Source organism: Cavia porcellus, unplaced genomic scaffold, assembly GCF_034190915.1.
Source record: "Cavia porcellus strain 051 isolate PalLab524CR breed Dunkin Hartley unplaced genomic scaffold, mCavPor4.1 scaffold_9, whole genome shotgun sequence".
Lineage (NCBI taxonomy): Eukaryota > Metazoa > Chordata > Mammalia > Rodentia > Caviidae > Cavia > Cavia porcellus.
The window spans coordinates 18,769,021-18,891,356 of record NW_026947492.1 but is presented as its reverse complement, the minus strand read 5'-3'; the positions used below and the strand labels follow the sequence as shown (position 1 = coordinate 18,891,356).

Sequence of the window (122,336 nt, the reverse complement as noted above, 5' to 3'; positions counted from 1 at the left end):
TCAGTGGCAAAACACCTGCCTGGCAAGCACGAGGTCGTGAATTTGATCCCTGGTACCAAAAAGAAGACAAAGGAAAGTGAGGTTTATTTTTTGATGAGTCAGTGAGGAAGGGGGAGAATATTAATAAGACATTAACTTTTTTTTTTTTTTTTGTCTTTTTCCTTTTTATCGGTACCAGGGATCGAACTCACGACTGCCTGCTTGCAAGGCAGGCGCTTATGCCGCTGAGCTAAATCCCCAGCCCCCATTAACTTTTTTTGAGACAAGGTTCACCGTGCAGTTCAGGATGGCCTTGAACTCACTTTGCAGCTCTGGCTCCCCTCCTTTGCTGTGCTCTTCCTGCCTCAGCCTCCTGAATGCTGGGAGTACAAGCATGTGCGGCCACACCCAGTTGATATTGACTTTTTAACTTCATTTTTATGAATGTTAAACAAGCTGGGGCCAAAAATGAACCATCAACTTTTGGTGATAGTGGGCTCAAAATGTAGTAACAACCAGAAAAAGGCAACATTTGGGATAATATTTATATCACTAATGTGAAATCCTATTTGTTTTATAGTGTTTAACCAGTACAGTGGGTGGAGTTTAAGAATGTATAAACTCCTCTCTGTTTTGTCAATAAGAAATTCCATTTTATCCTGTTAACTGTAACAATGCCCAAAGAATACACTAAATAAATATACTTATGTTTCTATGTGACCATTGGGTCATTACAATTCTTACCTCAGGACTCAGAATCTGGGATCTGGCCTCTAGTTTTTTAGACCTAAAGACCTTTTGTAGTGACTTGCTCCAGAAAATATAAACATATAAAGCTGGAAATACACACCAGCATGTTAGCTTATACCACAAAAGTAACAAAGATTAGTAAAGATAATATGTCGGCATTTTTATCCTATAGTCAGACCTCTACAAAAAGCCCAATATTTATCAGAGGGGGTTTTATCAAAAGTATATTAAAATAGCATAATGACAGTACACTATCGTGGAAAAATTCCCAAGTCAAACCAAAAGGAAGATTCTTCACACTGAGGAGTTAAGAAGGCAGTGTTTACCCTTTACCCCAGTGGACTGTTGTGAGATCATTTCCAAAGGCAACAGCACCAAATTTATAAAGAGCTTAGCTGACATAGGGTTTAGAGGTGGGAAATACAAAGCAAGTGACAAAACATTACATAGTTGGTTCCATGCATGGAGTCACATATTGACAGGCGGGCTGGTCTTGAACAGATTTGTTGAAACAAAGGAATTGTTTATCATAATATAAAAAATTCTAGGAACCAGGTGTGAGGACATTTGTAACCCCCACAATTTGCTTTCTTTTCTCTGCCTTTTTCCCCCCAAACCCTACTCTTGAAAACTTCACCTATTCTATGGCCTATAGATTATAGTTTAGATGTCTAGCTAGCAGTTAGACCTCAAACAGTGAGGGAACTTTGGACAAATCCCCCAAAAGCCTCCTCCTTTCCCTTAACTGACCATAAAAATGATGGAAAGGGAAAGAAATGGGTTTATCTCAGGGCACCAAACTTCCTGGTGCCCACATTCTGCATGTCAATTAACCAGATGTATAAGAAGGTCTTGTGATATTCCAAAGCAGTATTAGTGCTGCAAAAAGGTGGCATCATGGAAACCTCCGACCTTGTGAACTCATGGAAGGGTATATAACAGAAGGAAACAAAGGAATTGGTGCCAGCCAACCAGGAGCCAGGAGTTTCAATGGCAAAAGCTGACCAACCACTGCAATTTGAAATAAACCTTACTTGTTTCTGAAAGATCAGCTCCCATGGGTAAATTTCTGGAGCTCACCATAGAGAAGGGGGCCCTTACAGGGTGAGCATGGTTAAAGGTGTCCTTGACTAGCCCAGAGTGCCTTAGTGCCTAGAAAATTACTCTGACTCAGTGTGTATCAGAAGTATGCAGCTGGGTTTTAGACACTGTCAACTGAATTCAGCAGCAGACACTTGGTCAGAGACCTCTAACTGCTCTCTAATTTGTATTATGAAATACAAGTTGGCTACATTATAAATGTGTTTTTGCATAATAATTGTGCCCCACAACTAAGACAGGCTGAAGGACAATTTTTGGGAAGAACTTGTGGAACTAGGAATCATGAATTCTCGTGGCTATAGTGTAAGATGTGATAGATACAAGTAGTCAGTGATCTGAGCGCTGTTGTATGCTCAGAGCTCCTGTTTATATCTAATTTAGCTTTCTCTGTTTTCATATCACTACTCATTATTCCAGCTTTTTGGATATACTTTCCTGATCAGTGTTTAAAACCGAGTCAACGTAAGACCTCTGTTAATCAAAATTAACATATATGTATATATATGTATAATATATATATATATGTTAACTGACTGCCTACTATATTTCTACTTTGGAACTTTGAAATATGAAGTGTGATCATATTATAGATAGCTAAGAAGGGTAGAAATATAGTATATAGTATATAATGTATATAGAAATATATACATGTATGTATATACACATATATATACTATATTTATATGTGTATATGTATATATATCTCAGTGAAGTTGACTCAGGGTTTACCTTGGGTCATAGGAGCTCCTTAGAAGAGCTCTTCACCCCTCTAGTTTTTCCCTCAGAGTTATGTCATTTGCCACAATCAGTCATTGTCTTTCTTAACTGCACAGCTTTACTTGAAAGCATGGTGACCTTCCCCTCTTTAAAGACCTTTCTTTTCATAAAATGCATATTGGTTGACTTTTGTCCGCTGTAGTTCAACAATCCCTGTGCTTGGGAGATTGAGTGACTCATCAGAGTCACAGTGTCCTTTGCGAGGGTCCTATCCATGCCTGGGGTCCAGGCTGACCTTGGTGAAAAAGGGCCCAAACCAAAAATCTCTGACTGTCCCCTTTAGCTCTTTTTTTTTATTTTAATTTTAATTTTTATGTTTTTTGTCTCTCTGAGACAGGGTCTCATTATGCAGTTCAGGATGGCCTTGAGCTCATTTTGTAGCCCAGGCTGGTCTCGAACTTGCAAGGATCCTCCTGCCTCAGCCTCCTGAGTTACAGGTGTGAGCCACCACGCCCAGCCCCCTTAACTCTTTTATCTTCTTAGATGTGGCCTCCACTTTGGTTGTTGAAAATCCGAAAAATCAGTTACATTGGCTTTGAAGTGATAGCAGTAGATCTTTATCCTCTTTTGAATATTGGAACTTTGAAATATAAAGTGTGATCATATTATAGATAGCTAAGGTGGATAGAAATATAGTAGGCAGTCAGAACGGGCTGGGCCTGCAGCAGGGTCAGTGCAAAAGATGAGAATCCTTCAGGACCGTGGCTGGAGGCCCATCTGAAGAGTGAAGTCACAATGGTCAGCTTTACATGCCCCCTGAGGGATGAACGGAAGTTGGAGATTATTGGCATCACTCTTTTGAGATTTCTTATTGTCTCATTAGGGTGAGCCACCCTCTCCCACCTACTAAGACTATAACACTAAAGTTGCTAAGATTAGATACAAGGCCAAATGAGGGATATAGCTCAGTGGCACAGCTCCTGCTTGGCAAGTGCAAGGTCATGAGTTCAATTCCAGTACTAGAGAGAAAAAAATAAAAATAAAGACTAGACCAAAACTATAGATTACTGACTAAAGTTAATGATGTTACTCATGTACCCTTGATACTACTGAATCAATATTACCTAAGTGACTATACTTACAATCTTATTGGTTGACCCACATTGTACTCACCTCATAAATTTGTTCTGTAAAACTTCTTTTGAGAGGTGAGCTCCTTGGCAACCGACTTGGGATCCCTCAAGGGTTATTCCTATTCCCCAATCCCATTCTCCAATAAATTTTCCTACTTTTTTTTTGTGTGTGTATCAGGGATCAAACTCATGACCTAGCGCTTGCCAGGCAGGCTCTTACACCACTGACCTAAACCCCGGGCTAAATTTTCCTACTCTTAATCTCCATTGGTCCTTAGAATTCATTCTTCAACTTTGAGGCATACAAATTCAGTGTATTTGACATCTAGCATTTCTCCTATATCAATCAGAGAACAGAGACTTTTATTAGTCATAGTCACCATTAATATTAGAGGTCAGTGTCATAATCTGTCCTACAGATGATGACCTACCACCTTAATACCCTGCTTATGTTACCTTTCAGAGGTCATAGTCTATATCATGTTGACAGAAGAAGTCATAAGGTTTTATAGGGAAAATGCAAAAGAGCATTTTAAGATAAACGACGATATTATTGTACCCAAGCCATTAAGTTCTATTGTTTCTCCAGAAGACACTCAGAAAATAAAATGTTGGAGTGGTAATCAGCAGCAAAATGTAGCCTCTCTGAGATCCAGAATCAGAAACACTGTGAAGAAAAGAAGAAAAGCAGATTGCTAGGAATTGAGAAGGGACTGACAGGAAAAATTAGAAGCACAGAGAAGCGGAAGAGACAGTTCAAAATATGGAGAAAAGAAGGAAACAATTTGAAATGTTTCCAGGCCTGCTAGGAGCAATGTAAGCACTGAGGGCTGAGCGATCCAAAGAGCTCTGGTAGTGAGTGGAGCCCACAGCCATGGTGAGCTGCAGAAACTGTGGGGTTTTATTCCGAGGGAACCCCTTAATATGGCAGGGAACAGCCAGACAGAGACCCGGGGTGGCTGTCTGGCTATCACCAGAGTGCTTGGTCAGGCACCATTTTGGGGAGGGATGATTTAAATCTGAGACTCAGGATAGATCCACAGATTTTAAATTCTCTGAGGTGAGAAGCCAGGCCCAGTTTAAACTGTGCTCAGAATCGGCCAGTTTTGAAATTGCCTGCTGGCTTTAAGTATTTGAACCCCTGTTTTGTTGCCTACATCTGAGCAGTGACACATGTAGTGTGGACACTGCTACACCCTGGGGTGAACAGCTGGGCCTCTGAAATAGGAGGTGCACCTCACAAGTCTCCAGGGGGTAAGGCTAGGTGGAGAAAACTGAAGCTGCTCAACCCCAGAGTGTAGGTCCTAAGTGGAAACCATTCCAAACACGCAGGGAGGGGGATATATATACTTTTTGCACTCATTTTCTTTCTTTTTTGAATATCTGAATTTTTTTTTTGGTACCAGGAATCGAACTCAGGATTTTGTGATTGCCAAGCAGGCACTTTTACCACTGATCTAAATCCCCAGCCTTCTTTTTTTTTATTATTATTTTTTTTTCTGTGTAATTTTTCCTGTTTTTCATCCTCCATATTACTTCATTTTTTCCCCCTTTTGTCTTTTATCTTCTATTTCTTACTGGTTTTCTGTTATCTTTATCTAATTCTGTGATTCCTATTTCATAACAGGATCCTTTGTTTCACTTTTCTCTCGTCCTTCTCACCTCCCATTACCTAATTTTTCAAGTTTTCCTTTGTATTCTCCCACTCTCAACCCCCTATATCTTCAACAGTATGACCACTAAGTTTTTTTTGTCCTGGGCATTGAACTCACAACCTCGTACTTGCCAGGCAGGTGCTTGTGCTGCTGAGCTATATCCCTGGCTCTAGCTTTATTAATCTTTAGATACCCAGATAATTCTATGTTACCTGCTGTTGAATTCCTTTCTATCATTAGTGGAGGTACAAGTATCACATTTAATTTGCAGTATGTGAATATTTGGTATGTCTCCAGATTTATACTAAAATTCTTTATTTCTTTTCTAAGGTTAACAGTCATACTTTTTCTTGGATGGTATTACTGTTGCTTATTTACTTGATCTTTCTGAGGTCTCACAGTTGTTACTATTAGTAGGTTTTCTCTGTATGACAATACCCAAATGACCTTTGTGACATTGTTGCAGAAATCTGATATCAAATGAACTGGAAGCCCTTTGCTCCGAGGAGTTGGAAGGCAACTGTTCATTATGCTAGTGGGCTGGTGGGACAAGTCCAAATCACCAGCCTTGAGCCAGTTTTGGATTTAGTTTTTATAGAGTTGTAAGCAGGAAGTACAAAAGCCAATAGTGAATCAGTTTATGTCAGGTTGTATGTTGTCAAGCAGATTTGTTCCAGGCAGGTTTACTTACAAGGCAGGTTTATCAAAAGACAGGAGAAACTAGGGAGGAAGCTGAGGCTAAGGGAGTGGTTGAAGCTAAGCATGTGCTCAACTGGTTTATCTTGGCTGGACAGTCTTTGAAGACAGAATATGTTTACGTGTCAGACAGTGCAGGCAGTCCAGATGGACATGGTCAATCTGAGTCAGGTCGGACTATCTCTAAGTAGCAGCTGATGTGGTGAGTTGAGGCTGAGTCTAATGGTTTAACTATGTGGTGGGCTGGGCGAGCACATAATGTCTTAATAGGGAATCAGACTGTTGATTTTTAACTTTTCTGTCCAACATTAGCAATATAAGTTGAGGGGTATGGCTTAGTGGCTCAGTGCCTAGTTGGCAAGAGTGAGGTCTTGAGTTCAACAGCCAGTATCCCAAAACAAAACAAAACAAAACAAAACAAAACAAAACATAGGGCATTAGCAATAGTTCTATCCATTCCCAGATAACTGGATGCTGAGCCAATTACATTGAAACCTCCATCCCCAATATTAACAGAAGTCACTGGATCTTGAGAGAGAGGCAAAGAACTACAGTTAGGCATGCCATGAGTGCATCACTGAAAAACATACTAGCAACAGTCTTTTCACCATAAGTGACTACATACCTGAGCATAAAACAAACAACAATAAAAACAAGAGAAGGCAAGGCAGCACAACGCTTCCCAAATTTCCCAATTCTCCCAAAACTGACCCATGGGGGGGGGGGTCAAGGGAAAGGAAAGCAAAAATCATATAGCAAAATTATTAAAAAGATAACATAGGAGATGCAGAAGACATCAATAAGGTGCAGGCACACAGAAAACATAATTAAACATATAATGGAGGCAGTAAAATAATCAGAAAGCTTATAGAAGACGTTAATAAGTTAGCTGATCTAAACAAAATTACACAAAACATTGGTGACCAGTTTGTCAAAGAACTAGAGTCCACATAAAGATACCAAACAGAAAATCAGGAGATTAAAAATAGTATTCAGGGATCGAGAAAAGATAGCAGATAGATAACAGCAGCCACAGAGGCTCTCTGAGATAACCAGCTTAGATTCCAGGAATGGTGCGGTGTGGGGAGTCCTAAGCAGAGGGAGATACACCCTGCTGACCCAGGAACAAACTAAGCTGAAAGAAATCAATTGGAAATGCAGCCCTGGTGCTACGATTGGAACAGCTAAAGTCTCCATGTCGCCACTTGAACTCACGAATTGAACTTGCTGCCGCTGCCACTGCCGCGCCTGAATTGGCACAGTGGGATAGCCCACTAGTTTCAACTCAGACACATACGCTCTGAGGATGGGAATTGGTGAACTGAATTGAGAGCAGAGATGGCGGGGAACCCTGCATCAACCTGCAGTGAGTGAGAGGAATAAAGACCCTTCCATAGACAAAGAGGCTCCAACAGAGGACATTCTGGGGCCAGGCAGACTGGCCAGAACAGGGCCCTGCAGTAACTTCAGTCACATATTCCCCTTTCAAGTGGGATTGGTGGGGAGTGCTTGACCTGGGTGATGCCATGGACTGAGGCCCAATAGGCTAGCCCAAACCAAGTCCCTGTGCCTGGCAGTGCACCCTAACACAGTGAAGCCTTCAGTAGGTTGACCTAGAGAGGCGGGCCCAACATAGGCTGCCTGAGTCTGTACCTCCTAGTACACTGCAGTGGGCAGGACCATCTAGTCAGTATGCTTCAGACAAACTGAAACTGACAAAGAAAGAAACTGGGCCTCCTATATACACCTGTATGGAAGGAACAAAAACTATGAGAAGAGGAGGCAACAAGAAAGGGTCGTTGGTCCCCAATCCTGAGAATACTGATCCAGGAAAGGTAAATGAAAAGGAGAATGAGGACAGAAAACATGCAATATCAGGCATGGCACCAATAGACACAAAGTGATATCTTGTCTATGACCTCATAGACAAGTTCAAAAGTGAAGTATTTAACCAAGTAAAGCAAGATATAAGTAGAATAGTTAAAGAAATGCTAAGCACCTCCCAAGTAAAAACAGATGGTGGAATGGAAGAACAGAAAAAAGGGGGAGGATTGTTTGATGGAGAAAATAGAGAAAACAGAATACAGGTTCAAAGAGATTACCAGGAAACTAAAAACTCTATTGAAAGCTGGCATAACAGCTTGAAAGAAACTAAGGATAGATTATCTGAACTGGAGGACAGATTTGTAATGTGGGAGCATGAAAGGAAAAACTTCTTAAAAATAACAAGGAAACAAGCAGTAAAATTCAAAGGCTAGAAGATGACAAGAGGATCTATAACTTAAGAATAAAGAACGTGAATGAGGGGCTGGGGATTTAGCTCAGTGTCATAAGCGCCTGCCTTGCAAGCAGGCAGTCGTGAGTTCGATCCCTGGTACCGATAAAAACGAAAAAGACAAAAAAAAAAAAAGAATGTGAATGAAGAAGCAGGGGTAAAAACAAAGAAACTGCAAAGGCTATTCACAGAGATAATTAAGGAAAACTTCCCAAACATAGGGAAAGGAAAAGATGCTCAGATGTATGAGGCATACAGAACTCCAGCCACCTACAATCAAACCAGAGCTACACCAGGCATATAATAATCAAGATTCCAGAAATCCAATATAAGAACAGAATATTAAAAGCTGTCAGAGACAAGAAACAGATCACTTACAAGGGAAAAGCCATCAGAATTACAACAGATTTCTCAGCATAAACCATCAAATCTTGAAGAGTGTGGGGTGAAATAATCTAAGTCTTGAAAGACAATAACCTCCAGCTAAGATTGACATATCCTGCACAATTGTCCCTAGAAATTAATGGAGAAACAAGGTGCTTCCAAGATAAAGAGGAACTGGGGGAATTTGCAAACACCAATCCAACTCTACAGAGAATACTACAGGACATTCTAGAGAGAAAAGCACAAGGATTTCACGAACAGTGGCAGAGAAGTCCCAATGAATGGAACAAAATCAAAATGAAGAAGACAGACAACTAATGATGGAAAAAGAGCACAACAGAAATGAGGCAAAGAAGGTTGGATATAATTTCTAATATAGATGGCCTAGATACACTAACTTAAAGGAAAAAAGAGAGAATCGCAGGGAGAGTGGATCAAGAGGTAGGGTCCACCGAGAGGCTCTTTATAGGGAATATAATGAGCCTGAAGGTTTCTCAAATATGAGAAAATAGAACTCGATGTGATAGGGAACCAGAGAGTAATAGGGGTAACTGGACTAGTATTTATGGATAGCTAGAACAGATAGGCTTTAATAAATGAAGAAATATAACTAGAAATCCAGCCTAGGAGTGAGAAAGTTTAGAAACAGGTAAATAGCAGGTTGCCGCCCCCAACATAAAACCGTGAGTGTTGGGGAGACCAAAAAATACACAGTTCATTCTGGGGGTGTAAAGGGGAGGAATAGCCTTCAAAAAAACAGAAGAAGATATAGCTAATAGTGTATCAGGAATTAAAACCCCTATTAATTGCACCACTCTGCTTGGTTGGAACTTGTTCTGTCCTAGTTTGTATATAAGCAGTGGATCTGAGGGCACAGACAACTGTCCTGAAGATATCAGGACCTAGCACAGTGGTCATCTTTAATTTCCTATTAACTCAATCAGGATCCCTGTGTGACTTATAATGTTGTATCATGACTGGTCTTAGTTAAATCTGACTTGTTTGATTATTGTTTATTATTGACAGATTTTATTCAAAACTGTTAGGTTGCTGGTATCAAGTTGAGGAGTGTAGACAACTATACTGAAAATGACAATGATTCATCACAATATCCATTCTAATTTGGTTACTGCCTGTTTTTGTATCACTACATTATCTACAAAGTTGTATTTCTGTTGTTATGTACTGATATGTTCAATTATACTTTTTCTGATAATATAGCCAATTCTGTTGGTGGTAACAAGAAACAGCACAGTAACCATGGTAGAACTCCTTATACAGCAGTTTTATGTGTCTTTTTAGTTTTATGCGTCTATAGGAATATGTTTAGCTCTGTCCTGCTTTGTTCTGTTTCTCCCTCTAATATAGAAAGGATAGAAATACATGTTAAGACTCATGCTTGTATAAAACCTATAAATAGTTTATGAGAACTGATCTTATGACACATGATGAAATGAACAAATACTCTGAAGAAAAGAAAGGGGCATTGTGGTACCCAGTGCTGATTTCAGAGTGTTATGATGTGAAATCCAGCAATATTATTAATCTTTATTCAGAAGGATTTTAATCTAATAAGTTTTATTAGGTCTCAACATAAATGAAGATATGGATAAATGTGTACGTGTCTAAGTGTATGGGATTGATAGCCATATTACTTAGTTTTTGTTGGATAGTTGAACAGAACTGTTTCAAGTCTCCCTGGTTGAATTCCCACTTATATATTCTACTTTTGTATCTTGAACAACTATTTGTGGGGGGACAATATGTATACATCAACTAGTGATCTAGTACTGTTTATTTTTTTTCTTTGAAAGTATGTACTATTTCTGCCCATTTTCTATTTTGTTTTGTCTTTCTTTAAGTAATAATAAAAGCTGGGCTTGTAATCCCAGCACTCGGGAGGCTGAGACAGAAGGATCACTGTAAATTCGAGGCCAACCTGGACTTCATAAGTGAGCTTGAGGCCACCTTGAACTACATAGAGAGACCCCATTTCAAAAAAAGCAAAACAAAACAAACAAAAAAACCCCAAATTATTGAGAGATATTTTGAGAATAATAAGAGAACATGAAAAAATGAATTCAGCAGCAGCTACTAGATGATGACAAGGAGACTAATCTAAGATTACTTGGAACAAATGAAAATTAAGAAGACAGCTCAAGAGATATAACAAAAACCTGTTTATAGAAATAATAGAAAACTGGGCTGGGGGTTTAGCTCAGTGGCACAAGTGCCTGCCTGGCAAGCATGAGGTCACAAGTTCGATCCCTGGTACCAAAACAAAACAAAAATAATACTATTTTTAAATAGAAATAATAGAAAACTTTCCAAATATTGGGAAAGAATTAAACATACATATTAGTGAGACATACAGAAAACAAATAGCCATGATCAAAGAGAATCTCTCCATATCGCATCATAGTAGAAATTCCCAAAGTGCAACATAGTGAAAGAATATTAAAAGCTATTAGAGAAAAGCAATGAATCACTACAAGGTAAACCCATTAGAACTGCAACAGCTTTCTCAACATAAAACTTAAGGGCCAGGAGAGACTGTAGTGTTAAATGCCCTAGAAGATAATGTCCAAACAAACCCTATGTACCCTGCAAGACTTTCTAAATTGATGCAGGAATAACATATTTCCTTCACAGAGTACCACAAGGCATTCGTGACTTCATTACAGCTATGAAGACAGTGGTCAGCAGCTGCAGCTGGAGGCTGGACCCAGCCACGGTAAGGTTTCCCAGGCAGCTGCAGACTTGAAACAGTTCTGCCTGCAAAATGGATAGCATGATCCTTTGCTGACTGTAGTATCCACAAGTACAAATCCCTCCAGACTCCAGAAAGTCTGTTTCTTTTTGTAATTACATTTTTAGGAGTTTCCCAGTTCACTTTTAACCAACCAGTGACTACTCAGAAAAAAGGAAACTGTACAAAAGCTTTTCCTTTCTTAACATTTGCCATAGCACATAAACTTCTATTTTTGTCAGTGCTTAACATCTCTCCCTGAAATTTCATGATTTTCTATTTCACAAGGGTATTTTAAATATACTGTGGCAGTATACAATAAAATACTTACTATAAAAATACTCAAGGGGCTGGGGATATATCTCAGTGGCCCAGCCCCTGCCTGGCAAGTACAAGGTCCTGAGTTTGATTCCTGGTACCAAAACAAAACAAAACAAAAAAGCTCAAGGATATCCTACAAAGTGAAAATGAAGCGAACAATGACAAAAATCTAACAGAATTAATACAAAAGGCAGGGTAAGCACTTAAGCAGAAAAGGGAGAAAAAAGAAATCAGCAATAGGAAAGTAATGAAATGACAGGAAAAATTAAATGCCTTTTAGTAATAACTCTATCAAGGCCCTAATTAGCACAATGGATCAAGAAATAAATCCATTCACATGCAGTGTATAAGAAAAATATTTAAATCAAAAAGAAATACACAGATTAAAAGTCAGAGGATGTCAGGAGTCAATATTCCATGCAATTGAAACGTGGAAAAAGGAGTGCCTATCCTAATATCAGACAAAGTGGATTTCAAGCCAAAACTGATTAGAAGAAACAAAGATCAATCACTACATATTGGTTAAGGAGAAAATTCAACAAGAAAAAATAACAATTATAAATATATGTGCATCAAACATCAGCAGCTAACTTCATAAAACAAATATTAATAGACATGAAAAATCAGATAAACACCAACACAATTATAATGTGGGACCTCAATATTCACCTGTCACAAACAGGTAGATCAACTATGCGAAACATTAGCAAAGAAGTATTAGAGTTGAATCAAATCTTTGAACAATGATTGATACATTGTGTCAACTTGAGTTCACAAGTTTAACTAAGCAATTTATCAGGGAGCCAGGGTCCTCCTTTGTAAACACCTTCATCCTGTGCCAGAGGAGGGCAGGGAGATGCTGTGGTACTTCTCTCCTCCCCTAATGGAATTAGCCCCTTATAATGTACAGGAGAGAAGACACTTGTGCCCCCTACTTTTAATGTTCCTGTTTTTGCTGTCTTCTGCTGCTTTAAACTGTTGCCCCTGTGCCATATCACCCTGCCTTGGAGCCAGCTGAGTATAGACTGAAACCTCCACAAACTCTGAGCTAAATAAACCATTTTTCCGTAATTTTGGGTGTTGGGCATTTTGTTTCAGCAACAAGAGAAAAGTAGCCAAGACAGAATTTGGTACCAGAGAAGTGGGGTTGTCGCTGTGACTGCACCTAACCAAGTGGTACAAGAGCCTTTGGGAATGGCTTGTGGGAAGAGCTTGGAAAGGTTTGGTGATATCACCTGAAAGAGTAGAGTTGGAACACCTTAGGCTGTATTGTATGGGAGATTCTGGTCAGAGGTAAGAAGACCAGAGAACTGGTAAAGTCCAGGACTGGGAGTTTTCTGCTGAGAAAAAAGGCCTCCATGGTTGTTGGACTCCAGATGATGTGTGTTAAGGCTTGGCAGAAAGATTGCTTGCATTTCCCTCCTGTCCAGAGCCTTTGCTTGAGGTGGAGATTAAGGGCAGTGAATTAATTAATGTGACAGAAGCAATTTCAAGGCAGTTGAACCTTGAGGCTGTGGCATAGTTTATTGTTGGTGGCTTGTAGCCAGATCTATGTTGCGAATCAAGAGCAAAGAGCCTGACAGGATGATTTAAAATGTGAATCTGGCCAGAAAAGAAGCCCCAGTAAATCTGTGGACTACAAAGATAGAGCTGAGGAGATCTCGATTGCTGAGAAGGAACAGGAGAATAGAAAAGATGGCCTGAGGGCATCACAAGCAGCAGCAAGTCTTGACCCTTTGCATCCTGAAAAGACTGAAAGTCTTTGCTTTGAGAAGAATGCCACAGAGTATCATGTTCTAGAATAGTGGCAGCCACCCCAGGTTCCAGAATGGCAATGGCATAAAAAATTTGTTCTTCAGAATTGCATTCAGAGTGCCCAATGATCCCTACAGCCAAGAGACAGGGAAGCCTGGCTACTCCTCCAAGCTAGTAGCAAATCTTGGCATCATCTATATGGTGCTGATTTTAGGTATATGCAGAATGCAAGAGTTTTGGGGTTAAAAGTCTTCCACCTCAATTACAGGAGGCCTAGGAGGCCAGGCAGTGTGCCCCTGAGGGTGTGAAGTGGTGAGTGTGAAGACAAAGGTACAGTGGAGACCCCAGAAGTAAGGAAAGCTGCAAGGAGAGAGCAAAGCAGCCTAAGTGAGAAGCTGTGGGAACTTTAACCAGCAGAAGTGCCGTAGGGGTAGAGTCACTTAAGCCCTTTGGAGCTCACATTTGTCACAGATTGCTTCAGATGCTGGACATGGAATTATAGGACTTGATGCTTGCCCTGATAGATTCTGGACTTGGTTTGGTTCCAATCCTTTGTATTCCTGTTTGTAACTTTTAGAATGAAAACATTTATCTTGTGCCATTGAATGTTGGAAATGTTTAATTTTGTTCTCATTTGTGCAGGGGTTTGCAGCTAAGAGTTTGCCTTACCTTTTGGAGGAGACTTGGGGTTTAAGACTTTTCAGCAATGATGAAACTATTAGGACTTGGCAAGTCTTGTAGTTGAACTAAATGCCTTTTGCATAAAGGGATGTGAATGAGTCTTTGAGATGTGGGGAAAATATTATGGTTCTAATGTAATATAGTATCAATAGACAATACTGGTTCTTAGAGACTGTTAAATTTGTGTTATAATGTTCAAGTTGTGAAATGTCAAAAGTAATCATGTCTTTGTGTCTGGAATTCTGTTTAAATAAATGTTTCTGGTTGCCCAGTTGACAAGGGGTGGATTGTAATGTTGATACACTGGGTCAAATTGAGAAGTTTAACTAAACAACTCAGCAGGGAAAGAGGGTCCTCACTTTGTAAACATTCTTTTCCTGTGCAAGAGGAAGGCAGGGAAGTGGTGTGAGTGCCACACCCCCCCCTCTCTGGTGGAGGTAGCCTGCTTACAATACACAGGATGAAAAAGAAGGCCTATCTTGCTCTTGCTGTTTTTGCTGTCTTCTGAACCTTGAACTATTGCCCCTTTGCCATGCCAACCCTGTTTTGTAGCCAGCTGATTATGGACTTAAACTTGTACAAACTGTGAGCTAAATAAACCATTTCTCTGTCAACTCTGGGTGTTGAAGAATATTTTGTCTGAAAGGAAATAAAAAGCCCAAATCAATGCAATTAGAAATGCCAAAACCTAGGAGATTATGATTATTTTAAAAACCTGTACTCTTAAAAAATGGAGAATTCAGAAGAAATGGATAGATGCCTAGACAGTATACCAAAACTGAGCCAAGAAGGCATAAAAACCCTGAATAATATAATATCAGGCAACGAATCTGAGAAAGTAATGTTTAAACACCTACCAATTAAGAAAAGTCTAGGTCCCTATGGATTCACTCCCAAACTTTATAAGAATTTCAGGGAAGATCTAATGCCAATATTCCTCAAATTATGTAATGAAATTGAAGGGAAGGAGTACTCCCAAAATCATTCCCAGAAGCTAGCACTGTCTAGATTCCAAAACCAGACAATGACTCAACCAAAAAAGAACTACAGGCCAATCGCTTCAATGAACATTGATGCAAAAGCCCTCAACAAGATATAGTAATAGAAGGTGTAACAAATCATCAAAAAGATCATACATCATGACTAAGAAGAATTCAACCCAGGGATGCAAAGATGGTTCAACTTGTGTGAATCAGTAAATGTAACGTATCACATCAATGGAAGCAAAGACTAATATCACATAATCACTTCAGTTGACACAGAAAAAGCCTTTAACAAAATCCAACGTTCATTCATGATTAAAAGAAAAAAAAAACCTAGACTAAAACCTTACCTCAAAAACCTGATAAAAGTCATTTAAGCCAAACCAATGATGGGGAGACATCAAAACCTTTCCCTCTAAAATTATGAACAAGACAAAGGTGTTTTTTTTTTTATTTTGTTTTTTTGGTACCAGCAATTGTTTGTTATCACCATGCCTATTCAATATAGTTCTCTCAAAACATTAGCCAGAGCAGACAGGCAACAGAAACAAATAAAAGGGGTATGTACAGGAAAGGAAGAGGTCACATTATTATTATCTGCAGATGACATGATCCTCTACATAGAAGACCCAAAAAATTTGACCAAAATACTCCTAGAATTAATAATCAAATTCGGTAGCATAGCAAGATACAAAGTTAACACCCAAAATCAATAATGTTCCTGTACATCAATAATAAACTCATTGAAGGCTGGGCATGGTGTTGCATGCCTGTAATTACAGCACTTGGGAGGCTGAGATAAGAGGATCACTGTGAGTTTGAGGCTAGTCTGGGCTACAAAGTGAGTTCAAGGCCAGCCTGAACTGCATAGTGAAACCCTGTCTCAAAGAGACAAAACAAACAAACAAATAAATAATAAACTCACTGAGGAAACAATTAGGGAAACAATAACTTTTTAAAATAGCATAAAGAGCAGGGCATGGTGCTGTAATCCTGTAATCTCAGCATTTAGGAGGCTGAGGCAGGAGGATCACTGTGAATTAGAGGCAGCCTGAGCTACATCATCAGTTCAAGGCCAGTTTGTCACACAGTGAGACTCAGTCTTGAAAAAAAATAATGTTGGGAAAACTGGCTATCCACATGGAGAAGATTGGATCTAGACCATATCATCATGTATTAAACCCAAATTTAAGTGTATTGAAGATCAAAATGTCAACAGAGAAAAAATCTGCAAGAGAAGACAGCTAGAAATCTTGAAGATAGAGTCAAGGACTTTTGAAACATAACTCCAGTTACACAAGAAAGTACCAAGAATCAACAAATGGGATCATATCGAATTAAAAACCTTTTACATAGCAAAAAAAAAAAAAAAAAAAAAAAAAACCAGCAGGCAGAGTAAAGTGATAGCTACAGAATAGGCAAAAGCTTTTGCCAGCTATTCCTCAAACACAAAATATCTGAAGAACTCAAAATATTAGACTCCCCTGAAATAGGAGTCCAAACTTAAAAAAATGAGCAACTGAAATGAACACCTATCCCAGGAGTAGCAGTACAAATGGCCAATACATGAAAAAATGTTAAATAATTGTAGCCATTAGAGAAATCTAAGTTAAAACAACACTGAAATTTCACCTTACTCCAGAAAGAATGGCTACCATGAAGAAGTCAAATAACAAATCAGCATTGGTTAGGGAGGAGGGGGGAGGTAGCAGAGGGGGTTTTACACTGTTGTTAGGAAAGACATCAATGGGCAGAGTCTTTGTTATGGTTGATACATTGTATCAACTTGAGAGGTTTATTAGAAGCTTTAAGACTGTCAGTAGCAAGCCAGGGTCCTTTCTTTGTAAATATTCTCATCCAGTACAAGAAGAGGGCACAGAGATTTTGTGAGTGCTACATCTGCCCTGTAGGGGCCGGTGTGTGTGACCTTTTTATAATAAAGGGAGAAGAAGAGGCTTGCTTCCCCTAACCTGCTCTTTTGGTTCTGGTTGCTTTTGCTGGCTGCTCCCTTGAAGTGCCATCCGTGCCATGCCACCCTGCCTTCGACTTATGGACTGAACCCTTATGGACTGAAACTTCCATAAACAATGAGCTAAATAAACCTTTCCTTCCTTCATTTTGGTGTCCAGTATTTTGTCCCAGAAATGAGAGAAAAGTAACCAAGACTGTCTCAAAAAACAACTAGCAATTTAATTCGACCCAGCTGGTCCTCTTCTAGGTATTTTCCGAATCAGGATACCACATTACAGTAACACATGCATGCTACAAATGATTTGTGTGATCTTTATGGCACAGCAGTAATTGATTGTGTACAAATGGCGAATTTTCTTTAACCATTCATCTGTTGATAGACATATAGGCCACTTTCAAAGGTTTCTGTTATGATCTGTGGTTTTATAAACGTGGGTATGCCTATTTACAAAGTAAGGACCTTGGCTTGCTGCTGAGTCTCTTTCTCTCTTTTGATACTGGGAATCAAACTCATGACCTGGCACTTGGCGGGCAAGTGCTCACACCACTGAGCTAAGTCCTCAGCCCCTGCTGCTGTGTCTCTTAAACTTTTAAACTTCTCAAGTTGACACAGTGCATCAACCATAACAACTGCTTATGATGAATGTATTTACTATGCATGGAAAACTAATTTTTTCTAAAAAAAAGAATAGAAATACTAGTCCTTTCAGTAAATAGAGTTCAGATAATTGGGTATTCACATGGAAAGAAAGGAAGTATTTCTTGACAGAAATACTTGAACATATGCCCTGGGAGACATGTAGAAAAATGTTCGAAGGAGAAAATGATTTAGAAGGAGCAACATTATTCGTAACATAATCAATTTATAATATTCCAAATGTGAGACAACTCATGATCCAACAGGAGAATGGATAAATAAAATGTGATATATTCATGCTATGTTTACAGGAAAATTCATGAGATCCTGTCTCCAAAATAAAAAAAAGGGTGGGATGTAGATTAGTGGCCAAGCACTTGTCTGAAATGCACAACACCCTGCGTTCAAGACTCAGTATTAAAAAAAAAGTGATGACATTTTCATAATTATTTTCTTTTGTGGAACTGAGGGTTCAAATTGGGGCCTCTGTATCACTGAGTAGTCCCACTTATTTATTTATTTATTATTTATTTTTTATCAGTACCGGGGATCGAACTCATGACCGCCTGGTTGTAAGGCAGGTACTTATGCCGCTGAGCTAAATCCCCAGCCCCATTTATTTATTTTTTTGAGATAAGGTCTTGCTAAATTCTTCAGGCTAGCCTCAAATTTGTAATCCTGCCTCAGCCTCTGGAGTAGCTGGGATTACACATATGTTCCTTTCACAACTGGCTTCATAATTCATAGCAACGAAAGGGACAAACTACTGTCTCATACAGTAAACATGAAATTAATGTATTAATTTATAAAATTTATAAAATTATAAATTTTATAGTTTAATTTATAAAATTCATTTTGAAACCAGGGAAATGTATGTTATTTACTTATGCATCATAATAAAACTATAAATAAAGGCAAGTTATGATTGTGGTTATCTTTATGAGGGAGTGTTATGGCTTGTACCTAGACATTTCCCCAAAGTCTCATGTGGTCATAGGTGTGGTTTTTGGGAGGTGGCTGGATCATGGATATGTGATGGATTAGGGTGTGATCCTGGGATTAAGGGTGTGCAATAACTAAATTGGTTTAATATAGTTCTGGGTGTGGGTGGCACCATTCAAAAGGTTTGTGTCTGGATGGGGTGAAAGGGAGAGGAAGGCTTGCTGCTGCTGCTGCCTCCAGCCTGCTCTGCCATGGACCATTTCTCTTCCGCCATGCCAGCCTGCCTTGGGATCAGCTGACTATGGACTGAAACCTCTACAACTGTGAGCTGAAACCTTTCCTCCTTGAACTTGTGTGTGTCAGGTACTTTGTCTCAGCAGCGAGAAAAATGACTAAGACAGGGAGATCATGGAGAAGTAAGATCTGTGATTTGATGGTTCAAAAGAATGTGATATAGAATGCAAAGCAAATAGAAGAAAATATAAACCAGATACATGGGAGGTATGGAAAAGCTCAAACAATTCCCCAAATGACCTATTCTGTCACCTCAAAAATATTTTAGTACATATGCTAATTTATTTCATTTATACCATTACAGTAGTTTCTCTTACTTCACTGAAAATTTTATGCTTTTATCCATTTATTCTTTGTCTTTTTTGTCTATGATTTGTAGTCTGAGTCAAATTTTGGCCATTAAGATGATGATCACTAGTATATCAACCATTCTTACTCCCTAATTATTTTGTTATGAAATTTTATATTTTATATTTTCTTCATTAAATCTTGTATTACATTTAAAAAGAAAATAAACACTGATAAAGTATGCAACAGAATCAACCATGCTTTTGAACCAGAAAACATAGCTGGCTCTCCGTATGTGAGTTTCTACATCTGCAGATTCTACCAATCTCAGAAAATATTTCAAAATTTGTGTCTATACTCAATACTTATAGATTTGCTTTATTCTCTTTTTTTAGTTTAATTCTTGGGATGATGGTTGCAAGTTGCCTATAGGGGGTTGCTTTATCAGTAGTATTTAGGACCCTTGGGTGATGATTATATCTCTGCGGTATCTTCCAGGTGTAGCTGGTTTGAATCTGTTGGAAGATCTTAACCCTTCTGTGTGTTGGCGATCACAAGTTGTTGCTTGTTTGGCCTAGTCCCCGGTTCTCTGGCACTGTGCCACAGCATTTTCTGTGACCCTTAGTTAATCTTAGTTATGCAGTGAGTTTGGCTCAGGGAGAAGGTGCCGCCAGCTGCCGCCTTCTTCTTTGTTGAAGTTTTTCTTTTTACTCTTTTTGTGGGCTTCAACTTGCACTTAAGATTCTTCCTGGCTCCAGGGGACCCTCTTCCTTCCTTCTTGTCTTCCTCACAGTGCTATATCCCAGCATCTGGATGGTGATGCTCAGAGAGGCTGTTTTCTCTGCTGCTTACAGCTCCACCATCTTCCCAAAAGTCTCCTGTCTTTATTCCCTAAATGACATAGTACAACTATTTACACAGTATTATTGTATGCTATATGTAACCTAGAGATGATTTCAAGGACACAAGAGGATATTTGTAAGTTATGTGCAAATATTACAACAACTTACAAATGGACATAAATGTTTTGTGGGTCCTGGAGTCAATTCCTCAAAGATACTGAGGGATGACTGTAAGGAGAAGAGGCAGGCTGAGTAAGTGGGTATTAGATTCCAACTACTTGAAGGTTTTACAGAAAAGACCAAAAAAAATTTTTTTTTGATGCAAATTATGGAGGAAATGGAGGGGATAAAAGGACAGTTAAGGGAAATAATTAAAGGATAGTTGACAAGTAGACTAGTATGATTTTATAATGAAATTATTTTGAGACATTTTGTATGTTACCTTTCAAATAGATATGACTATCACACTTATGATCCTCATTTGTATCCACAATATAAAAGGGTAGTATATTATTTGAAATACAGTCACTCCACAAATTTTAACTGAACCATTAAGTCTTGAATAAGCAAGCACCTTTCACATCCTCTAAGATGCAGGATCAGCAATGGTAAACCAGCAAAACAAACACATAATCCTGGTTACCTACAGTATCCTACATATCAATGGTTTTCAATTATTGGTTATTTAACGTTCTTTATTTTTTTGCTACCTAGGATTGAACTCAGGTCCTTGAACTTGCCAGGTAGGTACTGTATGGCTGAGTCATATCCCCCATCCAGGCTTAGTTAACTTTAAGGTGTTACTGGAATTTTTTTCCTTTGGTACTGAGGATTGAACTCACAACCTTGTGACCTTTGCTTGCCAGGCAGGTGCTTGTGTCACTGAACTAAATTCCTGGCCCTTGGAAATTTTATTTTTGATACAACTTTTTTCATTAGGTAGACTAATAGGTATGAGAACAGAGAAAGGGAGTAGTAATACATAAATAAATGATTCAAAACAAGTTTGCAGGGCAGGAGAATTCTCCATTAACCTGCTTTTCTAGGAAGGCTTCCTGCATGAGTCAGAGTTGGTCTGAGAATCATGCAGAATTAGGTAATAAAGGAGGATTTTTATTCTCAGGCTGGAGGTATAGTAAGAGAAAAAAAGTGATGACTGTAACATTCTTTGGAATCTTTGGTTTGGTGTATGACTTACGCATGAATTTTATTTCACACATGGTAAGTACCTTAGGACATTAAAATTATTTTGGAGTGAATTTTGCTTTGATATGTTTAAGATTCCACCACTGTAAACCAAGCACTCAGGACTTTACGTGTATTTTCTCATTTAATTCTTTCAACAATGCTATGAGGTTGTCCTCATTTTACTGAAGAAAGTGAGGTAGTCAGAGGTCATTTAAGAACTAGAATTTGAAGCCAGGCATTTTGATTCTAGAATTCTTGATTGATTGATTAATTGAGACAGGCCTTACTATACTGCTCTGGCTGTCCTCAAACTTTGTTTGTAACAGGGTCTCACTCTGTAGCTCAGGCTGGCCTCGAACTTGTGGCTATCTTTTGTCTTAGACTCCCAAGTGCCAGGATTTCAGGGATGCACCACTGTACTCCATTTGGTATGCTTATAATGCGATATATAAAGACAATTACCTCCTCTAGTATTTCACTGTACTGTTTAGTCCTTTAGCTTTCCAAGGACAACCAACAGACTTTCTTTTCTGGTTAAAAACATGGCTGATCTCAGCTTTCTTTTTTTTAAAGCCTAACACATATCTGCTATTTAAAATCCAGTTGCATAGTTTTTCATATTCATTTGGTCAGCCTCCTCAGTTACAAGTCTGCTTTGAAAAAGAAATCCACTACGGTTTTAAAGTTAACGATCTAAGGTAATCAAGATGTGAGGTTTTGAAGAACATGAATGACATATCTTACAGGTATGCACTAGATTCAGTGTGCTACTGTTCATTAAATTACAACACTTTAAGGAACGTTCAGAAGCGACTAATGCATTAATTAGTAGAGGTCACAAGAGCTATCATAACTGAGTCTTTCTTACTCTCCTTAAGCTGGATAGTATGAAAACTGGAAAAACTATGTACTCGCAAATTACCAAGAATGCTGAATGCAATGGAAAGTAACTTCTGCCGGGCTCAGATTTTCCATGTTCACATTATGAGACACTGTATAAATGCAATCCGGACATCTGATTATTCCTAACAGGTCACACCTCCTCGGACTAACTGCAAGACCACAGATCTTAACCGAATCACGGTACCGTTCTACACGTACTGGGCTTGAGTTTCCTGAAAATCGCCAGCACATAGAACGTCTCGGTGCCCATCTGCCTTTCACAGCCGCCCCCAGACCCACTTTGCCCTCATCCTCTGCGCCTTCCCCGACCGAGCCCTGCTGGGGCTCCCCCGGGCCCACGCTGCACATCGGCCTCTCCACCTGGAGGCCAGTTTAGAGGGAAGCCGGGCAGAGCGGGGGACACGGAGCGAGCCGGCCGCCGCCTCCTCAGCCCGCGACCCCGTCGCGGGGCTCAGCCCTCCTCCCCGCCGCGGAGAGGAAGTGGGGCGGCTCCGACCCGCGCCTCGTCCAGTGCCCGCATGCCCCCACCCTTCTCCTCGGCTCGGGGCTGCGGCGCGCCCCGTCCCCGCCCCTCGCCCCGGGAGAGCAGCGGGCGGCGCGGGAGGGCTCACGGAGCAAGGCCGGGGTCAGCCGAAGGCCTCCGCCCCACAGCCACGTCCAGCGCAGCGAGGGCCCCCAGCCGCGCGCCCGCCGGCCAGCGAGCCTCGGAGACGGCGGGGGCCGGATGCGCGCTCGCGTCACTTCCGGGCGGTGCAGCGGCGGCCGCTTGGAAGATGGCTGCGCCCTGTGGCTCGGAGCTGCCCGCCAACTCGCCGCTAAAAATCCCGAAGATGGAGGTGCTCTCCCCGGCTTCTCCTGGAGGCCTGAGCGACGGAAACCCATCGCTGTCCGACCCTTCCACGCCTCGGGGTGCCTCCCCGCTCGGGCCGGGCAGTGCGGCGGGCTCGGGGGCAGCGGCGTCCGGGGGTCTCGGGCTGGGGCTGGGGGGCCGCAGCGCCGCCTCGTCCTCGGTCTCCTTCTCCCCTGGTGGCGGCGGTGGCGGGGCTGCGGCAGCCGCCGCCGCCGCCTGCCGGGGCATGTCGTGGACGCCGGCCGAGACGAACGCACTCATCGCAGTGTGGGGCAACGAGCGGCTGGTGGAGGCGCGGTACCAGCAGCTGGAGGGAGCCGGCACGGTGTTCGGCAGCAAGGCCCCCGGGCCGGCCATGTACGAGCGCGTGTCCCGCGCCCTGGCCGAGCTGGGCTACGAGCGGACCCCGTCCCAGTGCCGGGAGCGCATCAAGGTAACCGGCCGCCCGGCCTGGGGCAGCGAACCAAAGGCAGAGAGAAGGCGGGGAAGCGGGCCTCGGGGGCGGGGACCGGTCTGAGCGCAGGGCTCCCCTCCGGGGCCTGGTGGGCGACTCGCATCTCCTCCGCCTTTCTCTTCTCTCCCTGGGAAGAGGGCTTTTTTCCTTATGGCCGCCAGCCCGTAGGTTTCCTGAGTTTGAAGTTGGGCGTGCCTGCCGCCGCCCCTTTTTCTTGCCAATTGAGGCTGTTCTGCGCTCTGAAGTTGGTAGTTGCTCATTGTGCGCGGTGCGGCTGTCCCCGCGCTGCTGGCGCGTTTCGCCCCGCCGCCGGGGCCCTGCGCTTTGTTCCAAGCACAGGGACTCCCAGGCAGAAGCTTACCAGCTGGGGCGGGGTTGAGGAAGGGCCAGACCGGGGGCCGTGGAGCCCCCAGTAGAAATGTTCAGTAGGTAGTGGATCCTTTCAAAAAGCGCCTTGGAAGGGCTGGCCTTTGTGTCAGTCTCTTTGGTTCTAACTTGAGGTGCGAGGGGTGAGTGCGTTTTGAGATGTTTTGGAGAGAGAGAAAGGCTTGGTTGTAGCCAGGTTGCGTGTTGTCGTGGAGGTAGCAAGCACCTTGAAAGTTAGCCAGGCTGAGAGTTGTGGAATTTGAATCGTCGGTGTCTACAGAGTTACATTGGCTTGAGCTCTGCTGTTTCTGACAAGCCCCTTGAAAGCTAATTTACTCTGCTCTAGTCACTGTGCCAGATGTGATGATGAGTAAAACTCTTTGTATCTGGCTGTCCTTGTGCATCTGCATGTTTAATGCAGATGCTTGTTGTGGGCTACTGATTTTTATCTAGGCATTTATGTTTTTATTATGAGAGTTGTGTCTTTGTTAAGCTCGTGGCCTCCTCATAGCATCTGGAAAAAATTGGGGTAGGATTCTCCTAGTTTTTACTGAAAATACTTGTGTTTTGTAGTCATAGTGTCTGCATACTTTACTGGTAGGGCTGGCACTTTCAGGGAATACCAGGGGGGCTGGGTTAAAAATCAGTAGAACAGTTTTTAAGTCTGAGCAATCTCGTGAAAGGTCAGTCAAAATCCATTAAGAACAATGATAAGAGTAATCACAGTAAAGGAGAAAGATTGTGGCTGAGTTATGAGGTCTTAGCTCCAGTCGTGTTCATTTGCCCACTTCGTTAGAAATTTGCTCCAAAAGGCGATTTCAGACGGACTAATTGCTGTGGAAGGGAGATAGCACCCATTACAAAATAAAGTTAGCCTTTTGATATTATATGCTTTTGGGCTTCATATGCATCCCGTTTCTTATTTTTATTTTTTGTATCGGGAATCACACTCAGGACCTCGTACTTGCCAGGCAGGTGCTATGATCCCGGTTTTAAACAAGAATCTTATTAAAGTAATAGCTAATAGTTAAAAGCTATTTGTGATTTTCGTTCAGTGTTCTATTCAAGGTCATTAAGAATAAATTTTTCGGCCGGGGATTTAGCTCAGTGGCGTAAGCGCCTGCCTGGCAAGCACTCGGTGGTGAGTTCGATCTCCAGTACCAAAAAAAAAAAATTTTTTTTCTTAGAGCTTTTGCATTGCTCTGGATAGTACCTAGCCATGAACATTTTTTGAGTTTAGAACTTCTTTTAAGTGTGCTGTAGGCATGTGTAACTATTTTATGTTAATTTGCTTAATTTTTATCTGTAGAAATTTCACAAGTAGTCCTTGAGTGTGTATTTGAAATCTTGGCACTCAGAAGCTGAAGGAGTTCTAGGCCAGCCTGGACCACACAGACAGGCTGTCTCAAAAAACAAAGAAAAAAAGCAAGAAAAACAATTATCAAAGGGAAAAACTGTGCTATCAAAACCCATTGAACTTAATTTCTCCATAAAATCGTTTCTCAAACAACCAGGAAGTAGCTAGCTAAGATTGTTTCATACTCCAGTACTAGAAGGAAACCAAACCAAAGAAAGGTGATGGGGTTTCTGGAGGAAACAGTTCTGAAAAAGTTTAGTTTGCCTGTCTCAGACAGCTGAGTTCAAGGGTGTTGGAATAAGAGGAAGTCGATGATTGTGGGATCTCCCATCTATACAGTGGTTAAGAATGACAATAAATAAGTTTTTGAAGTGTTCTACTCTTAAATGATTTTAGTTAGGGAACCCATACTGCTTTGTTAATGTTCTTTTCTGCCAGATTTATTAAGTTCTTAAGGTTTTGATCTGTCTTAATTCATTAACATACCTACTAAATTTGTCAAATGAAATCCAGAAAGATAGTTTTACAACGCATAAAAATCCACAACACTGCCCTTGGCACTTTGGAACACAAGCTTTGGAAAACAGTTGCAAATACAGCATTAAAAATTAAACTGAGCTGGGTGTGGTGGCCATTGCTTGTAATTCCAGTACTTGGGAGGCTCAGGCAAGAGGACAGATGTGAGTTCAGGGTCAGCCCTAGGCTACATGGTGAGTTCAAGAGTTCAAGGCCAATCTGAACTATATTTCTAGACCCTGTCTCAAAAAATAAAAACTAAAGCTATGTCCCTTTAAGAGACAGTGTAAATATGATTTTAAAATAGAGGCAAGCTGGACGTGGTGACCCACTCCTATAATCTCAGCATTTGGGAGGCTGAGGCAGGTGAATCATCCTTAGTTAAATGCCATCCTGGGCTGCACAGTGAGTTTAAGCCCAGCCTTAACTGCATATTGAGATCTGTCTCAAAAAATGGGTGGGGGGATGGGGACGGAAGACAGACACAAACACGATAGGAGCAAATGTGTCACTGAAAATCATACCCTTATGCAATTATGAGGTGAACAATCAGGTAACACAGAGTATGTGTACGAAGATAAAAATAAAACCTTAAATTCTGCAGAATCTGAAACCCCTAAAAACAAATCCTTAGGTTCCAGTTTCAAAAGTACTGATTTTAGAACAAGTGATTTAGGACTCTCTCACTTTATGGTACTAATAATAATGGCAAAAAGAAATCCAATAATGCCTTTGCTGAAGTTTCACAAAATAGAAACAAAGTAGTTCAGTAAGATGCAGAAAATGACCTTCAACAGTTTAGTGTAGCTCACTAACTTGTGAGTTTGGGACTAGAGATGTAGATCAGTGTAACAGGCACCAAGGCCCTGAGTTCAATTCCTAGCTCTCAAAACAAAACAAAAGAACAGAGCTGAGCTTGTTGGCCCACACGTGTAATTGCAGCACTCTGGGAGGCTGAGGCAGAAGGATGGCAGGTTCACATCCATCCTGCTCAGTTTATCAGTTTAGCAAGACCTTGTCTCAAATTAAAAAAATAAAATGGCATGGTAGCACATGCCTCTAGTACCAGCACTTGGGAGACTGAGGACAAGATGATCCCTGCTTGAGTTTGAGGCCAGCCTGAACTACATAGTGAGACCCTTTCTCCAAAAAATAAAACTTAAATTTAAAAAGTGAGGATGGGGGGAGGTTTGGGAGAGGTAGCACAAGCCCTGGTTCAATCCCTGGTCTCAGGGAGTGGCTGGGAGATCAGTGTGAGTCTCACAGGGAGGAAAATAACATCGGACTCATTTACGTTTTTGGTCTAATGTGTTTGAAATTCCTGTGAAAAAATTTAACTATGAAAAATCAGTAGGTAATTTGTTCTAAGTTTGAAAGTTAGAGATAAGTAGTGACCAGTTGAGCTGTGCAGGTGATTTGACCCTGTTGATACAGCAGCCTTCATTGCACAATAAGGTGTCTTCTGCCAGCTGTTTTCACAGCCACCCTTCTGAACAACCAGCCTTAAAGCACATCTTTTACCTTCTCTGGATGGTACCCTTCATTACATAATGAAGTATGAAATTGTAGTTATAAAAACTGAATTAGGGCCAGGTGCTGTGGTGCATGCCTATAATCTCAGCACTTCGAGGACTGAGGCAGGAGAATTGCCGCAAGTTCAAGACCAGGCTGGGCTTGCAAAGTGAGTTCAAGCCAGTTTGAACTTCGTAGCAAAATCCTGCATCAAAAAGACAAGAAAAAAAAGAAAAGAAAGAAAGAAAAACTTAAAACTTAATAACTTGGATTTTGATACTAAAGCTACTTCTAATACTGTTCCCATGACTAAGTATTCAAAATTTTGAAAGTCAGATACAAACCTTCATTTAGTGCTTCAGAATTTGATTTTGGTGTCTGTCATGTTATTGATGTTTTATCTTTTAGATAAAATGGATGTGTTTGACACTGCCTTGTTACAGATTGTTGTTTAGTCTGAAGTTTTGTTGGATTTCTGTTTGCCAGAAGACAGTTTGTTAACAATTCCAGCCAAGTTTTGGAGTCAGATAAACAAATCTGGAAGGTTATTGTCCAGTCTTTGCCTGGTTTTTCTCCTAGAGACCTTCTGCTGGGTGATAGAAAGCATGAAAGAACTGCTGATGTGCAGTTCCTACAGGAATTTGCAGTCCAGCTGAAGCTTGTAAACACACATCAAACAGGAAAAAAGGTATAAAAGTACGAGGGATGTATGCAGGGCCTTACTTGATTAAATGTCACATAGCTAAAGACTGTGATGACTTAAAAGTCGGGCGTGAGCTCATCATTGTCCGTACTACAGTAGTTGAAAGATCTATCTGGACTGGGAAGTCATAGAGCATTCACGTCTGAGCCAACTCTACATTCACACTTTAATCGTTTAACCTGATAGACTGCAAAACTCATTCTTTTATCGCATATTTTGAGTATTCTGCGAAGCTTCACCTCTTAAAAGTTAGTTTTAAGTTTTTGAAAGTGACATGTATTAGTGCTGCTTCAAGGTGAAATGCACGGTGATTGTGTATGACCTAAAAAATTTGCCTTTACCAGACAAGGTGCATGCCCCTTAATCCAAACAGCCGGGGAGCCTGAAGCAGTAGGATCATGCTTTTGAGTGCAGCCTGGACAGTTTAGTGACTTAGCAAGACCTTGCCTCAAAAAAGAAAAGAAAGAGAGGAAAAAAGTAAGGATATAGCTCAGTACAAAAGCCCTAAGTTAAATCCCCACTAACACAATAAACAAAAACCTTGCCTTTGTGGGCAGTTGCTCATCATATACATTTAAAAATGTCTTTAGCCTAACAAAATGGTTATTTTCTAGGGGTACTGTTTAGGTTTATTCAACACCTGTCATTATTTTTGGAACACATAAGCACACAAATCACAATATAGTGTACTTGTTTTTCATTTTAGCTTTCAAGCCTTGCTTCTGTTTGTAATAGTGGAGAGGCAGTTTGGAGCCAAAAGATACTGTTGTTCCTGTGCCAGCATTTGAATAGACTCTGCCCATCATTGAGGACTAACTACCTTTTGGTGTTTGCAGACTAGACTTCTGCATTATCATTGAATCATTTCCGGGAAAAGTGGTAAGCCAGTCAACTAGCTCATAAGAAAGATTTATTCAGACTTTTTTCACAGCTTCTATTGTTTCCATCACAGTATTATTTGGAAGCTTGGGAGTTCCAGTTTGTTTGTTGGCTTAAAAATCTGATAGAGGATTGGTATGTGTTTTAGAAGCATGGACCATTTTTGACTGCTGACTGTACACTTATATTTTGGTTTTCAGTTTTGGAAGTAAGAGATCCTAACAAGGATGTGCTGAAACTGAATGAATAGGATTCTAAATTTACTTCCTGATGTTTCAGGAGGTCTAATAAAGAGTCAAGTTATATTTTTTGGATACTTCATTGAGACAATATATAAAGGGAAGAGTAATGTAGAAAGCATGGTGTATACACAGTGCTGTTCAATAAAACTATGATAAAAAAGTTTTTTAGCTTGGTTCAGTATAACTAGCAGGCACGTTATTGTGCCCTTGAACTATGACTAGCTTGCCTGAAAACTGAATTCTCAATCTTATTTAATTTCAGTTAATTTGATTTAAAATTTTAAGTGGCCACATGTAGCTGGTGGTCACCATATTGATCACTTTGTAGGAGAAAGTTACATGTTGTGTCCTTTTTTTGCAAAAGGATTTTCTTGACCACATGCTCGGACCTGTAGGGGGCGCTCCGGATTTTTTTCTTGGTCTTACAGTAACCCTGTGTAGGAGTAATCTTGATAGAAGTCAAGAAAAATGATTTTAGTACAGGATAAAAGTTTTATAGCTTCAGCTGGCAGCGGCTGGCAGTGTATATGTTCTTGTTTCTGTAGGACACTGCTCTCCAGTAGAACTTTCTGCAGCCATGGAAGTGTCTGAATCTGCTCTAGTATAGCAATCACAAACTACAGGTGACTGTTGGGTGCTTGCAGTGTGACTAATATGACTGAAATAATTTTAATTTTATTTAGTTTTAGTTAAATAGCCACTTGTGACTAGTGACTGTTATGTTGGCCAGAACAACTTTGGTATAATGTGTTCAAACTTTTTTGCTATATACTCACAAAAGAGTTTTGAAATCCATGTATCTTCCCAAGTTTTTAGGTCAACATTAAAATTTCTCATAATGTATTTAAGAGCTTACAGAATGGTCAATAGGGTATAAAAAGATTAAACCTAGTTTGAGATAAATAAGATGAAGATGACATAAAATATATGCATACTCTGTTTTAATTCTGAAAAAAAATCATGTGTCATGAAAATGTTGGTGATTAAGAAATGTTCCAGTTACATTTAAAAGACACAATGCCACAAGCCTAAATTGCCTTGGTCAATCTAAATTCTAGTGAAGCTTCACCTAAAAAGAGCAAACATACACAGAGTTGGCCAAAAAACGTACATAGGAGGAAAAGAAAAAACATTTTAACATGAAGTTTATTTCTGCATTATGATATTAACAGCAGTTACCTTTGGCCTCTACGATTCCCAGAGGTGCTCAGAGTGGTGCCCTGAGCTTCCAGACGCGTATTAGTGCAGCAAAGTCCTGAAGTGTGCGTTCTTCTGTGGGAGGCTGTGTGTATGTGACTGAACGGGACTGGAGTCGCTAGGGTTTTATGGTGCTCTGATCACCAGTACAAGGGACAAATGGCTGTCCCTGCTAAGACACTTTAGGACTCTGAAGAACTCCAAGTTTCTTTGGATCTTTTGAAGAGTTTCCTTGGCTGACGCAGTGAGACTGGGCCCTTGGCTTCTACTGCTCTTAGAACGCCCAGGACCAGGAAGGTTGAAAGGGACAGGGAGGAGCTTAGCTCTTGGTTGAAGTCCTGGGTCAGGTCGGGCGTAATGTAGATATCTTGCCTTTTTCCTCTTATTTGATTTAACTGGTAGATGCATCACATGCTTTCTTTAAAATAATAAGATCTGAAATAAAGACTCGTTTTTCATTATCCAACAGATGTTTTTGTCTCCTGTGATAGGCTCTAGAAATACAACTGTGAACCTTTACATTTACTTTTAAGGTGTCTACCTTGCCATGAAGAAGTCGAACTGAAAGGATTAGTTACACATTGCAGACTGTGTGCCTTGTTGCGGTGAGGCTTGTGGTGCTTCAAGAGCACGAATCGTCCTAGAGTGTCAGGAGGTGAATCCTGGAGCGGAAGTAGGTAGCCCTTACTGGCAGAAGGCGGTAGGATAGGTGAGCACCTGAGCAGGGTAGGCAGAGGCAGCAGAACCCGAGGTAGTGCAGCCTGCAAAACCAGCAAGATGTGTTTACCCGTGAGCCCCGACTGGAAGCCTCCAATTGGTGAAATTGTTTCAGAAATTCTTAGTGATCAGTTGTTTAAAAAGTCATACCTTACTGAGCACATGACTGAAATCCCTGCACTCAGGAGGCTGAGGCAGAAGGATCACCCCAACTTAAAGGTTAGCTTGGGCTATGCAGCCTGAATTGCATAGTGAGACCCTGTCTCAAAAGAAAAAAAAAAATCCTGCCTTTTCAGCGACCAACAATTTACTATAATGCATGGCAAATGGTGAGTTAGAAGCTACAAATGATAGTGTGGAGATTTCATAAAGATTCATGTGAAAAAGTGAAGCTGGTAGTTTTGGGATGACAATATACGGATGCATCAATTCTAGGTAATGTTTTGCTAACTTTTTTTGTACTGTTGAGCTGCAGTTGTGCAAATATCCAATACAGTTTTCATTCCTTAATTTATATACTGGAAAGAAGAAACAAAGCAGTGCACCTTTTTAAGACTACAACTCACAAAGGTGCATGTTCACCTGAGACCTAGTATTTTAATAATATATATGTAAACTGAAATCTCCAGGCATGGTGACACACACCTATAATTCCAGCACTCTAGGAGTCTAAGACAGGAGGACTTAAAGTTCAAGACCAGTCTGGGCAACTTAGTAATTTAGCAAGACCGTGTTCCAAAATAAAGGACTAGAGATCTAGCTCAGTGTAAAGGATTGCTGCTAGTTCAATCCCCAGTACTGGAAAAAGAGAGAGCTCATTTTATGTCACATTTATTGTGTGCCATATACTTTTCTAAGTGCTTTATAAATATTATTTAACCTCATTATGGCACTATAGCTGATAACATGCAATATAGTATTCTATTTGAACGCAGGCGGCCCAGCTCCCCAACCCCTTTAATAACAAGAGCCTGTGCCAGTGCTTGCACCTGTCAGCCACCTCCCTGTCCCTCCTCTTCCTCCTCCCCCGCCTTTCCAGCAACACCTCCCCCTCCAGCACAGGCCTGTGATGCCACTGACTCACCCCTTCTCCAGCCACAGTCTCAGTGTTTCCAGAAATGCCCTCACCTAAAACCAGTGCAAAGAAAACCTGGGCCACTGGGGACAGCTGCTCCCACTGGTAGTGAGCCAAAGGGTCGCTCCTTGGGGACTGGCAGCTCAGGGTTACATAGGCCCCCACCCAGGGTACACCCAGGAGACTGCAGGATGGAGTTGCTGGAGGCACTGGGGAAGGGATGACAGTTAAAATACATACCTGGGAGATCCCCAGACACCTCCTGTGTCACTGGCTGTCCTGCCCCCAGCCTTGCCCCTGGGGAGAGAGACCTGCTGAACTCCTGTGGGGTGGGCGGGGCGGGGCGGGCCTGGCAGTGTGCACTTCTCACTCACCCAGCACGCTGAGTTCCATAGTTTTGCTGTCATGGCCCCTGTCTTGCACATTCACAGAGCAGCTGTAGGAGCCAGAGTCTTTTTCCTGGAGGCCCTGCAGCCTCAGGGACACATTCCGAGAGGGCATGGAGTAGACCAGGGATACTCCAGGGTTGCCTGACACAGACCTGTTGATGTAGGCCAACACCTGGTGGGGTCAGGACACCTTCTTGTCACTCCAGGATACCCTGTGTTCATAGCTCAGCCTGTCTCCCTCTCCAGAGCTGGTTTTCTTCATGTGACCCTCAGACCTTCTTCAGCCCTCTCCCCAGCTACCCACTGCTGTGCTGAGGACTTGTCACCAGCATGGTTCTTGTTCCCCTATGCACTGCCACTTCATTTCCCACTGGGAGTTCGTGGAGGGGGTCTCAACTCACATTACCTAGAATTGATTTTGCAACCCTCTAATTGACCATAAACTACAGTTGATAAGAGGACTAGAAGATACTAAAGTGTGATCAAGATATTTTTATAATCATTGTGGTCTTTTAGACATAGGATACCAAAACTCCAGAAACAGCATTTGTTTGTAATAGCTTATGTCCAAGGTACTCCTGAACTGCCTTATTCTTTTGGTCCCGAATAGCCAGAGCCTAGGGTTTGACAGTAAAAGGCAAAGGAGGCTGGCTGTAAGAAGCAATGAGACTGGAGACATAAACAGAAGGTCAGGTGGAAGTGAGGAGTTTTGGAATTTGCTGTAGTCATCAAGGGAATTTTTTTTTTTTTGAGACAGGGTCTCGCTATGCAGTTCAGGCTGGCCTTGAGCTCATTTTGTAGCCCAAGCTGGTCTCAACTCGCAAAGCAATGATCCTCCTGCCTCAGCCTCCCGAGTGCTGAGATTACAGGCATGAGCCACCACGCCCGGCTTCATCAAGGGATTTTTAAGCCAATAGTAATAAGATTAGGCTTAAATTTTAGAGCAGTCACTGGCTGTAATGTGCAGAGTGGAAAGAGTCAAACTAGAAACACCAAGAGTGGAGGTGTGTTGCGTTGGGCTAGAAGAAGTGTGCAGGCAGTGGCTATGTAGCTGGAGGGAAGAGGACTTTCCATACATACAAACATCAGCTCCCTGAAGAATCTGGACATTCTCATCTACAGGATTTGTTAGGTTCTATGATGTAATTTGCTATCTCCTTTACCAACTCTCACAGGGTTCCTTGCAATAATGAATGCCAAGCTGCACAGTGTCTTCCTAGCTTACGTTTTTTAGGATTCGTTTCTTAGAACCCAGTGAAGTATATGTAGATCACTGTATGAACAATCCTGTCTGGGTTGGCTTTGTTATGTTTTCTGCAGACTCTTAGGCTCTGGTCTGCTCAGCAGCCCTCAGAAGTGATTATTGTAGCATTATTTTTCTGTCTTAACATTATCAGAGCAATAAAAGTTCAAATGTTAAAGATTATATTTTTACCCTGTACTGTCATTCTGTTTTTTTTATCTTTCTTATTATTATGCTAACGTAGAATAGCAGTTTTTCCTCCCATGGAAAGTTATATCTGTAATGTTTACAAGTGAAATAAAATGGGCTGGAAACTTTCTGAATTTCATAAACACAGGAGTATTGTAAAGTGCTTATACTTCAAACATTTGATTGTTGGGACTGGAGTAAATTAGACACCTTTTCATTTTGTTTCTGTTAGGCTCATGCACTGTGCTGTAGTCTGCTTCCTCATTACCAGTGCAGAAATTTCATCTAGTGTTTATGATGAATTCATAATTGTTTGCCTCAGATGCCTGTGTTACAATTTGTCTGGGGTTTATAATCTGTTGACTCCTATCCTTCTAAATACATAATTGAAAGATGTCTTCATTTGGGGAAAGACATATTTAAATTAAATCTGTATAACAGTCCTTGAGGTAGTCCTTGAAAGCCAGTGGAAATACTTTTTTTCTTGGCATTAATCAAATCGTTATTCTTTTTTTAGTAGAATATATTGTTACTCCTTAGAAAAATACAAACTATGTTCAGGCAGGAATAGGAGCCAGCAAGTTGTCTTGTATGTGTGTTCTTGACTGTACTCATAAATATTTTGAGTTACCAAATATTACTTCATTGCATATAAATTGAGGCAATAGAGAAGTTGTTTACTTAGACGTTTTGCAATTGCATCTCAGACATCTCAGCCTGTGTGAGATGACTTTGTTATAGTAGCCTGGATGTTTGAAAGTTACAATGTTGCACTTACTTATTTATAATGTTTATTATCTATCTTTCTCTTACTTTTAATATTAAAAACAAAGATAAAAAGAGAAAGAATCTCAAAACAACATAGTAGGAAATTAGTACTAGTTAATATATTGCATATTATCTTAGAAGTAGTTCAGATCACAAGATTCAGGCATAAAAAATGATCAAACAATGAATGCACAAACTGTTCTTTTTGATGAATTTACAGAGATTAGTACTGTAGTTATCTATCTTAGATATTTATATGCATGCACACATATATATGTATACTTCTATACAGTCTTTTCCCTTCTTTTCTCCTTTCCCCTGTCCCTGTTGTTCTTTCCTTTTGAGCACATTCTTTTTCTTTCATTTTTAGAATGTTTGTTGTACATTTTGGATCTTGTTTACTCTTTCAGTTTTTTATTTATACTAGGGAGACAATACTGTATTTCCACATGCAAATCTGATTTATTTTACTTATGAGGATGGTCTCAAATTGCAGCCATTTACTTAAAAAAGCCTCAAGTGTATCTTTCCTTATAGCTGAATAATATTCCGTTGTATAAAAATACCACATCTTTTTTATCCATTCCTCAGTTGATGGGCATTTAGGTTGTTTCCTAGATTTACCTATTATAAATTGTGCTGCTATAAACATGGGTCCATATATATCCCTGTGGCATGATGTTTTCAGTTCTTCTTGGAAAATATCCAGAAGGAGAATATCTGAGTTGAATGGGAACTCCAGGGAATTGAATTGAATGAAAAAACTCCAATCCTAGTTTTGAGGAATCTTCACACTGATTTCCACAGTGGTTTTACCAGCCTGTACTCCGACCAACTGTAAAGAGTATGTAGTCTTATGCAGACAATAACCCCTTAAAGCAACTATTTACTGTCTCTACGTAGTCCACTTAGAAGACTCCAAAAAACGCCACCATAAGACAACTAGAGTTAATAAGCAAATTCAGTAGTATAGGTGGATACCAAGTCAGCACTCAAAAATCAGTATTATTCTTATACAAACAACAAACTCATTGAGAGAGAAATTGTGGAAATAATACCTTTCACAGCAACATCCAAAAAAAATGAAATACTTAGGAATCAGTCTAACAAAGGATGTAGAAGATCTATATATTGAAAACTATAGTACTCTAAAAAGGGAAATTGAAGAGGATATCATAAAGTGGAAAGATACTCTTTGCTCTTGGATTGGAAGAACCAACCTTGTGAAAATGTCCATGCTCTGAAAACTGTTAACACAGATTTAATACAGTTCTGATCAAAATATCATTAGCATGCCTTACAGATCTAGAGAAAACATTCCTAAAATTCATTTGGAAACAGAAGAGGCCTAGAACAGCAAAGGCAATCCTAGGCAACAAAGATAAGGCAAGATGTATCATAATCCCAGACTTGAAATTATACTACAAAGCTACAGTGATAAATCAGCGTGGTACTAGAATAAAAAAGAAGCAGACCTGATGATCAGTGGAACACACCAGAGGATGTAGACACAAGAGCAAAGACATTCAGCCATCTTACCTTTCACAAAGTGGCCAAACATACACCCTGGAAGAAAGATAGCCTCTTTAGTAAATGGTCCTGGAAAAATTGGCTTTCCACGTGCCAAAGACTAATACTAGACCCATGTGTATCACCATGTACTAAGTTAAAGTTGAAATGGACCAGAGATCTAAATATTAAAACTGGAAGACAAGGTAGGTAGAAATCTTGAAGACATAGGGGTAGGCAAAGAGTTCATGAACAGAACACAAACTGCACGGGAAGTACCTCAAAGAATCAACAATTGGGATCTCATCGTACTAAATAGTGTTGCCTTTTTGCTGTCTTCAGATACTTCATTTATCTGGATAATTATGTTTACAGTTGATATTAATAAAACGAACAAAAGTTCATACCCACCCAAAACTACTTTTTTTAAAAAAAAAAACTTTGGAACTGACTTTTCTGTAATAGATAAATCTGCTGTGTGATTTAAAAAGAATATGATAGGTCAAAAAGTACCTCAACCTTATGTTTTGTACGTTAACTGCTTATACACTCTCAAGGTTTTTTTATCCACTCAATTGTTCATCCACTCATCAAAGATTTATTGAGAGCTAGGTTGGGGGTACAAACCTCTATAATCCCAGTACTCCTAGAGGTTGAGGCAGAAAGATCACAAGTTTGAGCCCACCTCAACAATTTAGCTACCTATCAAGGCCTTGTTGCAAAAATATAAAGTATAGAAAGTGTTGGGGTTGTAGCTTAGTGCAAAGGCCCTGGGTTACCGGGGCTTAACCCCGGTACTGAAAAGAAATGATATTTAAAACTTGTAATTCAGGATAGTTAACACAATGAAGACAAAAACTCTTCAAATATATCCTTTGATAAAGTCTTACTGGCCTTAGAAGTTCAAGTGCTGTTGCTTGCTTTATGTCTAAGAAATAGAAGTTTGCCAGGCATGGTGGCATGTAACCTGTAAACCTAGCACCCAGTATGTGGGAGACTGAGGTAGGATTTCTGCAAGTTTGAGGACACCGTGGCTACATAATGAGTTCAAAGTGAGCCTGAATCACAAAGACCCTGTCTCAGAAAAATTACTTTAGCTTTTTGAACAATTCATATAGCTTGGTATTATTCTTCTGTATTGTGTATATCCGGCTGTCACTGAGGTTCCAGTTACTAAGCAGCAGAGTGCTACCCTGTTACTCTTCATTCAGTCATTAGTTTATGAACACCTCCTCTTGACTCAGGTACTATGCAGGGTCCCAAAGGCAGTCTTGACCCAAATGAGTAATTTTTTTATCTGGTGTATAAATTAGGAAAATGAGGAAGTAAGCCTGATAGTTGGATTTTGAGACATTAGAGTTGTGCCAATTTTAGAACAGCATAAAATGCTTACTTTTTTCCTTATATTGTATGTACATAATATAGCCATACTACTAAATTAAGAGGAAAAATACAGGGGAAATTTTACTTTTGTTATAGCATATCCATAAAATGTTTTGATATTTTTCAAGAAGTCATAGTCATGGATCCAATTTTAATTTCAGTACACTTCCGTGCTCCAAAAGACTGAGAGCTCTACATGCTTTTTGTTCTGTCAAACTCCAAGAAAACTTCTGGTCATTTGTGCCTCTTACTTGTTTTCGTGCTGAGTTTTGCTTGCCTCCTGCTTCTTGTAAATAGGTGGCCTGGATGAATGAAGCCTAATTCTCTGGGCGGGTAGACAGTCCTTTTCTCTATGGGTTTAAATGTTAACGAGGCATCATGTTTGTGCTGATTGGCTTTTATTTGCAAAAGAGGAACTGAGTAAAGTTTAAAAAATATATAATGATATAGCTAGTTATTTCCAAAACTTGATTATGACCAGGCATGTTGATGCAGGCCTGTGAGCCTACCGCTCAGGAGGCTGATGTGGGAGGATTGTTAGGAACTTGAGACCAACTTGGGCTACAAAGTGAGCTCAGGCCAGCCTGAACTGTATAGCGAGACCCTGTCTCAAAAAGACGAAATATGGGCAAAATATGTTTATATAATGATATTTTATTTAAAACAATGTTATTTAATATTTGCAACCATACATCTAGGTATAAAGTCCTTTTATCTGTACAACTCATGTGTTGTCATGCAAAAACAGATTTTTAAAGGTTTACTAATAAAATGAAAAATCAAAAATTAAGTTACTTAAATACTTTGGATGATATGGATTAACTGCCACTTGCCTTTCCTAAATGTCTGTGATGTGCAATGACGCAGTAAGATTCTCCTGAGGATGTTATCCCTACGTGTTATTCCCACCGTGTGCCTTGGGTTACCACGCTGCTTCTGCTTTTCAGTGCTTACTAACCTTTGTTTCATAAGGCTCTCTGGTCTTCATATCATGGGACTGTATCATTTTTGGAGTAAGTTTACTAAGTGCAAGCAGTTAGGCCAACTGTTAAATGCTTTGATTTGCTTTCTCATTTAATGCTTACAACAAATTCATGATGGAGTATTGTTGTTAGCTCTCCTTCGGATGGAGAAATTAAAACACAGATATTAATTTGTCTAATATCACAGACCTTGGAGGTGGTAACTGGGCATCAAAGTCTCACTTCAAAACCTCAGAGGTAGCCTCCTTGTGAGTCACCAGTTCACATTTATTGAATTTTGACAGCTGAAATAAGGCTTTTGGCAGTGAGTGTCATACAATACCAAAATCATATAAATAGTAGCACTTAGATGAATGCTATTATGTGTATAATGTTTATATGTGTATATATATATATTTCTTTGTGTGTATATATTTAGCATCAAAAATAGAGTTTTAAAATTCTTGTAGAGAATTATTTTCTAAGCTTATAGACACAAGGAGAAACGTTGATTCAAAATTTAAGGGAGAGTCTAAAACACACAAAGTAAAGTCTTTATTGTAGAAAATTCACCAATTTGTTCAAGACTTTGTATAAGTGATGATATTTGTTGGACTACCAAGTCCTTGTGATGGGAGTTTGAATTCTAGCAAGAAAAACATTTACAAAGAAGAATTACCTTTTGACAGTAAGACCAGGTAAGTTCATGGCTTACCAAGGGAGGCTGAGGGATATGCCCATTACCTTAAGCCTACATCATTTGTCTAATGCAGTGGTAGTGAACTTTTTTGTATCATTAAAAGTGCTAAAAGGTTCTCCATCGCTAGCCTAGTGAGTAAATGGCCCGCGTACTTAACATCTTAGAGATACAGTATGGGGAGGAGACAGACAGACAGTTTTGTAATATATTCAAGTCATGCTCTGTATAAGGACATTTTGGTCAGTAGTGGAGCGTGTATATGAAGGGAGTCCTGTAAAATTTAACAAAATTTCCTATCACCTAATCATGGCATTCTGGTGTCTGGTGTCTTACAGCAAAACATTACTTACGTTTGTGGTCAAGCTGGTGTAAACCTACTCTGTGGCCAGTTGCAGAAAACACAGAATCTACACATATGGACTGTACCTAATACCGGATAATAGACAACCATGTCACTGGTTTATGTATTTGTAATACTTTTCTCATTACTTAGCATTTACACTTAATACTTAAATGTACTGTAAACAGTACGTGGTCTTATACAGACAGCAGCCTCCTATACCTACTAGTTACTGTCTCTTGATTGCATCAGGAGGCCTGTAAAATGATCTGTATTAGTCAGGTTTGTGTAAGCACAGTAAGGTTTTTGCACAATGACAGAATTGCCTAATAATGCTTTTCTCAGAACTGTCCCAGCAGTTCAGTGGTGCATAATTGCGTACAAAAAATGGTATCCTGGGGCTGGGGATTTAGCTCAGCGGCATAAGCGTCTGCCTTGCAAGCAGGCAGTCGTGAGTTTAATCCCCGGTACCGATACAAAGGAAAAAGACAAAAAAAAAAAAAATTTCTCTGTATTGAGAAAGCTCAAGATACAGTAAGCATTAAATCAGAGAATGCAGGATGTATAGAAGTAATCCAGGTAAATACGGCTACTTCTGCTGATTATTTAAACAAATTATGAAGTATCCAGCAACAATGGCAAAATCCTTGACTTTCTGTAATTTTCAGCATCTTCTGAGGAGAGGTATAGTAAGTTCTTGTTTTGAAAGCTAAGGTGAATTTACTGAGAAGTGACCTTGTTTAAGCTCTTACCTTTCTTTTAAAAATTTTCCTTTGCTCAAGGAAGCTGCCTTATCCCAGATGAGGTCCTCCCTCTAGTGGCAACCAAAATCCAATGGACTGGTCAGGGTGAAACACAAAGGTCCACCCTTCTTACGTCAGTTGAAGGCAGCTCTGAAGAGTCACCCCAATTCCATGCTTCATGCCTCACTTTGGAATTAGGCTCTTACAGTTGTGTCTGTCTTCAGGTTCTTTCTTTGTCCAGCTCTGCCTCGTCTCTCTCTGGATTTCCTTAGTGCTTGCACAGTAAACCTGCGTACAGTCCCCACCTCGGGTGTTGCTGGAATGTGTTAACATTGTGAGCAGGCGGAATGATAAAATTATCTGCTTAAATCTCAGCACACAGTAGGTGCTTAGGAAATGCTAGTCATGTGTGACTTTTGTTACATGGCACATTAAGCCACACAAGGGAAATGTTTGGTTTTCTTTATAGAAGGGATAGCATCTTCTACTACTACCAGTGAGTGGTCTCTTCTCTTAGCAAGCTTCATAAAACTGAGAAGCAAACATAAAAATTCTGTTAAATAAACTTCATAAATAGTGTTTATGAGAGTCTAAATAAATTCAGGTTGCCCAAGGACAGATGCTTAAAATAGACTTAAAACTTACATATTTTCAATTTTTTCATAAACATGTATCAGTATATGAGAATGTGTTCTTTTCATGTATTTATGGCCTGTGGTTATATTGTGTAAATCCAAAAGAACCTTAATGTGGTCTAATTTTGGTACCCAGATGTCTTGATGGAGGATTTCTAATAACCTTAGTTTTTAGATGAATTTATTTGAATGTCTGAGATATCTATAGATATAGATATGCTTTCTTTCTTGCTCTCACTGACGAAAAGTAAAAGTAGGTACATACACTAATAAATGTCTGAAAGTTAATAACCACTACTTTGAGAACCTCTTGTAATTGTAGAGACTAAGAGTAACTTGTATTAATCTCATGATGTCTCAATAAATTTGGTGTTAAAATATTTTTATTTTTCTGATATATTTTTATGTTTTGTTGGAACCCCCTACCTTTTGAGATATATATATATATATATATATATATATATATATACACACACATATATAATTTACTAATGAAAAATTCATATTTTAGGTTATCACAGCAGTTTTTGGTAAAAATTCAAAACTGAGATAGTCACGTGGCATATAAAAGAAATACAGTAGCTTGCAATTTCAGAGGCAAAACTCCTGGTCTGGTTAGTTTTCTTCTTAAATGTTGGTCTAGTAATAGAAAGCATTCTTTGTATGTAGGATTCAATACAGTGTTTTAAAGATATTTTTTAAAAATTGTATGTGTCTTTGCAGTTTTTAATATTTAGGTGTAGTTTTTGTAGAGTAATTAGTTCATAATACAAGCCGTATGGGGGACCTTTAAAGAGGAATAGTTCTCTCTTGCTAGACCAGGAATATTAGTGCTCTTAAATGTGTTTTTTAGGTTTCATATGCTAATAATAACATTTTTAGTTACCTAAATGGCATGTGGAGTTGTTGCCCCCAAGTGTGACATATACAGGAAAAGACTGAAAAAGATGCTCACGTGGCACCTTCCTTGGTGATGTAGGTGATATAAAAATAACCTCCAACCCAGTGGAGTTTTTATCTCTTTCAAGTGAGTGGGCAAATAGTGTTGCTTGCCTGTCTTTGATGACTAACTACCTGTGTTTTATATCTAGAATGTGTTCACCATAACTTTTTGACTTGTTTTGTAGAGAAGCATTTAGGATCCTATGGCTAGAAGATTCTTGAATCTCAAGCCCCTACATAGAAACATACTAGGTATGAGTTTTACCTTGTTGATAATCTGAAATAATTGTGTGGATGTCTACGTGAAGTATGGAAAGCGTAGAGTTTACATGAATTGTTGTTCCATAAGCAGTGAATAGTTGGGCTGGGGATTTAGCTCAGCGGCATAAGTGCCTGCCTTTCAAGCACATGGTCGTGGTGAGTTCGATCCCTGGTACCAATTTAAAAAAAAAAAAAAAAAAAGACTACATCAAAGCAGTGAATAGTGTCACTGACAATTAGTATTGTCCTCCTTGAAGGTTTTTTTTTTAAAGAAACCTAGAGAATTTAGGACTTGATAGACTTTGAGAACCAAATTTCCTGAATCATATGCTTTATGCAAGAATCTTCTTCTTGAAGACAGTCCAGAGCAGTTCCAAACACAGTGAGAGTGTCTCATAGCCAGGTTCAGAATGAAGTACAAATGTAGACAGAGGCTAAACTTTGAGAGGTCAGATCTCTGTTTTTGGTGGTCATTCCTCTGACCCTACTAAAATCCAAGAAATAATTGCATTTTTCCCTTTTCTATCTTTGATAAAAATACTTTATATTCTTGAATATCTATTTTATTTGTAAGGCATAAGAAATAACAAAGTTTAGAAATAATTGCAGAGCTCCCTTTGGCAGGTAACTGAGCCCCTTCCCCAAAGAAAGCCAAAACAAGAATACATAGATATTTTTAAAACAGCCTCTGTAGTGAGTCCTCCTTTGTTAATAAATTAGTTTTACTAGTTATATTCGTATCTATGTGTTATACCCTTTTTTGCTTTTTAAAAAGGATTCTAGTAACTCTATAAACTTTGAATTTATTGATTTTATAAATACAATATGCTCTTGTTAAACAATGAGTCTCCTAAATTTCTTTGCTGAAAAAAAAATCTCTTGCTAGTGATTTGCTAGTTTAAAAGTAGCTTAATTCATTTACTTCTTAACTATTTAAGGAATTATCCTTCTAGGCAAAAGGGAATAGAGACAAGCATAAAACCTCTCTTTTGTGGAGTTCACGGTCTAATAAAATGGTTTTCTTAAGACAACATCAACATTTGAGTGGCATTTATTCATTTTCATATACCAAATTCCTTTTGAAAGAATAATCATCTTTGGGCCTTGGTTTCTTATGTGTTAAATCATAGACTGATCTAGATACTCTTTAAGGTTTTTTTTTTCCCACGCAAAATTTTGCTGGACCCTGGTTTACAACTGGAACCTTGAAGTCCCACCTACCTCCTATAGGTCAGTATGTTGTATAGGAAACTGAACAGTGACATTTGGCAAGTGTAGTGATTCGAACAGAGGATGGTGAGTATCAGGAGCTACCAGGGAAGTCAAATAAATTAAGGACAAAGATTGAGGTACATTCTTCTTACTAGTTAAGACTTCAGTGAGCATGATACATACAGTTTCGGGGGAGTAATGGAAGAAGCAGTGATTCCTTTGGGTGAAGATTTGAATGAGTGTAGACGTTACCTAGTGTTGGTGACCTTCAGTCATTGGGTGGTGTTGGATTGGGAGGATGTCAGAGCTTCCTTGAGGGACTGCTCAGGAAGGTACTGAAGAGTTACTTTCCTGTACTTGTTTCTGGATGGATGTATGGATTTTGTTGTTAATACCTTAAGTAATTTATCTAGCATCTATATTGATACGTCAATCAAATGATGATCAAGTACTGTGGGATACAATTAGAACAGATAGCATAACAAAATAATTTTAATATTGCTTAATTAATGCTTTAGAAAAAAATTTCTTGCCCAGAAGATGAGAAATACTGCCTTGGTTTGAAGAGTAAAGGTGGGTCTTCATATGCTATTACTGATAGAAATTATTCCTTCAAGAAATGGCAGTGCTGAGCATGGTGATCATGGTGCTGAACATGGTGGGAACCTGTAGCTTTGGTTATTTGACAGACTGAAGCAGGGAGATCTTGAGGTCAGGAGTTTGGGGCCAGTCTGGGCAGTGTAGTGAGAGTATCCTTTTCTTTAAAAAGAAAAGATATATGCGCCAGTTCCCCAAACAAATGCAGTCATCATGTGTCGCAAATATATGCTAATGAAAAAAGAAACAGTTGATGTATGTCAAGTATTACGGGGAGGGAGAGCTAACAGAAAGGAAAGGAAAGGAAGAGAAGGTGGGTTTGACTCAGTTTACTTCCTAAGGGAAACTCATGTGCTTTGTTAAATGAGCAGGATACTGAGCATATATTGGTTAATTGTATTTAAACTGGTCGTGTCAGTTTGTAGAATACCTGTCTACAAGTTACAAATTAAACTACCTTGCTTTAGGGTTTCTGGCTAATGCATGTTAAAATTTTTATGAAAGAAAAGCTGACACTATAGAGATTTTAAAGCTGAGCTTCATGTATAGGCTCACTGAACAGTTGGTGTATGTGTATGTTTTTCTGGGGAGAGGATTTGTGCCTAAAAAGATTAAGAACCTCTGTGCTAGAGATAAAAAGGAAAAGATTTAATAGTGGAAAGTTTGTTTTTTGAACTTGCTGAAACTTGTTCTATAGTACTAAGAATCGGAGTGTGAAATAAAATTGCTGTGCTTTTCTTTTTGGTTTCGTTTTGTTGGAGGTTTTCATTTAGTTAATTTTAAAGGATTTAGTGCAGTGACAGAGAGCCTCTTAGCGCTTTCAGTGGTAACAAACAGCCCGCTGTGGCATGCATGCCATGGCTTCACCACCACTGACTCACGGCACCTGGCAGGCTAGTTGGCCACATTTAGTGGACCTGAGACCTAATAAATGGGCAGTGAAAGTTCTGACAGCCCCACGTGGTACCTTTCTAGTCATTGGTGACAACTGTGTCAAGTTCTGTGTAGGAATTTATGCTGGATTCTTAGCATCTCCCTTCTCTGTGCAGAAATGTTTATTATTTCTGTGTTTAAGGCTTTTTTGTTCCTATTTTTATGCTCACAGTACAGCTAATTAACGAAATGTTGAGTCTTAAAAATATTAAACATGGTGTTTTGATTTGTTGCCTCTGTTAACTAAGAGCAAGTAAAGAACATCTGCAGTGGTGTAAGAAAAATGATTCATCTTGCAAAGACTTTTGTTGCTCCAAGATACCCATCGCCTTAGTCTAAAATACTGTTTTTTCACACATTTATAAGAAAATGAGGCATTGGAGATTAACCCTTTGTATAATTTGCCCATAGAGGACATGTGATTTTTTTCTTAAGGCTTGCTTACAAATAAATTGCTTTATTTAATCATTTGGGTTACAGAAATTGTAGATTTATCATGTGTAGTTGGCAGAGGACTAAGATAAGTATGAAATCCATTTCTAGCGTGGCCAATTTGATAACTAGATTTGAAAACTGTTTGATTGCTTTTTTTCCCCTTATAACGTTTTCTTGCTGTTATAACCCAGCTGTCCTCCCCGCAGACTGACTTTATTTTTCACCTGACATTACAGACTGGCCACGTCAGTGTTTGCTAGACACCTGTCTATAGCTGTATGCACTGTCTGCTCCTCCCCATGAGATGCTCTGTGCTCCTCACTTATGTTGTCAGTTAGAACAGTGGTTTTGTCATGATTATTATTTTATGATTGTGTGAAATGGGGGAAACTTTGAGAAAATTATTGAGCCAGTAATAGAACTGGTTGATCTGTGCTTTGATAACTTACTTAGTTTGCTTGTTACTTGGCAATACCAGGGAAGAACTTAATTCTTCCCGTTTCCTGAAAGTTGAAGGAGGGAGTAGGGGAGACTAAGGGAAAGAAACCGTGGTCTCACCCCAGACGTAGCTTAATAATGTGAGGAAGGGCTTTGCTGAAGCCACTGGCCCTCCTTATAGATCTTGTTTTCCAAGCCTTTCATTATTTTATTTGCCCTTTTCTGAACTCTACAATTTCCCTCTCTTGTAGCTGGTTCGATGCCCAGAACTGAATGCTGTGCTCCAGCTGTGGCCTCACCGATGCTGACTAGAGAGGAAGAGCCACCTTCATAGCTTACATGTGATTCCTCTGCTTATACAGCCCAGTACTGGATTTGCTTACTTTGGCAAGACAGCTGCTCTGTGCACTGTATTTAATGTTACGTGTACTGTAACCCTGGGTCTTTCTCTGCATTGCTGCCGTTACACCCCAATCCTGCCAACCTGGACTCCTGCCTTTGTTCACCTGTCCCCTCCCCACAGACTCCCCGTACATTCATCCGCAATGAATGTCATCTTTTTATTCTCATTTCCTTTTATCTTAAGCTTTGACAAAACTTTTCATGCTGTCCTATGAATTGTCATTTGTCAGCCATCTTATTTTTCTCCCTGCTTTGGTAATGGGGGCATCTTCCAAATCTTTCTTCTGGTTCTCTCTCTCTCCTTGTTGTTAAGCACTTGGAATGGTGGGATTTTTAGGAAACAATCACCTGGCGTTTCTTCCAGTCAGATGCCCATGGACTCCTTAGGCTGAACTCTCTGATGAACCTCCCTTCACTTAGTTCCCTCCTCCTTACCGCACAGCTTTTCCTCCAGGGAGGAGACACAAACATAGTGTCAGTTGATTCAAACAATGTCTGATAATGAATGTTACCAGCTTTTAATTGTGCACAGTGTGGTCTTTGATAATTTTAAGCATGCTCTCTATCTTCCCCAAGACCTTTGTGAAAGCAATTAGAGCTTAAGTTACTATAAAGTTGTAAGATAAGGGAGGTAAATGAAGGTTTTGTGTTGAGTAGGACGTGGCCCTCTGAGAAAGCAGAATTGAGGTTGTATTGGATTTTATAGCTGTGTGGAGTGGATGGTGACACTTTGTTTTTCCAAGAGCCTGGAGCATTGTAATCTCAGACTTAGAGGAGGTTTTTAAGTTGGTTTATTTAAGACAGCTGATACAGATACCTATTCTTTTAGTTATGTGCCTTGGCTATTGAGTGTAGAATGTGAAACCTTTTCTGATTTACTGTGGGTGATAAGAATTGAATGACCATGCATCCTTTTTATCTATTTTTGAGCTCTCTCAAGTTTAATCTTAGTGTTTCTTTATAGTTGCAGTGATGTTTAAATTCTTTTTTAAGTTGATGTGGTATGTTTAACATACCAGCTTAGCTTTGTGGTCTTTACTGAATCCAAAAATTACTACTTATATATATATTTATATCTTGAGAGAGTTAAAATCAATTTGAAAATCTGTTAAACATTATTATAACACATCAGATTAATATGGATTTAGTAGTTATCTTTTCTTCAGACACTACATAGTTATTTTACATATCAGCATATTGCACTATAAAAATACTTTACAAAAGTGTACAAGAGATGCCAAGATCTGTTAGCCTCTTATGGTGAAATATAAAATGTATCACCTGATTCTTCATATCTATAGTCATTAAATATTGCTAGTTTCATTATTTAAAATTATATAAACCAAGTGAAATTTTAAGCTCAATTTGATGGTTTCCAAGAGAGTGAGTCTTTTCTGTTTCCCACCACATTTATTATCAAAAATTGGTGGCTTTGCTTAAAAATTGGTGCCTATTTCATATCCTAATAAATGTCACACCTGTCTTCACAGGAACATTGGTTTTGTTTCTTGACTTGCGAATTTAGCTCCTAGTGACAGGGCTGAGTGACTGGATTTGGCTCCTTTGTGGCTAAAGCTTTTCTCCGGGCAGCCCAGGGAAGTGAACAGTGGCATGGTTTCCATCTCCATTTATGGCCTGGAAGGGGAAAAGGGACAGGGTTGGGACTCTCCATTTATGGACCTTGATGGAGCTGAAAAGCGTGGTTGGGGTGTTCTTAGAGTCAGAAACTAGACATTATGAGATAAAAATAAATTGGCAGGAGACGTTTGCAATTCAAATTCCAGTCCCTGCAAGGAGGGCAGAGGGTGCTGGGAAAGGGGAGCTTGTAGACAGTGGATGAGATGCTGCGGCATTTGTCTCTTCCATTGTAAGACACATGTAAGTTCACGTGTCTGGATTCCCCTGAGAAGTTAATGTGGATATGGCTGTCCCTTATGAAAAGAAAGAAGAAGCACTTTTTTAAAAAACAGTATTTTGGGGGTTCGCATTTCTGAATGTCATTCAGGGTAACAAGAAGTATCAGGAAAGAGACAATTGGTCAGGTTCTTGGGCTAGAGGCAGACTGGTTAGCTCTAAGGCAGGTGACGCTTTCTTACTCTGTTTATGCCTGAGGAGACCCCGATACATCATGTTCTTGTTACATTGCCTGTCTTGACTTCTGGTCCCCAGGGGTAGAGTGTCTTGTAGGTTATCTGTGATTTAAAGATAGTGAACTTTCCCAAAGAGCTATGAAGAGTGTTGAGAGTAGTTTTAGTAAATAATACATTGACTTACGGAAGTAATCTCAGCTTTAGGAAAACATACAGTCATACTAATGCCTATAAATTAAGTCGAAGGTAAACTGGGTGTATGTCATTGAGTTAGACAGTATTTGGAAAAGGGTCTCATCTCTCAAAATGCTGAGTGAAACCCAGTAACATTGAAAGGAGATTAGAAGGAATGAAAGGAGGCAGAGGTGGAATAAAATCTGAATGTGACCAAATGTAGAAGCTAAAACTTTTTTTTATCGTCCAAAATATACATGATACTGTAAGATGTAAATTAACTCAGGAAGCTGGGTTAGTAATCAGAAATATGCATTAGAAATAAAGACCATGGAAAACTGGAAGGATTGTACAGTATAATAAGATTGGTTAGGTTTTATCTGTGGGCTTGCTTTATGATAATTTGTTGTATGCATGTGGCAGGAAAATGATTTTCCTACATCTTTCTCCCTTTAGAAGAGAGACGATTGGTTTTGTTTGGTTGGTTGTTTAGTTTGAGTTAGTAGACTAGTAAACTGTCTTTTGGTATTTTCTATTTGTAGGGATTAGTGTACTGCTTCTTGATCATTGCTGTTTGAGATTGGGAACTTGTGTTATTGCCTTGACTTCTGTGTTAGATTGTAGTAGCTTCCACAAAGGCAGTGAATTAGTAAGCAGTAGACCATGTAAATTAATAGTGTGCTTTACTAGGTAGTTTGTTTAGGCAATGTTTTTATTCTGCATTCCTTTTTTAGTCAACAATAAGGAAGCTGTTCTTTTCTTTGGGAAGTCCTTCTTTCTGTCCTCTTCCTCTCACTTTTTCCAAATTCTGGGCACCATAGCAGCTCTCTCTGTTCTGTGGCAGGTGTGCATCCTATTGGCTGGCTGGTTTTTCTTGTTTTTCCCCCCTTAGTCTTTTTATAAATGGGGGAGGGGGTATAAAATATGTGTATGGATACATGCAATAATGTTTTAATGTTTCTTGTTGTTTAATGGATAATTAATTGCAAAATAATTGTTTGAATTATAACATGTTTGAGTAAATGCTAAATTAGTATTTTTCTAATATAATAATGAATTTGAAATCTAGTATTCCTGTAACAATGTGTCTATGTTTGTCTGTCTGTGTCTGTCTAATAGTAATTAATATCTGTGGTCCGTATCTGGAAGAGGAAGTACAGCTTTAAAGGAATAACAAAAGACTTTGTGTCTTAGACCCTTCGCAGGTGTTACAGTCGGGTGAAAGAACATGGTGTTGGGAAAAGAAAGAGCAGTTACACATTTGAACAGTTGGAACAGGTGTTTGGTCAGGGAGGATGGGATGCTCAGCCCTGCCAGCCTGTACTTATTAACAGTAGTGGCTTGTACCAGGAGCTGGAGTCAGATGGCAGCACTATGGAGGACTATTCACAGGAGGACTGGGGAAACCACAGTCAGGATCTCCATGGCTATCCAACAGATCAGGAATTGGGTAAGAGAGCCAATATGTATGAGAACTCTGTGTGTGTGTGTGTGTGTGTGTGTGTGTGTGTGTGTGTGTAGACGTGTGTGTATGTGTGTGTGTATCTGCCTGGTATATGTGATGCTTCTTGTCATCAGTGATGTTTTCTGGTACTGTTCTCACTGTCATCACAAAGCAAATCACCAGTGTGTTTGGGGAATGTGGACCTCCTTGGTTTACCTTTAAACAGCCAGCTAGTGCTTGATGATTTGAGTACCATCCAGGTTCCTGAGGACTGAGGAATTCCTAGTTCTGAGCTACCCAAGAAGGCTCAGTAGAATCTTTTGCAATTCTAAATACCCTGCACCTTCTAATTTTGATGCCTGCCAGAGTACTGACTCTTGGACGAATGCTCTAAGTGAAGCTTTTTTATTTCCTTCATTCCGAATATTTTTCCTTTTTTGCTTGCCCTTTGTGAATGGTCCTTTCCTAGATTTCAGTCTCAAAACAAAAACGACTTCAACTAAAAAGAACTGTTGTCTAGACTGCATTAATGATCATTTTCCTTCAGGATTCTTAAGGGATCCCATCCCAGTAGTAGCAGAAATGACTCATGTGTACACTAAAGGTATTCAAATAGAAAACGAAATTCTTGGCCATCAAATCTAAATTTTGTGGTGTGGTTAAAAGTATATATGTTTAAAAAAAAGTATATATGTAATTTTTGTTTATTTCTTTTTGTATTAAGTATTTAATTTTGATTTTCATAATCTGGAAGTACTGATGAGGTTTCTGCTGCAGCCCTTGTATATTAATAGCGATTTGTCTCATGAGCCCTCACGTTTTTTTTTGTCTTTTTCTTTTTTATCAGTACCGGGGATCGAACTTGTGACTGCCTGCTTGCAAGGCAGGCGCTTATGCCACTGAGCTAAATCCCCAGCCCCAAGCCCTCACTTTTAAGTAAATGTTCATCTTTCCAAGTGAGATGCTTGAGGACCCCAAGGAAGCATGTGTACAATTGGCAGTATAAAAGTGTTTCCCTAGCTGAAGATAAAATCCCACTGGCACTTTTTTCACAGAATTATTTACAACAGAAAAATAGTAATTCAAAATAAAAAATTAATTGTTAATATATATGAATGCTGTTTTTCAATCTTAGAAGAGAAAGAGGCCATAAAACTGTAAGACTGATAGTGTGTAAGAAAGGGACTTAAAGATAGAAGAGTAAGAGGGACAGATGCCAAATGATCCTTGCCTCTTAATTTCACAGCAGTAATAAGATCTAAATTACATTGGCCTTCCTAACACTGGTTTTGTCAGACAGAGTTCAGTTACCAAACCTTTGGGGGAAAAAGTAGCATTTGGAATATGCCAGTCCTGATGTTGGGGGAGTAATTACACTATAAAGCTTATGTAGAAAATCTAAATAGAGCAGAATTATTTTCATCTTGTTCTTTTAAAATCATGTTTTCAGTGAAGTTAAGCTTTAAGCTGCTAGCTAGAAATCCACTGGTGACCTTGAGGAATTTTGTACTTGTAGAGCTGGTTTCTGATCTTGCATATAAATGTACACATACCATTATACCATTAGAAGTTACATTTATAATTTGATATTAAATAATACCAGGCACCAGCATGAAAGCCTGATAAAGGAAAGTATGGAATGAACAGTAAATACAACTATTTACATAAATGTGCACTACCACTTAGAAAAATATAATCTGTTCCAAATTCTTTGCTTTTCAGATGAAATACCTGTCACAAAGAGAACATTAAAAATTAAACAGGAGTCTTCTGAAGAAGCACAGTAAGTAGCTTCACCTTTCTACAAAATGTGTCTGACTGTTAGGATCAGACAGTAGCTAGACATGCCTCAGTTGCTGGAGAGTTCCAGCTGTCCCGCGAGGAAGCATGTCTGTCTGTTCTCCCCCCTTTCCTATTTGTGTATTTTGCTTTTTTGAGTGTCTTGCGTTGTAGCTCAGGCTGGCCTTGCAGCAGTCCTTCAGTCTCTGCCTCCTGAGTGCTGACGTTCCAGGCATGTACCACCACATCCAGCATGTTTGTTCTTTCTTGACTTCTTAGCTTAAATTTTCCAGCAGTGACATGAGCTATTGGAAATTTTACATGCAACAAGAACTAAATGTACACATAAAAGTTAAGCATGTCAGAGGTGTTTGCCCATGTGTGAATGTGAGTATCTGGATTTTTATATAAGGTGCAAAGATGAGTCACAGGGACTTGAGCTTACTTGGGGCTACATGAAATGCTAGCAGGGCCATTTAAATTCCTTATAAGTATTACAATTTGGGAGTCAAACAACAAGCTCTTAGATGATCAATTTATGCTTCAGGAAAGAAAAGTTACTGGAGGAAGGATTTTAAAAGCCCAGGCATAAGAGTCCTCCATTGACCTTAAGTGATGTTCTTCTTCAGAGTTTAGTACCAACTGTTACATTTACAGTGCCTTTAGTAACATCAAGGTCTTGATTAAATCTATTGAAGAAAACACCTTAAAAGTTAAGAGCAAAAGGATACAGCTCAGCAGCACAGTGCCTGTCTGGCAAGTACAAAGTTTTAAGTTTGATCCCTGGTACCAAAAAAAAAAAAAAGTTAAAATTAGGAGAGCAATTTGTCTTTCATTCCACCCATGAGGGCTTAATGCTTGAGAGATAGTGAAGAAAAAAGCAAAAGGTGAGATAAAAAGGACTATGATAAATAACAAATAGTTTTTATTCACAAACCACCACTACCACCGTCACCCCTTTTAAAACCTCCTTTCTTCAGAGTATCTTTGGAATCAAAATTTCCTTGTGTTGTCAGATTCTCATTGAAGAGAGGGTGTGCCATTCAGGCATCAATTGCTTCCCAAAATTGAAGCCATTATCCTCAAAAAGAGTTTATGATGCAGATCAGTAAGTTTTAAAAGGCCATCTCTTTTTGGGAAGTGGTTACTTTGTAAATTGTGACATCAGGGTCCACCAAAGGAAAGGAAACTTTTTAAAAATGAATTACTACAAGTTCATAAATTCAAACTCCCATTCTCAAAAACACTACTGGCTCTGTCACTAAAATGTCCCCTCTCTCTGTAACAGCCACTTGGGACCTGCAGGACAGGCCCAGTGATATAACTAGGTTTGAACTCACACTTCACAGAGCTGGTGTCACCAGCCTGGAAGCCACTCAAACTTGGCTGGTAACTGGAACTTGGGAAAGCAGGAAATAGTAATCAGGAGCTATTAAATCCGTGAGCCTGGTTGTCACGATGCCCGCTTAACTTGCACCTAGAGCAGCATAAGGCTCAGGTCTCCGGGGAGGAAACTAACAGGCTCTGGAGAAGTCTCTGGCCTGTGCTGCTCCTTCCCCAGGTTTTAACTCATGAAGTGAGTTCTGAAGAGCTTTTTGATCGTTCATCTATTTCCCATTGCAGTCATTTCATTGGAAGTGAGTTTTGCAGTCTGGCTAGAACACTAGTGACGTACGGCTGTGATGGTGCTGAATAACTTCTTGGGACAGTGAATTTTTTTCCCTGCTTAGGTACACATGGAATTAATTGAACCAGCTGACATTACCTAGAGTAAAATATAACATCTTCATCCCCCAAGAGCAGTCACCTAATGTGCTTATCTATGCAGTGTATATTTATCAGGTACCTGTTGTGTGTTAGGCACTGAGATACATCAGTGGGCAAACACACAAATCTCTGCTCCTTCCCAGCTTGCTGGTGTTCTCCTTGAGGTTGATAAACCATCGCAAAAGAGCCTGGGAAGGATGGTAGGTACAGAAGAATTTTCCTTTAAGGTGCCGACCCACACAGAGAGTAATTTTGTAACTGCTTCACAAACACCACCATCAAATAGAAAAGTCATCCAGTGCCTTTGTTTCCCCTGACTAGAGGTACAGTTCCCTGGAATGCAGTATTTTACATAGACACCCACGTTGAGCAGCTTTCAAGAGAAAGTACAAAGGGTAAACCTAGGGCAGTTTTAGGCTAAAGAAGCAACTGATAACAAAATACTAGCTCTTTGTCATCCTCTCACAAAGACAGCCGGGGGGGGGGGGAGTAGATAGATAAAATGCCTGTGGAGAACCTTCCAGAAGCTCTTTCCCTGGAGGATATGAGAGTAGTAGGGATGCCTGAGATCTGGCCTCCTCAGAGCCTTCCCAGCAAGCTGTGAGCAGGCCTACTTTTTTGCCTTTGTGAATGTGAATGAATGTGACAGTTGGGTGTTTTGTGTGTTAGAACTATGATTGATGTGGAGTGTGATAGTTTGGTTCCAAATTAATATTTAACAAATTGCATTATCATAGTTTTGCCATTCTTGAGAAACAAACTTATAACTAACATTCATACATGGTATAAAATACATGAAATACTAGTTTTCAAATTATACATCATTTTTTAATTTTTATTTTTGTAAAATTATGTATCTTATTCTGTTGACTATATAAATCACTTGAGATCATTTCTATACTTTTCCCTTTCTTTATTAAGGGTTTTTTAAGTCCCACATAGTGGTATATGCCTATAATCCCAGCATTCACGAGACTAAGGCAGGAGGATTACTGCAAGTTAGAGGTTAGCCTGGGTTACACTGTGGGGTCCAGGCCAGTCTGGAATACATAGAAATACCTTGTCTCAAAAAAAAGTTTAAAAAAAGATGGAGGGGGCTGGGGATGTAGCTCAGTGGCTTAAGTGCCTGCTTGGCAAGCATGAGGTTTTGAGTTCAATCTCTAGTACCACAAAAAAAAAAAAAAAAAAGTGGAGATTTTCTAGAATAGTATCAGTTCATTGTCTTGCTTCTTTTTCTCTTAAAACCTAAGCCTAAGGGCCAGGGGTGTAGCTTAGCGGCATTGTGTCTGCCTGGCAAATACAAAGTCCTGAGTTTGATTCCTGATACCAAAAAACAAAACAAACTTAAGCCTAATGTGGACTTTTTTCATCTGAATTCTCAGATTCTTATGCTTTTAAATTTGAGTATACTGATGAATTTCAGACCAATAAAAATACCATTTTTTAATCAAGTTATTTCATCATAGTTATGTGTATGTTTTCCTACAGCATATGTGTATGTACCAAAATTATTGAACTTTTCAGAATGTTCAGAATTAGCTTGTTAATTATTTTAAGTGACATTGGATGCTCTTCCGTGTAAAGCATCCTTCACCTTCTTTTGACACTTAGAAAAGCCATCATCCGCATTTTGGCAGTTAATTTAAAAATGCATGATTGTGCTCACTTCTGCAGCACATATGCTAAAATTGGAATGATACAGAGCATTAGCACGGCTCCTGTACAAGGATGATACCCAAAGTATTTGTATTTTTAAGGAAGGTTCATGCTAATATTGATTGGAGAATTTTTTATGCCCATATCTTATATTCTGAGTAACTACTTTGAAGACAATATGCAGTGTACTAAGTATTATTCTCCTATAATTTTGTTATGAAGTTCTGTTTTACCTTTTTTCAGTTAAAAAAAAAAAACTCATTATTGTGCGTGGTGGCATTTACCTGTAATCTCAGGTACTCAGGAAGTTGAGGCAGAGAAAACTCAAATTTGAAGCCAACTAGGGATGTACCTCAGTGTAGCATGTATAAAGCCTGGGTCCAGTTTCCAGTAGCACAAAGGAAAAAAGCTTGAACTTCTGAAACTTTAGAGTCTCATATATTAATATATATTAAACTTGATGTAGCAAGATTGTAGAAGTGATAGAATGCAGTTTATAATTAGTTCCTAGAAACCTCGTAGTATTTTTATATTTGTAATAGAGTACTGATCTAGAATGGAAACTATTTGCTTCATGTGGCTATTTAAATGTGATTTTTAAGTTAAACATACTGCAATTAGACATTTAATACCTCACTGATACTAACCACAGTTTAAATTCCGTTGGCTACCGTACTGAACAGCATAGAGAACATTGGTATCGTCATCATAGAACATTCTCTTAGACAGTGCTATTCTAGGTACCTGAGGAATTTGATGTTCATTTTTCTTTCTAGGAAGCGAGACATCATGCAGAATATCGTACAGATTTTGGAGTCAGTACAGTTGAAATGGGAACTGTTTCAGAGCTGGACAGATTTTTCAAGGCTCCATCTTTCTAATAAACTGGCCATTTTTGGAATCGGTTACAATACCCGTTGGAAAGAGGATATCCGTTACCATTATGCTGAGATCAGCTCCCAGGTGCCCCTCGGCAAGCGACTTCGGGAATACTTCAACTCCGAGAAGCCTGAAGGTCGGATCATTATGACCCGAGTGCAAAAAATGAACTGGAAAAATGTTTACTACAAATTTTTGGAGATCACTATTAGTGAAGCTAGATGCCTGGAGTTGCACATGGAAATTGACTGGATACCCATTGCCCACTCCAAACCAACTGGTGGGAATGTTGTTCAGTATTTATTGCCAGGAGGCATTCCTAAAAGCCCGGGCCTTTATGCCATTGGTTATGAAGAATGTATTCAGAGGCCCCTGTCACCCCACGTGGAGCAACAATCTGTGGACCCAGGAAAAGAGGGCAGGGTTGACTTGGAAACCCTGTCAGCACAAGCCTCACTACAGGTGGAAGTAGAACCCTCCCGAATTACCTATTGCTACCTCGGAATTGCTGAGGTCAGGACTCTGCAGCAGTGCCTGTTTTTACATTTCCAGGCAAATACCAAAACCTTCAGCAAAGATTGGGTCGGTATTAATGGGTTTTTGTCTCAGAACTGTATTGTGGATCCAGGAGTTTCCCCCAAATCTATCTATATCAAATTTGTAGAAGTAGAGAGGGATTTTCTTTCTGCAGGCTCTTTAGTTGAGTGCCTGGAAAAAGCCATTGGATACCCCTTAAAATTTAACAACTGAGTGTCATCCTTCATAAGGATTTGGGCTCTTACCTCCCTCTCACTTTCCATTACCCAGACCCTTCCTCATTCAGATGCTGCCGTCAGATTCTTTGTGGGGACTCTCTCCACAACTGGGCCAGTACACCTCTAAGGAGTCACAGTACACTTTGTGCAGAAAAAACTGACTTCACCAGAAAATGCTCACTTTGAGCAAGCAAGATACGTAACAACTTGCATGGTGGGTCAGTTGTTTCTTTTTTAAAAAACAATTTTTAAACGGATTTTAGAGCCCTAATTAAACAAATGTAGGTACATTCCATATTGGACAAAACTTATACTTTGAGTTTCATATGAAATTGAAAAATTGTATTTTTTTCACAACATTTCATTTTTACACATCTCTATGTCTCTATATAAGTATTATTTACAATGCTGAATAAATAAGCAATAGATAACGGCAAGTTAAATCTTGAGTCACAGTAAATAAGACTGTTTTTCAATATCACCTTTTAGCTACTATTGTATATAGAGTTTCATTTTTTCACCAACCAAGTGTTTTGCTATTTCCAATCAGTGTTGCCTGCAAAGATCTTTGTTTCTGTGATGTACCAACTTTATGGTTGTGTTACCATTTAAACTTTTTTTAAAAAAAAAAATTAAAGTAATTCCTGGCCTCGTGGTGTGCTAGTAGTTAGCTTTCTGCAGAGAGTTCTGGCTTCACTGCCGTGAATGGTAGTGGAAGCAGCAGGGCCACCTTACTTTCTCCTGCACCCTTGGGACCAGTGTCCTTATTTCTTGTTGGAGTACCAAAGATCGTTGACCCTCTCATTTTATATTTCTTTTTTAAAAATGACTAAGCTGGGGCTGGGGATTTAGCTCAGTGGCATAAGTGCCTGCCTTGCAAGCAGGAAGTCGTGAGTTTGATCCCTGGTATCAAAAACTAAAAAAACAAAAAAAAGAAAAATGACTAAGCTATTCCTTCCAACCCTAGGAGCTTACATTTATAAGGCCGTTATTCCTTATTGTTATATTCAGTAATCAGGGGCAAGGAGTACAAGTGGGAAACTGATGTAGTCTTGCTGTGTCTAAGAGAGGGAGTGAGCATCCATTTAAAAAAGAATTTTAAGAAGTGATGCATAGGAAAGGAAATCAGAAGTATCAGTCCACTAGAAAGGTAGCTGTTAGGGTTAGATCTTTCAGAACTTTTAATGGGTCAGCCACCACTGTGCTTGATAAGAACATCTTGCTAGTACACTAGACAAGGGCCTCTGGCTTCATGGTAGGAACTTGTTAGATCAAGTATTTATCTTTAATGATTCCTCAACATCTCAGTTGCTCTACTCTAAGCAGGCTGCAGATGCAGGTAAGAGCTGTAATTCTCTTGGTTTCTCAGTACTATTGGAGATAAAATTTTACATTGTTAAAAACAATTTTACTCACAACCTGCATGATCTCAGACGAGTGGTTTTCTCATTTTCATATCTTGGCCTCTTGACATTTATTTTTTCTAATGACTAGAGAGCTTGCCATGAATAGGATGGCTGTGATTTATGTTATTTGAGTCTGGGCTTGTAGCATTGGCAGTTTTTTGCTGCAAGCTGCTAAAAATAGGTGCTAGTTCTAGGAGAATATTTTTATCCCGAGCGTGTGTGAGTGTAGCACCTGTTACCCTGGGCACAACTTGTAGACAGGAGCCTTAGGAAGCTCATGAATTTGCTCTCTTAGATTTGAAATTCCTAGATGCTGAGTGTGTTGACCATCTTGTAGCTGTAATCTCACAGTATTCAAAGCTAAGTGCTGTAGGAGAAGCATTATTATTAGGAGTACTACATAACATCCCCCAGACTCTGCCACTGGCCAGTCCGAGCTACATTACTAGTTCATGCATTTTTTCTCTCCGTCCCATTTCCTATTGCTGCTGTTTACTTAGCTGAAGTAGAACATTTTGGGAGCATCTAGTGAGGATGTTTGAGGCTTGTTAATGCTACTGAGAATAGTGGGGCATGGCTAGACTACCATGACCTGCATGGAAAAGGTGGCAAAGACCAGATCCAGTATGAGATTATCCCACTGGCTTGACATGCTTTGATCAGCGGAAGAAAAAGACAGAGCCATAGGGGGCTGGGGGTTTAGCTCAGCGGCATAAGCGCCTGCTTTGCAAGCAGGCAGTCGTGAGTTCGATCCCCGGTACTGATAAAAAGGAAAAAGACAAAAAAAAAAAAAAAAAAAAAAGACAGAGCCATGTCCTGGCAGTTGGAGGCTTGCTGGAAAAGCTTACTGATTCTAAGTATCCAATCACTTCAGTCAGAACAGCCTAGAAACAACAGCAGTTTGTCAGATAACTAAGAATTGCTAAAAACACGAAATGGGCTTTGAAGACCTTAAATGAGCCTCATAACTAATTCAGTGTTGGGGCAGAGACACCTTATTGGTCCTAGTTACTTTTTTGTCACTGAGACACTCAGCACCCACAAATGAAAGGTGGAGGGGTTTACTTTGGTTCATGGTTTATACAGATTTCAGTCCATAGTCAGCTGGCTCCAAGGCAGAAGAGAGGCATGGAAGAGAAGCTTTGCTTGTGGCATGGCAGACAAGAAGCAGAGGGACAGGGATCAAGGGAGATACGATATGCCATTCTAGTCCATGCTTCCAATGACCCCCCCCCATCCCACACCCCCAACCAGGCTAGATCAGTAGGGGGCTGGGGATTTAGCTCTGCGGCATAAGCGCCTGCCTCACAAGTAGGCAGTTGTGAGTTCGATCCCCGGTACCGATAAAAAAGAAAAAGACAAAAAAAAAAAAAAAAAAAAAAAAAAAAAACAGATCAGTGAACTGATCCACTGATGGGTATTATGCACCTGTGATTGAGTCACCTCCCCAAACCCCACACCTAAGCACATGGGACTTTAAAAGGACATCTGGATAAAAGGTATAACATTCTGCCCCTGGTCTCCAAAAGAATTTATGCCCATCCCTTTATGCAGAATGTACTTAGTCCATCTCTGAGAGTTGCTAGAGGCCTAATAATTTTAGCATTGCTGAAAAACCCAAGTCAAAAGTCTCTACAGATTTAAGGCAAATTTAGTTGTGAGCCCCTGTAAAAATGAAAAAGTTAAAACACTTCGAACATACAGTGGCACAGGATAAACAGTCCCATTACAAAAGGGAAAAGAAGAGGGCTAGAAAGCAATGGGACAAAAGCCCAAAACGCAGGGCACACATTAAATCCTGTAGTTCCATGACCAGCACCTGGGGCAAACTGTAGCGAAACATGAACTCCAAAGGGCCTGGATGGCCCCACCCTGTGGCTATGAGTGGTTAGATCCCTCATGGCTTCTCTCTGTCTGGCTCTGTTCACTGCTTGCAGCATTCCTTAGATGAGCCACATTCCTGGCTTCTCCAGCCTTCTGGGGTCTGCACTGCACTTTCGGCTTCACACAGCTTCACACACCGTTCTCTCGGGCACACTGTCTGGCCTCCCAAGTCTTCTGAAATCTGGGTTGTAGCCTCCCAGACCCCATAAACACTTAGGTTCTGCATGTGCCTGAAAACAGTACCACATACGTAATACCAAGTCTGATGCTAGCTGGGATAGTAGCTGAGCCCTTTTGCATCTTGGCTGGTGGTAGTAGAGGCCTCTGAGTGCCTGGATGGCTAAGCCCAGCGAAAGGAATCCCAGGACTCAATTTCCATTCCATAGGCTGCTGCCATTCTGGAGCATGGTGCTCTGGGCTGTTCTCAAAGCAAAGTCTCATTTTGCAATCCTGAGCCTAGGAAGATTAGAGACTTTTCCTTAAGATATATTTAAGATATTCCTTAAGATTTTCCTCATTTCCTTAAGATATTTTTCCTGTTGTCCTATTCCAGAGTACCTAAAAGTACGTAAGGGCTTTTTTTCTTGCCTCCTTTCCCCTCCCCAGAGTAGTTGCAGACCCATCTTTACTAGACTTTCCTTTCTGGCCAAACTCAAAAGCTATTTGCTCTTGCTCAATGTACAGCTGACTAGAAGTTCTTGAGAATACTCAAGCTACAGCCTGAATGTTTGGCTGGCTTGAAATTCCTCGACCAGATTAGTTTGTCACCCTAAATCTAAGTCTTCCCCAGAGTCTCAGGATTTGAGCACAATGCAGAGAAATTTTCAGCCAGAGTGTAACACGTGGCCTGGAGTGTAACTGTGAAGGGAGGCCTTCCTGCAGTATTGCAGTCAACATTCCGTCTTCTGAGCTCTGACCAGAGTCTCCCATCTAGCTCAGCTCACAGCATTCTAGGGCTGCTTCTCCAAACTTGGCTAAATTCTCACAAGCAGTTCCAAAGGTTTCTGAACCATATAGTGAGGCAGCATCATAGCAGTGGCCACATTTCTTCTGCACCAAAGTCCATCTTGGTTCACTGAGACACAATCCCCAACACATGAAAGTTAAAAAGGTTTATTTTAGCTCATGATTTGTAGAGGTTTCAGTCTATAGTCAGCTGGCTGCAAGGCAAGGTAGTATGACAGGCTCATGGCATTTCAGGCAAGAAGCAGAGAGGGATCATGGGAGAAGCATACGGTTCCCAGCCATTCCCTCAGTGACCCCCCCTGCCAAATCAGGCTTCACCTCCCAGTACCATGTTTAGCTATAAACACACCAGAGAACTGGTCCACTGATGAGCAGTATACATCCATGATCAGTCACCTCCCAAAGCCTCACCTATGATCACATGAGGCTTAACAGTGTTCACATTTAAGAAGCTGTAGGAGGACATTTTTGATGATCTGAGGGGAAGTGTGATTGAAAGAACATGAACTAAGAACTTAGTTCTCACACACGACCTGTCTAAGCAGTTCCCAGGGCATGTGAGGATAATGTGTGCTAACATTCCTTCACTGCAGGGTAGAGAGCAGTGTTCACCCCAAAATGCATCTTGGCCCAGACTTGAGAGAACAATGAAGATGTCGTGTCCACTTCCACTGCTTGATTCCCTCAGGCTCTGAAAAAAGAAGTGGATGGAATAAGAGATGCTGGAGGATTCCATGATGGGGTAAAGGTCCTGAAGAGACTGCTGCAGGTCCTCACTAGTGGCTTTACTTCCCATGTGGCAGGTTGAGGGGAATTCTGAGGGGAAAGTTAGCTACAGGGAGTGAACGTTGATCCTATACTTTATGTAAGCACTTAACAGGGATGAGCATACTTGTGTGACCAGATGCTGCTGCATTCCGGGGTTACAATCAGCATTTTGCATTGCCTTTCTTGGAAGGTGTAGTTAATTTGGGGTGACAACCCTGGTCTTGAAACGACAGAAGAGGGTCTTTGAAATGCAGACGGAAGGCAAGAGAAATGTGAGTAGGACAGGAGAAAAAAAAAAAAATAATAACCTGCCCCCTCCCTAATTTTTTTTTTTTTTTGGTCTTTTTCCTTTTTATTGTTACCGGGGATCGAACTCACTACTGCCTGCTTCCAAGGCAGGCGCTTATGCCGCTGAGCTAAATCCCCAGACCCCCCTCCCTAATCTTGACAGCCCACAGTTGGGTAGCTTCCCGCAAAAGGGTACCAGGCTCCAAGTTACCCACTGTTGCCTTTGCGGCCACTGAGCTACCTAGTATTGGATTCCAGGGCTGTCATGTGCAGTCCAGTGTTTGCATAGGCATTTCTCAGAGCCACTGCATGGCAAGTATTTGAAGAGGAGCCAGGCAGGTCACACTAGGAAAGAGCAGCTGAGAAGCCCAGAGGGTCTATAGTGCGTTGTGCAGAAAACATAACCACAAGGGACATTTTCAGTGTCAAAAACACAACCGCATACACGGGTATAGAGAATCCAGGAGGCCTGGCTTTTATTCCCAGACAATTCTGGGCTGTTCCCCTAGAGCGAGCGGGCAGCCCTAGGAATTTGTGTTCATGTTTTCTGTCCTAGCTGGCCTTTGCTCCATGGTAAGCACCGCTTCAAACTAAGGTTTGAGGCTTTGGTGGCGGTGCTGCGGCAGCTGCTGTTGGTAGGGAGAAGAGGAGCGTGCCCTTAGGAGAGGGAGCCCCGACCGGCAGAGGGCGCAGAGGTGCCTTTTGACCAAGTAGCAGCGAGTGGAGAAGGGGGGCGGTTAAATTAAATTCACAGCGAACAAGATCCGGTCCAGGGAATTAAAGGATCAGAGCGGGCCCGAGCTGTTCACGGTGGGGATGGGAGGCAGTGAAGACGCCAGGGATAAAGGAGAAACAGAAAATTTTGGGCTATGCACCTTCCCGCAGCCTCCCTCCTCCCCGGTCAGTGTAAGGCCTACAGCAGTTTGTTCCAGGCTGAGGAGCTGGGAACTGGACTGCTTGCCTCAGTTTCCCGCTCAGCAGCTCTTGGCGCGGGGGCCCCTCTTCCCAGCTCAGGGTGTGAGACACCAGGCCGGAGGAACCCTCGGGTCTGGGTTTCTGGGGTTTCGTGAAGACCCGCAGTGCGCCGCGGTCTTCCCGGCCCCCGCCCCCACCCGCACCCCCACCCCACTCCGCGTGGCGCCCTCGGGGACCCGCGCTGGGGCGGCGAGCCGGCTTCTTCCGCCGCCGCGCTCCCACACTGCGGACCTGGTGCCCTGGTGCGGGGCTTGGCTCCCTGTCCTTCAGGAGGCCGCCCTGGCTATCTGCAGACGCAGATCCCCCAAGCTTGGAGCCCCAAGTTCACAGTGGCGGGGTGCGGGCGCCTCCCGTCGGGCGTGTGTGAGTTCAGGCCCGCCCCTCTCCTGCTGCCCCCGGCCGGCTCCGGGGCACCGCCACTTACCCCCCGCTAGCCTGCAGCCTGCCCGGGGGAGGCGGCGGCGGGCCTGGGCTGCGGGCGCTGCGGGGTCCGCTCCCACCCCCACCCCACCCCACCCCGGCCCGCGGCGGTCCCGCTCGCCCGGCCTCTCCGCCCTGCGCACGGCCCGCCCCCGCGGTGTCCCCACCCCGCCCCCCGCGCCGGCCGCGGGCTGGACGGGAGCCGCCCTAGTGACGGTCAGTGGCCGACGGTCGCGCAGCCTCCGCACCTGCCGGACGCTGTGGCCGGGACCTACAGCCCTGACTGCGCTCGGACCAGGGAGGGTCATGACTGCCCGGCCCGCACCCCCTGCCACCAACGGGCCGCTGGTTTTATTCCTGGGGCTCAGTGTTCTCGGTGAGTCAAACCCGGGACCTGGAGGGGATTCGGGATGCAGGATGGGTCCGTGTGGCCCCGAGGGGACCCTGGGCACTGAAGAGAAACTGGTTTGGACGCGTCTGCAGCACTCCCCACCCCCGCTCTCCTGGGCATCCCTGGCTGGGGCTCATTTGTCTCGCACTGTAGCGGGGACAGCTTCTATTCTGCTGGAGTGAGGGCATCTCCAGGCAAGACCCGGATAAGTGGGATGAGAGGCAGGAACCGTTCCCGCTCCACCCCTCCACCCCTCTCCTCCACTCCCAAGGGCATCTCCAGGTAGACCCGGCCACCTCTGGTGAAAGTTACAGGAGTCATCCCTCCCCTACTCCCCGCCCCTCAGCAGAGCTGGATGAGCCGGGGCATAGATGAGACACTGACTAAAGAGCTTAAGGACTTAACTCCAGCCCCGTCTGTGCCCCGACCCACACAGCTTGATGCCAAGATCCCAGGAGAATGCCTTGGCCTTCGGGCTTGATCCTCGAGCTTCATGTCAGTTCCCAAGCCCAGTTCCTCCCGCTTGCCCCCTCCTGCTTCCTGCCCTGGAAATAATGGGAGGTGTCCCCAAAGCATGACCGGGAGGCCGTTTGGACACAGGAAATGGGGGAAGGGTTCAAAGGCTGAGAGGAACAGAGTTGGGATACCCCCTTGCTTCCAGGTCCACCACCTCCTGGATTCCCTGACTTACAGGGACAAGGGGAATAGGGAAGAGGGGATAGAAAGAGAAGAAGGGAACCTCTCAGAGCCAGTGCTTGATGAGCGTTGAAAGCCCCAGGGGCACCTGGCCTCCCTGGGAGCTGAGGTGGCCCAATACCACATCTGGAGAAAAAAGGACCCCATAAGAACAAAGCCCTCTACACTACTCGCTGGCTGCCTTCCAGGCTGTTCTGCTGTTCCCTTTCAGGTGTCCCAGTCTAGGTTTGGGGACCTCAGCTTTAACTCATTTCTTTCTCAGCCTGGAGGAAGATAGGTTAAGTGGGGATAGGAAGGAGGATATAGAGTTAAATTCAGCCCAAATGGTGGTATCTACCAGCTCCTGTCCATGTCTGCTCTGGTCTGGCCTGGGCACCAGTGGTGTCGGGCATGAAGAACTAGGATTCCCCCGTGGGTCTCATGAGCAGCCCCCAGCCACTGCAGAGCCAGACAGCTTATTGCTTCTAGATGTGACAGATCCCAACCGGGACCCATCAGCCTTCCACCTCTGCTTTCCTAACTTCATCCTCAGCTGCTCTCCCTTCTGCAGTCCACCCCAAGTCCCCATCCCTCTCCCTGATGGTGGGTCTCCAAGCAAGAAGGAAAGTCCATGCTTGTCTGGTCATCACTTGCAGCTCATGGCAACCCGGGCTCCCAAGCCTCAGCTTGTATACTGAGGGTCCAGACTTACTTGTTCCCACTGGCTGCCCTGGAGGTTGCCCAGCTGCTGTCCTGCCCGAAGGTTTGAGTGTTAAATCCCCCCACAGGGCACAGGCACCCGGCTCGCAGCCGGCTTGCTTGTCCTGACTCCTCAGGGCCCTCCTGCTCTGCCCAGGCTGCGCAGCCTCATGCCCCTGGGGCGTGAGAAGCCTGCAGGGGGAGTTTCTCAGAGAAGAGGGAGACTAAAAATAGTCGCCCTGGGGAGCAGGCCCTTTTCAGGCCTTCCCTGTTCCTAACTCTGGTCTCAGTGAGCCAGAATGGTCGCTTCTTGGGCTCTTGTGTCCACAAGAAGCTCTTGTGCTTCTTGTGAAGGCACTGGGACCCACTCCTCTCCTAATGGCACCCAAGATGCCGGGTGGGGGAAGGGACGTAAAGTAGAGACCTGGTCTTCTGTCCCAGCAGACACCCAGGAGCGAGGGTGGGGCAGACTCTGGCTCTCAGTTCTCCGACGGAGAGTGCAGGACCGGGAGCATTTGCTGGGACTCCGGGTGTACCTCACTGTGCACTTAAACCACCTCCCTGCTGCGCTTTGCAAAGTGCAATCGTAAATGGGGACCTGGAGTTAGTCCCTGAGGCTCCTGTGGCGGATGCAGGTGCTTTCCCCGCCCAGAATCTTTTCTGGCCTGGGAGTGAGCTAGGCAGAGCCCCAAGGCTCCCGGTGTGTCCCACTTTAGCAGACTGGCCACTGGCTAGGTCCCCAAGGGGCGTCGAGCTCCTTGAGGGCGGATTGTTTTTGGCTGTAGGGCCTCCGGTCTAGCGGCCCCCCTTTCATTGTCTCCTGCCTTATCAGCGGGCACAAGTTTCCTGCCAGGAAGTGAAAGGGGGTGCTTCGACGTGTAAGGAATAGGGCGGGCTTCTGCAGAAAGGCGCAGCAGCGGGAAGGCGGTGGGGGTGGCACGCATCCTGGCCGCACGCTCCCGGCCTCGGAGGCCTTCAGTGCGCCTCTGCGAGGGCTGAGTCCACGGCTGTGGCCTGGCCTCTCACCTGCAGGACCGCGTCTCCCGCCTGGGGCCGCTCTTCGCGGCTGCGGGAGCGTGGGGTCCAGGACGAGGTCACCAGCTTCTTGAGACTCGGCCAGGTGCTAGCCCCAAGTCTCTCTCCCCAGAGAGCTTACATTTGGCCACTCCATTTCCTCTCCGAAGAGCACAAGTTGAGCGTCCCAAGCGTTAGCCACACAACGAACACCTGAACTCATCTCCAGGGCGCCGCGCATCCACAGAGGAAGCTTTCTTCTGCTCATAAGCCTGGCTTTTGCGGGGTCGGGGATATAGCTCAGTGGCACAGGTGCCTGCCTAGCAAAGGCAAGATTGTGAGTTTGATCCTTGGTACTTCCCGCTCCCTCACCCAAAAAAAGACTGGCTTTCGCCTCTTCTGTAATTCCCTGCGACCCACCCAGATCACCCGGACCCCCCAAAACTTTCTGGGTTCAGGGGCTGGGGATTTAGCTCAGCGGCATAAGCGCCTGCCTTGCAAGCAGGCAGTCCTGAGTTCAATCCCTGGTACCGATTTAAAAAAAAAACAAAAAACAAAAAACTTTCTGGGTTCCAACCTTGCACTTTCCTAGGAAGTCCAGGCCACCGTAGTCAGCTTGCTAGCCTCGCTTGCTGGGCAGCCTCTTGCCTCTGTACAACCCGTTGTTCAGAAAGAGCCGCAGAGTTAAAGAGTAATCCAGAGTAACCCAGAGCAACCCGGTTTCCCAGCCCGCTGTGCCCATCCAGCTGAGAACTCTGGAGGCTCCTACCACTGCCACCGGTGCCCTTGCTTTTTGCCCACGGAAAGGAGGGGGGGAGCAAGTGTGCAGCGTGAGGTATGGATCAAAAGTAGTGGATCTGCCCTTTCTCCTGTTCTCTTCCCCTCCCGGATGGAAATCTGCCCCCTCTTCTGGCTGTTCAGAATATTTGCTTTTGGATATGAATAAATACCCAGAGGTGTGTTCCTCCCCTCACTAGAAACCCATGAGTGGGCGATGGGAAGCAGGACTGTGGGTCAGCCGCCCCTGGGCACCCCTCGATGCCCCAGTATCTGGGCTGAGCCCTGTGGGGGAGCTCACGGCTTGCTCTGTCTCCAGCAGTCCTCTCCGGGGCCAATGTGAAGGTGCACATGCCTGCCGGCCTTACCAAACTGCAGGCGGTAGAGGGAAGAGACATAGTGCTCCCGGCCTGGTACACTCTGGAAGGAGAGAAGCCTGAGGGCCGGCCGTGGGAAGTGCCTCTTGTGATGTGGTTCCTGGAAAAAAAAGAGAAGAAAGGTCTAAAGCAGGTAAGGGCAGGGGAAAAGTATCCCGGGTAGTGGTGGTCACAGAGTGGACCCGGGATGTAGGGAGGAGCTGGCAAGTGTGGGAGGGATGGCTGGAGGCCACGGGCACCAAGAAGAAAGTGCAGGGAACAGCAGGTGTGCTCGCAGTATCAGGGTCAGCCTGCTCATCTTGAAGGCTTCCCTCAAAGACCTCTCTTTCCCCTAATTTTCCCAATTTGTGCCCCCAGCGCACAAAACACTATTAAAAGAGCTGGGGTGGAGGCTAGGAGTTTAGCTCAACTACACAAGTGCCTCCCTGGCAAGCGTGAAATTGTGAGTTTGATCCCTGGTACAAAAATAAAATAAAATAAAAGAGCTGGGTGATGGTGCCTCCCTGTATTTCCAGCTGAGGCTGAGCCTGGAGGACCACAAGTTCAAGCCCAGCCTAGGAATTTAGCAAGACCCTGTCTCAAAAGATAAAAACAGGACTGGGGATGTAGCTTAGCATGGAAGCCACGGGTTCAATTCCCCAATGTGCATGAGGAGGCAAAAAACACTTAAAAGCAAAGAGACACTGACATGGCTGTGGTGGAGAAGGGGCTGGGGAATTGAGGAGTGGGGGGCTGACAGCCTGTAACATGACTTTCAAAAGCCGGATGTGTTTCCTTGCTCACATCCTCTGTGCTTCAGCTACAAGTACAGGCTACTTTCAGGAATGGTCATCACTTGTCACCTTGCCCCTTTGCACCTGGAGAGGGTGAGGCATTGCCTCCCATGCGTCACACCTCTTTCCCTTCCTGAGTGCTCCAGGCTGGTTCACCAGAAGCCGTGGAGCAGTTTTCAGAGCCCCTCACTTGTACAGACTCCTTCCAATGTCCTGTAAAGTGTATTCAATAAAGTCATTTGCTCTTTTTTAAAGGATGTTTCTATCTTCATTAAAGAGAACCCTTCCAGTTGTATAAATTTCAAACTCTACAAAACCCAGATCTATTCTGCAATTTTAAATTCCCTTACTTCCTCCTTTTTCTATTATGCACCCTTCTAAACAACCTCAGTGGGAAGTAAGTGATGGTCCTTAGGGGAACAATACCTTGGCACAGGGGAGGGTAGCTGGGGAGAGGTGTGAACCCTGAGAGTTGCATGAAGAAGGCCAAGTATGGAGACAGTGACAAGGAGGTGTCCTGACCCCGCCAGGTGTTGGCCTACATCAACGGCTCTGTGTCAGGCAACCCTGGAGTATCCCTGGTCTACTCCATGCCCTCTCGGAATGTGTCCCTGAGGCTGCAGGGCCTCCAGGAGAAAGACTCTGGCTCCTACAGCTGCTCTGTGAATGTGCAAGACAGGGGCCATGACAGCAAAACTATGGAACTCAGCGTGCTGGGTGAGTGAGAAGTGCACACTGCCAGGCCCGCCCCGCCCCGCCCACCCCACAGGAGTTCAGCAGGTCTCTCTCCCCAGGGGCAAGGCTGGGGGCAGGACAGCCAGTGACACAGGGGGTGTCTGGGGGTCTCCCAGGTATGTGCTTTAACTGTCTTCCCTTCCCCAGTGCCTCCAGCAACTCCATCCTGCAGTCTCCTGGGTGTGCCCCAGGTGGGGGCCAACGTGACCCTGAGCTGCCAGTCCCCAAGGAGCGACCCTTTGGCTCACTACCAGTGGGAGCGGCTGTCCCCAGTGGCCCAGGTTTTCTTTGCACCCGTTTTAGGTGAGGGAATTTTTGGAGACACTGAGACTGTGCCTGGAGAAGGGGTGAGAGAGTGGCACCGAGGGCCTGTGCTGGAAAGGGAGGTGTTGCTGGAAAGGCTGGGGAGGAGGAAGAGGAGGGACAGGGAGGTGGCGACAGGTGCAGGCACTGGCACAGGCTCTTGTTAATTAAAGGGGTTAGGGTTAGCTGGGCTGCCTGTGTCCAGGTCTAACCACGCCACTCACTAACTTTGTAAAACGGGTTATTGATATCCATGATTTGAACACACCAGCTCTAAAGACTCTTTTAGCGACAACTGGGACATTTTTAATATGAAGAGTTGGGTGATTTTGGAGGACACCTAAGATTTTGGAGGATACCTAAGATTTTGGAGTCTTTCTTAGGTATAGCAATGGTATTGTGGATGTGTGGGGTAATGTTCTTACTTTTTTGAAGCAGCACATCACAGTATTGCTTTTAAGTGTTAGAGAAATGAAATAAGCAATAGCGAAATGGTAGCAACTTTTGGATTTACTTGGTGGGTGTATTATAGAGTTTTTGTCTTTTGTACCTACTTTTCATTTACTGTTTTTGTTTGCTTGCTTTTTTTGTTGTTGTTGAAGGATTTTTTGGGGGGTGGGGGTTCTAGGAATTGGATCCAGGGCCTTGCACATGGCTAAGAATGTACTGTATCACTGAGCTACACCCCAGCTTCATTGGCCATTTTGATAATAAAACCCAAGTGGAGAGGGGTATTCAGCTAGCTGCAACTGGAAACAGAGGCCACATACCCTTCCCCTCCCACAGGGAACAGAGAAGTGGTGACTCCCAGACAGTGAAAGAGGATATTCCAGAAGAAGGGAAGGATTGTTTTTTTTTAATCTCCAACAAGGGAAAGCAGGTCCCCGGACTGATGGCTAAATTGTATCCACAGATAACATCCGTGGGTCTTTAAAGCTCACCAACCTTTCCACTTCCATGTCTGGCATCTATCTCTGCACTGCCCAAAATATAGTGGGCAGCGCCCACTGCAATGTGACCCTGAGTGTAATCACAGGTTAGTGAGGGGCAAGTGTGGTCTTGAGAAGCGTGCTCAGTGGTGGGGGTGGCGTGGCAGGTGGTCAGGGCCTCTTGTGACACAATAGGTAGCTTGCCCTGATCAGAGTTTCGTGTGAATGTTTGGGCAGCAGCTTCTATTTTCTGCTTGACAGTCTCCCCTTTTCATGGAGAAGTGAGAGTGAATGGTGGCAGTGGGGAAGTGGGGTTGGAGAGGAGCCTACAACAGCTGGGTGCCCCTACCCCTCTGATCACAGGACTTTTTTTAGGGTCAAGAGCTGCCATGATTGCCGGAGCAGTTGTGGGCACTCTGGTCGGATTGGTGCTGCTGGTCGGCCTGATCCTCTTGTACGAGCGCCAACACCAAAGCAAGCTCCTAGAGGATGTATCCAATGATATCAAGTGAGTGCTCCTGCTTTCTGCTGAGATGAGGGATCCCAACTCCCATCACAGATTCTGGGAATGTGGGCAGCTTCTGTCTAATGGAAGGGTGGACAGTAAACAGAATAGCTTTTTTTCTTTTTCTTTTAATTTTTTATTATTTTGAAGGTAGTAAAGTACAACAGAACAAGATGGAGCAAAGCAAATTGAGACAGTGCAGTGAAATTGGTACAGAACTTCCCAGCAGGTTACTAGGATAACAGTAATAGGTACCATAGTACATCACGTTATCTTCACAATAGTTGTTCTTTCAATCAGGTATAGCAAAATCAAATGGAATACAGAACATTATAGAACGTATCAAAACAATATTGAATATAGCAATACAATTAATCAGAACAAAGCACAACAGTGATAACAATATTTACCTTCAAAGAGAAGGTAGAAGGAGATACCCCTTATTTGCTATTTGTATATCGTCAGCCTCCCAATAGCTGCTCAGATCTCTGGCTCCCATTTGCTAACAGGGAGCAGGATGGGATGTTTGATTTTCGGCCCGTGTACCAGTAGACTCAAGGCTGTATACCAGGAAGGCAAGCTGGTTGCTTGGTTTCCTAGCAGCCTAAGTTCCAACATGGCACGGATCAGGAGACGTTGGGTGCCCCTACCCCTCTGATCACAGGACTTTTTGGGTGCCCCTACCCCTCTGATCACAGCCCCCTGGGGTGGCTGCAGCTTGCCTGTGCCACAGCTACTTACCAGGGAGGTGAGCTGGTTGCTTGGTTTCCCAGCGCCCTAAGTTCCAACATGGCGTGGATCTCAGGACAGAGTAACTTTTTGATGGGCAGATTTTTTTTTTTTTTTTTTTTTTGGTCTTTTTGAGTCAGGGTTTCACTATATAGTTCAGGCTGTCCTTGAACTCGCCTTGTGTCCCAGGCTAGCCTGGAATTTGCAATGGTACTCCTACCTCAGCCTCCTGGGTGCTAGAATTACAAGCTTGTACCACCATGGCTGGCTCTCGGGGCAGATTTTAAGGGAGAGGAAGAGAAACGTTGAAGTGTGTAATGGAGGCAGAGTGTAACCAAGTATGAGGAAACTCTCCCCTTCTTTTCCCTTCTTCTGACCCCTTGTTACTTCTCTGATGACTAGGGAAGACGCCACTGCCCCACGGACCCTGACCTGGTCCAAGGCCTCAGACACGCTCTCCAAGAATGGAACTCTTTCCTCCGTCACCTCAGCACGAGCCCTCCGGCTGTCTCATGCCCCTCCTAAGCCTGGCACACTGACCCCTGTGCCTGGCACCTCCACTCAGGCTCTGCCCTCACCCAGACTACCCGAGACAAATGGGACTAACCCTCAGCCAGTGTCCCTCAGCCCCGGGGGGCTTTCTCACTCTGCTCTGAGGCGCATGGGTGCAGTGAATGTGATGTTACCTTCTCAGACTCAGGATGGGTACCTGGTGTGATGGCTCAGGCCCCGGGCATCTGGTGTCTCATCTACCTAGAGCACAGACTGCACCCTGGGAGGGTCACCACACTCCTCCCACCTTCTCACCTCGCCTCTCAGTAAGCCCCAGATGTCCAGAAGGTCACAGGAGAAGAGGAATCGAACCTGGTTTGGGTTGGGGTCTCCATTCCTCCTTATGAAGCCAGCTGAATCCTGCTGAGATTGGCTGACCTCCAAGGGCCCTGGAGAAGACTGTCAGTCAATGAGCACCTCAGCCTTCTAGGATCTGCACCCCACCCCTATCTAACCCTCACTGCCACTCCAGCTCCTTGCATTAACATCCTGCCGGGCTGGTTGGGGGGTTGGGGCAGAGGATAGGAAAGACATTTTTAAAACTAACTCCAAATGTGTATTTGTTTTTATTTTGCACATTTCAATAAAAATACATTGTGTTTGTATGGAATAAGAATCAAATACCCCTTTCTAGTTGAGGATTCCTAGAGGTTGAGCTTCAGGAAGATATCAAGTGAACCCATGGGGGCTCTGCCTCAGTGCTCAGGGCCTGAGGCTAGGCCAGGCCATAACAGTCTGCAGAGGAGGGGCAGGAAACTGGCTGCTCACTTGCTGCTGGAGCTTTAGTGCTTCCTGCGGGGTGTTAAGGAACTTCATCTCCTCTTGTCTCCAGGGCAGGTGAGAGGAGACAAACACCCCCCCACCCCTGGGCAGCTATACTGCATTCCCTCTTGGTACCCCAGGGCGGGATGGGCAGAGGATGTGCGTAGGTTTATGACTGAATACCACCATACCCTTTCTTGCCGAGGCTGAGAGGTCTCTAGGTCTCAAGATTCTCTGCCCATCAAGTGGGCTACCTCTGGGGATAGGGAGTGGTGTAGTCTCCATGGAGACTTCTATCTCAGAAGGTAAGAGGCTTGGAAAGGAGCGGATTTCTGAAAGTGCCAGAAAGTACCTTCACCCTGAGAAAAGATGATGGAGTCGTTTCCCTTGGTATCAGAATTTTTCTCCAAAGACACTTTCCTTGTGGAGCTCCAGTTCTGGGTCTTTGCCTTCAGTGTGCTCACCCCAAGACCAGCTTTTCCCCAGGGCCTGACAGTTTTAGACACTGGAAAAAGGAGGAAGTGAGAAGGAAGCCAGGTCAGAGTGACTCCGGTGGACCTGGAGGAGGGAGGAGCATTTGCTTACCTGAGAGTGCTGGCCTCTCCCCTTGTTTGCTCTGAGATAGCCAGGCTCACTCCTGCCCAGCACACTGGAGGCTGCCCTTGGGGCACTCCCTTGGCTTTCTCAGACTCAGATACCCACACAGGCCAACACCACGCTGAGCTAGGTGGCCATGGCGTGGCTCCTTGGGCCTTTCTTCTGCAGGACCCTGCTGGGTTTCCTGTGCCTGAATGGTAAGCAGAGGCTGCGTGGCCTGTGTCAGAGCTGGAGGGGGAGACCTCTTTCCCTGAGTCCTCAGCGTTTGCTCAGTTCCCCCCAGTGGGCTGGAGCTCCCTTGAGGAGCAGGGCCCCAGGTGGTGGCTGTGAAAAGCTAGAAAAGGATGTGGGTGAGAAGGGGCCTTGGAGGCTGTGAGGGCAGAGGAGGGAGGCAGACAATTGGGCTGGGCAAGTTGGGCCTCTCTGTCCAAACAGGAGTGTTGTTTCCTTTTCTTGCCAATGCATCCTCATACCTGGCCCGGTTTGGGCCCTTTTACCCACCAAATCTCAGCTGGGCTGGGGGGCCCTCCCTCCTTCCCGAAACCTCAGGCTTGGAGATGGAGTTATTAGATGGAGGGGAAGAGGCAGTGCTGTGGGGAGAGAGCTCTCAGCCTCTGGTCTACATGCTGGGGTGAGGGTCAGAGCTTCCAGCTCACCCGGATTGGAGCCCGGACCTCCCTCTTCATCCTCAGCCCTGGGGCTGGCCGTGGAAGTGAAGGTGCCCACCGAGCCACTGAGCACGCCTGTGGGCAAGACTGCCGAGCTGGTCTGCAGCTATAGCACGTCTGTGGGAAGCAACTTCGCCCTGGAGTGGAGCTTTGTGCAGCCCGGGAAGCCCATCTCTGCGTCGCATCCCGTGAGCGTAACTGTGTGCAGGGGGAGGGTTGGCCAGGAATAGAGGGCTCGATCAGGGTGAGTTGGGTGGGAGTAGGGTGGCATCTGGGGATCAGCTGGGAGGAAACAAGTGGCTCTTCCTAGGTCTTCTCAGGGCTGTGGTCTCTGTGGCCCTGTATCATCCTTTCCTCTCCCATAATTCCTACACTCACCTCCCTTATGTTCAAGCTTCCGTGTCAGTTACTAAACACATTTAATGTGGCACTGTGCTATTCCTTCACGGTTCAGGATAGAGGGTGTCAACTGTCCTAGCTGGCTAAGTGAGCAGACCCATTTGTACTTCCAAGCAGAAGGACTGCAGAGTTGATGTCCAGCAGAAAGGGGGACATAGGCCTGTCTTCTGCCTTTTCTCAGATCCTGTACTTCACCAATGGCCACTTGTATCCCACTGGCTCTCAGGGAGAGCGGGCCAGCCTGCTCCAAAATCCACCCACAGGAGGGGTGGCTACCCTGAAACTGGTAGATGTCCGCCCATCGGATACTGGAACCTATCTCTGTAATGTCAACAACCCGCCAGATTTCTACACTAATGGTCTGGGACTAATCAACCTTACTGTTCTGGGTAAGGCAGGCTGGGGACCCACTAGCCTGAAAGTGTGCTCTGGCCGTGCTAAATATCTCCATGTCTTGGTCTCTACCCAAGCGTACAAGTGCACTGGGGACCTCACAAAAAAATAGCCAGGGGCCAGGGATTTAGCTCAGCAGCATAAGTGCCTGCCTGGCAAGTGCAAGGCTGTGAGTTCAATCTCTGGTACCAAAAAAAAAAAAAAAAAAAAAAGAAAAAAAAAAGCCACTTCCCAAGACTTCTAATCCAGATGGTCACACTCCATCACACTCCAGCTCTACAGAATGCCTCTTCCTTTAGGTCCTGAGAGAGGAAGCCTTCTCATATATGAGGATGGAGCCACAGCCCCGCCAGCTGCAGTAGGGAGGAAATTCCCTTTGGTAGCTGAGTTTGGTTCCGGTCACTCCCAACCTCAGTGGCAGAGAAGGGAGGTGGCCATCAAAGGAACTAAGCCCCCATCACTGAGCAACATCTCACCCTAAATCAGAGCCTGGTCATAAGTAGGCAATCAGAAGAAGAAAAAACAAGACTTGGCATGTGGTGCGCTATGTGCAAATATCTAAAGGGCTTTGTCATATGGAGCAGAGGTTTTAATTTGTTGTTGTGGGCTCAGAGCACAGGAACTAGAGCTGATGGGTGGATACCATATTAACACAATTTTGGCTCAATATGAGGAAGAGTTTTCTAACAATCAGAATTTCCAATAGTGGAAATAACTTCCTGGGGAGGTGGACCACTGTTTAGCAGTGGTGTCTGAGCAGGAAACTGAAGGGCTCAGTGGATACAAGGGCAGAGGATTCCTGAGACAGTTCTGTGGGTTTTTCAGTGCCCCCCAGTCGGCCCTCCTGCAGTCAGAGTGGGACGACGTCGGTGGGAGGCTCTGTGGCACTGAGGTGCAGCTCTTCCCAAGGAGCTCCCAAGCCAGTGTACAGCTGGGCTCGCCTGGGATCCTTCCCTACGCCTCCTCCCGGCAGCATGGTTCAAGGTAAGGACTCCAGGCATCATAAAGAGGGGCCAAGAGACCTAGGCAAATCTAGTCTGTGGCCCATATACACTGACATTTCAAGTTCCGTGACCAGCAGTGTGAGAAAAGCCACTCTGCTTTCCCCGTTTCTTCTTTGTATTGTTCTCTTTTTGCCTTCCTGTACAGTCTGTGGCTGGGTTCCTGAGAGAATTTCATTTTGCTTTTGGAGACAAAATCTTGCTATGCAGTTCAGACTGGGCTTGAACTCAGTATGTACAGTAGTCTAGCTGGCCTTGAGCTTGCAGCAATCCTCCTGCCTCAGCCTCCCAAGTGCTGAGATTACAGACATGTACCACCACGCCCAGTCCCTGGGAACATTTCTGAAGTAATGCCTGATATCCTGAAAGATCACAGAGAGCAGGGGACATTCTTATGATTCGTACTTGCTTACTTTTGGAGAATTCCTTTTAATTTCTTAAGATTTATGAATCACTTCCAGACTTCCTGAAGAAGAAACTGAGGCAGAGAACCATAGACTGGGTTGAGTCATCTTGCCGGTTTCTCTGGAGGAGTCATTTCCTAGGAGCCTTAGCGTCTTAGTTTCTTTTTGCTGGGTCCAGTTCCCAGGCTCTCCCTGTTGCCCTAGGCCAGGAAATCCTTGCATCAATCCAGACCCTTCTCCTTGGATTACTTCCTGATACGTGCTCTGCCCTCTCAAGCAAATGTCAGAGTCTGTAGAAACACCTGAGTTGGCTCAGGATCACTCCAGAGGAGTTTTTTAGCAATAAAGTTTTTAACCCCCAATAAGGAATCTCACCCCAGCTAGTAAGCATACTACCCCAATTCTATGGCCTTCGTGTGTGGGGTTCCCCAAATCCTAAAAAGGCAGTGACGCGGAGCAGAAAGAAAACAGACGTGGCAGTGGCTGTGGAATTACTCTCTGGATCATCGTGGGTAAGTTGCTTTCTCTGAGCCAGGTTTCCCACCAATCAACTGAGGTGAGGCCTCCTCTGGCAGGACTGCTTCAAGGATGAACTACGCGCTCACTGTGTGCTGAGTGCACCGTGGCACACGTCCTCTTTGTCCTCTAGATGAAGTGTCTGGGCAGCTCATTCTCACCAATCTCTCCCTGACCTCCTCGGGCACCTACCAATGTGTGGCCACCAACCAAATGGGCACAGCATCCTGTGAGCTGACCCTCTCTGTGACAGGTAGGGGATGTTGGGCAGAGGCCAGGCTGGAGGTCTGGGCTTGGGGAGGCTGTGTGACATTGTTTGGGGGTGGGCCCGCTCTAAAAGTCCTGTGTATCCTTAGGTTCCTCTGAGGGCCGAGTGGCCGGGACGCTGATTGGGGTGCTTCTGGGTGTGTTGCTGCTGTCAGTCACTGTGTTCTGCCTGATCAGGTTCCAGAAAGACAGGAAGAAGACGCCCAAGGAGACCTATGGGGGCAGCGACCTTCGGTGAGCAGGAGGGCTAGAGGGAGGCGGAGGCTTGGGTTCAGAGTAGATGCTGTCAGCCTCTCCCTGGTAGGGGTAAGGAGCACTGTGTAGCTTTTGGTGGTGGCAGGGGCAGCATAACCTATTGAATGTGTAAGCTGCACAGAATAGGGGGCCTGGGACAGGGGTAGCTCAGCTTGTAGGACTACACTGACCCGCCTCATACTTAAAATATTTACTTTCTCAACTTTTTAATTATTTTTTGAGACAGAGTCTTGATATGGAGTCCAGGCTTGCCTCAGATTTGCACCCTATCCCTTTGTCTCAGCTTCCAAGGACTTAGATTCCAGGAATGCACTACCATGCCAAGCTACTTTCTCAATCTTTTAGGTGTTTTCATAGTATGGTTTCCCTTTGGAAGGAGTTGGAGGAATTGTATTTGTTCTGACCACTCAGTTGAATTTGAGTGTTGTGTGGAGCCATCAGGAAAGGAGGCCAAAGATGCTTCTGTTATGTGTTGAAGCAGCAAGACTTGGGGTGCTGAACAGGGATCAGAACAACATTTTATCTTAGACTTTCCCCCCCTTGGGTACGGGGAATTTAACTCACGACTTTGCGCTTGTTAGGCAGGTGCTTATGCCGCTGAGCTATGTCCCTAGCCCCCAGAGCAGCATTTTAGGATTTAAAAAAAAAAAAAAAAAAAAATCGTGTGTTTGGTGTGTGTGATATGGGGCCTGGAATCTTTATTTAGTCTTTTTGAGACAGGGTCTCACTATGCAGTGCAGGCTGGCCTTGGGCTCATTTTGTAGCCCAGGCTGATCTAAAACTCCCAATGATCCTCCTGCCTCAGCCTCCAAAATGCTGGATTACAGGAGTGTGCTATCACACCTGGCTTCTGGAATCTTTATTTTAATAAATTCCACAGATGATTTTCGTGCACCAGAAAAATTTAAACTGGGTTGGACCATAGCCATCCCCTGAAGGCTGGGTTTGTCCGCAGTAAAAGTGTTGTCTGTCTCCAACAGGGAGGATGCTACTGCTCCTGGGGTTTCCGCGCAGGCCTCTCCAGAGGCAGATTCTAGAAAAGGCCTTATGGAGAGGTCCCCATCTGCCAGCACGACGACGACCACCAAGTCCAAGCTCCCTGTGATTAACTGACTTCTCAACCCCTTCCCTTTAGTGGATGCGCGGGGTGGGGGGTGTATAGCAATGATTAAAACCTTTGGGGTACAATTTTGTGTTGTCTTCTTTTGCCAATACAGTCAGTCCTTCCTGGAACTCTAGAAGCCACCTGTTTAGGGAAGGGGTGTGTGTGAAGCCTCAGAGGCGACGCCTACCCCGGAAGGCTTCTTGGGTCAAGGGACAGATCTGAACCTAGGTGCCGCTCCACCTACCAGTCTCTCCCCCAGGCTTTGCAGTTTTATCGAAGACTTGTTGAAGCTCCAGACGGTGCTCCCCACCCCCGCACCTTGAGAACAGTTGGACATTCCTCTTTATTGTTCACATTCCAACCCAGCACAGTCACATGCACACGCAGAGATTAAAAACCTTCCGGCCACAGCCCCAGGAGCCCGACGGGGCTGGGCCTGCGGGGGGACAAGGCTGGGCCGTGAAAGACTCCTCCTACCGAGTCTCCAGGCGCTCGGCTTTGCATAAACAGCCTGAGAGCTGCCGAGGCTACTCTCGGGGTGCGCTGCGGGTCAGGAAGGGGACATGACAGGCAGGTAGGTGTAGGACAGGGCCTTTCCTTCTGATCAGAGCAAGGGGCATCTGACGTCATCAAAACCCTCTTTGGTTGCTCCAGACCTAAAGTTCTGGGGCCAGACAGGGCGGGAGCTGCACAGAGACGCGGGGCGCCCCCTTTCGTTGCGCGCAGAACGAAAGGACTTTTTTTCCTTTTCAAGTGTGTGTGTGTTCGGCGAGGCTGGGGCGCCCTCCGCAGGTGCGCAGGACAGCGCCCCGGCGCTGCGGAGGCAGAGCTGCATGCTGGGTGCTGGGAGAGGTGGGCGGGAAGCACAAGGCGGGGAATTTGGGGGCCCGGGGTCTGCGGAGAGGGTGGGGAGAGAACAGCAGGGGGACCACGTTAGACCGGAGCGCTAACTAGTAGGGCACGGACTTGGCAGCTCCGCGACGAAGCCTGCCTGGGAGAGGGAGTCTCTGGGACGCAGGGGCTCCTGAAGCTGGCAGGTTGGTGGCAAAGAGGGGGTCACAACACGGTAGGAAATTCTCATCACTGCGAAGGGGACGCGGCATCCATCTGTCCTTGGGAACTGAGGAGAGAGAAGGTCTGAGAGCCCGACCTGCCCAGGTCATCTGCCCTGCCGCCTCCCTTTCTGAACAGAGTAGGGACCAGGAGAGGCTGGGGCTGCAGTCACCCAACCGGGTCAAAGCATCGCTGGGCCAAGGCGAGCCCCTGGCAGGTCCATGAGTGCGCCACGGTGCGCACGGCCCGCGGGCGGTCGCCGTCCGGGCTGGCCCAGTGCGTCCCCAGCCTCTGGATGCCCGCGGGGGTAAGGGCTGGGGACCCGGTCCCCTTCGCCCTCCTAGCACCTCACCACCCCCGCCGCGTCGGATCGGATCCCTTACCTTCGAAAATAATTCAGTTCTTCGGTCCGGGGCGGGCAGACAGGGAGGCAGAGAGAGAAAAGCAGGTGAGCTCTTGGGACCTGAATCTCCCTCCGCCCACCAGCCTTGGTCCTGGCCCCCCACCCTTAGGTCCACTTCTGCACACTCAGCTCGTCCTTGGGGTCTCCATCCCTTAGAGGACAGCTGAGAGCCAGGGCCCACCCAGCCCACCGGCCTCACCTGGCCTAGTCTCCGCTGGGACCGCCGCCCGCGCCTCCCCGGGCGCCCCCAGCTCCGCCTGGCCCCCCGGGGCCCGGGCCCTTCCGGCCGCGCTCTCCACTCTTTATCTTCTTCCGCGCCATGTGGCCCCGGAAACTCGCCTGGATTTTGGCAGCGGCAGCATTGGCACCAGGGTCGTCCAGCGGGATGTCTAGGATGTCGTCGTCCGGTTTGGAGCAGGCGCTCTCCTGGGGACGGGGCAGGGAGGTTCTTGTGGGGTGACTGGGCGGAGACTCCGAGGGGTTAGGTTAAACTAGAGCCCTGGGGCCGCTGAGAGGGGACAAAGTGGATGGGAAGTGAGGGAGCTCTGTGTGTGTGTGTGTGTGTGTGTGTGTGTGTGTGTGTGTGTGTGTGTGTTTTCCTGGGCAGCAGCAAGTAAAGAGGAAGGGTCAGGGCCAGCTGAATGCAATTATGTACCCAACACAAGAACGAGAAGGGCAAGGTGAGATGGGATACAAGATACCCAACAGTTCTGGTGTAACCTTTACCAGTGGGCAGGCTGCAGGGCTGAGCTGAGGGCCGGATTGGGGGAGCCAAGAAACAGCAGCAGGTACTCTGGGTGCAGCTGCCCATCCCCCTGCCTGCAGAGGGTGGCTCTAGCTCAGGAGGGCCCCTCCCCATTCCAGGGTTCCCTTGGTCTCTCCTTGGGACTCATCACTGCAATTAGGGAGAGAATGGGGCCTCCGTTCTGGGAGCCAGTCAACCCCACTACAGGACAGCGGTTCAGAGACCCTTTTGTCATTTACCCTCTACTTCTATTGTTTCCCAGGTTGAACCAAAAACAGAAGGGAGGAGACAGTCTGGAAGAAACCGACAGAGAAAATGCATCACTTCAAAAAAAAATAAAGACAAGGAAATGGTCAGCAGGAGGAAGAAACCTTTCCTGTTGTGCTCATGGAAAGAAAGGAATTAGGAAAACAGCTACGAAGCAGTTACTTTGTTCCTGATGCAATGGGTCTCACAGACATTATTTTATTTATTCCCAACAATAAAGTGATGACGTACCCTTTTGATGTTACCCTAGTTTACCATGCTAAAACCCATGACTGAAATGCATAAAAAACCTATGGGGGTTGTACTGATAAGTATCAGTGAACTAGGATTCAAACTGTTGCATATCAGAGCTCAGAGTGTATTAACCCTTACTTAGTAGAATAAGCAAATGCAGCCCAGAAATACTCTACTCCTTGCTATAACTCTGTGCAAGGGTTGGGTAAGTTATTTAATGCTTTCCTGCCTTAGCTCCTTCATCTAAAAAGTCAGGATAATAATATCCACCTCTGTGGATTGTGGGGAAGAATTAGCGTCATATGCACAAAGTTTGTGGCACAATCAAGTTGCTCAATAAATGGTATTAAATGATTGTTTTATATAATAATATTAAATTGATCAAAATAGTTGTCTCTGTGGGCCCACCGTATCCACATTTCACAGTTCCACCCAATAATAGTCATGTACCAGATAATGATATTTTTTAAATTTTTTTTTTGTTTTTTTCCTTTTTATCGGTACCAGGGATCAAACTCACAACTGCCTGCTTGCAAGGCAGGCGCTTGTGCTGCTGCACTAAATCCCTAGCCATGACATTTTGGTCAATGACAGGACATAGAATGATGGTCCCGTAAGATTAGATCACCTAGAGTTGTCATGGTTTGTGTAACTGCTGTTACGTTCTCAGTGATCCTTGTGTTTTCGGAGACAGTCTTTTATTTTTGAGACAGGTCTTACTATGTTGTGCAGACTGGTCTTCAACTTGTCTAGCACAGGATGGCCTTGAACTCATTGTAATCTTCCTGCCTCAGCCTCCCAAATGCTGGGGTTATAGGTATGTACCGCCACACCTGGCTTAGAGACAGAGTCTTGCTGTGTAGTCCAGGCTGATCTTGCATAGTGAACTTGCAGCTATTCTCCTGCCTCAGCCTCTTGAGTACTGGGATTAGAGATACGTATTATCACACCAACCTTAAGGACACATTTCTTAGAATGTATCCTCATCATTAAGGAAGTGTGACTGTACTCAGACCTGTCTGTACGTCTGCCCCAACACAGAGTTGAATGCACGGGTTAGGAAATTGATGGTGCTGATTTCAGAGGCCCTAACCCTGTTGGTATCTTGACACACAGTATCAGTGTGACCTGGGATGAGGATCGTTATTAGGAAGCGTTGCTCCTTTAGTCTTGGGCCTTTGGCCTGTAGGAATTTCCTTCCTTTTCTTCCTTCTTCCTCCCTCCGTCCCTTCCTTCCCTAGCCCTAAGGATGAACCTAAGACCTTCCCGCTGAGCCACATCTCCAACTATTTTTTTTGTTTGTCTTGTGTTTTTTTTTGTTGTTGTTTTTGTTTTACTTGAAACAGGGCCTTCCTATCTAGTCCAGGCTGGCCCTGGCCTTGAACTCATTATGTAGTAGAGGCTGGCCTTGAACTCACCGCAATTTTCCTGCCTCAGCCTTCCAGGTGCTGGGGTTACAGGTGTGTGCCATCACCTCTGGCTTCTTTTTATACTTTTTATTTGGAGATCGAGTCTCCAAATGAATGGCCCACGCTGGCCTCTACCGTTTGATCCTATCTCAGCCTCTCAGGTAGCTGGGATTACAGACTTGAGCCCCCACACCTGGCTGCCCTCATTTCTTGCCTAAGAATGTCCAGTGCTTTTACTGTCTTCTTCTCAATGTAAGATGATTAAGGCCCCGAGATTCAGTTCTCTTGCCTTCTCCTGGCCATCAGCTGTCTGGTCAGAACTAGACATGATCTGAGTGAGCTGCTGGTGATCCTCTTCCCATTGGATCTGGCCCAGAAGCACAGGTTTACAAATCCTCCTGTCACCATGCTTCCTCAGGCCGTCCCCCTTTCCTGGGCTTCACAGCTTTCGGTCTGTTCTCATGATGTCCACAATCAATTTCAACATAGTTACAAACAAAGCCTTACCCAGAGGCTGCTGTGAGCTGGAATGGACCCAAACTCCCCTTTTGCTCTTCCCAGGTCTAGAGGTCTCCCTGACATCTTGTTCTTCACCTAAAACCCAAGCCAACTCCTTTGTGTTCTTTTTTTCTTTTTGGTACTGGGAATCAAACTCAGTACCGTGTGCTTGCCAGGCAGGTGCTGTATTGCTGAACTATATCCCTGGTCCTCCTTGTGTTCTTTGATTCTCAGAGCCCAGTCTTTTTTGAGATAGTTTCAGGGAACAGTGAAGCTTCTCAAAAGAGAGTAACAACCGTAAAAAATCATGTCCGCCTCACCTCTCCTTGGGCTTACAGTTGTGGAGGGGTGGCAGGGGTTGAGGTGAAGAGGGGGGGTCATATCCCAACTGTGCTAAGGTCATCACCCACCCTAGCTGTATCCAGAACAAAAACTGGAACAGCAGGCAGACACTCCTGGTGCCTTATCCCACCCCACAATCAGCTGCCTCTCCCACCAGCTGGACTCCGAGGGCAGAGCTGCTGGGCAGTGGGGTCCACATGCTGATCAGGAGAATGAAAGGAGTCCAGAAAGGGGCTCCTTAGTCTCGGTGCCTGGCTGGTGCCTTCCGAAGCCCAGACAGATGGTTGTTTCTGAGAGCTCTGCATGAACCTGAGGACACCAGGAAAGAGAGGGGTCGTGGGAAACACAATGGTCTGGAAAGTGGGCGCCATGACTCTTGTCCCTCGATGAATAAAGTCTCCTTTAGCTCACAAATCCTAATAGCTTTAAAAATTAAGGGTGCTTGCTGCCCATTATGTATTAGGCTTTTCATTAAGTACTTTAGACACTGTACCTTATTTAAACTCCATTTTAGAAGTCAGAAAACAGGGTAAGGTCGAACAGACTGCCTCAGGGCAGGCAATTATTTCTATGCCTTCAGCTAAACCAAAGGCCACTAGACCAAGCAAAAAAAAAGAGGATTTAAAAAAAGCTTCTTGGCCTTTTCATATTAAGTGAATGTTGCAAAATCACATTGTGGCCATGTAAAACAACAACTAGGATGTTTGAATCAACAGCTCTTAAAAAACCACCGTGGCCTGGGGTTGTAGCTCAGTGGTAGAGTGCCTCCCTGGTGTACATAAGCTCTGGGTTTGATCTCTGACCTGCAAAAAAAAAAAGCAAAAAACACCACCACCACTAAACAAAACAGCAGAGAAAAAGCAGATCTGTTTTCTTCATCATTTCTAAGCTTCCTTACCAAGGGGAAAGGAAGGAGTAACGCTGGACTAGATTTTCCCCAAACACCAGGTGGTCACCCAAGACCCCAGAATGAAAGAGGAACAGCGCACTGCTCTGTGTCCCAGCTCCTAAGCAGCCCCATCCTTGCCCTTATCACCCTTTCTCTCTCTCTCTGCCCCCCTGCACAGTCTGAAAACAGTGCTCTCTCTTGCTGAATCCTTTGGGCCTGCAGACAAGATAGATCAAGGAAAATGCAAGCTCTTGTGTACCTGGTGCATTGGAGAAGAAGCCCACCACACTGGGCCACGGGATAATTGTGTAATTGCCTCCTCCATACTGCTTGGATGAATGGTCTCTTCTTTTTAAGAGACATGGGATCCGGCCATCTCTACAAGCTCCTCAGCTGTCAGCTGTCAGCACCCAACATCTGTTACCTAGTTATCTATCTATCTGATCTGCACCAATGTCTTTCTGGCCACTCTCAACACCCTCTGGGGCAGACCAGGGCTGGCAGACAGGGCTCCCACCCACATCATACCTTCAGTACTGCAGACACCAGAGGAGACGGGTTACATTCCTTCTTTGGCTTCTTGGATTTTCCAGTGACCATGTCTCCTGCTTCCTCTTGCCCATCTTTCTTATCTTCGCACCTTAATCCTTCCTGCTCAGCATTATCACGCTCACCCAACCCACAACTCAGAATCCACTATCCATTTTCTTAAAAAAAAAACACTGTGTGTGTGTGGGTGGGGGGGGCTCTTCCTTAGTGAAGACCAGAAATCCCCATTTCTCCTTTCATAACCAAAAACAGTTTCCTGGGACTCAGTTCACTGGGAGAGCACAGAGCTTGTGTGCACTAGGTCCTGGATTAACTCCCCAGCATAAATAAATAAAAATAAATTTAGAAAATTGTTTCCTTAGGCTGGCCGGAGTGGCACACGCTTGTAATTCCAGCACATGGGAGGCAGAGGCAGGAGGATCACTGCAAGTTTGAGGGCAGCCTGGGTCACATAGTGAGCTCAAGGCCAGACAGACCCTGTCTCAAAATAACAACAACAACAACAACAACAACAACAAAAAAAAAAAAAAAAAAAAAAAAGAAGAAGAAGAAGAAAGAAAGAAAAGTAAAAGAAAATTGCTTGCTGGAATATAACAAGCAAAGGGAAAAAGACAGAATAAATATGTGATCAGAGTATTTTCCAGGGAATAGGATTATATGTGATTGATTTTTAATGCTTTCTTTAACCTTTATATTCATTATTGTGAGTATATTTTATAATGAGGAAAACTTTATTTATTTATTTATTTTTGGTACCCAAAATCTAACTCAGGATCTTACTCTTGCCAAGAGGCGATTGTGCAGCTAAGCTATACCCTAAGAGAAGAGGTTAAAGTACATCTGTTTGAATCCCACGGGCCCATCCTTGAATCCTGCCTCCACACTTAGGAGTAGTGGCTCTGGGGAAGAACCATTTGATTTCTCCAAACCTGAGTTTGCAGATCGGTAAAATAATATCCACTTTGGAAAGCTGTTGTGATAAAAACTTCGTTCACGGTGAGCATTCGCAAATTGGCAGCTACTGCGGATACCGGTAAGAATGAAAATCACAGCAACAGCGACTGGTTCCTAAATTCTCTCTGCCTCTTGGTACCAGACATGACGAAAGCTCACGTTTTAGAGAACCCGGCCACCCTTTCCTTCCAAACCACACTGTTTTTGTCTTTTGCACACCATAGGATGGATGGGGGTGGTAAAACTCATAAGCTCTGGTATCTTTAGCTGCGTTGACTGAATGATTGAGAAAACACAAGGACAGTCTTTCTTTGTACGTGGGGCCTAGAAATTAACAAACTATATATGCATGATCCCTGCGAGCCAGGGCGAGTCCTGCGCTAGGCGCTCTTTTACCGAGTCATCTTAGTAGCAATCTATGTAGACTGGTCAGGCACTGGCAGCATTGGGCTGCGTGTGGGCGCTGACAAGCTGCAGACACTTCCTTCTCTGGCCAGCAGGGCTCTCTCGCGGTCACTTTACCCAGCCCTCGCCTGAGCCAGGAGGCGTTGGGGGCCGGGCCAACCCTTTCCCTGAACCGCACCGTCTAGGCTCCTTGCTGCCTGTCAACACCACCAAGATCAAAATGAATCGATCGCTCCAGCCCACGCTGCACCAGGCGTAGGCGATCGTCAGAGGGTCGTGGAGATCGGCCTGTGTGCCCCTCGACGGCGGCGGCGGGATGGGAAATGGGGAGGGGGCAGGCCGCCCGGGGAGAGGAGCGCTGCAGTGCCCTGAGGCGACGGTTTCCAGGGTCCCACTGGGGCTCGCGCCTCCTCACTCTAACCTGCAGCGTCCCTGCTGGCAAGCCCGGCCCAGCTCCAGGTTCACCCCAGACAGCCGGGCAAGAGCGCGCAGACGCCCCCGCGGCCCGGGCAGCATTTTTCTTAGGGTTTTCAAGTCGGGTGGGTGCCTCCCACCACCATGACCCAGGTCTCCGCGGGACCCCTGGCGACCCCCAGGTCCTCCGCACCCGCTTCCATCCCTCACTCGCTTAGAGGCTTCGCAGGCACCCCTCGTTGCAGACCGAGCCGAGGAGCTGTCCCCAGGCCCTGTAACTTACGGTACAGCAGTCCATGCTAGTGATGAGGGTCCTGGGCTGGGGTGGAGCCTGGCCAGGCGGGGGTGGGGTCTGTGTGATGCTGGGTGGCGGCTCCGGGACGTGGGGCGCCCGCCGACCCGCGTAGAACCAGCGGCTCTCTGCTCGGTCCTGTCTCCCGCGCTCAGCTCTGCAAGCGAATGTAACCTGAGCCCTGCGGCCGGGAAGCCAATCAGAAGGCGACTTGGGCAGGGTGGGCGGGGCGATCTGGGGGGAGGCCGCCCCACTCCCTCCGCCTGGCTCCCCCTCCTGCCCCAAGCCCTCCGCCCACGCGCTTCCAGCCCTTCTTCCCACGCAGCGCAGCCGCCCACGGCCCGGGCTGCTGCTTGCGAGGCGGCAGACAGCCAGGCAGATGCGTGCGGGTGCACTAGAGGCCCCCCGACACCCAGGGCGCAAACACGCTCACATCTGGGCACGGCACGCCCTGCTCGCCGCCCAGAGAAAACTACGCACTCCCACCCGCCTCCCTACACTTCCACAATCTAGCTAGCGCCCCAAATATGGCTCCGACTCCCCTCCTCCTCAGACCGCGAAGAAAGGCTCCCAAAGACGTTCGGCGAAAAAAAACCAGTCTGACGATCATTCCTGCGGTGGAATGGAGAAAGCTGTTGGTACACAAGCTGATGGTGGGCACGGATCACACCACAGCTCCCAGGCTCTGCGTGTCCACATATGTTCTGCCTGGGGCTGGCTGTAAATGCCTTTCCTCCACTGTACACAGCCTGCAGAAAACAACTCCGCAGACGTCGTACACAAACCTGGACAGATGCCGGGAAATGCAGACGTTCTGTACACACACACACACACACACACACACACACACACACACACGAGATCACTCTACAATTATACAGCAAGCATGTCTGCAGTTATCTATCGCTACCCTACTATCATCCGTGTACATCACCCATTCTGTGGGTACTCATACACCGGCACCTGTTTAGGAGACACACCTCACTTCCTTTCCACTACTCCTACCAGACCCTCCCTCGCCTTTGATCCACAGCTTCAAAATAAGGCGAAATTTAGTCACCCTGACTCCCCAATCTTTGGAAGAAGAATAGCCTGGGCAATCAAGTTGTGTTGGGGAGTTATCAGGAGGGATTGGCTCTTTGGGTCCATGATGAGGAAGGACGTGGGCTTTGGGAGAGGCTGGGCAGGAGAGATGGAGGAGAAGAGTGTGGAGGGCTAGCTCACTACTTTTGTGGGTGCGGACCTCCCCCAGCTTGCCATGGTGCTGGAGCTGGCAGCCTGGCATTGTGTAGCTAGTGCGGACCATCTCTGAGAAAAACTACAAAGTCGGGCCTAGCTAAGGTGCCAGGGGAGAGGGAGAGGACAGGAAATTCTGGGTGGTCAGAGCCCTCAGTGTCTATAGGCATCGTGATCAGTCACAGCGTGGCTGTTACATGCTTCCTTTGCACCCAGATGTTTGGGCCAGAAGCTTTCCTTGCCAAAGGGAAAATATTGGAGAGGGAAATTCCTGTGTCCATTCAGGACACGGACAGAGTCATCAGCTCTATCCCCACCCCCAAAGTTGAGCTGGAGGCTGGCTGGGATTCCAGAGCTTGGGGTGTAGGGGTGTCTTTCCCAGCATGTTTGGGACCCACCCACCCCTGTAACTGAAAATCTGTTCCCCAATCTGTCCCTGGCACATCCTCCTTCCCCACCTCCACCACATGGCAGGATGTCCTGGGAGCTCAGGCCCTTGCCTACATGATGGGCATATCTGAAGCCTTGGGTTGTGCCAGTTTCCTCTGGACTTCCACTACAGGGCCCAGAGGGGAGAGGGAATGAGGAAACTGAGGGGCAGAGAAGCTATCAGGCCTGGACTCTGTGCTTTTCCCTTCCCAAATCAGAGCAGAGGAGTTTGGGATTTGGTGAGTTTGCAGCAAAGTCTCCCAAGTTGCTAGGCAACGTCCCTCTGCAGGCTGTGCTGCCTCTGGGCCCTTCTTCCTGCTGGTCAGAGCGGAAGTGGCGGGGGGGCTTTATAACAACCCCTCAGAACTCCCACACAGGTTGCACAGTGCTTCCTTCTTCCCGAAAGCCACCTTTGTGTGGGGTGAGGTTGTCTCTGAATATTGGTGGACTCATGGCAGAACAGATAGAGCGACTGCCAGTTCCATCCAAGAAACAACTTGGATTTCAGCAACTGCCCACTTGAGGCGCCTACGCAGCACTGGCCATAGTGCTTGCTCTGGGGGATGGGCAGACACTGAGGTGAGGAAAAGACAGAGAAAAAGCAAAGACCGGAAGGAGAAAACACAAACTCAAACGCTCAGAGCTAGATGACATACACATAGACCCAGAGGTGCAAATACACAGGTCACACATTCACAGAGACACACCTGAGAGGACTGTCACACAGTGACAGCCAAGGACTCAGCTTGGATCCCTCCCTGCCTGAGAGCCAGAGGACACGCTAAGCCTGGTGAAAGGTTCCCTCCTGGACAAGGTAACTAGACTCTGAACCAGGTGAACGGGTGGGATTCTGAGCTTGTGACTGAACAACTGAGCCAGGAAAAGGCACAGGCACAGTGTGGGATTACCGAATGGCTCTCTGAGGCTCTAAGCCTCAGCAGAGCGAAGCCAGGTCTTGGGTGCTACAGGACAGGTTTTGGAATTTTAAAAGTTATCTAGCTGGGGCTTCCACCCCATAGTCTTTCTTGATGCTTCTAAAGTCACGACCTCTACACTTGCCAAATCCACAGCTCTAGAAGGAGAGGGCTACAGGTGTGTGAAGAAGACAAGCTCCTGAAGAGCTGGGTTGGCACGGAGCTGGGGCATGTCAGCGCCGTGGGCAGGAGGCAGCAGGGAACATGGAGGGAGAGGTAGAGAGAGCAGGCTCTAAAGCAGGCAGAAGAGGAGACAGTTAGGTAAAAGAGAGAGTGAAAGATGGATTAACGTGCAGCTCTGTGGTCCAGTACAGATCCTTCCTGAGACAGATGGGGCATCTGGAGAGGTTTGGTCCTAGTAAGCAGAGAAGAAAGCCAAGGCACGTGACAATCTGTGCGCCAATACTTGTGGCTTCCCCTCTTTGGAGTGGGCACTTTCTGCACACAACATCCCAGCTCAAGCCCACAGAGGGATGCTGTATGAGAAAGGGTGGAAAGTAGGAGGCTTGTGCCTTCAGCAGAGTGAGGCTGAGGGTTTCTTAGGTCAGGATTTTTACCCATTTGGGTAGAAGGGAGGGGTAGGGTAGCAGGAAATTCAATTTTCTTTGCAAATATTTCAGCTTTTGCTGTAGTAGTATTTTTAGCAGCCTTGTTGGCAGAGGAGCCCGGGTTCATTCTTTAAAGGGGCCTCTGCTAGGCTGGAGGGCTCGTTAGACCCTCACCCCACATTTCAGAAAGAGGATAGGGAGGAAGCACGTAGCTTAAGATGCATTCAAATATAAAAATTTGGTTTTCTGGGCACTAGGTGACCATAGGGTCTTTCTCATCAATAGTTGTTATCAATCATTCTCAGCATTACTACTGCTGGCAAAATTATCAAGAAGAGTAAATATTTCTTGATCTTCTGTGGGCATCTTGCTGCTACAGACTCAAGCTAGAAGGCGTGGTATGATATGCAGTTGACCTTCCATCATGGAATTTGCATCAGGGGTTCGGGCAACTGCAAGTTGAAAATGTACAGAAAGAAATTGCGTCTGTACTGAACATATTCACAGATTTTTCTTATCATTTTTCTATAATACAGTGTAACAAGTACTTACATAGCATTTACATTGAATTAAGTATTATAAGGAAGTGAGAAATGTTTGAAGTGTGCAGGAGGATGCGCACAGGCTGTAGGCAAATATTGTGCCATTTTATACAAGGGATTTGAACGCCTTCAGGGTCTGGTAACTATAGGAGTCCTGGAACGAGTGCCATGTTCACTGAGGGACTGCTGTACTTGATAAAACAGGAAGACCCAATAGAATTGAATGAATACTAGGCTAAATTTGACTAATGATATACAAAATGATTTCATGTGTGTTACTTAATGTGGTGCCCTTAAGGAGCATGTGAAGGGGAAACTGAGGCCTAGAGACATTGAGTGGCTTGTTAGTCACTTAACTGGTTGGGCCTCCAATGAAATACAGAACCAGGACTAAAGCCCAGGAATACTGGCCTTGAATTCTATTTCCCCCTGAAATGCCCTGGTATGTGTCCTGGGCTCCATGCGATAAGTAAACTCGTCAGACACGGTCTCTTCTCTCTTGGCTTTTACTGTCTGATGACAAACATGCGTATATAGTGTGTGTGTGCACATGTGTACAAAATAAAATAACATGCAGCAAATGCCAAGTAAATGCCACAGACGGTGTTACAGGAGGTGAGGTGTGGGAGAAATGACTGAGAATCTGAAAAATTATCAGTGCTCTTGGTTGAGATAGGCCTGCAGCAGGGAGAGAGCCTGTAAGTGAAGGGGCCTTAGCGCGGGCAGAAGAACATTTGAGGCAGGGCCCAGCGTTGCAAATTGTGCAGTGCCTTTGGTGTGCTGGAAGCTTGTGCCACCCCAGTCCAAGCAGCCCTGACCACAGCACTTCCTGCCTCCTTCCTTACTCACAGGACTTTAAATTTAAGCTCAGAGTCCTAACTCTGTCTATAGTGATGTGCTTGAACTCACTAGGACCTGGGGTAAACTCTAGATGGTGCTCACTGCAAGGTGCTGGTCCTGTTCCCTAGGTCTCTAGCACACATCTGTCCCCTCCTCTGTGAATGTGCCACATGACTGCTTCCTCCCCTTCTGACTCTTTGTTTCCTGTCTCTCAGTGTAGTCAATGTCCCATAGATGACTTTCTGCTTGTTCCTATAGTGCCCCAAACATCTGTACTAAGACATTTGCTTCCTCCTCATCTCATTCGTGAAAGCTTCAGATGGCTGGGTAGTTGATGCCTGCGGGGTCTCCCATCCTGCCTGTCACACCAGGCCAGCATAACCTGATACTAAGGTAATGTTCATTTTAACAACATTCGAATGACAGCCCCTCGAATGTATATCTTTTTTAAAAACAACTTATTTTAGAAAAATTTAAACCTATGCAAAATTGAAGTGATATATAATTAATTCCACTGTACAGATCATCCACATTTAACAATTCATCAGAGTTGTTGAACCTATTTTCTTTTGATTCCCCATTATCATTTCATTCATAAGTATTTACCTATGTGTCTCTGAAATACAAGGACTTTTAATACTTTTCCCCTCTTTCTTTCTTCTTTCTTTCAGGACTAGGGATTAAACCCAGGACCTTTCCACTGATCTACGTGCCAGCACCTCTTTAGTATTTATTTTGAGAAAGAGTTTTGCTAAATCAACCAGTTGTCCAGACTGGGCTTGAGCTTGGAAGCCTCCTGCCTCAATCTCCCAGAGTGCTGGGTCTATATGCATGGACCTCTGTGCCAGACTAGCAACTATTTTGAAAGCATAGGCTCCCTAGGCTGTAACTTCTGTGGGAAAAGAGGTAAGAGTTCAGGATCCAGTATACAGCATACTGACTTCTCTGTGAAACTAGGTCTTAACTGTGCTGACTATACAAACACCAAAAATGGAAACGATGTGTAGTGATGAATGTGTTAATTAATTTGATTGTGGTGACTACTTCACGGTGTATTTGCCTATCAAGCCATCACATTGTATACCTTAAATATATATAATTTCTGTTGATTATACTTTAATAGGGCTAGGAAAATTCAAAATGTAAAATAAATAAGAAAACAGATTAGAGCTATTTTCTCTATCACTGTAGCCTCAACACATTGTCTAGAACATAATGGAGATTCAATGATTTTTTTTCAGTGATTGGATAAACAAGAGAAAGGGGTCTTAGTCACTTTCCCATTGCAAGACTCAACACTTGTAGCTTAAAGGGGGAGAGATTTATTTTGACTCCTGGTTTCAGTCCAAGGTTGGATGGCTCCAAGGTAGAAACAGAATGGCAGAGGGCATGATGGGAGAAAAGCTGCCCAACCAATGGCAGCCAAGAAACAGAGAGAGAGAGAGAGAGAGAGAGAGAGAGAGAGAGAGAGAGAGAGAGAGTGTGTGTGAGAAAGAGAGAGAGAGAGAGAGAGAGAGAGAGAGAGAGAGAGAGAGAGAGAGAGAGAGAAGGAGCCAGGGAGGGAGACACGTAAATCCTTCCAGCAGGTTGCCAGTGAGCCACCTTTTTTGACCAAGCCATATTTCCTAACCAGTTTTACCTCTAAACTCATCAATGGGTTAAATCACTGATCCAATCACCTTTCAAAAGACCTCCTCAAAACACACGAGCCATTTGGAGAGTATGCTCAGTCTAAACATTAACAGGCAGAACGAATGAGTGAATGTAGGGAAGGAAGCAAGGGATAAAGACAAGTACATCGTGCAGTGATCAGTCTACCTTCATCTGCAGTGCTGCAATTCTGCCTGAGAACATCTTCTGCAAGGATTTATAAGGTAGGTAAGCCTTACATGGGAGGCAGTTCTTCATCTCTTTGAGAGCTGGCCTCAGGGTTGTCTTCTCAGGACTTAGCCATGGTGATGTGTTTCTTACACACCTTCACTGAGTGGCCCCTTCATGCAGCAGTCGATAGAACAGGACGCCCTGAAAGCCAGGAAGGAGATGTGTCTGGACCATTTTACCTAGTTCAGTGTTACACTCCATGCAGTTCCACTTTATTGTTTTCTTTCTTAGCTTGGTTAAGCATTCCAACTTCATTTTACCTATGCAAGGAGACATTCAAGGTACAGTTACATCCTCAGTGTTAAGCTAGAGAGGCCGAGACAGGACAGCCAGCTTGGGCTTTGTGGTGTTGCAGAAGGTGCTTTCAGGCTTTGTGCACTTGGTACTCTGTTCCTTTGCATGATTCCCTTGCTACTGTTAGTCTTAGAGGGCTCTATTTTTATTTAAGAAAGTGGGCATTTTTTTCATGGTCTGCTCTGCCATGGTTGATCCTCCAGTCCTTGAATAAAATTTGTATGTTAATGGCTTCTACTTACTAAACCAAACAAGTAGCTTGATGGGTGAATAAAGGACCAGTCCATCACTGCCATTTATAAGGAGTTAAGGACCTAACATCTGTCACTTTATTAAAATGAATTCATATTAGCCATCTGATTAAAGATGATGTAACCATGATCATCTTATACTGAATTTTCATATGAGCTTCACATAGTAAAGGTGTTGGTATGGGAAGTCCTCTTATCTTTAAACTTCAGAAGGAAGGAAACATTGATAGAATTATTCCCATGGTCTGTCCTCCAATTTGGCATGGTACAGGTGGTCAAATATTAGAATCCAACCATTGTGAGCCCTAACTGCTGTGCCACCCACACAAGAAAGCTGCCTCAAGAACACTCATTACCTAACATGAAGACATTTTACCTACCCCCAGGAGTGAATGATGACAGAGGAATTTGGTCATTTGGCACATATGTTCCTGTAAGTAAAAATCAGAATAATTCCATCCAGATCGTTTCACTTCAGAACTAATCATAGCAAGTGTTTCTTTTGTTTGACTTTTCTTGGGACCAGAGTGAACCTCTGAGAAGTAAAGGGTTATTGACTACGAGTTTTTGCTGTGGTGCAGTTTGGATGGAATGTTTAAGTTCAATAAAGTGTGTACCGGTGGTTATTGAGGTATATTTGTGTGATTTTTGCTTTGCCTTCAGTAGATTGTGTGTTGGAATAAAGGTGAGAGAGTGGGCACATGACCTGTTTCTGGATTTCAGGCTTAAGTTGTTTTCAGAAGGAATCTTCCTATCATTCAGAGAAGAGGTATGCCAGGTAAAACTATCCTTCCTTTTGACTCTTACGTATTAAAATATTATAATAGTCTTTGTATGGATATTTAAGGCTCATATAGATCTAAGTAGGTAGGATCAAAAGGCTTTGCTGTAAATACAACCCTATGCAGTAAATGCTCCTGAAAAGACAGAGTAGAAAGATTGATCCTTAAAGAAGAGATGATATTTTCTTTTCATTGGGGACAATGCTGTGGACTATGCTGCATTACAGTTTGTTAATATGTCAGATCATGACAACAGGAAAGTCTCACATTTGGGATAATTTTTGGAAATAAATGTTATGGCTTGTGCCTAGGTGTCTACCCAAAACCTCATATAATCATAGGTGGGCCTTTTTCAAAGGTGTCTGGATCTAGAGTACATGATCCTGGGAATAAGAGTATGTGATACCAAATCAGTGTACTGATTGGTTTGGGACTGCCTCAATACTAGTAGTCTGGGATAACAGAAAGCTGCTGCGAAGGTCCATTGCTTGCTTTGCTATGTTCTGCCCACCATGAACTGTTTCTCCTCTTTTATGCCTGTTTACCTTACCACCTTGCCTTGGAGCCAGCAAATTATGGACTGAAACCTCTACAAACTGTGAGCTAAATAAATCATTTTTCCATTAACTTGGAATGTCAAGTATTTTGTCTCAGCAATGAGGGAGAAGTAACTAACACAAGTAGATCTTAATGAAACCAGGATACATGCATCATTGCTTATCTAGCCAATGTCCAGGCCTTCCTTCTTCTAGATAACATAAGTACAATTTTGTTGGGACAGTCATGGACCCAGGTGAGACAATTGGTCAAGGTCTAAGACGGTCTCTCACTTTTTATCACAGTTTGGGGGGATCACAAGATCAGATATGGCCAATTAAACACATTGGTTTTGTGCTGGAAAATCTTTCAGGAAAATTCTTGCTTTCTAAGTGGGTGGTGGCAGAAGAAACTACTACCACTCTTCTTTTTGCTTGAACACAGACATGAAATCTGGAGCTGCCCCTCTTACTTATGACCATGAAGCAAAATATCAACATGTTCAAACCATGAGTACAGAAAACCCAACCTCATTTTTTTTTTTTTTTTGTTTTGGTGCAGGGGATTGAACTCATGACCTCATGTTTGCCAAGCAGGCACTTATGACACTGAGCTAAACCCAGGGCCAACCTCATATTTTTAAAGCCATAATCATTCAGGTTTTCTGTAAGATTTACACAATAGATTCTTAATATGCCATAATGATGTGAGATATTTGGGTGCATCAGATCCTGTTGTTTTAACATGATGAGAGCCACATATTCAAGTTGTTCTAGGGATCCTTTGATGACAGGCCCTGAAAATTCTATATTTAAATAATTAGTAACTCAGGTATGAGTTTGTGCATTCTTCGGCACCTTGGCTTCCTAATTGATTGTTCTAGTTTGGCTTTCTTTGATTGAAGGAAGCATAGTAAGATTTGAAGTGACCACTTATAGTTTCTGCAGTCCTATTCAAAGCCTTTCTCCCCTGATCTCTTTTGCCATATCTGTCACATTCATCTCTCTCATATCTAGAGAGGGGCTTGATGTATTTAGATAACTGGCAATCAAAGGAAATCCCTTTGAAAGAAAGATGAGTATTGGACATTCTCTCTAGCCAGATGGATGATCTGCCCTGGTTTTAAAAACATGGTAAACAAGGGCAAAGGATGTAGCTCAGTGGCAGAGCAACCAGTCACTATGAACAGAGCCCTGGGTTTGATCCGTAGGCCTGAAAAAAGGTTTGAGATGATAGGTCTTTATTTCCTTATAAATGGTAGTGTCAGGCTGGTCAGGCAGAAGTTATCAATAAATTATTAATATATGAACTTATCCAAGGACTTGGATCAGCCATACCAGACCACCCAATTAAAACACTTCCCTTTTTAAATAAAAACAAAATATCCAAATGCTGTGACTTTCGTGCCACAGCTCTTGAACGTCCCAGAGTGAGGACTGTGAAGGTCCAGGAGAAGGTGAAGAAATAAAGGCAAGACACAGAAAGCTGGGATCAGGTGGAGCCCTCTCTCCGAATGGGAGGAAAGTAACTGCTCAACTACTGCGCGCGGCATTTATTTATACACTCAGGGGGTTGATGTCAATTTCAGCCCCTCTGCTTGGCAACTCTGTATGGCTCCCCTGAGCACCTAGCTTTCTTGGAGCTGCAACAGCTTGTTTACATGGCTTACCTTTGGCTTTCATGTTCTCAGGGCAAGGCTTGCTTTAACCAGGCACATGGGATTGATCTCCAGCTTCAGCAGCTCACTACATCCAAAGTTAGTACTGCATGAAAATAAAGACAGAGTGGATGTGGGGATTTCTTTCTCTTCTTTTGATTGTACATAATTATTTCATCCAGTGCACGTGTGCATGTACACACTGTGCATACACACACATGCATGCATGTGTACACACACACACACACACACACACACACACACACACACACAGAGTTCTAAATTCATCTTAAAGCAAAGATTCCATAAGGCTGGAAGGTCTGAGCCATTTTTATGGGATCACTTCCTGTGCCAAATATTTATTATGAGCATTTATGATGTGCCATCTGTTTTATACTAAGTGTATCCCATGCTGCATTCATCAAGACTCTTTTGGTTGGAAGGGATAGAAATCCAATTTACAGTAGCATAAGCATTGATTAATGGAAAGGGCAGAGGAGGAGCTCCAGGAGCAGTCAGACCCAGGCATGAAAAGTCTTAGGAAGAACTCTACTTTCTTTCATCTCAGCTTCCTTCTGCATAATACTTCCCTTCCCAAAGCACTGGGGCTATGACCACAGGCACCTGTGAACTTAAGACATTATATCCTTTGGACCAAAGAGGAAACATCATTCTTCAAACCCAGCTTTATTAACAATAACTTAAAATTCCAAGAGGAGATGTCTAGAAACCAGACTTGGGCCATGTGCCCATTCCTGCACTAGTGTTTGTGGCTATAGGGATGAAGCATTATAATTGGCATAGCTTGTGGTACAGCCATGTGGCCCGCTGGATTTAGTGCCCTCCAGAACCATCTGGCTAGAAATGGGGGAAGAGTCATTCCACCAAAGAAAGGGCATTCTGGACTGGGCTGACTAAAGAACATGTGTCCATCTCAGTACATTTGATATTGTGTCATGTTCCCTGTACTCCGATGAAACAAACACTACTAACACTGTAGTTGAGGACCATGTAGGGAAATAAAAAAGTAGCATGAACAAGGACACGCTCTTGGTAAGCAGCAGTCCTGGGATTCAAGCCTGTTTAACTCTGAAGACATCCTATTATTTGGCCACCTCTCCTCCACTAATAAATTTCGCCCTAATTTATGCATCTTACTTTCAAAAAGAGAGCACTCTAAATCTGAATACCACCACCTCAACACCTCTGCTGTCCTCCGGGAAAGCCTGTCTTGTCACCGAGGATTCTTTCAGGCTCTTCCCTCAGAGGCTGTCTGTCTTAGATCTGTCATGGTGCAGGAAAGGAGGTTGCTGGCACCCCAAACTGTCAAAAGAAAAAGAAACCATCTTTCTCTGTGTCCCCAGATATGAAATTTTGTGCAAGGGCTCTGAATAGCATTTGCGTATAGTGTTAGATTTGCACCATTATGACAAAATACCTGAAATGATCAAATTAGGAGAAAAGATTTATTTTGGCTCATGGTTTCTTGGTTGCTTGGACCTGTGGTTGCTTGGCTGTGTGGCTTTGGGCCTGTGGCAGCATAGTACATCATGGTGGAAGCAGGGAGCCCGGAAGGAGAGCCAGGAAGCAGAGAAGGGGCCGTGACCCGAGAATCCCTTTCTGGAGCACAGCTCCAATGGCGTAACTTCCTCCAATGAAGTCTCAACTCTCTCTCTGTGTCTCTCTCATTAGTTTATTGTTTTGTGGTAATGAGGATTGAATCAAGGGCCTTCGAATTGAGTTACTTCCTTAGTCCTCCTTTTTCTTTTATTTTGAGACTAGGTTTTACTAAGGCACTAAGTTGCCAGGCTGATCTCAAACTTGTGATCCTTCTGTCTCAGCTTCCCAAAGTGCTGGGGTTATAGGTATGTGTCACCACAACCAATTTAGATCTCACCTTTTAAAGTTCTGCCATCTTTCCAAAATGACATAGGTTAGTCACCAAGCCTCTAACATATGTTGACCGCTCAAGATCCATACAGTAGCATGCCTGTGTTACTGACATGCACTCCAGAAGCACACAGACTCAGGGAGAGGGGGGTCAACTCTAGGAAGGGATGTCCCATACCAATGCCTGGCAAGACAGAATCACACAAAGTTGCAGCCAGTCCTCCGCTTCCCTGTAATTCTTATCATTTTTTGTGCTTTATTTACAGTTATCACTTTGCCTAGTCATTGTCTTTCTTCTTTGGCTGTGAACACCTGCAGAACCAGAATTTGGCCTTTCACTTTGTCATCTAAGCAGCTAGCATAGTGCCTGACATATGGTAGGAGCTCAATAAATATTTATTGAATGAATGATTATAATATAGTGGTATTGCTTATGAAGTTATGGTTAAAAATACAACCATTTCCCCAAAGGTCTGGTATCTAACACCATAATAAATACTGTAAGTTAGATGTCATTGCATAGTTTACAAAGTAAATCATAAGTACTCTGCCAAAAAAAGTTTTGCCTGTGCTTGGGTGTAACTTACACATGAGAACTTGTGTGCCACTTCTTGTAAAGCTGGCGGTGCTTTGGGTACAGAGGAGGCGGAAGAACATCACAGAAGTGGTCTTGCAGAGAGGTGAGATAAACCTCTCCAGGACTGCAGGTAATAAATTCCTCCACTCGACGGGTGCTCCTTGGGGGAATAGCTCAGCATCTGTTCAGCCTTCTCAAGAGGGACTTAATGGGTATATTCAGATCAGGGTTAGAAGAGCAACAAGAAGAGCTCTAAAAAAATGACATGTGTGGAAAGGTTAAAGGCACCGAAATGACTCAGGTTAGATAAGAGGGCTGAGAGGAAACTGAGTCATTTTCTTCAGCACGAAGAAGGGATCTGACTGGGGGATGATGACCAGCTGTCCTCCTTTGCCTCTGTGTGCAGAGCAAGGGGAAATGGGCTTAGACCGGAGGCAGCGCTAAGATTAGAGTGCAGGCAGAACTTGGCAGTGAGGGATGTTGTATAACCTACTTTCCGAGACAACTTGGGGACTGAGGAGACTCCCACACTGCTGGTCTGGGCCCAGTGGACAGGGACGTGGGGCTGAGCTGGCTGACTGGCTGTGCACAGAGGAGGAGGTCCCGGCGCTGCATCCCTTTCTGTGTCCTCGATTTCTCGTTGGAAGTTAAGTTCCCAAATTTTGAAGCTGGCAAGGCAGCACCTCCCCCACCCACCACGCACTGCACCAGTGTTCCTGGGCTGGGTAATAATGCCTGTCATTTCCTCTCCCGGGGGAGTGGGGCTGCAACCGCCCTGACAGCCCCGAGGGATTGAAGGCAACTAAAAATAGTGCATTAAATATAATCTGTTGAGGGGCAAATTTGCATTGCTTCTCTTTCCCCTTTGCCTGTCTCTTCATCCTCCTTTCTGGCATGCTGGGACCGGGTCGAGCTCTGGGCATTGGGAATCAGGTTCCAGGCACCATCTGCTCTCATTTTGTGGCAGAAAGGTTCTTGTGTCACGAGGTCAAACCGAGCAAATCTGTAAGGCTGGGTCCGGGGTCCTCAGTTTCCTCCCCTATCCTCCCCTGGTTCGGGGGTCTTTCAGGGCTGATTGGTGCAGGGAGAGGAGCTGGAAGTGGGAGAGGCAGTGTTGGGAAGGAGAGCCAGCCGGGGCTTTGTTCTCCCATCAGCCACTTCCGTCTGCTACACAATCTCTCTGAGGTTAAATATTAATTAAGAGCAGAATGACAGTGAGAACTGAGCAGTGTCACTTCTGTCCCAACATAAATGTTAATTTCCTTGCAGGTATAAAGTGAGTTTGGAGTGGGATTGGCAACCCGAGGAGAATAGCTGGGGAGAGGGAGGAAGCAAGGAGAGATGGGTGGCGGCTGTGGCCCTGCCTCAGGAGGATCAGGGAAAGAGGCAAAGTTTGGCTGCTGCTGTGCCAAGGAAACAGGGCGTGCCAGGTCTTGGAGGACATGCTCACAGCACAGTCCTAGGCTCCCCACACAGCGACAGCAAGCATCTAAAGGGTTGGACTAGAGCTGGTTCCTCTCACTTCCCTAAGGCAGGGTTCTTTTTTCTTTTCTGGATGCAAAACTCTTATGATTTTATTTAGTTAAAAACAACACGCAAAGCAACAAGAATGAAATAAGCTGCATAAATCCAATATCTGAATCCATGTCTCTTCGCACTGTGGATCACAGGGCCCAGTGCAGCTGGGGTGGGGGTGGGGTCTGTGGCGTTTAAGATGCTTTCTTGGCAAAGTCTACAACATCTCCTGGTAACCTGTCTGTGCTGGGATGAGGCAAAATTCTTTCTTTTTCTTTTGTGGTTCTGGGAATAAGCCCTGTGGTGTGTGCTTAGGCAAGTGTTCCATCGCTGCTGAGTTATTCCCCCAATTCATAGTAAAGCTCTTTAACTGAGTCCTACACTGGTTTCAGGGTTAATCAAAAATTCTTTGTAACATTGACTGTATTGCAACCAGAGTTCGGGAGAATTGTGGATTTCTTGCAAGGACGATGTTTGTCTTCCACAGCAAGTGGCACCCATCACTGAGGTGCCCCACAGTTTCAAATGATTGCTAGACTTAGCTGAACATCTATAATGTAGGCAGGAAACAGGAAAAGGACAGAAGGAAGGAAAGGTAAGTAAGTCTTATTCGTGAGCTTGCTGAGAAATTTACTTTCATATTGCTGTCTATACCTTTTCACGAGAATCAGGGAAATATAATCTTACAGTTGACCATGCTGCAGCTCCATATAAAGCCAGTTTTTTTTAATAAGAAAAAACGAGACATTAAGGTAGATGACGTGGAATTTCTACTGTGGTGTCTGTCGCACGGGGGAAGAGGGATGTTAAGAGGGTCTGCATGCTTTGCTGCCCAGGCAAGGTTTAGGGAAGGAAGACCCCTGCAGCTGAAATGCTGCTTTGGTTTGGGTCCCCTTAGCTACTTCTGAGCTTGCAACTGGTCTTCAGAGTCTGCTCATCTTAAGTGAGACTGGCAGGGTTATCCTCTATCCAGGGACTGGCTATATGCAGGGTGACTCAAAAGGTACTTTTGTGCATGGAGGAATATGGCCTGGTGTGGTACTTTGCAATGTATATCAAAGAACAGCTTTGTTTGGCCTCTGGAATTACATTCTTCATGGTAGTGCATTACTCCTCTCAGCCTAAAATGAGTAGCATAGGAGAGGAAGACATCTTCCCCTATTCTGGAAAGATGCCATGGGAGAAGGGCCTGGGCTGTGGGCCTGGGAGGAGCTAGTGGATATTGGTAGGATCTGAGGGTCTTAGATATTCAGTTCAGTCCATCTTTTTTAGGTCTTTGTCCTTGGCACAAAACGTTCTGTTTGATTGGAATAGTCATCTCATGGTGGACTCCCCCAAGAGTCCATTTGGTCAAATTGTTCCTGGTTTCTCTTAACTATTGTCTCTTCCTTTGTGCCACCCCAGGAGACTTCCGGTGATTCTGTGAGGCTCTGTGCACCTTTGTTCCAGTATTCACCATACAGCTTAATACTGTCTAATTGCCTTCCTCCTTAGCGGTGGAGAAGCTTCCATGACCACCTATGGTTCACATCTCTTAGCTGGGCTCAGTACACACTTGTGGGGCACGGCGGGGTGGTTGGGGAACACATTTTAAAAATGCTAATGCACATCTATTTTGAGCAAGATTCTCTAGAGGTAAGATGGGAGTAAACAAGACAAAGGACCCAGACACCAGCTTCCAAGAGTTTAGAGTCTCGGGTCGGAGACAGAAGACTGGATTACTGATTTGATGAAAAAGAAATGGTAATAAGTTATAAGGATCTTTAGAACGGGGGTGGGAGAGATTAACAGAACAAAAGAGGGTCAGGGAAGGTAACACGAATTTGTCTGAGGCTTTGTAGGAAAAGTCATGCTCTTATCTTTAGGGTAGTGCCTGGGACAGGAGAAATGAACAAGGAGAAAGCAGGAGCCATCTCTGGAAACCTCAGATGTGAGACTAAACATGCCATCTAGGAGTGTTTCTGTTTGTTAGGCTTTTAACATGGGGAAACTGGCAGTGTGTGTGTGTGTGTGTGTGTGTGTGTGTGTGTGCACGCACATGTGGTTGATTTTAAGGCTTGACTTTTGTGTGCTACACCTGTGTGGCTCGAAGGTGATTATAAAGTGTCAGGACTGGGTGACAGTGCTCTTCAGGGAAAAGCAGGCAAGAGGCCAGGGTGGACATGGCATCTGGGATATTGTCATTTTGGCCTGAATGTCAGGGAGACCTGCACAGAGAGGGCCCATGCTAGGCTCTCCCCTCACCCTTTCTTTTTCCATCTCTCTTAAAATACCCTGTGTTCCTGCAGCAGTGCGGCTGCTAATCTAAAATAAAAACAGCAGGAAATGCAAATGGTCAGGTTCTCCTAGCAACAGGAGCCAACCCACGCAGGGCGTGTGGAGCAGAGCAAAACTGTCCTGAGGCTGAGATGGGGTGAGTAACAAGTCTGCTCTTCCACTTGGGTCCCTCTAACTTCCGGGAGGGACTGCTTAGTGGGCAGCCACCTGCTGTGCAGAAGAAATCCTCCACAAGCTGGACTGAGCAGTGGACGGAGTGTTGGGGAGACGGTGCAGGAGTGAAGGGTAGCGGGGGAGAGAGGGGGAGTTAGAGACACTGTTTGACTGCAGGGGCTGCAGTGGTGCTCCTCAGAGAACCGACACTAAAAGGCCTGACCTGGTGCATGGAGGGCCTCAGTCACGATGCACGTTTGTGCAGTTCATGTCAGTAAGCCTATGGAGCTTGCCATTCCTAAGGTTATGAAATAAAAAGAGTAAGGTGGCTCAGATCCCTAGGTAAGGGGATCAAAATCAGAAACTGCAAAGATTTTCTGAGACATCTGGCTTAATGCCTGCTTTACAAATGAAGACACTGAGGTCAAGAGAGGTAAGTGCATTTCCTGGGACACAGAACTAATTAGTGGTGGAGGTGGAATTGGAAAACAAGTATCCAGGCTGAGACATTTCTTTTTAAGTAGAAGCTGCTGACATCCCTCCTCTGCACACAGTAGATAATTAGAGGCTATGGTAACCTGGCTGGGCATCGGGGTAGGGGGGCAGTCATCCTAGGCACTTCTGGTGAGGTTAAAGACATTTGAGGGACAGATGGGGGCATGACGACATGCAGAGGTGGCATCTAGAAGTGAAGAGGAATTGGCAGGGGGATAGAGCAGTCACCACTCAGCCCCTCATGGTAGCTCTGCAGCTTTCCTGGGGGTCTCTCTGTTGGGGAAGAAGGGGCAGAGCGCCACCGCAGGAAACTGGAGAAGATAATGGGCTTGCCCAAAAGGACACATCTTGGCTGAACTTGGAAGAGAATGCAGCAAAAGATTTTGGCTCCCTGGATCCCAGAGAAGTTCGCGAGCCCTAGATAGTGTGGATTCTATTACATAAGCAACTCTGTCATTACTCACATTCTGGCTTCCTCCTACAAGGCTCCTACAGCTTCTTGCCTAGAAAACACACGGAGATAAAAGGGTTCTTATTCGCAGCTGAGTGCAGATGACCTGAGTATATGGCTGCTTTTAAGGATTCCAGGGCAATCAGCCAGGTGGATGGCGGCAGTGGGCCCTGTCGTTAGCTTGGTTGGTGTTTTCAGAGCTTAATGTCAGACCTACGAGTCTATATATAATGCTGTCTGTTTATCTATCTGTGTGCAGACTTCACCTCTGTGTGGCTCCAGTGGCATGCCCAGAACACTCCAGAGTACCCTCAGTCCTGGTCTCATGCTGCTGCACCCTTGCTGGTGAAGGCCAGAGTAAGTGGTCAGTTGATGGATGGATGAAGGAACACGGGCTTTGGTATTTACAACTGGACCCAAGTTCTAGCTCAAGAACTGTGTGACCTTTGGCAACTTACTCAACCTGTGAGTTTTGGATTCCTTATCTGTAGAATCAGGGCAGTTGTATCTATTTCATAGATGCCTGTAAAATGCAAGCCCAGCCAGGCATACAGTAGGCACCCAACAAATACTGGTTTCTACACTTCTCACTTGTGATTGCAGTTGCTCAGGGACCAGGTGGGACTTTCAACAACCAATGCCAAGGCAGGGAATGCTATTTTCCAGGTAGTCCAATATGGAGCTCAGAATACAGTTCTTCTGTGCACAAAAATCACTTTGCTTTTCTTTTTTTAAAATGATTAAATAGGTTTTCATAGGTTGATCTGGGAATGTACAGTATCCCTAGCAGTTTGTACAGCTAGCATTCAATAGGCATTTGTTGAATGTTGTTTATATGAAAAAGAGTATTTTAAATTATAGATCACCAGCCAGCAAAAAGAATTTCCGAAGTATATTGTGTTCATAAGTTCACAGACACCGGTAGACAGATCAGGGGACCTGTGGTGGGTTTCTGATAGGCTAGAAGTTACCAAGTCAGGACTTATAGCCCAGCTCTTGGACAGCTCCATTGAGACATCGGGCTGCAGGAATTTCTATGAATGAATTTGGGGGATGTAATTTCTGGGAAATCTCTGAGGGCAACTGGAGCCAGTCGCCTGCAGCCTGGACAACTCCACTCTATGGCAACCTTCCAGCAGCACAGATGAAGAGCAAACCCAACTGAAGCCTCTTCTATGGAATTTGTAACGCCCATCTCAGTTATGAGCACTCTGTCGCTTGCATGTGTACATGTCTGTCTCCATCTGCCTGTCACACACACACACACACACACACATACACACACGGCTAAGAGATTGGATAGTGATTCTGCCATTTTAATTCCTAATTCTATTTCTATTTCTCAAAAGTGGGTAGTGCTGGCTTGTTTATTTTCCTGTAGTTGTAAAGCTCAAGGTCCCACTGCGAGGTCATACCGCCTGTGTATCTGGGAGACTCATGAGAGTCAATACCCTCTGTGTTGGAACTCTGGGAAATCCTAAGGGCATCAGAACTGAGGGCCCCACTTGTAGGTCCTGAGGGGATCGCAGCCCTCTCTTCCTGGGAAGAGTGCCCCTGCTCAGCTCATCTGCTCTTTCCTGCAGTCCCAGACTTCCTGGTGTTCCATCCCCCCTTCTACACCGAACACATTATACACCCAGAAGAGGGATCAGAATTCTAGACTTAGTAAGAAATGAAATGGTTGGCTTCAGCTTTTTTCATTTCTAAAATAAGGGACTTTGCTCCCTGGAAGCAGGCTGCCTTATATCATTATCCTTAAAACTGGCGGAGAGTAAGAAAATTGTATTTCTCTTCATGGGTGAGAAATCAGGTCAGGGTCTGCAGTGGTACAGAAAACTCCCCCTGGCTGTGGAGAGAGCATGTACTGATTTCTGCCCAGAAAAACTAGAGAGGAAAACTGTGGCTGCCTACTATTGAGTATCAGGGGAAAATGCAGAGATATTTTTAACATACGGAATATCAGTGAACAGAATGCTAAGGAACTCGAAAACTTCTTCCAATAAATACGAAGCATATGCTCTGCCTAAAGCAAACCCAGCTTTTGCTGTATACAGATTTCACAAAGGAAAAAAATGTCAGAAATTGCAAATATATCTGACCATAAGTGGGCTACTACGGTGGGCTGCAGAGGATGGAGAAGGCTGTATGCAAGGCACAGAAGGTGACTGGTGGTGCGAGGGGTTGCTGGCCTTGCCCTCTGGAATCTTGGGAGTACAGACTCCAGATGGACATCAGCCCCAGCTGCAGTCTCAACGTCAGCGTGTGTGTGTGTGTGTGTGTGTGTGTGTGTGTGTGTGTGTGTATTTGACAATCAGACATCAGGGCATCATCTCAATCTCCGTTGCCCTGAATCTCCAGATATGCAAAATGCCTGTCTCAGAGGCAGAGATTCCTGGTCTGGAAAAAAAAGACCCTTTGGATTTTTACGCCACAAGTAGGTGGTACGTCCTTGCAACTAGGACGATAACTATGTATCACCTCTATCTCTATACCTACCTGCCCTGGCCATGTCACAATCGCATTAGTGGGGTGCTAGTAATTGGGGATATTAGTTTGATTGCTAACCCTGACAAATATTTTACTCTCTCCCGTAGTGGATAATTGTATCTCCAAAAGCCTCTTCTTTCGTGCTGCCAGATGGAAGGATGTGTTTGCCATTTTCATTAAGACAATTAGTACCTTAGCATTTCGCCTGCCTGCTCGCTGCCTGCGCTCCCCGGGACCGGGAGGAGGGAGAAAGGCTGAGCCCTGAGGCCGGCTGCGGGGAGCTGGGTGCTGGGAAGCGCAAGGTGCCGGGGCGAAGGGAGCCTTCGGGACCTGCTGCCTGGGGCTGGAGAGCCCAGGCGGGAAGCGCACGGCTGCCGCCACCGACACCCGTGCGGGTCGGGACAGCGTCGCGGTCCCAGGTCGGTGCCTACACCAACGGCCCCGCGCGTAGACCCGGCCGTCCAGCCTCGTCTGCAGCAGAATCGCAGGCGTTGGGCTGCGGCCACTTCTGTCCTGGCTGTGTCCTCCCCAAGCGCCAGGAGGTGGCGGCAGCCTCAGACCAGAGGGCAGCTGCCCTTCCCGTGCACCGGGGAATGGACGCACACATGCAAGGGCCCTCTGCGCCTGCCTGGTCACCATGCTGCCCGCAGACCCTTCCTTCTGGGTTCCCAGCCCCAAGCCGCACCCCGGCTCTGCTTCTCAGTCTGGCCACTCAGCCATCCCAGGGATGGGCCTGGGCTCCCTTCTGGTGCTCTTGGGGAGGCGGAGGGAGAAGGGGCACATGTCTTGTGGGTGACGCGTGTCCCTTCAGGCTGCGCCTCGAGATTCCTCTTGGGTGGTTTGGCTGAGGATGTCCAGGATTCACTCATCAGGACTCACCGGCTTCTGGCTCCTGTCTTAGTCGGCTTTGGTTGCTATGACAAATATAATGTACACTGGGTGGCACAAATAACATTTATTCTTAACAGTTCTGGAGACAGAGCAGTCCAAGACCCAAACAATGGCTGATCACTGTAGAGTGAGAAGGGCCTCTTCCTGGCTTTCAGACAAGGATCTTCTGCTGATATCCTTCCAAGGCAAAGAAAATACTCTGTCTCTCTCTCTGTGTGTCTCTGCCTCTGTCTCAGAAGAGTCTTGCTGTATCCTTCAGACTGGTCTTAAACTCACTCTGTAGCCCAGGCTGACTTTTGATTTATGGCAATCCTCCTGCCTCAGCCCCTGATTGGTGGATTACAAATCACCAGGTCTAGTTTATTGTGTCTTCTTATAAGGGCACTAATCTCATCAGGAGGGCTCCACCCTCATGACCTGAAGTCCTCCAAAGGTCCTATCTCAAAGTACCATACCATCAGGGATTAGAGTTTCAACAAACTAATGTGGGTAGTGGTGGTGAGGGACAGAATGTCAGTCCATAGCAGCCGCCATCTTTCCAAGCTGTCAGAAGGGGGATAGCAGATGCCACTTGTTTCAGGTCTTGCTGCAGCCTGAGGTTCAGCACCCTTTCTCAGGCTTCCCTTCCTCTGGCCTCTCAGGGCAGATTTGGGGACTTTTCTGGAAGGGGTAGCCACTGTCTCTGCTAGGAAGGAGTCTATTTTGCCAGAAACTATGGTTGTTTGTAATGTAAAACATTTTTTAAAAAATCAGCCTTGGTCTTGAATGTTTTCACTGTATTGATAACTGTTTTAAGGAGGTAGCCATGTTTACTGGGACTTCAGTGTTTCTATGTATTTACAGTGTTTCTATGTATTGAAACATTACATGGTGCCCCCAAACTATATACAATTTTATGTTTCTATTGTTTAAAAATTAAATTGAAATAAAAATTTAAAAAATCACCCTTAGGTATGCTAGGTAAGATTGGCTATAGTCACTACTTTAGAGATGCTTTTCCCAGGTCTCTGATGTTCTTTGTCCTTATTTTGCATCATTTGCCAGCATCATCTTAACTGCTGATGGCCCTGGTGACAAAGAAATACTTTATTATTTAAAATTTTTGAAAAAGGAATACTTTAAAACACTTGGACAATGACTTTGCGGTCTAGAGGACTGGGTGGAAGGAAGCCTATGGTTCCCAGGTCTGATTGTGTCGCTGTAGAGCAGGAAACTGCTTTGTGTGACTTTTCTAACTTAGGGACCATACTTTCTGAGATGAGTCTTTAGAAACAAAGTTTCTTGGAAACACAGGAACCTTTTAAATGCTCTTGTTGACTGGGAAGACTCAGCCTTCTTTTCTAGCAGTGAGTCTTATATCCTCCACTAAGAGGCTTTCTTTGACCAAAGCTGTGTGGAATAATTCGTGGGGAGAATGTATCACCTTCCCACTTACTACTTGGTGGTCAGGTTTGGGTAGACGTGGCAGGAGAGCTTGTGTGACCTGATGGCAAAGGCTTTCCTTGTGTTGGATCCTGCTCAACACAAAGGCCTCATGAAGAGTAGGGCAACACATTCACAGGTAGTGTACGTTTCTTCCAAAATCTGAAGAGGCCCACCAAGCATCATGCTTCCTTTTTGGACAACCCATTCTTTTACTTTAAGAAATACATCCTGATAGGAAGTAGACCACTAGATCTTTAGGACCTCCACTGATACGGCAAGCTTTTGAACTTTCTATGACATTACCAGGGAATAACTGCTGGGATGTTCTGTGGAATATCAAGATAATCAAGGTTTTCATGTAGCTGGGTACAAAGCCAACACTCAAAAATCAGTAGCTCTCATGTACCTGAATAACAAACTCATTGAGAAAGAAATTAAGGAAACCACACTTTTCACAGCAGCACAAAAAATACCTACAAATCAATCTAACGAATTAAGTAAAAGACTTCTATATTGAAAATCACAGTGCTCTGAAAAAGGAGATTGAAGAATATATTAAACAATGGAAAGATATCCCTTTTTCTTGAATAGAAAGAACCAATATAGTAAAAATGGCCTTACTCTCAAAACTTGCTTTACAGATTTAATGAATTCTCAATCAAATTTCTCACAGTATATCTCACAGCTTTAGACAATATTCCTAAAATTCATTTGATACCAGAGGAGATCTAGAATAGCAAAGGCAGTTCTGGGCAACAAAGGCAAAGCAGAAGACAACACAATCCCTGACTTGAAATTATGCTGTAAAGCTGCTGTGCTAAAAACAGTGTGGTACTAGCAAAAAAAGAGAAAAGAAAAAAAAAAAAAAAAAGACCCAAGAATCAATAGAACAGATTACAAGACACAGAAGTGACTGCAGACATACTTAGACATCTTATGTTTGACAAAGTTACCAGACATTCACTGGAAGAAAGACAGCCTCTTTAATAAATGGTGCTGGAAAAACTGGCTCTACACATGCTGAGGACTAAAACTAAACCCATGTCTATCACCATGCATTACACTAAAATCAAAATGGGTCAAAGATCTAGATATTAAAACAGAAACACTAAATCTACTGGAAGAGAGAATAGATATTGGTGTAAGTAAAGACTTCATTAACAAAACCCCAGTTGCATAGGAACTATCACAAAACAATTAACAACTGGGATCTCATTAAGAAGCTTTTGCATAACAAAAGAAATCACCAACAGAGTGAACAGACAACCAACAGCATGGGAAAAATTTTTTCCAGGTCTATATCAAAGAACTACTCTCTAGAATACATAAAGTATTGAAAAAAATCTGACTCCTTCACATTTAAAGACCCTGTCCAAAAATGGGCAGCTGACATGAATACGCACTGATCAGATAAATAAGTAGAAGTGGCAAGTAAATATATGAAAAAATATTTGGTATCATTGGCCTTTCAAGAAATGCAAATTAAAACAATGCTGAGATTCCATCGCACTCTAGAAAGAATGGCTATTATCAAGAAATCAACCAGTATCAAATGCTGGTGGGGCTGTGGGGAAAAGGAACCCTTCTCCAGTGTTGGTGGGGGTGTAGATTGATGCAACCACTATAGAAATCAGTATAAATATTCCTCAAAAAACTAGGACTAGAGGTTTTATTCAACCCAGGTATTCCACTTCTTGGTGGAAAGAATTAAAATCTTGGAAACATTCCCAACACACCTCAACCGATGAGTGGATAAAAAGATGCTTTTTTATACAATGGAATTCTCCTTTGCCAAAAAGGAGGATAAATCTGATACATTTATACCAAAATGGATGTATTCTTAACTGAAATAAATTGGATACATGTAAATACTGGGCTGTCAGGTGCTGGGGATTTAGCTCAGCAGCATAAGTACCTGCCTTGCAAGCAGGCGGTCGTGAATTCGATCCCTGGTACCGATAAAAAGGAAAAAGACCAAAAAAAAAAAAAAAAAAAATACTGGGCTGTCTCTCTGGTGTGAGAACCTGAAAGTGTAACTAAGAATTGAAATATATTAAAGATATTGTGAAATAGGAAGACATTGTTCAAAAGGAAAGGGAAACAGGAGGGGCCAGGGAAGGAAGTGAAAAGAAAAAAACCAGAAAAGAAGGATAAGATGGAAACACAGCTTTGTAAATGGGAGGATTTTGCGGGATTGAAAGGAGGAGAGGGGAACGGAAAAAAAGAGGCACCAAGATATACCATGTACAGGTACAAATGTTCCGTGATGAATGTGATCAATGTGTATATCTAAATTGTACCTATAAACTTAATAATAGAAAAAAAAAGATAACCAAGGTCTTTACAGGCTACCTTAGGACAGCAAAGCAGGGACACTGAGGTAGGCTAAGATTAGCAAGTGGAGGTGTACTGTTGTCAGGTTGCTACTGATCCTTGTTGGTGACAGGGATGGAGGGAAAAATAATTTGTTAGGTTAACATCTGTATTGTTTTGTTCCATAAAGTTACCACACCCAGAGTCAGAGATGAATGGCACTGCTGATTAAGGGTGGGTGATTGACAGCCTTTCTGCAAGACCCTCTGGATTTTGGTGGAGTCAGGAAGGATGGGAAGAGACTTGGAGCCACACTTCTTCCTCTGTCAGGTGGCTGAGTCTGCGGTTCCTCTGGGGTGGTCACTTTGCTTTTGGGTTGTCAGCTGTGGAGCGACAGTGGGGTTTGCATGGGGAAGTTTTAGGAACTTCTGTTGCCTGGTACTTTCTTCTGACCATAGAAGTCCTCAAAACAAAACAAAACAAAACAAAACACTCATTCTGTGAGTCAGGAAACCAATATGAGGGGCCTCTCAGTTGCTATTTTTATTCCAATATACCTTTGGAGACTGAGAATCACAAAATGGTTTCATGATCCTATGGAACTTAGACCAAAACTCTGTCTTTTATCTACCTGATGACTAGTGAATCAAAGAGGTGATTCAGGTTTTATAATTAGAACTATTTCAGTTTCTTTTCTTTCTTCTTTATTTCCTTGCTCTTGTCTTCCATGGTACTAAAGACTGAGCTCAAGGCCTTCTCACTGAGCTACATCTTCAACCCTTTTGGAGTTTTAAAAAACTTTGAGCCAGCTTTCGCAGGCTGGGCTCAAACTTGCCCACCTCCTGCCTTTGCCTTCTAGAACGCTGAGATGACAGGTGTTCAGTACCATGTCTAAGCGTCAATCTTTCTTTCTTTCTTTCTTAACAGGGTCTTGCTATGTAATTCAGGCTTGCCTTAAAGTCATTATGTAGCCCAGATTTGCCTCAAGCTAGAGGTGATCCTCCTGCTTCAGCCTCCTGAGTGCTGGGCTTACAGGAGTGCAGCACTACGTACAACTCAGTTTATTTTTTAATTCTCGGAGGGAATATCCTTTGGACCTCTCAGAGGGATATGGCTAGGAAGTTTATAAGGTCCACATAACAGTCCATTTTAGCATTCTTATGTCTTTTGACATTTATTTAGACTTCCCCTTTCACATGACACAGCAGTTCTACTAAGTGTAATTTATTATTGAGATGGACCAGCTTAGCCGTTAATGCCACATCCTGAGTATTCAGACCATGCCGTCAAATCTTAATTCCTCTTTGCAATCATTTTTCAAGTCTTAGCCTATATTCACAGTCTCATCATGCTAGAATTCATTTAAATCTATACTCCCAGGATTCCTGCCGATACAAGTTAATGAAACCCTGCAGTTCTTCTGGCAATGAAGGCTGTCTCCTTTGAATCTGGGTCATGTGCTTTACAGTGTGGACTGTGCCGGTGTTTAATTCTCCTTGTGCGTCTGAAAGCAACGAGGGGAGTCCAGAGGGGTCCTGGGGAAATCACACTGCCATGTGAATGCAGTCATTGAAAGGTTTCTGTTGAATGGAAATAGTGTTGCAGGTATAAACTTCCCCCCAGAGGCGTAGAAGGATTTTAGCATTCAAATTCTTAGTCTCATCCATGTCTGCACAACCTCTTCATCCAGCATCTCTGGATCACACTACTTTCCTATCAGGACACTCAGGTTATTGTAGGAGACTGACACTGAAGGGTTTGAGTGTCTAATTGGGTTTTCAACTCTGCAACCCTTGAAATCATTTTCTAGACTTTATCCTAATTCATATCAGCTTAGCTTCCAGAAGAGAAAGACCTCTTTAGAGTCACTATAGAGGCTGATTTTCCATCCAGTTCTGAGTTGGATACTCAAGGCATGCAGTATGGTCTTTTTCCCTGTTCACAGTCTTCAGATCCATCAAAGACAGGAAGCTGACTGTGCAGTCTTTATAGTCACTGATGTCACCATGGTCACTTTATTTCTATTGCTCTGCACCTGAATTTATTCCTTGCCACCATCAATGGTAAGTTTAGTCACTGTTATGCCACTGAATGTCATAGATTGTTAGTATTCCATTTCCTTCTGGGAGGGGGTTAGTTGTGTGTTTTTAAAATATATGAGAGCAATAAAATATCAAAATACTATTTTGAGGATCTGTTTCCTTGGGCCCCTCCCGGTACCTATCTCTATATCTATCTGTAGCCTGGAAGACAACATATGGCAACTCAAATGGAGGTAACTGAGGTGGATTTAATAAAGGAGATATTTATAAAGATGTAAGTAAGAAGGAGAGGCAGATTGACTAACTGACTCCAACCTTCTTCACTGTCTGTATCCATGCCCTTTTGTGCCCGCATTATATGTGAAGGGAAAGCAAGTCAGCTCCAACCTCAGTCCTTAAAAGTCATCATGTTTTGCCAGTTGATCTTTGTTGTCAACTTAACTGGATTGAGAAAGAGATGAAAGTTACTAACCTGTTATCTAGAGCGAGAGAGATTTGAAGGTACTAACCTCTTTAATGGGTTCGCTCATTGGTGAGTTCATGATGGAAGGACTATTAGGAGATGGGGCATGGTTTGGAGGCAGTGGGTCATGGTTTGTGACCTTGGGGACTATATCTGATTCCTGGCTCCCTCTTCCCCAGCTTTTCCCCTGATGGAAATGTTGGGCAATGATCTGAGCAGATTCCCTCTGCCACACACCATTCTGCCATGGTGTTCCTGCCTTCATGCCAGCTTACTGTGAACCTGTGAACCAAAACCTTTGAAATAATGAGAGAAGATAAACCCTCCTCTTTAATTGCCAATGTCAGGCATTTTATTCCAGCAATAGGAAAGCTGCTCAATATATATGTAGAAATATTCCCATATATGGTTGTTTGACTTACATTTTTTTTCATTTTATGATGGTACAACAGTGATGTGCCTTCACTAGAAATCATGAAAATGTGGTACAATACTCTCTTTTGATATGGGGGGCAGCTGTAGTGACCTACAGTTCCCAGATGGCCCCACTGTCATGACCATGCTGATCAGCAACTGATACTCTACAGTGTACTGTATTGCTGATATTTTAGGATACAGGTGTTCAATAAGTTACATGAGATATCTAACACTTTATATAAAATAGTCTCTTTTTTTTTTTTTACCAGTACCAGGGATCGTTCAGCCATGCGCTTGCAAGGCAGGTGCTTATGCCGCTGAGCTAAATCCCTAGTCTTTTTTTTTTTTTATTTTATGATTTTGGCAAACTGTGTTCTAAATATGTGTTAGACAGACAAGGCTAAACTGTGTTGTTTGATAGGCTAGGTGTATTAAATATGCATTCAACTTACAATATTTTCTTTTTTCTTTTTGGGACCAGGGATCGAACTCATGACTTTGTACTTACCAGGCATGCACTTAAGACACTGAGCTAAATCCTCGACCCACTTTCAATATTTTCAGCTTATGGTGAGTCTTCTGGACATAATTCCAAGTTGGGAGATATCTACATTTTTGTTTGCTCTATGTGTCCCTGTTGCTGCCGTGAGAGAAGTACATCTCCTGGTCTAAGGGAAGTGAAAGACATGGGAACACTTGCTCCAATCATCTGTAAGCCTAGTGTGGGAAGCAGACGTGATCTAGCCACTAAGGCATGAGCTAGTGATGCCCAACTCAGATCAGTGCCCAAGCTCTAGTTGCCCTTGGATCCACGAGAAAAATCATTCAAAAAAAAATTTTTTTTGTTGAGACAGTCTCACTACGCGTAGTTCAGACTGGCTTTGAATTCACTATGTAGCTCAGATTGGCCATGAATTTGCAATGATCCTCTTGCCTCAGCTTCCCAAGTTCTGGGGTCACAGGTATGTGTCACCATGCCCTGCTAAAAAAGCCATTTTTTTTTTGCATAATTAGTGTTTCAGTTGGTAGCTGACATACTGGAGTATAAAGACTCATAAGAGGTAGGACATAATCTAGAAGATGTTTACGATAGATCTAAAGAATCAATGAGAGAAAGAAATGGCTGGAATCTGGAGAGAAGAGTTGTTGGGTTTAGATCTGGACTACCCCTAAAGCCTCATGTGTTCAGAGATAGGGGTTTTGGAAGGTGATTGGGTCATAGCAACACTGCAGCTGGTTTACTGGCGGGAATTGGGACTTGGTTAAAGGTGGGTCATTGGAGCAGTGACCTGGAAGTGTGTATCTCCTTCCCCAGGTCCTTTCTTCTCTTTCTGCTATGATGTGACAGCTTTTCCCTCTATTGAGACCCTTCCACCATGCTGCTCCTGCCTGAGACCGGCTGACCAGGAACTGAATTGGGAGCCAAAATAAGCCTCTCCTTCTTTAGATTGTGTTTGTCAGGTATTGTGTCTCAGTGATGATTAAGCGATGAAGACAGTGTTTGGTACCAGGAGTGGGCTTGGTGTTGTGAATATACCTGGTGCAATAGTGTTTGGAACTGGTTTTTAGGAAGAGTTTGGAAAGATTTGGAGATGCCAGCTAGAGAATCCCTAGAGTGCTCTAAGCAGAGCTTGACTGAAGATTCTGATCAGGGCTCAGAAGGCCCAAAGGCCCATAGAGATAGGGACAGTAAGGACCAGACTCTAGAAGTTTCAGTTGAAAAGAAGAAGGAAGGGAAAAGGAAAAAGACATACATTTGTATATACATGATAACTAAAATGACTATACTACTAATTGTACTAGTGTTGAAAAAGAACAGTATGAGTATGCAGAATTCAAGAGTTAGAAGGTCAAGGAGGCTTCCAGCCAGATTTCAGAAGAAGGCCTGAGAGGCCAGGCAGTGTGACCCTGAAAAGACAGTGGATGGAGGCACGAGAGTGAAGTCAGAAGTGCAGTACAGACCCCAGAAAGCTGGTGACATCAGGAATGTGGAACATCTGCTGGAGAAGGCTGTAAGCAGTGACTACAGCTGTACCAAGAAAGAATCCAGAAAGCTGAAACCAGTAATGCCATAGACGCCTGGGGGCTGGACCTGGAGCTATAAGGTTTAATGTTTGCATTGCTGTGTTTTGTCTTGCTTTTGCTTTATCCTTTTTGGTCCTCCTATTGTACCTTGATGGAATAAAAGTGTTTACCCTGTGCTCATTGTGTATTAGAAATGTGCAACTTTCTTTTTGATTTTTACAGGGCTCACAGCTAGGAGTTTGCCTTTAGGCTCAGAGGAGAATTTGGACTTGGAATTTTCAGAAATACTGGAACTGTTAAGACTTTGGAAACTTTGTGGTGGACTAACAACATTTGGATAATGAGATTGAAAATGAGTCTTTTGAGGGCCAGAGATGGAATGTTAATATGACGGCTCAGATCTAGATCTAGAATTTCCCCCAAGAACATCATGTGTCTCTCCGTGGGACTTTAGGAAGGCGCCTGGGTCATGGTAGCACCAAGGCTGACTTGGTGTCAGGAGGTGGAGTCTGGTGAGAGGCAGCTCACTGTGGGGGAAGACCTGGAAGAGTCTCGCTCCTTCCCCAATTCCTTTTCTCTCTCTCTACTTCCTGGCTTCCACGATGTGAGCAGCTTTTCTCTTCCAGACCCCTCCATCACACTGTTTCTGCCTGGGAGCCAGCCCACCAGGGACTGCAACCATGAACCAAAATAAACCCCTCCTTCAAGATGTAGGTATCAAGTATTAGGTTTCATCAGCTACAGGGGAGCACTGTAGGGCAAGGACTGTGAGCTTATAGGTCTTTTAAATCTGAAACCCGTGTCCTTTAGTTCTGGGACCATTTCTTGAATCATTTCATTATTAATGTATAGTATTGTTTCTGTATTGCCTTTTAAATTCTTTTGGATATATTCTATATCCTTGTTTTTGAGACAGGGTATTATTGTGTTGCCCAGTCTGGTCTCAAATCTGTGAATTTCAGCAATCTTCCTGCCTTACTTCCCTGAGTAACTGAGATTACAGGTGTGTAACCATGCCCAGATTCTACTATTTTCTCATTTTTTCCTCCTAAACTTCATCTGAGTTTTATTTTAATAATCTTTTAAAATGGTGATATGCTTCATGTAACATAAAGTTCTCCAGTGGTTTTTAGTACTTTTACTATGTTGTGCAATAGTACCACCAATGCCAGATACCATCACCCTGAAAAGAAACCTGTATCCATTAGCAGTTAGCCCAAATTTTCCTTACTTCTACTCCTTGACAGACACTAAATTATCTTCTGATTTTATGGATTTCTAAACATTTAATATAAATGAAATCATGCTGTATGTGTTCTTCTGTGTCTGGATTTTTTCATTTAGCAGGATGTGTTTAAGATCATCTATGTTCTAGCATGCAGTAATACTTTATTCCTTTTTATGGTTGAATAACATTCCATTGTAGGGCTGTTATACATTTTGTTTATCCATTGATGAACTAATAAACATTTTACTTGTTTCTACTTTTTGACTATTATAAATAATGCTACTATTATCTTGACTAATTTTGGGGTACATTTTAGATATATTATAATGATCACATTCATCAGAGGAAGCTGTTACCTGTACATGATACATCCTGGTTCTTGTTTTTTCCCTATTCCTCTCTCTTCCATTCAACCCCTCTTCCCCTCCTTGTTTTTGTCTCCATTTTCTTCTTTCTGTTCTCTGTTTTTCTTTTCCCTTCCTTCTTTTTCACATCTCCCATCCTTTGTTCCCCTTCCCATTTGACTAGCCTCTCCCTATTTCCAAGTATCTGTTATATACAATAATGCTACTCTGATCAAAATTTTCCATAAACATGTTTTCAGTCCTGTTAAGATACACTCAGAAGCAGAATTATTGTGTCATATGGTAATTGCATGAGGAAACCCTAAACTCTATTGACTTTTGAAACTTCCAGGAAGTTTTATATTTGTAAGAGTTCTGTTTGAAACATTTTAAGAATGCTTCTTACAAAAAATTGAATGTAATTTTGTATTTGTTCCTTTTCTGATGCTAATTTGCACAATAATGTTTGTTGAAATTTTCTTTTTCTCTGCATTGCTTGAGTCACAAAGTTAATTTAATTAAAAATTTGTGTTGCTGAGACTTCCGGAAGAACATGGCAGATAAATAGCAGCAGCTACGGAGGCTCTCTGAGATACCCTGCTTAAAATCCAGGAATGGTGCGGTATGAGGAGTCCTAAGCAAGGGAAGATACGCCCTGCCGACCCAGGAATGAATTAAGCTAAGGGAAACCAACTGGAAATCCAATCCTGGTGCTATAACAGAAATAGATAAAATCTAAGCTCAGAAGCTCGAACCTGCACCACTGGAAGCCGCGATTAGAATTTCCTGCTGCCACTGCTGCGTCCAAATCTGCTGGGCAGGGAGAAAGACGCAGGAAAGCTCCGAAAGTGGGAATCTGCAAACTGAGTTGAGAGCGGGACTAGCAGGGAGCCCTACATCGACTTGCGGTGAGTGAGTGGAACAGGGACCCTTTCATAGAGTAGGAGGCTCCAGCAAAGGACATATTGGGACTGGGCAGACTTGCTGGAACAGAGCGCTGCAGTGACATTAGTCGCATATTCCCCTCTCAAGCGGGATTGGTGGGGAGTGCCTGGCCTGCGTGATACCACTGACCAACACCCAGTAGGCTAACCCAAACCAGGTCCCAGTGCCTGGAGGTGCACCCTAGTGGTGAAGCCTTCTGTAGGTTGACCTGGAGGGGCGAGCCCAGCAGAGGATGCCCAGGTCTGTGTCTCCCTAGTACACTGCAGTGTGCAGGAACACATAGCCGGCACAATTCTAACAAACTGTAACCGGACAAAGAGAAAAAAATTGGGCCTCCTACATTCGCTTGTATGGAAGGAACAAAAAGTATGGGAAGACGAAGCAACAAGAAAGGGTCCTCAGTCCCCAATCCTGAAAACACTGATCCAGGAAAAAGGAAGACATAAAACATGCACTATGAGACATGGCACCAATAGACATAAAGTGATATCTCCAGAGCCTCATAGACGAGTTAAAAAATGAAGTATTTAATGAAATAAAGCAAGATATAAGTAGAATAGTTAGAGAAATGCTAAGCACTGCCCAAGAAAAAACAGATGGTGGAATGGAAGAACAGAAAAAAAGGGGAGAATTGTTTGATGGAGAAAATAGAGAGAACATAGAATATGTGAACCAGGCTCAAAGAGATTACCAGGAAACTAAAAACTCTATCGAAAGCTGGCATAACTGCTTGAAAGAAACTAAAGATAGATTATCTGAATCGGAGGGCAGACTTGTAACATGGGAACATGAAATGAAAAACTTTTTAAAAATAATAAGAAAACAAACAGCAATAATACAAAGGCTAGAAGATGATAAGAGGATCTACAACCTAAGAATTAAGAACATAAAAGAAGAAGTAGGGACACAAACAAATGGACTACAAAAGCTATTCACAGAAATAATCCAAGAGAATTTCCCTAATTTAGCAAAAGGTAAAGATACTCAGATGTATGAGGCATATAGGACCCCAGCCACCTACAACCCAAACAGAGCTACACCCAGGCATATAATAATCAAAATTCCAGAAATCCAATATAAGAGCAGAATACTAAAAGCTGTCAGAGACAAGAAACAGATCATTTACAAGGGAACACCCATCAGAATTACAGCAAACTTCTCAGCATAAACCATCAAATCACGAAGAGCTTGGGGGGAAATAATTCAAGCTTTGAAAGACAACAACCTCCAGCCAAAGTTGGTATATCCTGCAAAACTGTCCCTAGAAATTGATGGAAAAACAAGGTGCTTCCAGATAAAGAGGAACTAGAGGAATTTGAAACCACTAATTCAACTCTACAGAAATTACTGCAGGATATTCTAAAAAAAGGAAAATACCAAGACTTCAGAAACAGTGGCAGAGAGGCCACAATGAATGGAGCAGAAAGCGAAATGAAAAAGACAAACTGACAACAAATATCTCAACAGAAATGAGGCAGAGAAGGTTGGATGGTAGGAACAGCTATTTTGGAGAAAACAAGATATTATAATAGCTAGTGCTGATTTAGTATCATCTTGCTTTGAAGTCCCATCAAGCTTTAATTCTTCGTCTCTATTGGTCTTAACAGGTATCTTATTGGATTTTATTATATGTGATAATATAAGCAAAAGCCTTTATAGACAAGGAGATTATATAGAAACCATTGTTCATTTTCTGATAGTTGGTTCTAAATACCCTGTAATACTGTCATTCTCTTGAATGGTTTTGCATTGTCTTGATATGTTTGGTGCTACAATATATGAAGTTATACTCAAAGATTTCAAGGAAAGAGACACTATAGTAACTACTTTTATGTCAGGATATCTTGTGGTGAAACACTATTTTGCTTAAATGGTTATGCTTTGACCTGCGCTGTTTTGTTGTTATGCCCTCTTTTATCTCAATCTCCTTTTTTTAATTATTTACTTTTTTATTTTTATCTTTTTAATTAAGGGAAAAATAAAAAATAGCAGGATACATTATAGTAACCTACTTTGATTTCCTATTAACTTGATTTGAAACCCTGTATAGCCCTCACCATTTTGCTTTGACTGATTTTCCTCTATTCTGCTTTGCTTGATAGTACCAAGTTCAAAAGTATAGACAAATCTGTGAAGACAATAAGATTCATTATGACACCCATTCCAGTTGACTATTATCTTCTTTTAAAGTCCTGTAATGTCTCCAATGTTTTGGTTTTATTCTTTACTGTTTTGTTCAATTTTATTATAGCTGATGATACAGGCAATTCTTTTTAAGATAGCAAGAGGCCGTATAGTAACCATTGTTGATCACCTAGTATTTTGTTTTTACATTATCTATTATGTCCATCCTTTTGATTTGACTGATTCTGTTCTGTTATGTCACATTTGGTTTTACTCTCTTCAAAAAAAAGTAATAAGAACTGTGGGAGTAATAAAATCCAAAATGTGTAATTGTCATTGTACAAAAGAAAGGAAAAGAAAGTGCTCTAAAAATATATATAAGTGCATATATATTTAAGGGTATAAGATAGATAACCATATTACTGAGTTTTGTTGGATCAATGAACAAAACTGTTTCCAGTCTCACTGTTTGAAAGTCCACTTCATGTGCTTTAATTTTGTAACTTGAACAACTATTTCTAAGATAACTATATGTAATCTATTAACTAGTGATTTCCTACTGTTTATTTTTTTCTGAAATTCTGTATAACTTGTACCCTTTTTCTGTTTATTTTTTCTTTTTCTCCTTAAATAAAAAAAATTTGTGTTGCTTTATGGTCAGAACCGTTATCTCCCAGTAAGCTGACCAAAAGTTGAACACAAAGGGAAAGATAAGAGGAATCAATGGATGTTTTCTGGGCCCTTTAATTGTTCCTTTGGCTATACACATGTGATTCTACAAAGGAAGGGATGTAGCCACCAAGGGAATAGGTAGTGTTCAGAAAGGAACATCCCAGAATTGTTACCATTGGAAATCTGAAAGTCTACAAAATTACCCAGCATGCCCTTTTGCCCTTTCCATCTTGTTGCTAGTGGCTTCCATGGGTGACCATGCCACTCTGCCTTGGAGCTAGCTGAAACCTCCAAAAACTGATAAATGAAGACCCACTCATGATATTTCATTATAAGAATCACTCTCCATACAAGTAATATCAAAGTCTCAGATATATCCTTAACAATAATCCAATACTGAAGATTGAACTTTAGGACCCTCACCTTGAGCTACATCTCCAGCCATTTTTGTATTTCTAATTTTGAGACAGGATCTCACTAAGTTGCACATTGCCGGAGATGGGCTTGAACTTGCTATTTTTCTAAGTCAGTCAGTCCCTAAGAGAGCTGGAGTTACAAACATGTGCCATCATTCCTAGTTGGATAAACTATTTACAAAGTGAAAGAGTTTTTGGCGTGATAAAAGAGAAAATATAAAATAAAAATAGCCTTTATCCCAGGTTTGTGGAGAGGAGTTCATGACCACCGGTGGCCTGGCTGTCTCTACCAGAACGTCGGGTGTAGGTTATAACCTCTGACCGGGCGTGGTGCACATCAATGCTCTATTGATGACCCACGAGGAGCTGATTGGAGTTTTCTTCATGTGCAAACAGAATGGAGAGTTGCAATTAGGGATGAAGAAGCAGTAGGAAATGGTAAGCATTCCTGCTTTGGCCTTCCACCACATTAGATCACTGCCATAACTGTA

The 122,336-nt window shown here is 43.7% G+C and overlaps 4 protein-coding genes, 3 long non-coding RNA genes and 1 pseudogene across 17 annotated transcripts; 6 read left to right on the top strand and 2 right to left on the bottom strand.

Annotated features, from left to right (window-relative positions):
- The first annotated feature begins 22,808 nt into the window (after positions 1–22,808).
- Positions 22,809–57,386, top strand: Msantd2 (Myb/SANT DNA binding domain containing 2). Of its 8 annotated transcripts, none has more exons than XR_010049711.1 (4): positions 22,809–23,527; positions 46,043–46,132; positions 49,808–49,907; positions 51,624–51,658. XR_010049711.1 is itself a non-coding variant. In XM_063255990.1 (4 exons), the coding sequence occupies exons 1-4, from the start codon at positions 23,018–23,020 to the stop codon at positions 56,730–56,732; spliced, it is 1,680 nt and encodes a 559-aa protein (XP_063112060.1). In that variant the 5' UTR covers positions 22,865–23,017; the 3' UTR covers positions 56,733–57,386. The 8 variants fall into 8 exon arrangements, 5 of the variants coding, with proteins under 5 accessions (XP_063112064.1, XP_063112060.1, XP_063112061.1 ...); XR_010049709.1 differs by having other exon boundaries at positions 22,810–23,527; positions 46,043–46,157; positions 51,624–51,655; XM_063255990.1 differs by lacking the exon at positions 46,043–46,132 and adding an exon at positions 55,880–57,386 and having other exon boundaries at positions 22,865–23,527; positions 49,652–49,907; positions 51,624–51,684.
- On the top strand, positions 55,106–55,201 carry LOC111757693 (U6 spliceosomal RNA; annotated as a pseudogene).
- A 3,738-nt stretch (positions 57,387–61,124) lies between the features above and the next one.
- LOC134477634 (uncharacterized) lies at positions 61,125–66,147 on the bottom strand. Its single transcript, XR_010049712.1, has 2 exons — positions 65,223–66,147; positions 61,125–61,684 (listed from the first exon to the last, which is right to left on the bottom strand). It is a non-coding gene; the product is annotated as an uncharacterized LOC134477634 (long non-coding RNA).
- On the top strand, positions 62,851–72,524 carry Esam (endothelial cell adhesion molecule). 3 transcript variants are annotated; one of them, XM_063255989.1, is made up of 7 exons: positions 62,851–63,820; positions 67,323–67,510; positions 68,681–68,867; positions 69,033–69,188; positions 70,102–70,224; positions 70,481–70,625; positions 71,754–72,524. In XM_063255989.1, the coding sequence occupies exons 1-7, from the start codon at positions 62,866–62,868 to the stop codon at positions 72,067–72,069; spliced, it is 2,070 nt and encodes a 689-aa protein (XP_063112059.1). In that variant the 5' UTR covers positions 62,851–62,865; the 3' UTR covers positions 72,070–72,524. The 3 variants fall into 3 exon arrangements, with proteins under 3 accessions (XP_063112059.1, XP_013011013.2, XP_063112058.1); XM_013155559.3 differs by having other exon boundaries at positions 67,320–67,510; positions 70,493–70,625; XM_063255988.1 differs by having other exon boundaries at positions 67,320–67,510.
- Positions 72,525–72,669: 145 nt separating this feature from the next.
- Positions 72,670–78,353, top strand: Vsig2 (V-set and immunoglobulin domain containing 2). 2 transcript variants are annotated; one of them, XM_013155562.3, is made up of 7 exons: positions 72,670–73,459; positions 73,955–74,118; positions 74,511–74,718; positions 75,548–75,706; positions 76,777–76,896; positions 77,088–77,144; positions 78,146–78,353. In XM_013155562.3, the coding sequence occupies exons 1-7, from the start codon at positions 73,399–73,401 to the stop codon at positions 78,268–78,270; spliced, it is 894 nt and encodes a 297-aa protein (XP_013011016.1). In that variant the 5' UTR covers positions 72,670–73,398; the 3' UTR covers positions 78,271–78,353. The 2 variants fall into 2 exon arrangements, with proteins under 2 accessions (XP_013011016.1, XP_003472618.1); XM_003472570.5 differs by having other exon boundaries at positions 77,000–77,144.
- Positions 78,354–78,599: 246 nt separating this feature from the next.
- On the bottom strand, positions 78,600–86,904 carry Nrgn (neurogranin). Its single transcript, XM_005004931.4, has 4 exons — positions 86,716–86,904; positions 79,926–80,152; positions 79,707–79,725; positions 78,600–79,390 (listed from the first exon to the last, which is right to left on the bottom strand). Exons 1-2 carry the CDS (start codon positions 86,728–86,730, stop codon positions 79,931–79,933), a joined length of 237 nt encoding a protein of 78 aa, XP_005004988.1. The 5' UTR covers positions 86,731–86,904; the 3' UTR covers positions 78,600–79,390; positions 79,707–79,725; positions 79,926–79,930.
- Positions 86,905–88,765: 1,861 nt separating this feature from the next.
- On the top strand, positions 88,766–92,462 carry LOC111757665 (uncharacterized). The gene is made up of 3 exons (XR_002791960.2): positions 88,766–89,203; positions 91,552–91,686; positions 91,965–92,462. It is a non-coding gene; the product is annotated as an uncharacterized LOC111757665 (long non-coding RNA).
- A 10,499-nt stretch (positions 92,463–102,961) lies between these two features.
- Positions 102,962–117,600, top strand: LOC134477633 (uncharacterized). Its single transcript, XR_010049708.1, has 4 exons — positions 102,962–103,090; positions 104,313–104,518; positions 114,573–114,661; positions 116,339–117,600. It is a non-coding gene; the product is annotated as an uncharacterized LOC134477633 (long non-coding RNA).
- Positions 117,601–122,336: the final 4,736 nt, after the last annotated feature.

Excerpts from the sequence above, each read along its gene's own strand:
- Msantd2 (XM_063255990.1), top strand. The coding sequence starts at position 23,018 with ATGGCTGCGCCCTGTGGCTCGGAGCTGCCCGCCAACTCGCCGCTAAAA. Across the intron at positions 23,528-49,651 it reads AGTGCCGGGAGCGCATCAAG|ACCCTTCGCAGGTGTTACAG; the intron begins GTAACCGGCCGC and ends TTTGTGTCTTAG. Across the intron at positions 51,685-55,879 it reads GAGTCTTCTGAAGAAGCACA|GAAGCGAGACATCATGCAGA; the intron begins GTAAGTAGCTTC and ends TTTTCTTTCTAG.
- Esam (XM_063255988.1), top strand. The coding sequence starts at position 62,866 with ATGGGAGGCAGTGAAGACGCCAGGGATAAAGGAGAAACAGAAAATTTT. Across the intron at positions 68,868-69,032 it reads TATGGAACTCAGCGTGCTGG|TGCCTCCAGCAACTCCATCC; the intron begins GTGAGTGAGAAG and ends TCCCTTCCCCAG. Across the intron at positions 69,189-70,101 it reads TTTCTTTGCACCCGTTTTAG|ATAACATCCGTGGGTCTTTA; the intron begins GTGAGGGAATTT and ends TTGTATCCACAG.
- Vsig2 (XM_003472570.5), top strand. The coding sequence starts at position 73,399 with ATGGCGTGGCTCCTTGGGCCTTTCTTCTGCAGGACCCTGCTGGGTTTC. Across the intron at positions 76,897-76,999 it reads GCTGACCCTCTCTGTGACAG|GTTCCTCTGAGGGCCGAGTG; the intron begins GTAGGGGATGTT and ends GTGTATCCTTAG. Across the intron at positions 77,145-78,145 it reads TATGGGGGCAGCGACCTTCG|GGAGGATGCTACTGCTCCTG; the intron begins GTGAGCAGGAGG and ends TGTCTCCAACAG.